The 138,330-nt window shown below is 44.8% G+C and overlaps 2 protein-coding genes across 2 annotated transcripts; both read right to left on the reverse strand.

Moving 5' to 3' along the window:
• Positions 1-62,706: 62,706 nt before the first annotated feature.
• Positions 62,707-82,134, reverse strand: lmo4a (LIM domain only 4a). Its single transcript, XM_064943371.1, has 5 exons — positions 81,711-82,134; positions 71,377-71,625; positions 66,540-66,636; positions 65,969-66,127; positions 62,707-65,744 (listed from the first exon to the last, which is right to left on the reverse strand). Exons 2-5 carry the CDS (start codon positions 71,616-71,618, stop codon positions 65,736-65,738), a joined length of 507 nt encoding a protein of 168 aa, XP_064799443.1. The 5' UTR covers positions 71,619-71,625; positions 81,711-82,134; the 3' UTR covers positions 62,707-65,735.
• A 14,927-nt stretch (positions 82,135-97,061) lies between these two features.
• ccn1l1 (cellular communication network factor 1, like 1) lies at positions 97,062-101,893 on the reverse strand. The gene is made up of 5 exons (XM_064943372.1): positions 101,559-101,893; positions 100,567-100,780; positions 100,043-100,399; positions 99,727-99,929; positions 97,062-99,372 (listed from the first exon to the last, which is right to left on the reverse strand). Exons 1-5 carry the CDS (start codon positions 101,640-101,642, stop codon positions 99,067-99,069), a joined length of 1,164 nt encoding a protein of 387 aa, XP_064799444.1. The 5' UTR covers positions 101,643-101,893; the 3' UTR covers positions 97,062-99,066.
• Between the last annotated feature and the right edge of the window lie 36,437 nt (positions 101,894-138,330).

The raw sequence follows: 138,330 nt of genomic DNA on the forward strand, positions 1-138,330 counted from the left end.
CACACACACACACACACACACACACACACACACTCTCCGTACAACAGCCTCTGGACTTCCCCAGGATGCCCCTGTTTGCACTCCTGCTCCAGGGAGGGCAGCTCTGCTTGACCCGCTCGTCCTGTGGACCGCCGCCGCCACACCGGTCGAACCCTCTGCTTTTGTCCTGCTGTGCCCAACCAGTTGGCGATTTCCTCCCCACGTAGATCCTGCAGCAAATAATATTTAAAGTGAGATAAAAGTCCACCTCTAACTGTGTTCTCGGACTGTCTGTTGTTGAATGTTTTTGGGTAAGTGTATGTGTGAGCACAAGTGTGTTATTAAAAGATGATTCCTTAGCTCGTCAGCTAGCCCTGGTTAGCTCCACTGCTAAAGTTCTGCAGACGTACTTCCAGAACAACTGGCTTTGCAATGTATTGTGGGATCAGTCGAAATGGATAATGAGTAACAATGAGTGCATATCAAAATTGTGCATTGCAGTTAATGACCCCAAACAACAAAGACAAAACGCTTCCATAAGTAAACAAAAAAAAACTGATTCCATGTTCTGTGCTGGAGGAACGGTCCTTCCTGAGACCTGCATAGGGTACTGGGTTCCTTTAGGATGTCCTGTATGCACACTGCTATAGTAGACCTCTAGAGGGCGATAGTGCCGGAACTTACAATGGAGGGAACCTTCCACCACCACACAGGCACAATGGCCTCAGTCAGCCAGCCAGGGAGAAAGTGGGTGTATCTCAATAGTCTACAAACTCAGTTCCTTGGGTCCCCCCTGGGTGCACGTTTTGGTTTTTGCCCTAGCACTACACAGCTGATTCAAATAATCAACTCATCATCAAGCTTTGATTATTTTAATCAGCTATGTAGTGCTGGGAGGGGGGGGTTAGCAGGACTGAGTTTGGGAAACCCTCAATCTAAAGTATCTTCCTCTCCTTGTCTCCTTTCCTAAACTAATGTAAAAAATAAAAAATAAAAACTGTCTTGTTGACCGCAAATACCTGGTATGGATCCACCACATTGCCTTCACATATTCTGTTGTTATATCGGTGCAGATGAAAGAGAGAAGACGAGGAGAGAGAACCCAGTTTAGACTATTGGGACGCACCCTGTGACTGTGTGAGTGGGTAAGAGAGGGAGCAGGATGGGAAAGGGAAAAGAAAGTGGGGGCCTTGGCTCCTCTCCTCTGGGCTTGATCAGCGTGGCTCAGTGGTAATCACACACGCGCTGATTAACAAGCTGCGCAAACACACCCAGCCTGATTGAGCTGCCCGGGTAAAGAAAATAACAGGCAATCTGCGAGGACGCCTGTGACACTAACCCCCCAAAGACCCCTCCACCACTATCACCCCATCCCATCCAGCCAGCCGTGGGCAGGCAACAACACATACAGATACAGACAGACCATCCAGCCAGTCGTGGGCAGGCAACACCACATACAGATACAGACCATCCCATCCAGCCAGCCAGCAGGCAACACCACATACAGATACAGACAGACCATCCCATCCATCCAGCCAGCAGGCAACACCACATACAGATACAGACAGACCATCCCATCCAGCCAGCCAGCAGGCAACACCACATACAGATACAGACCATCCCATCCAGCCAGCCAGCAGGCAACACCACATACAGATACAGACAGACCATCCCATCCATCCAGCCAGCAGGCAACACCACATACAGATACAGACCATCCTATTCCAGCCAGCCAGCAGGCAACACCACATACAGATACAGACAGACCATCCCATCCAGCCAGCCAGCAGGCAACACCACATACAGATACAGACAGACCATCCCATCCAGCCAGCCAGCAGGCAACACCACATACAGATACAGACCATCCCATCCAGCCAGCCAGCAGGCAACACCACATACAGATACAGACCATCCCATCCAGCCAGCCAGCAGGCAACACCACATACAGATACAGACCATCCTATCCAGCCAGTCGTGGGCAGGCAACACCACATACAGATACAGACCATCCTATTCCAGCCAGCCAGCAGGCAACACCACATACAGATACAGACAGACCATCCCATCCAGCCAGCCAGCAGGCAACACCACATACAGATACAGACCATCCTATTCCAGCCAGCCAGCAGGCAACACCACATACAGATACAGACAGACCATCCCATCCAGCCAGCCAGCAGGCAACACCACATACAGATACAGACCATCCCATCCAGCCAGCCAGCAGGCAACACCACATACAGATACAGACAGACCATCCCATCCATCCAGCTAGCAGGCAACACCACATACAGATACAGACAGACCATCCCATCCAGCCAGCCAGCAGGCAACACCACATACAGATACAGACCATCCCATCCAGCCAGCCAGCAGGCAACACCACATACAGATACAGACAGACCATCCCATCCAGCCAGCCAGCAGGCAACACCACATACAGATACAGACCATCCCATCCAGCCAGCCAGCAGGCAACACCACATACAGATACAGACCATCCCATCCAGCCAGCCAGCAGGCAACACCACATACAGATACAGACCATCCTATCCAGCCAGTCGTGGGCAGGCAACACCACATACAGATACAGACCATCCTATTCCAGCCAGCCAGCAGGCAACACCACATACAGATACAGACAGACCATCCCATCCAGCCAGCCAGCAGGCAACACCACATACAGATACAGACCATCCTATTCCAGCCAGCCATGGGCAGGCAACACCACATACAGATACAGACAGACCAGAAAGCAGAGGGCAACACAGACCCTCCACTCTTTGGGACATCACTTGTCAGTGCATGCACCAGTCCTTCTGTCTGTGTCTCTCTCTCTCTCTTTACTCTCTCTTTTTCTTGCCAGGCCACGAAGCCATCGTCTCTCTAAACAGCTCAAGAGAGCATACATTACACACACACACACACAGCGGCCATCTCCTGGAGGATCCTTCGGCAGGTTGGGGAGAGCGTGCCGTTCTGCTCAGTCCTCAACTCACCGAGGTGGGGGGGCTTTATAATGAGAAGGCCGCTCTGTTTTCAATGGCAGAGGCCCAGGCCTATCATCAGCCCTATACCCACCTCTGTTTCTCTCCTTGTCTGTCTTCCCCACTGTCTCTGTTTACCTCAGTCTCCCTGCCTCTCTCCTGTCTCCGTTTGTGCTTCTGTCTCTCTGCCTCTGTCTTTGTCTCTTCTACATCTCTCTGCCTCTCTCCCTATGCCTCTCTCCTGTCTCCGTTTGTGCTTCTGTCTCTCTGCCTCTGTCTTTGTCTCTTCTACATCTCTCTGCCTCTCTCCCTATGTCTCTCTCCTGTCTCCGTTTGTGCTTCTGTCTCTCTGCCTCTGTCTTTGTCTCTTCTACATCTCTCTGCCTCTCTCCCTATGCCTCTCTCCTGTCTCCGTTTGTGCTTCTGTCTCTCTGCCTCTGTCTTTCTCTTCTACATCTCTGCCTCTCTCTCTACCTCTCTCTCTGCCCCTCTCTCTCCTAATGTCTGTCTTTCCATCTATTCCTTTGTCTCTGTCTGCTTCTCTCGTCTCTGTAATGGTCTCTCTCTGGGTATCTGATAAGCCAGTTGGTTGCCACCACTCACAGTCACAAAGTAGATGACGTCTCCACACACTCACAGACATTATGGTGGGCATGTGTGCAGAGAAAAAGCATGGATAGAGTTAAACTCAGCCCCCCTCCCCCCTGCCTCCGAGCTGCAAATTAAACCAGATGGACTCATTTATAGCCAATTAGCTCCAGCTCTATAAGTGGAGCCTCACCTACGCAATTAAATAGCTTTATTGAAACCTCCCAGCAACTCTCCAACACAACATTTCAATGTGAGAGCCCTCGTCTGCCCCTAACCACAGATCTAGGATCAGATTACCAAACGCCCCAGTCCTAACCTTAACCGAGTGGGCTGGTGAAAAAAGTGTGGTTAAGGTACCTTCTATCTATACTCCCTCACCCACAAGGAGTATACACACCCAACAAAACCACACACTCACTAGTATACATACAGGCACACTACATAAACACTACATAAACACTACTAGCACAGGAGGTAGGTGGCACCTTAATTGGGTAGAATGGTCTCGTGGTAATGGCTGGAGCGGAATACGTGGAATGATATCAAATACACCAGACACATGGCTTCCATGTGTTTGATGCCATTCCATTTGTGTCGTTCCAGCCATTATTATGAGCCGTCCTCCCCACAGCAGCCTCCACTGACTACTAGGGCTGTCACACACATGCACACACACCTACCTGTGTACATTTGTTTTGAGGTGTGCTCTCTCTCTTGCTCGCTCTCTCTCTCTAAGGGTTAAGGGTTTCAAATTTGGAGAAATTACACTCTCTAATTGTTTTATATTTTGACATTTTGTCAGGAAATGCAGCTCTGTCTCAGGTTCTGCTGTTGTGCAGTGGTTACACAGCCTTTCCTCTACAGGGTGCCATGTTTTCCTGTGTCTACCCTTTTAATGGCAAGGCTGTGCTCACTGAGCCTGTACTTTGTCAAGGTTTTTCTCAGGTTTTGATCAGTAACCATGGTCAAATATTTAGCCACGGTGTACTGTCGATTTAGGGCCAGATAGCACTGCATTTTGCTTTGTGTTTGTGCTTGTGTTTCCCAATAAGCAATGTAGTTTTGTTTTGACTGTGTTGTAATTTGGTTTATTCTGATTGATTGGATGCTCTGGTCCTGAGGATTCAGTGTGTTAGTAGAACAGGTTTGTGAACTCAGCCCCCGGACCAGCTGGATGAGGGGACTCTTTTCTTTGCTCAGCTCTTGGCATTGCAGGGCTTGGTAATGATATGAGAGGGGGTCACTGTATTTTAGATGTTTCCAAAACTGAATTGCTCTTTTTTGAGTTTTTATTATTAGTGGATATTGGCCTAATTCTGCCCTGCATGCATTGTTTGTAGTTTTCCTCTGGACATGTAGGGGAATCTTACAGAACTCTGCATTTAGGGTTTCAATTTGGTGGTTGTTTTGCAAGTGGACCCCACATCTCACTGCCGTGAAGTGCAATTGGTTCAATGACATATTCAATTCGTTTTAGCCAAAGTTTAATAGGTATTTAAATGTATATTTGTTTTTTAATGGCAAGAATCCCCTGCGTGCTTTCTCTAATAGTTCATTCACTGCATCATTAAGGTGTCCAGTTGAGCTTATTTTTAATTGTAGCGTCTGCAGTACTCTATATATTTTGTACCAATTGAGAACTTTGGTCTAATGCCCTGAGATCTGGATCTTCTCTGGAAAATTATTATTTTTGTATTATTGGGATTTACTGCCAGGGCCCAGGTCTGGCAGTACTGCTCTAGCAGGTCCAGGCTCTGTTGTAGGCCATGTGCTGTGGGTGACAGCAGGCATAGGTCATCTGCGAAGATTAGACATTTAACTTCTGAATTGTGGAGACTAACACAACACCAGGGGCTGAGGATTTTTCTAGAATTGTGGCCAATTTGTTTTATGTAAATATTGAAGAATGCAGGGCTCAGATTGCAACCCTGGCGAAGGCCCCACCCCTGGTTAAAGAATTCCATTATTTTATTGCCAATTTTGATGCTGCACGTATTGCCAGTATACATTGATTTCATTCTGTCATATGTTTACCCCATACACCACTTTCAATAACTTTGTAGAACAGTCCTGTATGCCAAATAGAATCAGATACTTTTTGGAAGTCGATAAAGGAAGCGTACATTTTGGTATTATTTTGGTGGACATGTTTATCTATCAGGGTGTGTAGGATGTAAATGTGATCAGTTGTGCGATGTTTTGGTATAAATCCAATTAGGCTTTTACTCAAGACATTGTACTTATTAAGGAAGTTTAGAACTCTTACATTTATATACTATAGAAAACTATAAAAAATGCCTCTGTAATTGTTAGGCTCAAATTTGTCTCTGTTCTTAAAAATTGGGGTTATGAGTCCTTGATTCCAGATGTCAGGGAAATAACCAACACTCAGGATCAAATTAAACAGTTTTAATATAGCTAATTGAAATGTCACACTAGTGAGTTTGAGCATCTCATTTCGGATGCCATCAGGTCCGCATGCTTTTTTAAATTTGAGGGCCTGAAGTTTCTTATAGAGCTCCTGGACGGTAATTGGGGAGTCAAGTGGATTTTGATTGTCCTTTATAGTTTTTTCTAATCCATTCAAACTCTCATGAATGTTGCATTGTTCTGCGTTTGTGTCAATTTGAACAGTGTTGTAGAGTGTTTTACAATAGGTTGTCCATATGTCACCATTTTGTATTGCTAACTCCTCTTGTTTTGATTTGTTTTGTTTCTTCCAATTTTGTCAGAAGTTGTTTATGGACTCCTCAATTAGTGTCAGCTGCTTGCTGTTGCACTGTACTTTTTGGTTCTGAGTGTACGTTTATAGAGGTTTAAAGTCTCACAGTAATGAAGGCGTAAGCCACCATTATTTGGGTCTCTGTGCTTTTGGTTGGATAGTGTTCTAAGTTTTTTCCTTATAATTTTACAATCTGCATCAAACCAGTTGTCATCTGTGGTCTTTTGTTTTGTTTTTGACCAATTTCAGTTGTGCTTCTTTTGCCGTTTGCCTGAATATATAGTTGTACTGCTAGGTTGATGCCTTCTTTACTGTGAGTGAATGTGGCATCCAGAAAGTTATCTAAGAGTGTTTGGATATTTTGGTTACTGGTTGCTTTCTGGTATTCTTCTGTGCTGTTTTGGGCCCATCTATATGAATGTCTGATGTTGTACAGCTGACTGGGCTGTGAATGTGTGATGTTGTACAGCTTACTGGGCTGTGAATGTGTGATGTTGTACAGCTTACTGGGCTGTGAATGTCTGATGTTGTACAGCTTACTGGGCTGTGAATGTCTGATGTTGTACAGTTTACAGGGCTGTGAATGTGTGATGTTGTACAGCTTACTGGGCTGTGAATGTCTGATGTTGTACAGCTTACTGGGCTGTGAATGTCTGATGTTGTACAGCTTACTGGGCTGTGAATGTGTGATGTTGTACAGCTTACTGGGCTGTGAATGTGTGATGTTGTACAGCTTACTGGGCTGTGAATGTCTGATGTTGTACAGCTTACTGGGCTGTGAATGTCTGATGTTGTACAGCTTACTGGGCTGTGAATGTTTGATTGTTTCCATGTCTGTTCTTTTGAGGCACAATGTAATTTGGCTGTGATCAGACAAAGGTGTTAGTGGCTTGACAGTGAAGGAGCTGAGAGAGAAGGGGTCAATGTCTGTAATCATATAGTCTACTGTGCTCTGGCCAAGAGGTGAGCAGTAGGTGAATCTCCCCAAAGAGTCCCCCCGTAACCTACCATTGACAAAGTACAGACCCAGGCTTCTACAGAGCTGCAACAGATCCCTTCTGTGTTTTTGTTGACGGTGCTGTCACTGTTGTTTCTATGGGGAGATGAAGACAGTTAGAAACAGTATGGCCTGTAATAAAGCTGTCCCCTCGTGTGGTCTGTCACTGTTGTTTCTATGGGGAGATGAAGACAGTTAGAAACAGTATTGTTATGTACTTGAGTGAAGACCCAAAAGCGGTTTTAACAGAAAACAGAGTTCTTTAATGAAAAACAGGAATGGCATAAATCCTCTTCCAACGTTGACAATGGAACAAAAAGAACGTAGTATAGTGCAGGATGCACCTGCCAGGCAGACTCCGACAGGATAGGACAAGGTGGAAGCAAACGAGACGACAGCTTGCTTCTGGCATCAAAAACACAAACAAGAATCAGACACTGAAAGTAGCAGGAACAGAGAGAGAAATAGAGACCTAATCAGAGGGGGAAGAGAGAACAGGTGTGAAAGAGTGAATGAGCTAGTTAGGGGAGATGTAGAACAGCTGAAGAATGAGAGACAGAGAAGGTAACCTAAAAAGACCAGCAGAGAGAGACAGAGTGAAGAGAAAGGACAGGAACAGACATAACAAGACATGACAAGTATGGCCTGTAATAAAGCTGTCCCCTCGTGTGGTCTGTCACTGTTGTTTCTATGGGGAGATGAAGACAGTTAGAAACAGTATGGCCTGTAATAAAGCTGTCCCCTCGTGTGGTCTGTCACTGTTGTTTCTATGGGGAGATGAAGACAGTTAGAAACAGTATGGCCTGTAATAAAGCTGTCCCCTCGTGTGGTCTGTCACTGTTGTTTCTATGGGGAGATGAAGACAGTTAGAAACAGTATGGCCTGTAATAAAGCTGTCCCCTCATGTGGTCTGTCACTGTTGTTTCTATGGGGAGATGAAGACAGTTAGAAACAGTATGGCCTGTAATAAAGCTGTCCCCTCATGTGGTCTGTCACTGTTGTTTCTATGGGGAGATGAAGACAGTTAGAAACAGTATGGCCTGTAATAAAGCTGTCCCCTCGTGTGGTCTGTCACTGTTGTTTCTATGGGGAGATGAAGACAGTTAGAAACAGTATGGCCTGTAATAAAGCTGTCCCCTCGTGTGGTCTGTCACTGTTGTTTCTATGGGGAGATGAAGACAGTTAGAAACAGTATGGCCTGTAATAAAGCTGTCCCCTCGTGTGGTCTGTCACTGTTGTTTCTATGGGGAGATGAAGACAGTTAGAAACAGTATGGCCTGTAATAAAGCTGTCCCCTCGTGTGGTCTGTCACTGTTGTTTCTATGGGGAGATGAAGACAGTTAGAAACACTATGGCCTGTAATAAAGCTGTCCCCTCGTGTGGTCTGTCACTGTTGTTTCTATGGGGAGATGAAGACAGTTAGAAACAGTATGGCCTGTAATAAAGCTGTCCCCTCGTGTGGTCTGTCACTGTTGTTTCTATGGGGAGATGAAGACAGTTAGAAACACTATGGCCTGTAATAAAGCTGTCCCCTCGTGTGGTCTGTCACTGTTGTTTCTATGGGGAGATGAAGACAGTTAGAAACAGTATGGCCTGTAATAAAGCTGTCCCCTCGTGTGGTCTGTCACTGTTGTTTCTATGGGGAGATGAAGACAGTTAGAAACAGTATGGCCTGTAATAAAGCTGTCCCCTCACGTGTGGTCTGTCACTGTTGTTTCTATGGGGAGATGAAGACAGTTAGAAACAGTATGGCCTGTAATAAAGCTGTCCCCTCGTGTGGTCTGTCACTGTTGTTTCTATGGGGAGATGAAGACAGTTAGAAACAGTATGGCCTGTAATAAAGCTGTCCCCTCGTGTGGTCTGTCACTGTTGTTTCTATGGGGAGATGAAGACAGTTAGAAACACTATGGCCTGTAATAAAGCTGTCCCCTCGTGTGGTCTGTCACTGTTGTTTCTATGGGGAGATGAAGACAGTTAGAAACAGTATGGCCTGTAATAAAGCTGTCCCCTCGTGTGGTCTGTCACTGTTGTTTCTATGGGGAGATGAAGACAGTTAGAAACAGTATGGCCTGTAATAAAGCTGTCCCCTCGTGTGGTCTGTCACTGTTGTTTCTATGGGGAGATGAAGACAGTTAGAAACAGTATGGCCTGTAATAAAGCTGTCCCCTCGTGTGGTCTGTCACTGTTGTTTCTATGGGGAGATGAAGACAGTTAGAAACAGTATGGCCTGTAATAAAGCTGTCCCCTCGTGTGGTCTGTCACTGTTGTTTCTATGGGGAGATGAAGACAGTTAGAAACAGTATGGCCTGTAATAAAGCTGTCCCCTCGTGTGGTCTGTCACTGTTGTTTCTATGGGGAGATGAAGACAGTTAGAAACAGTATGGCCTGTAATAAAGCTGTCCCCTCGTGTGGTCTGTCACTGTTGTTTCTATGGGGAGATGAAGACAGTTAGAAACAGTATGGCCTGTAATAAAGCTGTCCCCTCGTGTGGTCTGTCACTGTTGTTTCTATGGGGAGATGAAGACAGTTAGAAACAGTATGGCCTGTAATAAAGCTGTCCCCTCGTGTGGTCTGTCACTGTTGTTTCTATGGGGAGATGAAGACAGTTAGAAACAGTATGGCCTGTAATAAAGCTGTCCCCTCGTGTGGTCTGTCACTGTTGTTTCTATGGGGAGATGAAGACAGTTAGAAACAGTATGGCCTGTAATAAAGCTGTCCCCTCATGTGGTCTGTCACTGTTGTTTCTATGGGGAGATGAAGACAGTTAGAAACAGTATGGCCTGTAATAAAGCTGTCCCCTCGTGTGGTCTGTCACTGTTGTTTCTATGGGGAGATGAAGACAGTTAGAGACACTATGGCCTGTAATAAAGCTGTCCCCTCGTGTGGTCTGTCACTGTTGTTTCTATGGGGAGATGAAGACAGTTAGAAACAGTATGGCCTGTAATAAAGCTGTCCCCTCGTGTGGTCTGTCACTGTTGTTTCTATGGGGAGATGAAGACAGTTAGAAACAGTATGGCCTGTAATAAAGCTGTCCCCTCGTGTGGTCTGTCACTGTTGTTTCTATGGGGAGATGAAGACAGTTAGAAACAGTATGGCCTGTAATAAAGCTGTCCCCTCGTGTGGTCTGTCACTGTTGTTTCTATGGGGAGATGAAGACAGTTAGAAACAGTATGGCCTGTAATAAAGCTGTCCCCTCATGTGGTCTGTCACTGTTGTTTCTATGGGGAGATGAAGACAGTTAGAAACACTATGGCCTGTAATAAAGCTGTCCCCTCGTGTGGTCTGTCACTGTTGTTTCTATGGGGAGATGAAGACAGTTAGAAACACTATGGCCTGTAATAAAGCTGTCCCCTCGTGTGGTCTGTCACTGTTGTTTCTATGGGGAGATGAAGACAGTTAGAAACAGTATGGCCTGTAATAAAGCTGTCCCCTCGTGTGGTCTGTCACTGTTGTTTCTATGGGGAGATGAAGACAGTTAGAAACAGTATGGCCTGTAATAAAGCTGTCCCCTCGTGTGGTCTGTCACTGTTGTTTCTATGGGGAGATGAAGACAGTTAGAAACAGTATGGCCTGTAATAAAGCTGTCCCCTCGTGTGGTCTGTCACTGTTGTTTCTATGGGGAGATGAAGACAGTTAGAAACAGTATGGCCTGTAATAAAGCTGTCCCCTCGTGTGGTCTGTCACTGTTGTTTCTATGGGGAGATGAAGAAAGTTAGAAACAGTATGGCCTGTAATAAAGCTGTCCCCTCGTGTGGTCTGTCACTGTTGTTTCTATGGGGAGATGAAGACAGTTAGAAACAGTATGGCCTGTAATAAAGCTGTCCCCTCGTGTGGTCTGTCACTGTTGTTTCTATGGGGAGATGAAGACAGTTAGAAACAGTATGGCCTGTAATAAAGCTGTCCCCTCGTGTGGTCTGTCACTGTTGTTTCTATGGGGAGATGAAGACAGTTAGAAACAGTATGGCCTGTAATAAAGCTGTCCCCTCGTGTGGTCTGTCACTGTTGTTTCTATGGGGAGATGAAGACAGTTAGAAACAGTATGGCCTGTAATAAAGCTGTCCCCTCGTGTGGTCTGTCACTGTTGTTTCTATGGGGAGATGAAGACAGTTAGAAACACTATGGCCTGTAATAAAGCTGTCCCCTCGTGTGGTCTGTCACTGTTGTTTCTATGGGGAGATGAAGACAGTTAGAAACAGTATGGCCTGTAATAAAGCTGTCCCCTCGTGTGGTCTGTCACTGTTGTTTCTATGGGGAGATGAAGACAGTTAGAAACAGTATGGCCTGTAATAAAGCTGTCCCCTCGTGTGGTCTGTCACTGTTGTTTCTATGGGGAGATGAAGACAGTTAGAAACAGTATGGCCTGTAATAAAGCTGTCCCCTCGTGTGGTCTGTCACTGTTGTTTCTATGGGGAGATGAAGACAGTTAGAAACAGTATGGCCTGTAATAAAGCTGTCCCCTCGTGTGGTCTGTCACTGTTGTTTCTATGGGGAGATGAAGACAGTTAGAAACACTATGGCCTGTAATAAAGCTGTCCCCTCGTGTTGTCTGTCACTGTTGTTTCTATGGGGAGATGAAGACAGTTAGAAACAGTATGGCCTGTAATAAAGCTGTCCCCTCGTGTGGTCTGTCACTGTTGTTTCTATGGGGAGATGAAGACAGTTAGAAACACTATGGCCTGTAATAAAGCTGTCCCCTCGTGTTGTCTGTCACTGTTGTTTCTATGGGGAGATGAAGACAGTTAGAAACAGTATGGCCTGTAATAAAGCTGTCCCCTCGTGTGGTCTGTCACTGTTGTTTCTATGGGGAGATGAAGACAGTTAGAAACACTATGGCCTGTAATAAAGCTGTCCCCTCGTGTGGTCTGTCACTGTTGTTTCTATGGGGAGATGAAGACAGTTAGAAACACTATGGCCTGTAATAAAGCTGTCCCCTCGTGTGGTCTGTCACTGTTGTTTCTATGGGGAGATGAAGACAGTTAGAAACACTTTGGCCTGTAATAAAGCTGTCCCCTCGTGTGGTCTGTCACTGTTGTTTCTATGGGGAGATGAAGACAGTTAGAAACAGTATGGCCTGTAATAAAGCTGTCCCCTCGTGTGGTCTGTCACTGTTGTTTCTATGGGGAGATGAAGACAGTTAGAAACAGTATGGCCTGTAATAAAGCTGTCCCCTCGTGTGGTCTGTCACTGTTGTTTCTATGGGGAGATGAAGACAGTTAGAAACAGTATGGCCTGTAATAAAGCTGTCCCCTCGTGTGGTCTGTCACTGTTGTTTCTATGGGGAGATGAAGACAGTTAGAAACAGTATGGCCTGTAATAAAGCTGTCCCCTCGTGTGGTCTGTCACTGTTGTTTCTATGGGGAGATGAAGACAGTTAGAAACAGTATGGCCTGTAATAAAGCTGTCCCCTCATGTGGTCTGTCACTGTTGTTTCTATGGGGAGATGAAGACAGTTAGAAACAGTATGGCCTGTAATAAAGCTGTCCCCTCATGTGGTCTGTCACTGTTGTTTCTATGGGGAGATGAAGACAGTTAGAAACAGTATGGCCTGTAATAAAGCTGTCCCCTCGTGTGGTCTGTCACTGTTGTTTCTATGGGGAGATGAAGACAGTTAGAAACACTATGGCCTGTAATAAAGCTGTCCCCTCGTGTGGTCTGTCACTGTTGTTTCTATGGGGAGATGAAGACAGTTAGAAACAGTATGGCCTGTAATAAAGCTGTCCCCTCGTGTGGTCTGTCACTGTTGTTTCTATGGGGAGATGAAGACAGTTAGAAACAGTATGGCCTGTAATAAAGCTGTCCCCTCATGTGGTCTGTCACTGTTGTTTCTATGGGGAGATGAAGACAGTTAGAAACAGTATGGCCTGTAATAAAGCTGTCCCCTCGTGTGGTCTGTCACTGTTGTTTCTATGGGGAGATGAAGACAGTTAGAAACACTATGGCCTGTAATAAAGCTGTCCCCTCGTGTGGTCTGTCACTGTTGTTTCTATGGGGAGATGAAGACAGTTAGAAACAGTATGGCCTGTAATAAAGCTGTCCCCTCGTGTGGTCTGTCACTGTTGTTTCTATGGGGAGATGAAGACAGTTAGAAACACTATGGCCTGTAATAAAGCTGTCCCCTCGTGTGGTCTGTCACTGTTGTTTCTATGGGGAGATGAAGACAGTTAGGAACACTATGGCCTGTAATAAAGCTGTCCCCTCGTGTGGTCTGTCACTGTTGTTTCTATGGGGAGATGAAGACAGTTAGAAACACTATGGCCTGTAATAAAGCTGTCCCCTCGTGTGGTCTGTCACTGTTGTTTCTATGGGGAGATGAAGACAGTTAGAAACACTATGGCCTGTAATAAAGCTGTCCCCTCGTGTGGTCTGTCACTGTTGTTTCTATGGGGAGATGAAGACAGTTAGAAACACTATGGCCTGTAATAAAGCTGTCCCCTCGTGTGGTCTGTCACTGTTGTTTCTATGGGGAGATGAAGACAGTTAGAAACACTATGGCCTGTAATAAAGCTGTCCCCTCATGTGGTCTGTCACTGTTGTTTCTATGGGGAGATGAAGACAGTTAGAAACACTATGGCCTGTAATAAAGCTGTCCCCTCGTGTGGTCTGTCACTGTTGTTTCTATGGGGAGATGAAGACAGTTAGAAACACTATGGCCTGTAATAAAGCTGTCCCCTCGTGTGGTCTGTCACTGTTGTTTCTATGGGGAGATGAAGACAGTTAGAAACAGTATGGCCTGTAATAAAGCTGTCCCCTCGTGTGGTCTGTCACTGTTGTTTCTATGGGGAGATGAAGACAGTTAGAAACACTATGGCCTGTAATAAAGCTGTCCCCTCGTGTGGTCTGTCACTGTTGTTTCTATGGGGAGATGAAGACAGTTAGAAACAGTATGGCCTGTAATAAAGCTGTCCCCTCGTGTGGTCTGTCACTGTTGTTTCTATGGGGAGATGAAGACAGTTAGAAACAGTATGGCCTGTAATAAAGCTGTCCCCTCGTGTGGTCTGTCACTGTTGTTTCTATGGGGAGATGAAGACAGTTAGAAACACTATGGCCTGTAATAAAGCTGTCCCCTCGTGTGGTCTGTCACTGTTGTTTCTATGGGGAGATGAAGACAGTTAGAAACAGTATGGCCTGTAATAAAGCTGTCCCCTCGTGTGGTCTGTGACTGTTGTTTCTATGGAGAGATGAAGACAGTTAGAAACAGTATGGCCTGTAATAAAGCTGTCCCCTCGTGTGGTCTGTCACTGTTGTTTCTATGGGGAGATGAAGACAGTTAGAAACACTATGGCCTGTAATAAAGCTGTCCCCTCGTGTGGTCTGTCACTGTTGTTTCTATGGGGAGATGAAGACAGTTAGAAACAGTATGGCCTGTAATAAAGCTGTCCCCTCGTGTGGTCTGTCACTGTTGTTTCTATGGGGAGATGAAGACAGTTAGAAACAGTATGGCCTGTAATAAAGCTGTCCCCTCGTGTGGTCTGTCACTGTTGTTTCTATGGGGAGATGAAGACAGTTAGAAACAGTATGGCCTGTAATAAAGCTGTCCCCTCGTGTGGTCTGTCACTGTTGTTTCTATGGGGAGATGAAGACAGTTAGAAACACTATGGCCTGTAATAAAGCTGTCCCCTCATGTGCTCCTTAGATCAGGTAGTGTTCCTGTGCGCACATTTGTGTCCCCACAGATGAGCACATTTCCCTGGGCCTGGAAATGGCACATCTCTTCCTCAAGGGTGGGGAAGATCTCCTCTGAGTAATATGGGGATTCTGAGGGGGGGGGGGCAGATCTCCTCTGAGTAATATGGGGATTCTGAGGGGGGATATACTGTATATTGCAAAGGAACACATATTTTTCTGTCAATACAAGTTATTTTTTCAGTTTTAACCAAATGTGATATTTACTAATTTTGAGGGGATCAATTCAGTTTTGTAGTTCGTATTTGTACCAAATGATCAGTCCTACAGAGTCTCTGCCTCTATTGACAGAGCTTGTGTTTCTGTGATGGCACATTTACCTCTCTCTAGCCTGTGGGACAGTGAGTGACAATGTCTGCCTTACACCATGTCTCCTGCAGAATGATGACGTCAACATCTTTAAGATTTTTGTTCAACTCCAGTGCTAAACTCTTCAGTGCAAAGGTTTTATGAGTTTAGACCCTGAAAGTTCCATGCTAACTATAATGATTTCATTTTGCAAAAAGAAAGAATAGCAGTCAGAAATACAGTAACTAACAACTAAGTTGTTAAGAGTGAGATAAACCGGATAATAGCAACAAAAAAACATGTTATATATATGTGTGTGTGTGTGTGTGTGTGCGTTTGTGTGTGTGTGTATGTGTGTGCATGCATTTGTCCGTGTGTGTGCGTGTTTAGTGCAGTTTAGTGCAGATGTATTGGAGGCGCTGTTTAATCTCACTTAATCCTACAGGGTTCTCCTGTCCTCTGATGACCTCTGTGTAGCTGCACTGGTCCTCCTGTTGGGCCCTGTGGAGTGGAGGGGGGCCAGGTCTGGACCGTGGAGCTGCCTCTCTGGTCTGGTAGAGGTGGTGGTCTGGTGCGGGGTAGAAGGCTGGGCCCGGTCCAGCCAATGGAAGTGGTGATGCTCTGGTGGTGGGTGGGGCCTGTGGGGTGCGCTGGGTCTGGTGGGGTGTTGAGGGGGCCTGGGGCTCCTTGGTGGTGCAGTGTTCTGGTAGGGGTCTCTGGGTGGTCCTCTGTCCAGTGCGGTATGGGGTGTTTGTCTACCAAGTGCCACATCCCTAAGAGACTTAGCAAACATCCCTACTGTCTGCTTCCTCAGGTGGGAGTGGTCGTGCAGATGCTCTGGGGTGGGTCAGGGGGGTGGTTAGGGGTGGTGAGTGGCTGCAGCTTCTCTCTCAGAGTCTCTACAGCCTGCTCTCTGTGCTGCAGCACCCTCTTGATGACAGACAACTCCTTTGCCATCTCCTCCTTTACCTGCACCAGCTCTCTCCTCATGGTGGCCTTTACCTCCTCAAGCACTGTGGTAAGGCTCTCTCTCAGCTCCAGAGTTCTTCAGCTGGGTCCTTGCACTGGTTGATCTGGTCCTGTAGAAGCTCTGTTTGTTGGCTGGAGGTGATGTAGCTGAGGGGCTGCTCCTTCAACTCAGTAACCCATACCTCTAACAGAGCCAGCCTGTCTCTCAGCAGGCTGATGGTAGTGTAGCTGGGGGGCTGCTCCTTCAGCTCAGTAACCCATACCTCTAACAGAGCCAGCCTGTCTCTCAGCAGGCTGATGGTAGTGTAGCTGGGGGGCTGCTCCTTCAGCTCAGTAACCCATACCTCTAACAGAGCCAGCCTGTCTCTCAGCAGGCTGATGGTAGTGTAGCTGGGGGGCTGCTCCTTCAGCTCAGTAACCATTACCTCTAACAGAGCCAGCCTGTCTCTCAGCAGGCTGATGGTAGTGACGTCTTGTCTCCGGTGGTTGTAGGCAGGGGGGAGGATAGACCTGTTGTGTGGGTGTAGGTCCGGGCCTGGGATCCTGCTGTTGGGTTGCCAGAGGTGAGGGGAGAGGTCAGGATGCTGTCTTTTTTTTGTTTCCCCTATCTTAATTAGGGTGGGGAAGATCGGCACCAAAGAGCTGAGTGCAGCCTCACTGCCCTGGACCATGACAGTGCCGTTCTGGTACATGTTTACCGTCAGAAACCTGTTTTCCTGGTCTTTCTCGCTGTGCTCAAAAATGTGTATTTGCCTTCCCTTGCAGATGCCTTTCTTTGTCATACAGCTGAAATGCCTGGTTACAGCTGTGTGCCAGGCAGTAGTGTGGTCAGTGTAAAATAACAGGTTTGTAACTGTCCTGTCGTGTGAGAAGTCGGCAGATAAAGTTTCCGGGTTCTCACCCAGAAGTCTGTGTTTAAAATGGATTCTTCCCTGCTCTGATTTGATTTCTGCTGGAAGTTTTTAAAAAGCAGGGGAAAGTCTCTCAGCCTCTGCTGCTGCTAGCGCTGCCTCAGTGACCATGTTGCTCTGGTTACCACCAGTAAACAGTTAGAGCTAGACAGTAAACTAGCTGACAGATTTGATTTTGGCTAGCTAGCACGATTAAGATTGGTCTTTTAACTCACTCTCTGTCAATCTTTTCTTCCTGTTTATCTTCAGTTGTACAATTTGATTACCTATACATTTTTTGCTAATCGTGTTAATCTCACTCTCAACAACCAGAAAGTTATAACAAGTCAGGAGCTGTTCTTCTGCATGACTTCTCGCTCTCTCTGTCTCTCTCTCTCTCTCTACTGTGATTGTAATGTTATTGAGATACCCTGATTACTTTGGCCACACTGGGAGACCGCCAACAGACAGAGATTAGGGATGAAATGAAGTCTGAGGCTGGCCAATCCTCTAAAGGTTTGCTATCCTCTGCTCTTCCTTACCCTTTACCTGATATGACTGAAGAGGCAGATGACATTTGTGTGCTTTGTGAAAACATTGCTAAAGAGTGTTGTATTGAATTCCAGGCACCCATAGAATAAAGACAAGGAAGCCAGTTTGTGGTTGATAACACAGTTACGTTATAACCCAATATTCCCCTGGACCGGTAAGAGGTTAAAGAAACATAATCATGGACTGCGTTCCAAAGGGACACCCTATTTCCATACATAGTGCACTACTTTTGACCAGAGATCAATGGGCCCTGGTCAAATGTAGTGTACTATAGGGGATAGTGTGCAATTTGGCACAGCGGTCTACTGCATTGCATCTCAGTGCTAGAGGGGTTACTACAGACCCGTGTTTAATACCGGCCGTGATTGGGAGTCCCATAGGGCGGCGCACAATTGGCCCAGAATCGTCTGGGTTAGGGTTTGGCACGGGGTAGGCCGTCATTGTAAATAAGAATTTGTTCTGAACTAACTTGCCTAGTTACATAAAGGTTAAATATTCTTCTTATTTTAAATTTTTATGTAACCGACAAGAAACATTGTGGGAACCAATAACAGCTAGCCGGGGCAAGAGACAGAGGGACGCATTTCAGCATCAACTTTACACCTGCTGAGGAGAAATGGTATAAATCTGAGAACATGTTGTAAATCCTTCAGGGACGCTCATTTATAAGTCCCTTGGGACGTGGCTAGGTGTGTGTGTCAGAGAGAGAGAGAGAGAGAGAGAGAGAGAGAGAGAGAGAGAGAGAGAGAGAGAGAGAGAGAGAGTGGGAGAGGGAGAGGGAGAGGGAGAAAAACAGAGATAGATGGAGTGTGAATAAGGGGAAGTGAGAGACAGATGTGACCCTGAACATACAGGCTTAGGAAGGGGAAAGGGACGGAAAGAGAAAGGGTTATGGAGAGAGAGAGAGAGAGAGAGAGAGAGAGAGAGAGAGAGAGAGAGAGAGAGAGGAGAGAGAGGGAGAAAAAGAGAGAGTATGATGCTGGAATGCTACAGGAAATTTGGGGATTATGTGTGAAGTGAGCTGCAGGAGTGGGCCTAAGCGGCCTGACGTGTGTGTGGCCTCTGAGGACATGTGTTTGTGTATGTGTGGTAGAGTCACTTAACCATAGAATACCAGGCCAGACTTTTCAGTTGGACGCTGTCAGCGGTCTGTAATGAGATGGCCATGAGGGTCAACCATGTCTGTGTGTTTACGTGTGTGTTTACGTGTGTGTTTACGTGTGTGCGTGTGTGCGTGTGTGCGTGTGTGTGTGTGTGTGTGTGTGTGTGTGTGTGTGTGTGTGTGTGTGTGTGTGTGTGTGTGTGTGTGTGTGTGTGTGTGTGTTCAGCCCTGGACCCAGCCCACTCTACTAGATTGAGCTCTGTTTCGATGCACTGTTATGGTTTATTTTCCACTGTCTCGTAATCAGAGCCACATGTTCACAGATTAAGATCCCTTTTGTTCTCTCTCTATAACACTCATTTAAGAAGGCTCACTGTCCCCCTTTCCCCCCAAAAAAACAACCTGTCCCACCCGTATGACCTGTCCTTAACAAGGTTTGTGAAAGCACAGTAAAATAGAAAGTTGTCCTGTTCTCAAAACTTTGAGAGTTGGACAAAAACTGAGAGACAAAAGGCAGATGGATAGAGGAGTGAACCGGGTGCATTCTAGCGAGCCCACTTTATTTCCTTTGCCTTCTCTCTCGCCAGTAATCCCTCTCTCCATCACTAGTCTCTGTGATGGTCTGCTTGTCGTGGATCAAAAACAACGCTGGCGTTTTTCACGCTTCACATCGCCAGAGAGGGGTGCAAAGTTGAAAGGTAGATTCAGGTATTCCCTGCTCCAGACCTATTGGTACCAATTGTTTTGAGAATCTCTTCCCATTTTCTACGGCGACCATTCATGAGGGTGGGAAACATGGAGGACGGATCATCACTCAAAATTATTGTTTGGACTTTTAAGATGAGGCTTCCGCTGGCAGCAATACAATCAGACATAACAAAATGGCAAGCGAAATGGCAATATTTCATTGTGTGCCAATTTCTGTTAAACATAGCATGACAAAAAAGTTTGAGATGATTGATTGGCTTATTTCTCAACTCTGCCCAGCCTCTTCAAATGTGAGATCATGGAGAGTATCCCCAGAAACTTTACTCTTTCTAGCTGTTCTGATCTAACATACTTTGTGAAAAAGTATAGATAATGATGACAATATACCGATATATCAGCATTCACCTAACCAACCACATACTGTAAACCATAAGAAGAACAACACAGGAAAGATATTCACCCATAACAAACTTTCAACTTCAGCTAGTGTTTGTGGTGATGTTGTCATCGGACATTGGGGCCAAGAGATTTCCATCCCTGTTGCATCATGTCCCGTAGGCTGATAATGGCGACTGGGGTTATTTTGGGTGCTCAGATTGCTGCTAATTGTCCCTGCAATGCTAATCAGTTCCGCCAACCCCAGCTGGAGCGGAAAGACGGAACACTTTTCATGTTACAGCTCATGCAGATCGAGGGAAAAGTGGAAGAACTGTGAAGGGAGAGAGGAGTTGGCAGAGATGTCTGTCGACATAAATGTCTCGTAAATACACACAGGTATGGCTTAACTGACTAACATGTACTTGGATTAGGCCCTGTCTACATTGGTCAGTCCTGAGCTCTACAAAGAATGTTTATACAGCATAAAAGATAAATAATATACAGTATAAAAGACAAATAATATACAGTATAAAAGACTAGTAATATACAGTATAAAAGACTAGTAATATACAGTATAAAAGACTAGTAATATACAGTATAAAAGACTAGTAATATACTGTATAGAAGACTAATATACAGTGTAAAAAGATTCGAGTATATATGAGGATGGATGTAGATCACTTAAAATTATCTTTCAGAGCCAAACTGTTGATGATATTTGAGGAAAAGTGAGTGATTTTTTTTATGTTTCAGTGCGTTTCAAATCGTCTTGCCCCCGGTGTGAAGGGGAAAATGAAAGGAGGTATACATTAGATGGAACTCTACTGGCGTTAATACCTTCCTGAGCCGCCATCTCATCTGTTCAACCAGCTGGGTTTTCCCCCAAGGCCTCCGCAGGTTTTGATGCTGGTGAGCAATTTCCTACAGATGAATATCACATTACATTAAATCAAATTGCATTACCTCACACTCAATGAAGTGGTTTATTTACCCAACAGACGGTCTTATCCCAGGGAAATTGGGGGATGCAGACCGGCTTTGAATCGTACAAGTTTCATCATTTTTACAGCTATATTCCATAGGAGTCAGTGTGGATCAAATGTCTTACTGAAGGCAACACATGCAAAGCAGTTAACTCTGCAGTCCAGAAAAGTAATTATGCTACGACAGTGTTGATAGTGATGAGTTTTACACAATTTTGTAGTTTTGTAAGTTTGGACTCCATGACTGTTGAGCTGGAGTTGTTGAGGTGGAAATACTTTTCTGAAACATGAAAATAAAGTAAGGTAAATAGATAAGGACCCCACTTCTGACATCATGTACAGTAATGATGGGGCGGCAGGGTAGCCTAGTGGTTAGAGTGTTGGACTAGTAACATGAAAGGTTGCAAGTTCAAATCCCCGAGCTGACAAGGCACAAATCTGTCATTCTGCCCCTGAACAGGCAGTTCCTAGGCCGTAATTGAATATAATAATTTGTTCTTAACTGACTTGCCTAGTTAAATAAAGGTTACATTTTTTTTAATGATAAGGAGACGAGACACCATTTTGTTAGTTTAATTAAGAAAGTATCTTTACGAAGATAAAAGTGGATGTCTTGTAAAGAGCATTATGGGTACTGTAGTAGTACATTATGTTACAGGGGTTATTTTCTGGCTGGCAAATTTACAGTTGGTGGTCTTCTTTGGTTTTAGAAGTGGGACGGACATAATTATTATAAGTTTTAGATTTTTTTATCCGGTCGGATAAACACTCCAAACAGCCTACCCGAACGCTCGGAGGTGTCCACATGGTCCTAAAGCACACCATTGCCTCGTTTTGTATCACATTCCAATGATAAAACTGGGGGGAGGACAAAATTTATTGTTGTTGTGGCAGACATCTGACATTGAGCTGCTTTTCTTCAGAAATGTATTCTATATATCGTAGCTTTGAAGAGAGGTTAAATATTTATCCAAAACATTTTGCACCTGGCTTTGAAAGTTATCAATGCTGAAAGTTCATAATGCCTGTAGTAGCTGTAGAAAAACAAGGAAAGTCTTAATGCAAGTTACAGTCACTTGTGGCCTATGGACTTCTTCCCAGGGTAAGAAAAAAATGGTGGAAATTCCTAATAATTTAGTGGGCTATCCATGGCTTGACGGATATCAGAAGCTGACATTGTGGAAAGAGAGACAAGACTACTGTCTGTACACATGTTACAGAATTTTGATGAGAACAAGTCAGAACTTTAATGGGGAGCGCAATGGGGAGCTATCCGGTATTAGGTTTAGCTGGGGAGCAATCAGAGGGATCTTAATGTATTGCTATTTACTCTGTCACTATAGTGAATAGGCTCTTTGTGACATTTTGCTTGTTCAGCCAGACTCCAGTTCTGGTGCTGTGTCTCTCTGAAGTGTTCGGTGGCCAGACATGGATCCTGTCTGGGATTAGAGTACTGCTGACCAAATGGAGTCTGGCCAGATAAAGACACAGATAGTCGGCAAATGAAGGAGGAGGAGAGAGGGGGGCGGGGGGCTGTTGGCCAGATATCCTGTTATCTCTCTCCTCTAGCGCTCTGTCTCTCTACTTTTAGACAGTTCAGTGGAACAGCTGTCTGAAGCAGCAGTAACCACAAAGCACTGAAGAGCAGGCAGAGGAAACTGCCCTCAAATGTTTTAAGAGAGATTGAGGGAGACATTGGCACTATAGACCTCAATTGAATTAAGTTGCAGATATAGGAAAACCACATTGTGAATGTTTGTTGTGTTTAAAGGACATGTCTTTCTGAGTCCATATCCAAGGAAAATGTCTACGAGAGGAATAGCTTGTGGGTTGTGTGGTTTTAACATGGGTGACACCTCCGATACAATGCAAACATTTGAAGTGAGCTTTTCCTTTATCTGCAATTTATTGAATCTTTGTCGGTACATCTGTAGAGGTGAACCTTAAAGAGCTTTCAGATCAACTCAATTCAACCCATTAGCGGGTTACCTCATCCAGACAGAATTTGGAGTGGAGTAGAACGTGGCACGTGGACTTCAGGAGACGGCAGAGGGAGCACGCCACTATCCACATCAATGGGACCGCAGTGTAGAAGGTGAAAAGCTTCAAGTTCATCACTGACAATCTGAAATGGTCCACCCGCACAGGCAGTGTGGTGAAGAAGGTGCAACAGCACCTCTTCAACCACAGGAGGCTGATTTGACCCTCACAAACTTTTACAGATGCACAATTGAAAGCATCCTGTATCACCGCCTGGTATGGCAACTGCACCGCCCGCAACCGCAGGGCTCTCCAACGCATCACCGGGGGCACACTGCCTACCCTCCAGGACACCTACAACACCCAATGTCAAAGGAAGGCCAAAAAGATCATCAAGGACATTAACCACCTGATCCACGGCCTGTTCACCCCTCTGGCATCCAGAAGGCAAGGTCAGTACAGGTGCATCAAACTTGGACCGAGAGCCTGAAAAACAGATTCTATCTCAAGGCCATCAGACAGTTAAATAGCCATCACTAACCGGCTACCACCCAGTTACTCAACCCTGCACTAACCCTGCACCTGCTGCCCTGTGTACAAAGACATTGAATCACTGGTCACTTTAATAATGGAACACCAGTCACTTAATAATGTTTACATACTGCTTTACTAATTTCATATGTATATACTGTACTCTACTGTATTTTAGTCAACTCCATTCCAACATTGCTTATCCTAATATTTATATGTTTCTTTAATTCCATTCTTTTACTTTTGGATTTGTGTGTATTATTGTGAATTGTTAGATACTACTGCACTGTTAGATCTAGGAACACAAGCATTTCGCTACACCCGCAATAACATCTGCTAAATATGTGTATATTAGCAATAAAATTGGATTTGATTTCATTTTCAATATCTCACTTAAGCACTATTTCCACTGGCACTTAAAATTAGGGACAAATTCGAGCTGGGTTGAGGGAAACCCAGGCCAGCGCAGCCCAGTTTCAAAACTGGTGTCACCCCAAATAAGAATTTGGGGCTGGTGACGCTGTTACTATGCAACCACCAAACTGATCACTGTTGGATACTGGCACAACGTTTAGATCATCTGGGCTTGTTGCTGTTAGCTAGCACATGGACAAGCAGTACAACATTAGTCTGACATGACACGAATTACCACCATAGCTGGATCCTTCATTCATTTTTGCACTACACAATAAACTTTTATTAGAACAGCCAACACTCAAATGCTAGCTACCTAACGTTAGCTAGCAGTGTGGTGCCAGGACAACAACTTCTTCCTCAACGTGAGTAAGACAAAGGAGCTGATCGTGTACTACAGGAAAATCAGGGCCGAACACGTCCCCATTCACATCTACGGGGGCTGGAGTGGAGCGGGTCGAGAGCTGCAAGTTTATTGGTGTCCACATCAACAACAAACTATCATGGTCCAAAAACACCAAGGCAGTCAGGAAGTGGGCACGACAACACCTTTTCCCCCTCAGGAGACAGAAAAGATTTCTCATGGGTCCCCAGATCCTCAAAAAGTTCTACAGCTGCACCATCGACAGCATCCCGACCGTTTGCTCACTGCCTAGTATGGCAACTGCTCGGCGTATGACCATAAGGTGCTATAGAGGGTTAGCTAGCTAATAGCCAATCATGACAAACAAGGTAGGAATTAAGCCAGCTAGCTAGCCTGTTATGTTAATGACAATGCTAACCGTTTAGCTAGCTAGCTAATGTCAGCAAGCCAAATACACGGCTCTAAGTCTGGCTGGCACTGGCAACCTGGGTTAACTTCAAAGTGCCAGTAGAAACGGGGGTTTAGTCTGAATATTGGGTTACATGAATATCATACGAGATACTCCCTGACGAAGGTCAAAATGTTGGTGTAATTTACATATTAACCATACACGTGGTGCAAAGATGTAGCTAACAACAAACATTTCTGATTTACATGAGTGGTTGATGATAGCCTTCAATCTGCAGTAGCTGGCTGAACTGACTGTAGTACCGATGATAGGGTGGTGTATTTGTGTGTGGATGGGGGCACGGTTTGAGTCAACAAATGACTACAACACTATTCTCAGCTCTACCTCCTCATTAAAACATTCCCCAAACTGGCCACGTCTCCCCATAAAGTCCCCTTCCTTTATTTTTAGGTGTCTAATTAGGGCCCTTGGCTTGGATTCTGTGTGTCGACTTTAACGGGGCAATTAGTGATATTGTGTCTGGACTGCCTCCCTCCTGCTACAGGAGATTTGGGGAAAGGGGTGGAAGGGTGCGGGCAGGGGGGAGTGTGTGTGTGTGAGTGAGAGAGAGAGAGAGAGGGGTGGGTGGTGTAGGGTTGCGGGCGTGTTGGCACTGGCTCAAGGAGGCTGGTGGTACAGGGCAACACAGACCCACCCAGTTTCTATGATTAGTCAGGATAAGAGGGATTCTAAGAATAAAACTATTTCCATTACAATATTACAAAGTTGATGCAAACATGTATTTTGCAAGAGCTTAAGGGAATTTGTTTATTGTGAGTGAAATCAAACAGCACAGGTGTTCCATCTGAAATGGTGTTGGGGTGAAAAAGAGTTCCACTTGACTGTTCGAGCAAGGTGTTGTCATACTCATTTTCAGTCAAGATTATTTTCTCAGTTGATCTCAACTTAAATATGAACATTCTGTCATGTGATGTGGAATAATCATAAGGGAATAATCCATCTCAATAGTCAAGTTTTTGCGTACAAGCTCTTACTACACTTTCAAAGGTTTGGCAAGTAAAGATAGTTGTTCCATATGGGGCATCGTTTGTAACATACTACATTTTGTGAAAAAGGCATCACATAATCCAAAAGGTATGCCAACCATACACAAATTATTTGAAATTATATAAAACCCTTTAATATCTCCAGGTTTTGAGCAATTTATCAAGCCAGGCATGTACTGTAAACCACATTTTTTGGGTATTTGATATTTTATTAGGATTCCCATTAGCTGTTGCTAAAGCAGCAGCTACTCTTTTTGGGGTCCACACAAAACATGAAACATGACATAATAGAGAACTTTAATAGACAAGAACAGCTCAAGGACAAAACTACATCAATTAAAAAAATATATTAAAAAGGCACACGTAGCCTACATATCAATACATACACACAAACTATCTAGGTCAAATATTTATTTAACCAGGTAGGCAAGTTGAGAACAAGTTCTCATTTACAATTGCGACCTGGCAAAGATAAAGCAAAGCAGTTCGACACATACAACAACACAGAGTTACACATGGAGTAAAACAACCATACAGTCAATAATACAGTAGAAAAATAAGTCTATATACAGTGTGAGCAAGTGAGGTGAGATAAGGGAGGTAAAGGCAAAAAAAGGCCATGGTGGCAAAGTAAATACAATATAGCAAGTACAACACTGGAATGGATGATTTGCAGTGGAAGAATGTGCAAAGTAGAGATAGAAATAATGGGGTGCTGTCACGCCCTGGTCTTAGTATTTTGTGTTTTATTTATTTATTTGGTCAGGCCAGGGTGTGACATGGGTTTTGGTATGTGGTGTGTTTTGTTTTGGGGTTTTTCATAGGTATTGGGATTGTGGCTTCGTGGGGGTTGCTAGCAAAGTTTATGGCTGTCTGAAGTGGTTCTCAATCAGAGGCAGGTGTTTATCGTTGTCTCTGATTGGGAACCATATTTAAGCAGCTATATTCTTTGAGAGTTTCATGTGTGATTGTCCTTGTTTCTGTCTCTGTGTTACTTTGCACCAGTATAGGCTGTTTCGGTTTTCGTGTTACGTTTCTTGTTTTGTAGTATTCGTGTTTCCTTTGTTTTATTAAACATGAATCTCAATAGCCACGTCGCATTTTGGTCCGACTCTCCTTCACACCAAGAAAGCCGTTACAGGTGCAAAGGAGCAAAATAAATAAATAAATAACAGTAGGGAAAGAGGTAGTTGTTTGGGCAAAATTATAGATGGGCTATGTATTGGTGCAGTAATCTGTGAGCTGCTCTAACAGCTGGTGCTTAAAACTAGTGAGGTAGATAAGTGTTATCAGTTTCAGAGATTTTTGTAGCTCGTTCCAGTCAATGGCAGCAGAGAACTGGAAAGAGAGGCGGCCAAAGGAAGAATCGGTTTTGCGGGTGACCAGAGAGATATACCTGCTGGAGCCCGTGCTACAAGTGGGTGCTGCTATGGTGACCAGTGAGCTGAGATAAGGGGGGATTTTACCTAGCAGGGTCTTGTAGATGACCTGGAGCCAGTGGGTTTGGCAACGAGTATGAAGCGAGGGCCAGCCAACGAGAGCGTACAGGTCGCAGTGGTGGGTAGTATATGGGGCTTTGGTGACAAAACGGATGGCACTGTGATAGACTGCATCCAATTTATTGAGTAGGGTATTGGAGGGGCTAACGGAGGGGCCAGTTGGATAATTCCCTCGGGCAGATAACGTTCGTAGACCATGTCGTGAAGGCCCGGTGGGACTCCGCATTGGCAGTAAAACGGGTCCGGATAGGTGATTGTAGCCCAGGAGTGGCTGATGGAACTCTTCAGCTGGCTAGCTCCGGAATAATTGATGTTTGCTCCGGGATCGACGTAAACCAATAGTCACACGGATAGCAGATAGCAGCTGCGATATCCAGGTGTAAATGTCCAGAGCTTGCAGTTGAAATCCGGGGATATGGAGAGAAAAATAGGTCCAGTATATTCTGGTCTGAGTCGCGTTGTACAAAAATGATGATAGATTTTCAAGCTAAAGGATAGCTGATGACCACAGACCGTGGTTAGCTGAATATTAACGTTAGCCAGTAAACTGGCTAGCTTCTTCCTAGCTTCTGGTTAGCTTATGGCTAGCTTCTGGCTAGCTTCTGGTTAGCTTCTGACTAGCTTCTGGTTAGCTTCTGGCTAGCTTTTGGCTAGCTTCTATTGTGGATTTCAGATTTGAGGTAAATAATACTTTTTTTAAATTGGTGAGCCGGGTTGCAGGAGAGTGTTTTGAAGTTGAGTTTTTGGAAAAGAAAATATATAGAAGATATGCGAAGAAAGGTGTAAATATATATATATATATATATATATATAAATATATACATGACAAGGACAAAGGACAAAGGACGTCTGACTGCTGTGCCATCTTGCAAGTTGTTGAGTTGTGCCGTGAGGCGTTGCTTTATCTGCTTTTTGAAACCCAGTTTGCTATTCATTTGAGCAATATGAGATGGAACGGAGTTCCATGCAATAATGGCTCTATATAATACTGTTTGCTTTCTTGAAGTTGTTCTGGTTTGGGGACTGTGAAAAGACCCCTGGTGGCATGTCTGGTTGGGTGTGTGTGTGTCAGAGCTGTGTGTAAATTGACTATGCAAACAATTTGGGATTATTCAATACATAAATATTTCTTATAAAAAGAAGAAGTGATGCATTCAGTCTCTCCTCAACTCTTAGCCAAAAGAGACTGGCATGCATAGCATTTATATGAGACCTCTGATTACAATGAAGAGCAAGATGTGACACTCTGTTCTGGGCCAGCTGCAGCTTAACTAGATCTTTCCAGCACTTGACCACACGACTGGATAATAATCAAGATAAGACAAAAGTAGAGCCTGCAGGACTTTCTTTTTGGAGCGTGGTGTAACGCCAAGTAATTTAGTCTCCTCAACTTGTTCAACAGCCCCACCATTCATTACCAGATTCAGCTGAGGTTTACAACTTGACTTGTACCAAATGATTTGTACCAAATACAATGCTCTTATTTTTAGAGATGTTCAGGACCAGTTTATTACTGGCCACCAAAACAGACTGCAACTCCTTGTTAAGGGTTTCAGTGACTTAGCTGTGGTTGCTGATGCATATATGGTTGAATCATCAGCATACATGGACACATATGCTTTGTTTAATGCCAGTGGCAGGTCATTGGTAAAAATAGAAAAGAGTAGAGGGCCTAGAGAGCTGCCCTGCGGTACACCACACTTTACATGTTTGACATTAAAAAAGCTCCCATTAAAGAAAACCCTTTGAGTTCTATTAGATAGATAGTGTCTAACTGACCACTCTGCCTGCCCCTAACCCTGAGCCTGCCTGCCGACCTGTACATTTGCCCCACCTCTGTATTATTGACCTCTGCCTGCCCTTACCCTGAGCCTGCCTACTGTCCAGTACTGTTGCCCTACCTCTGGTTTACTGACCCCTGCCTGCCTTGACCAGTCTATTGCCTGCCCCTGTTGGATTATTAAACCATTGTTAATTTGACGTTGTCTGCATCTGGGTCTTACCTACATACCTGCTAAGATAGCTCTGAATCCACGATATGGCAGAAGTTGAAAAGCCATAACAAATACGTTTTTTCAACAACAGGTTATGGTCAATAATATCAAAGGTTGTACTAAAATCTAACAGTACAGCTCCCACAATTTTCTTCTTCTTAATTTCTTTCAACCAATCATCAGTCATTTGTGTCAGTGCAGTACATGTTGAGTGCCCTTCTCGATAAGCATGCTTAAAGTCTATTGTTAATTTGTTTACAGAGAAATAGCGTTGTTTGGTCAAACACCATTTTTTCCAACAGCTGGCAATAAGCTGATAGGTCTGCTGTTAGAACCAGTAAAGGCTGCTTTACCACTCTTGGGGAGCGGAATTACTTTGGCTTCCCTCCAGGCCTGAGGTCAAAGACTTTCCTCTAGGCTCAGATTAAAGATATGACAGATAAGAGTGGCTATAGAGTCAGCTACCATCCTTAGTAGCTTTCCATCAAAGTTGTCAATGCCAGGAGGTTTGTCATTATTAATCGATAACAATATTTTTCCACCTCTCTCTCACTAACTTCCCAAAGTTCAAACTTGCACTGCTTTTCTTTCTTTATTATTTTTTGTATGCATGACTATGATGGCTCACTATTCAAGTTTGCCCACTTTGCCAATGATGTAATCATTAAAATAATTGGCAACATCAAAAGGTTTTGTGATTAATCTGATTCGATTACCATCTGATTAGATGAAAGATGTAGTTGAATTAGTCTTTCTGCCCATCATTTCATTTAAAGTACTCCAAAGTTTTTTTCCCATCATTCTTTATATCATTGATCTTGGCTTCATAATACAGATTCCTCTTCTTTTTGTTGAGTTTAGTCACATCATTTCTCAATTTGCAGTAAGTCAGCCGGTCAGACGTGCAGCCAGACTTATTAGCCACTCCTTTTGCACCATCTCTTTCTACCATACAGATTTTCATTTCCTCATCAATCCATGTAGCCTTAACAGTTCTAACAGTCAGTTTTGTAACAGGTGCATGTTTATCAATAATTGGAAGAAGCAATTTCATAATGGATGCTCCTTATTAATTACATCAGACCAACAAATATTTTTAACATCATTTTATTTTATTTCACCTTTATTTATCCAGGTAGGCTGGTTGAGAACAAGTTCTCATTTGCAACTGCGACCTGGCCAAGATAAAGTGTAGCAATTCGACACATACAACAACACAGAGTTACACATGGAATAAACAAAACATACAGTCAATAATACAGTAGAACAAAATAAAACAAAAGGTCTATATTCAGTGAGTGCAAATGAGGTAAGTTAAGGAAATAAATAGGCCATGGTGGCGAAGTAATTACAATATAGCAATTAAACACTGGAATGGTAGATCAGCAGAAGATGAATGTGCAGGTAGAGATACTGGGGTGCAAAGGAGCAAAATAAATAAATACCAGTATGGGGATGAGGTAGGTAGATAGATGGGCTGTTTACAGATGGGCTATGTACAGGTGCAGTGATCTGTAAGCTGCTCTGACAGCTGGTGCTTAAAGCTAGTGATGGAGATGTGAGTCTCCAGCTTCAGAGATTTTTGCAATTCGTTCCAGTCATTGGCAGCAGAGAACTGGAAGGAAAGATGACCAAAGGAGGAATTGGCTTTGGGGGAGACCAGTGAGATATACAGTGCCTTGCGAAAGTATTCGGCCCCCTTGAACTTTGCGACCTTTTGACACATTTCAGGCTTCAAACATAAAGATATAAAACTGTATTTTTTTGTGAAGAATCAACAACAAGTGGGACACAATCATGAAATGGAACGACATTTATTGGATATTTCAAACTTTTTTAACAAATCAAAAACTGAAAAATTGGGCGTGCAAAATGATTCAGCCCCCTTAAGTTAATACTTTGTAGCGCCACGTTTTGCTGCGATTACAGCTGTAAGTCGCTTGGGGTATGTCTCTATCAGTTTTGCACATCGAGAGACTGAAATTTTTTCCCATTCCTCCTTGCAAAACAGCTCGAGCTCAGTGAGGTTGGATGGAGAGCATTTGGGAACGGCAGTTTTCAGTTCTTTCCACAGATTCTCGATTGGATTCAGGTCTGGACTTTGACTTGGCCATTCTAACACCTGGATATGTTTATTTTTGAACCATTCCATTGTAGATTTTGCTTTATGTTTTGGATCATTGTCTTGTTGGAAGACAAATCTCCGTCCCAGTCTCAGGTCTTTTGCAGACTCCATCAGGTTTTCTTCCAGAATGGTCCTGTATTTGGCTCCATCCATCTTCCCATCAATTTTAACCATCTTCCCTGTCCCTGCTGAAGAAAAGCAGGCCCAAACCATGATGCTGCCACCACCATGTTTGACAGTGGGGATGGTGTGTTCATTGTGATGAGCTGTGTTGCTTTTACGCCAAACATAACGTTTTGCATTGTTGCCAAAAAGTTCAATTTTGGTTTCATCTGACCAGAGCACCTTCTTCCACATGTTTGGTGTGTCTCCCAGGTGGCTTGTGGCAAACTTTAAACAACACTTTTTATGGATATCTTTAAGAAATGGCTTTCTTCTTGCCACTTCCATAAAGGCCAGATTTGTGCAATATACGACTGATTGTTGTCCTATGGACAGAGTCTCCCACCTCAGCTGTAGATCTCTGCAGTTCATCCAGAGTGATCATGGGCCTCTTGGCTGCATCTCTGATCAGTCTTCTCCTTGTATGAGCTGAATGTCTAGAGGGACGGCCAGGTCTTGTTAGATTTGCAGTGGTCTGATACTCCTTCCATTTCAATATTATCGCTTGCACAGTGCTCCTTGGGATGTTTAAAGCTTGGGAAATCTTTTTTCCGGCTTTAAACTTCTTCACAACAGTATCTCGGACATGCCTGGTGTGTTCCTTGTTCTTCATGATGCTCTCTGCGCTTTTAACGGCCCTCTGAGACTATCACAGTGCAGGTGCATTTATACGGACACTTGATTACACACAGGTGGATTGTATTTATCATCATTAGTCATTTAGGTCAACATTGGATCATTCAGAGATCCTCACTGAACTTCTGGAGAGATTTTGCTGCACTGAAAGTAAAGGGGCTGAATAATTTTGCACGTCCAATTTTTCACTTTTTGATTTGTTAAAAAAGTTTGAAATATCCAATAAATGTCGTTCCACTTCATGATTGCGTCCCACTTGTTGTTGATTCTTCACAAAAAAATACAGTTTTATATCTTTGTGTTTGAAGCCTGAAATGTGGCAAAAGGTCACAAAGTTCAAGGGGGCCGAATACTTTCGCAAGTCACTGTACCTGATGGACTGCGTGCTATGAGTGGGTGCTGCTATGGTGACCAGTGAGCTGAGATAAGGCGGGTGTCACGCCTTGGTCTTAGTATTGTGTGTTTTAGTTTATTAGTTAGTCAGACCAGGGTGTGACATGGGGTTATTATGTATTGTATTTTCGTTTTGGGGTTTGTAGTGTTTGGGATTGTAGTTGATTAGGGGTGTGTGTGTGGTTTATTAGGTTGGCTGCCTGAGGCGGTTCTCAATCAGAGTCAGGTGCTTCTCGTTGTCGCTGATTGGGAACCGTATTTAGGTAGCCTGTTTTCGCTTTGCATTTCGTGGGTGATTGTTCCTGTCTCTGTGTTAGTTTCACCAGTCAGGCTGTATTAGGTTTCGTTCTGTTTGTTGTTTCTTTTGCATTTATTAGTTATTCGTGTTAGTTCGTTCGTTCGTCTTGTCTTCACTCAATAAACATGAGTAACTTACACGCTGCATTTCGGTCCGACTCTCCTTCAACTAAACAAGAACGCCGTTACAGAATCACCCACCAAACACGGACCGAGCAGCGTGTCAACAGGCAGGAGCAGCGCAAAGAAGAGCCGTGCAAAGAGGAGCCTCGTTATAAGGATTTCTGGACATGGGAGGAAATCCTGGACGGAAGAGGACCCTGGGCTAAACCAGAAGAGTGTAGCCGCCCTAAAGCGCAGCAGGCGAAGAGTAAACAGGAGCAGCGTGTCAACAGGCAGGAGCAGCGCGTCAACAGGTAGGAGCAGCGCAAACGGGAGTTACACGAGAAACAACAGAAGCAGCTTCAGTGGGAGAGGCTACACCATTTGGAGAATTGGACATGGGAGGAGGAACTGGACGGAAAAGGACCCTGGGCTCAGCCTGGTGATTATCGCCTCCCCAAGGAAGAATTAGAAGCGGCTAAAGCGGAAAGGCGCAAATATGAGGAGGCAGCACGGCGATGTGGATGGAAGCCCGAAAAGCAGCCCCAAATTTTTTTTTTTTTGGGGGGGGCTATCAGGGGGAGTGGCTGAGTCAGGAGACAGACCTGAGTCAACTCTCCCTGTTTATTGTGAAGAGCCAAGGAGGAGGTCAGAACCAGTGTTGGAGGTGAGCGAAGCAGAGACTGTGAAGGAGTTAATGGGAAAATTGGAGGAGAGTCTAATGAGGGAGTTGCTAGTTTGGTGCTTTAGATATAATATTCGGCCGACGGAGCGTGTCGGGGATTTGATGGCACCTGGGTCAGCACTCCATACTAGTCCTGAGGTGCGTGTTAGTCGGCTGGTGGAAAGTGTGCCAGCCTCACGTACTAAGCCTCCTGAGTACCAGCCTAGCCTTGTACGTCCTGTGTCAGTCCTGCATTCAGGCTCTTCAGTACTCCTTCACGGTCCAGTCCATCCTGTGCTACCTTCACACACCAGTCCTCCGGTAGTAGCTCCTCACACCAGGCTTCCTGTGCCTGTCCTTTATCCAGAACCACCTCCACACCCCAGCCCTCCAGTAGCAGCTCCCCGCACTAGGCTTCCTGTGCGTGTCCTCGGCCAAATACCACCAGTGCAAGAACCACGCATCAGGCCTTCAGTGCGCCTCGCCTGTTCAGCGCTTTCTCCCTCTCCTGCGCTGTCGGAGTCTCCCGTTTATTCAGCGGTTCTAGAGCCTTCCTCCTCTACAGCGCTGCTGGAGTCTCCTGTCTGTTCAGCGCAGCCAGCGCTTTCTCCCTCTCCTGCGCTGTCGGAGTCTCCCGTCTGTTCAGCGGTTCTAGAGCCTTCCTCCTCTACAGCGCTGCTGGAGTCTCCTGTCTGTTCAGCGCAGCCAGCGCTTTCTCCCTCTCCTGCGCTGTCGGAGTCTCCCGTCTGTTCAGCGGTTCTAGAGCCTTCCTCCTCTACAGCGCTGCCGGAGCCTCCTGTTTGTATAGAGCAGCCTGAGCTGCCAGTCTACATTAAGCAGCCAGAGCTGTCAGTTTGTATAGAGCAGCCTGAGCTGTCAGTCTACATTGAGCAGCCAGAGCTGTCAGTTTGCATAGAGCAGCCTGAGCTGCTAGTCTACCTTGAGCAGCCAGAGCTGTCAGTTTGCATAGATCAGCCTGAGCTGCTAGTCTGCATGGAGCAGCTAGTCTGCATGGAGCAGCCAGAGCTGCCAGTCTGCAAAGAGCTGCCAGTCTGCATGGAGTTGCCAGTCTGCATGGAGCTGCCAATCTGCAAGAAGCCGCCAGAGCTGTCAATCTGCATGGAGCAGCCTGAGCCGTCAGTCAGCATGAAGCAGCCAGATCTGCCAGTCAGCCAGACTCTTCTAGATCTGCCAGTCAGCCAGACCATTCCAGTCAGCCAGACTCTTCCAGATCTGCCAGTCAGCCAGACCATTCCAGTCAGCCAGACTCTTCCAGATCTGCCAGTCAACCAGACTCTTCCAGATCTGCCAGTCAACCAGACTCTTCCAGATCTGCCAGTCGACCAGACTCTTCCAGATCTGCCAGTCAGCCAGACTCTTCCAGATCTGCCAGTCAGCCAGACTCTTCCAGATCTGCCAGTCATCCAGACTCTTCCAGATCTGCCAGTCATCCAGACTCTTCCAGATCTGCCAGTCATCCAGACTTTTCCAGATCTGCCAGTCAACCAGACTCTTCCAGATCTGCCAGTCAGCCAGGATCCGCCAGTCAGCCAGGATCCGCCAGTCAGCCAGGATCCGCCAGTCAACCAGGATCCGCCAGTCAGCCTGGATCTGCCGGATTCAACTTCCTGGCTGGGCTTTTTCTCAGTACTGGGCTTTTTCTCAGTGCTGGGCTGCCTCTCAGTGCTGAGCTGCCCCTCTGTCCCGAGCTGCCCCTCTGTCCCGAGCTGTCCCTCAGTCCCGAGCTGTCCCTCAGTCCCGAGCTGCCTCAGTCCCGAGCTGCCCCTCAGTCACGAGCTGCTTTTCTATTATGTAGGGTTCTGGGTGAGGACTATTCAGCCATGGTCGGCGGTTAGGGTGGATTATCTATTGATGCGAAGGGGAGAAACATTGACATTTTTGAAGTGGGGTCCACGTCCGGAGCCGGAACCGCCACCATGGACAGACGCCCACCCGGACCCTCCCTATGGTTTTGAGGTGCGTTCGGGAGTCCGCACCTTAGGGGGGGGTTCTGTCATGCCTTGGTCTTAGTATTGTGTGTTTTAGTTTATTAGTTAGTCAGACCAGGGTGTGACATGGGGTTATTATGTATTGTATTTTCGTTTTGGGGTTTGTAGTGTTTGGGATTGTAGTTGATTAGGGGTGTGTGTGTGGTTTATTAGGTTGGCTGCCTGAGGCGGTTCTCAATCAGAGTCAGGTGCTTCTCGTTGTCGCTGATTGGGAACCGTATTTAGGTAGCCTGTTTTCGCTTTGCATTTCGTGGGTGATTGTTCCTGTCTCTGTGTTAGTTTCACCAGTCAGGCTGTATTAGGTTTCGTTCTGTTTGTTGTTTCTTTTGTATTTATTAGTTATTCGTGTTAGTTCGTTCGTTTTGTCTTCACTCAATAAACATGAGTAACTTACACGCTGCATTTCGGTCCGACTCTCCTTCAACTAAACAAGAACGCCGTTATAGCGGGGCTTTACCTAGCAGAGACTTGTAGATAACCTGTAGCCAGTGGATTTGGCGATGAGTATGAAGTGAGGGCCAACCAACGAGAGCGTACAGGTCGCAATGGTGGGTAGTGTATGGGTCTTTGGTGACAAAACGGATGACACTGTGATAGACTGCATCCAGTTAGTTGAGTAGAGTGTTGGAGGCTATTTTATAGATGACATCACCGAAGTTGAGGATTGGTAGGATGGTCAGTTTTACGACGGTATGTTTGGCAGCATGAATGAAGGATGATTTGTTGCAATATAGGAAGCCGATTCTAGATTTAATTTGGGATTGGAGATGCTTAATGTGAGTTTGGAAGGAGAGTTTACAGTCTTACCAGACACCCAGGTATTTGTAGTTGTCCACGTAGTTGTCCACAAGTCAGAGCCGTTCAGAGTAGTGTTGCTGGACGGGCGAGCAGGTGCGGGCAGTGATCGATTGAATAGCATGCGTTTAGTTTTACTTGCGTTTAAGAGCAGTTTGAGGCCACGGAAGGAGAGTTGTATGGCATTGAAGCTCGTCTGGAGGTTAGTTAACACAGTGTCCAAGGAGGGGCCAGAAGTATACAGAATGGTGACGTCTGCGTAGAGGTGGATCAGAGAATCACCAGCAGCAAGAGCAACATCATTGATGTATACAGAAAAGAGAGTCGGCCTGAGAATTGAACCCTGTGGCACACCCATAGAGACTGTCAGAGGTCCGGACAACAGTCCCTCCGATTTGACACACTGAACTCTATCAGAGAAGTAGTTGGTAAACCAGGCGAGGCAATCATTTGAGAAACCAAGGCTGTCGAGTCTGCCAATAAGAATGTTGTGATTGACAGAGTCGAAAGCCTTGGGCAGGTCAATGAATACGGCTGCACAGTAATGTCTCTTTTCGATGGCGGTTATGATATCGTTTAGGACCTTGAGCGTGGCTGAGGTGCACCCATGACCAGCTCTGAAACCAGATTCCATAGCGGAGAAGGTACGGTGGGATTCGAAATGGTCGGTAATCTGTTTGTTAACTTGGCTTTCAAAGACCTTAGAAAGGCAGGGTAGAATAGATATAGGTCTGTAGCAGTTTGGGTCTAGACTGTCTCCCCCTTTGAAGAGGGAGATGACCGCGGCAGCTTTCCAATCTATGGGAATCTCAGACGATACGAAAGAGAGGTTGAACAGGCTAGTAATAGGGGTTGCAACAATTTCGGCAGATAATTTTAGAAAGAGAGGGTCCAGATTGTCTAGCCCGGCTGATTTGTAGGGGTCCAGATTTTGCAGCTCTTTCAGAACATCAGCTATCTGGATTTGGATGAAGGAGAAGTGGGGGAGGTTTGGGCGAGTTGCTGTGGGGAGCGCAGGGCTGTTGACCAGGGTAGGGGTAGCCAGGTGGAAAGCATGGCCAGCTGTAGAAAAATGTTTATTGAAATTCTCAATTATAGGGGATGTATCGGTAGTGACAGTGTTTCCTAGCCTCAGCGCAGTGGACAGCTGGGAGGAGGTGCTCTTATTCTCTATAGACTTTACAGTGTCCCAGAACTTTTTTGAGTTTGTACTACAGGATGCAAAATTCTGTTTGATAAAGCTAGCCTTAGCTTTCCTAACTGCCTGTGTATATTTGTTCCTAACTTCACTGAAAAGTTGCATATCACGGGGGCTATTCGATGCTAATGCAGAACGCCACAGGATGTTTTTGTGCTGGTCAAGGGCAGACAGGTCTGGAGTGAACCAAGGGCTATATCTATTCCTAGTTCTATTTTTTTTTGAACGGAGCATGCTAATTTAGGATGGTGAGGAAGGCACTTTTAATGAATAACCAGGCAACCTCTATTGACCGGATGAGTTCAATGTCATTCTAGGTCGATTAGAAAGGCCTGTTCGCTGAAGTGTTTTAGGGAGCGTTTGACAGTGATCAAATCAAATCAAAATTTATTTGTCACATACACATGGTTAGCAGATGTTAATGCGAGTGTAGCGAAATGCTTGTGCTTCTAGTTCCGACAATGCAGTAATAACCAACAAGTAATCTAACTAACAATTCCTAAACTACTGTCTTATACACAGTGTAAGGGGATAAAGAATATGTACATAAGGATATATGAATGAGTGATGGTACAGAGCAGCATAGGCAAGATACAGTAGATGGTATCGAGTACAGTATATACATATGAGATGAGTATGTAAACAAAGTGGCATAGTTAAAGTGGCTAGTGATACATGTATTACATAAGGATGCAGTCGATGATATAGAGTACAGTATATACGTATGCATATGAGATGAATAATGTATGATGAGGGGTGGTCGTTTGACCACAGACCCATTACGGATGCAGGCAATGAGGCAGTGATCACTGAGATCTTGGTTGAAAACAGCAGAGGCATATTTGGAGGGCGAGTTAGTTAGAATGATATTTATGAGGGTGCCCGCGTTTACTGATTTGGGGTTGTACCTGGTAGGTTCATTGATAATTTGTGTGAGATTGAGGGCATCAGGCTTAGATTGTAGGATGGCCGGGGTGTTAAGCATGTCCCAGTTTAGGTCACCTAGCAGCACAAGCTCAGAAGATAGATGGGGGGAAATCAATTCACATATGGTGTCCAGGGCACAGCTGGGGGTACAGGGTGGTCTATAGCAAGCGGCAACGCTGAGAGACTTGTTTTTGGAAAGGTGAATTTTTAGAAGTAGAACCTCAAATTGTTTTGGTACAGACCTGGATAGTAAGACAGAACTCTGCAGGCTATCTCGGCAATAGATTGCAACGCCGCCCCCTTTGGCAGTTCTATCTTGGCGGAAAATGTTATAGTTAGGGATGGACATTTCAGGGGTTTTGTTGGTTTTCCTAAGCCAGGATTCAGACACGGCTAAGACATCCGGGTTGGCAGAATGTGCTAAAGTAGTGAATAAAGCAAACTTTGGGAGTACCAAGGCTTTTACGGTTACAGAAGTCAACAAATAAGAGCACCTGTGGAGTATGTGCAGCGTCATACCCAAGACGACTCAAGGTTGTAATCGCTGACAAAGGTGTTTCAACAAAGTACTAAGTAAAGGGCTTGAATCCATATGTAAATATGCTATTTCAGTTTTGTATGTTTAATAAATGTGCAAACATTTCTAAGAACCTGTTTTTGCTTCATCATTATGGGATATTGTGTGTCGATTGATGAGGGGGAAATTATGTAATCTATTTTAGAATAAGGCTGTAACGTTACAAAATGTTGAAAAAGTCAAGGGGTCTGAATACTTTCTGATGGCACTGCATATTAATAAGGGGTATTTTCAGCCCTTTCATGGGTAAGTTATCAGAGATAGACATACTATGGAAAAGAACAAACAAAGTAAGAGAAAAAAATATACATTCAGCAGTCCATTAATCAATTGGTGTGTGTGTGCTGCTCGTTTGAAGCTACGAATCCATAGGCTTGGCTTTCTCATCTCTTCCAGACTTCTGGGAGGGAGGGTGGACAATGAGCCTGTCATAGCGGATGTAAGCAATGTCCCCACGCGCTTTGGCAGCTTTCATGGCTGGGATAAGTTCTTTCCTTTTCTGGTGCACAGCTTCAGGATAGTCCTTGTTGAGGAAGATATACATTCCTCTCAAGTTCTTGGCTCTTTCCAGAACAGCTACCTTGTCCTTGAACCTCAGGAACTTGACCACTATCGGCCTCGGCTTGTCACCTGGCCGGTGATGGGTTTTCCAGTCCTGTGGGCGCGCTCCACCTCAATCTTCCTGGGGGCTGTCTTCAATTTCTCAGAGATCATTTCCTTCACTTTGTCCTCTTTGTACTCTGTCCAGGTCTCATGTGGAGATTCTGTAATTCTGTCCACAACCATCTTGTTCCACCTAGATTGTCTGTCAAGATTGTCTGATTTATCCATCATTGTAATCATGGATACATACACAGAACTGATGTCCTCACTCAATGACTTACAGATTGCTGTCATCTTGCCGTTCTTCTGTTTCAACTCATCGAGCTGACCCTGGGAGAACTGCAAACTGTTCTTCAGGCTCTGGACCTCTGTGGTCAGGTCATCCATTCTTTTATTAGTTGAATCACCCAGTATTTGGACAAAACACTTGAAGCTATTTTCTTGTAACAACTCTTTTGTTTAAAGGATCCTTCACCTGTGATAGAGAGACACCACTGTCCTCAACGGTACTCCCGCTGGCTTTGGTCTTTGTCATGGTACTGTAGCTAGCAATGTACATTACGCTGTTACTCCTCGCAGTTCCAGACAGGGCAGGTCACAGTGAAGATTGAAAACAACAAACAGCATGGATCCAGACAGCCACAAACCCGGGACAATCAGCTGTCCCAGCCACAATGGCTAACCACATCGTGGGCTGCGTTCAAGTCCTCAAGAAACCCCGTTAGCTTGATAGGCAGCTAGCTAGCAGCTAGGCTAGCTGCTACACCAAATAGCTTCTCATACCCGGCCTTGGTCTGCAGGATCACTGACACTGGACACAGACTAGCAGGCATAGCAACTGATGCCAACTGCGTGGCAGGATCCAAACTAAAAAGTTAGCTAGCTACTAAGAAACCTTCCAATACACTTTCAAAACAACAACATTTCCAAAACAACAAACCCCCTTGTTCCGCGTGAAATCAGGAATTTAAAAAAATCTATTTCAGGACTGATCTGAGTTCACATCATATAACGAAGACAAATGTTGACCTCGGCTGCCTTGGGCTACATTGACAAATAGCAGCCAAATAGCCCAAGTAGAAATATGACATAACTAAATGTTGATATCTTTATTTTCCTCAGCAGGAGCTGTTTCTGAAAACCCAGATAGAAATCCTTGGAATTTCCTTTGAATTCCCACAGGGATGTCTGCTGCAGCTATACATTACAACCCCCTACACACACACACACACACACACACACACACACACACACACACACACACACACACACACACACACACACACACACACACACACACACACACACACACACACACACACACACACAAACACACAAACACACAAATTCATCCAGTGTCTGGGTAGGCAGCTGTCATGCGGTTTGGCAATACTCTATTAGCATATGAAAACATAAACATAGCAGATCAATGCAAGATTTCGTTAACTAGGACACAATAGTTTAAGAGGTTACAGGCATTCCTACTGTATAGAAATACTGGCAGTGGAGGAGGAAGAGATGGTGTGGAAAGGCAGTTGAGGGAAATTATATAGGAAAAAAAGAGAGAGGAGGGAAAGAGCAGAGGGAGAGCAGCTCATTCTAATCAAGTTGGAAGTTTTCTTAATTACACATATGGCTCTGAACCGTGTACGCGCAAGTGTAAAGCTAGTGTGTGTGTGTGTGTGTGTGTGTGTGTGTGTGTGTGTGTGTGTGTGTGTGTGTGTGTGTGTGTGTGTGTGTGTGTGTGTGTGTGTGTGTGTGTGTGTGTGTGTGTGTGTGTGTGTGTGTGTGTGTGTGTGACAGAGAGGGTTACAGAGGGAGTGTTTCAGTTTCAAAAGTGAGAAGCGTTAGAAAGTGTGGAGTAGAGAGGATATGACAGAAATAAACAGAGAGAGGGGAGAGAGCAGTGGTGGAAAAAGTACCCAGTTGTCATACTTGAGTAAAAGTAAAGATACCTTTATAGAAAATTACTCACGTCAAAGTGAAAGTCCCCCAGTAAAATACTACTTGAGTAAAAGTCTAAAAGTATTTGGTTTTAAATATACTTAAGTATCAAACGTAAAAGTAATTGCAAAAATATACTTAGGTATCAAAAGTAAAAGTATAAATAATTTCAAATTGCTTATTTTAAGCAAACCAGACGGCTCCATTTTCTTGTTTTTTTTTAATGTGTGGATAGCCAGGGTCACACTACAACATGCAGACATAATTTATAAGCGAAGCATTTATGTTTAGTGACTCTGCCAGATCAGAGGCAGTAGGGATGACCAGGGATGTTCTCTTGATAAGTACGTGAATTGGACCATTTTCCTGTTCTGTCAAAAATATAAATAGTAAAGTACAGATACCCAAAAAAACTACTTAAGTAGTACTTAAAATGTTTGCCTAAAATTACATACCCAAATCTAACTTCCTGTTGCTCAGGACCTGAAGCAAGGATTTGCATATTCCTGATACCATTTGAAAGGAAATTTGTAAGATGGCGCCAGAGAAGAAGGCAGACGTTTTACGTGTCCCCATCCGATTCTGTTTTTTTGTTCGTTTATTTGTGTTGTTTGTAACTTATTTTTAAAACTTATTTGAACATAATGTTGAAGCTACCGTCTCTTATGACCGAAAATAACTTCTAGACATCAGGACTGCGATTACTCACCACGGACTAGCATAATACTTTTTTCCTTTCATGACTCTAACGAGCCCGACGTGAAGGATATAGAGCTTCCTCGGGAACAGGCTCCGATCCCTGTGATCTGCATGAAAAGAAGGCGGAGAAAGATTAAACTACCAATGGGACATTTAAAAACTGTAACATCTTATGCTTCACGGAGTCGTGGCTGAACAACGACAATATCAACATACAGCTGGCTGGTTATACGCTGTACCAGCAGGATGGAACAGCGGCGTCTGGTAAGACACGGGGTGGCAGTCTATGTAATTTTGTAAACAACAGCTGGTGCACGATATCTAAGGAAGTCTTGAGCTATTGCCCGCCTGAGGTAGAGTATCTCATGATAAGCTGTAGACTGCACTACCTACAGAGAGAGTTTTTATCTGTATTCTTTGTAGATGTTTACATACCACCACAGTCAGAGGCTGGCACTAAGACAGCATTGAATGAGCTGTATTCCGCCATAAGCAGGGAAACTTAAATCCGTTTTACCAAATTTCTATCAGCATGTTAAATGTGCAACCAGAGGGAAAATAACTCTGGGCCACTTATACTCCACACACAGAGACGCATACAAAGCTCTCCCTCGCCCTCCATTTGGCAAATCTGAATCCTCCTTATTCCTGCTTACAAGCAAAAATTAAAGCAGGAAGACTCGTTCAATAAAAAAGTGGTCAGATGACGCAGATGCTAAGCTACAGGACTGTTTTGCTAGCACAGGCTGGAATATGTTCCGGGATTCCTCCGATAGCATTGAGGAGTACACCACATCAGTCATTGGCTTCATCAATAAGTGTATCAATGACGTCATCTCCACAGTGACCGTACGTACATACCACAACCAGAAGCCAGGGATTTCAGGAAGTATCCGCACTGAGCTAAAGGCTAGAGCTGCCGCTTTGAAGGAGCGGGACTCTAACACGGAAGCTTATAAAAAAATCCCACTATGCCCTTCGATGAACCATCAAACAAGCAAAGCGTCAATACAGGATTGAATTGTACTACACCGGCTCTGACGCTCGTAGGATGTGGCAGGGCTTACAAACCATTACACACTACAGACGTGTACTGCGAGCATGCGCTGCCCAACTGGCAAGTGTCTTCACTGACATTTTCAACCTCTCCCTGTCCGAGTCTGTAATACCAACATGTTTCAAGCAGACCACCATAGTTCCTGTGCCCAAGAACACTAAGGTAACCTGCCTAAATGACTAGAGACCCGTAGCACTCACGTCTGTTGCCATGAAGTGCTTGAAAGGCTGGCCATTGCTCACATCAACACCATCATCCCAGAAACCCTAGACCAACTACAAGTTGCATACCGCCCCAACAGATCCACAGATGATGCAATCTCTATTGCACTCCACACTGGCCTTTCCCACCTGGACAAATGGAACACCTATGTGAGAATGCTATTCATTGACTACAGCTCAGCATTCAACACCATAGTGCCCTCAAAGCTCATCTTTAAGCTAAGGATCCTGGGACTAAACACATCCCTCTGCAACTGGATCCTGAACTTCCTGACAGGCCACCCCCAGGTGGTAAGGATAGGTAACAACACATCCGCCACGCTGATCCTCAACACAAGAGCCCCTCAGGGGTGCGTGCTCAGTCCCCTCCTGTACTCTCTCTTCACTCATGACTGCACGGCCAGGCACGACTCCAACACCATCATTGAATTTGCAGATGACACAACAGTGGTAGGCCTGATCACCGACAACGACAAGACAGCCTATAGGGAGGAGGTTAGAGACCTGGCCGTGTGGTGCTAGGACAACAACCTCTCTCTCAATGTGATCAAGACAAAGGAGATAATTGTGGACTACAGGAAAAAGAGGACTGAGTACGCCCCCATTCTCATCTACAGGGCTGCAGTGGAGCAGGTTGAGAGCTTCAAGTTCCTTGGTGTCCACATCACCAACAAACTAACATGGTCCAAGCACACCAAGATAGTCGTGAAGTGGGCACGACAAAACCTATTCCAACTCAGGAGACTGAAAAAGATTTGGTATGGGTCCTCATATCCTCAAAAGGTTTGACAGCTGCACCATCAAGAGCATCCTGACTGGTTTCATCACTGCCTGGTATGGCAACTGCTCGGCCTCCAACCGCAAGTTACTACAGAGGGTAGTGCGAACGGCCCAGTACATCACTGGGGCCAAGCTTCCTGCCATCCAGGACCTCTATACCAGGCAGTGTCAGAGGGAGGCCTTAAACATTGTCAAAGACTCCAGCCACCCCAGTCATAGACTGTTCTCTCTGCTACCGCACGGCAAGCAGTACCAGAGTGCCAAGTCTAGGTCCAAGAGGCTTCTAAACAGCTTCTACCCCCAAGCCATAAGACTCCTGAACATCTAGTCAAATGGCTCCCCAGACATTTTGCAGTGCCTCCCCCCCCTCTTTACACCACTGCTACTCTCTGTTGTCATCTATGCATAGTCACTTTATTAACTCTAAAGTATCTTACACTACTGGGAGAGAGAGAGACAGAGAGAGAGAGGATATGACATAAAGAAACACAGAGAGAGAGAGGGGAGAGATAGGGGAGAGATAGAGAGTGAGATGGAGAGATAGAGAGGGGAGAGATAGAGAGAGAGGAGAGAGATAGAGAGAGAGGGGAGAGATAGCGACAGAGAGAGAGAGAGGAGAGATAGCGACAGAGAGCGAGAGGGGAGAGAGAGATAGAATGGAGAGACAGAAAAACTGAGAGAGACAGGGGAGAGAGAAAGAAACATAGAGAGAGAGGGTGTAGAGAAAGAGAGACAGAGAGAGAGAGAGATGAGACCCGAGCTGTGTGTGTGTTTGTTGAGGGCCCCGTGCTGCAAATTGCATCTGTTCCTAATTACAGAGTGCTAATGAAGGCCTGTGTTCCTGGTGGGCCCACTGAGAGACAGCCTGGCCCCAGCCTCTGTGTCATAGCATAGAAGAGAGAGATAGGAGAGGAGGGGAGGGAAAGAAAGAGAGGGGAGAGAGGGGGGGAGTGGAGACAAGCAGGGGGAGAGAGAAAGAGGGGGGAGGGAGAGAGAGGGGGGAGAGAATACAACCCATATGTATGTTTATTTGTTTTCCCTTTTGTACTTTCACTATTTTGTTCGTTACAACACTGTATATATACATAATATGACATTTGAAATGTCTTTATTCTTTTGGAACTTCTGTGAGTGTAATGTTTACTGTTAATTGTTATTGTTTATTTCACTTTTGTTTATTATCTACTTCACTTGCTTTGGCAATGTTAACATATGTTTCCCATGCCAATAAAGCCCTTGAATTGAATTGGGAGAGAGGGGGGAGAGAGGGAGGGGGCAGGGAGAGATAGAGGGGGGCAGGGAGAGAGAGAGGGGGGAGAGAGAGGGAGACAAGGGTTTGCTAGTTAGCCATTCACTAACAGGAAGATTGGTGAGTGATAGTTTGATTTGGTTAGATTGGTTTGGTTAGCATGGTTTGGTTAGCTTGGTTTGGTTAGCTTGGTTTGATTAGCATGGTTTGGTTAGCTTGGTTTGGGGTTGCAAGAATGTTGAATGTACACCACATACATGTAGTCAATTAAACACAACACACACTAGCTTACCCTCACTTTAGATGTGACCTGTATCAAACAAGTTCTCATTTGCACTGTATGCCAGAGTTCTTAGGGCCTTGGCCCAGTGTGTGTGTGTGTGTGTGTGACCCTAATGAAAGCAGCAGGCGTAATTAGCAGGGATTTCTCAGCTAACGAGTTTTCTCCCCGCAGCCAGGGGAGTGGTGCTAGTGGGGTGGCCCGTGTACGACATTCCCACACCCTACTGAGAGGGCAGGTGGCCTCCACACTCACCCCATCCACCCTCCCTCCTTCCATCCTCCCTCCCTTCCTCCATCCTCCCCTCCTCCCTCCCTCCCTCCCTCACTCCCTCCTTCCATCCTTCCTTCCTCCCCCCTCCATCCTCCCCTCCTACCTCACTCCCTCCTTCCATCCTCCCTCCCTCCCCCCTCTTCTCATCTTCCCTCCCTCCTTCCATCCTGATCTCCCTCCTTCCCCCTCTTCCCTCTCTTCCTCCTTCCCTCTTCCCTCCTTCCCTCCAGCCCAACATTTGTGAAAGGCTTTCAAAACCACTCCTTCCTTTGTCTCAGTTCCCTGATGTTTGCTACAAGTTTGCAAAACATTTGTTAGCAGCAAGTCACAAGAAATTAGATGTTGCTTAGTCTTTTCCGGCAGGTCAGTGTTCATGAAAGAGAGGAGACAAGGAAAGGAAGCTATTTAGAGAAGCTTTTGCATTGATCTGTGGACTTGAAAACCATCAAACTACCTTCAATATATCCTCTACCCTTAATATACCCTCTTCATGTTTTTATTTACTGTAGTGTGTAATGGTTGTAAGATACTCAGCTAGATAGTGCCAAGACACCCCCTTTGGTCTCCAAGGTTACACATATTCCGACCACTGTCATTCGCCAGCATGTCTTCATTTCCCAGGACCCTCCGAGTACCAAACCGTCGAGGAGACACATGCTCTGTGTAATGATGACAGTGTGTGTGACATACTGTGTCTCTCCCCCCACCCCCATTTGACAAAGGGATCAGCCTGTATCTTATCCCCCCTCCCCTCCAATTACTTGGGGTAACTTGTGTAAACAGCCCCCCCCCTCCCTCACTTCATACCCCTCCCGGGCTCAGCTGTCATGCTCCTTTGATCAGGACCCCCGGCTCATTAATGCCCTTATCTTTAGCCTTAATTAGCGCCCAGGGTCACTATGGCCTCTAGAAACAGACGCGGGACCTGCTGAGCGGCGCTGCCGTCCCTCCGTTAGACTGTTAGACTCTGATCCCAGCCGATGGGGTCATTGACCCCGGGTTAGCGTGGTGGTGTGGGCTGTGGGTGGGTGTCATGTTGACAATAATGATGATGATGCGGTGGCCAACTGAGAAGCGATTGGCTGAGAAGTGCAGAACTCCAAACTTCAAGCCAGGGTAGGTCATTGGTCATAATTCAAAAACTCTGCTTTGGCTGTAAAAGGTCTTGCTTTAACTGATCCCATTACTTCTGTGATTGCTTCTGGGAAGGATGAATGGATGATGGATAAAAATGGTTGTATGGGAGGGACACTAGAGGAATAACACTGTCAGACCCCAGCATGGCTCTCATAGACCACTAAAATCAAATCAAATTTGATTGGTCACATACACGTGATTAGCAGATGTTATCGCAGGTGTTGCAAAATGCTTGTGCTTCTAGCTCCGACAACATCTGACAAGTAATATCTAACAAATTACACAACATATACCCAATACACACAAATCTAAGTAGGAATGAATTAAGACTATATACATATAGACAAGCGATGTCAGAGCGGAACGGACTAAGATACAGTAGAATAGTATAAAAAACAGTATATACATATGAGATGAGTAATGCCAGATATGTAAACATTATTAAAGTGACTAGTGTTCCATTCCTTAAAGTGGCCAGTGATTCCTAGTCTATGCCTATAGGCAGCAGTCTCTAATGTGATAGTGATGGTTGTTTAACAGTCTGATGGCCTTGAGATAGAAGCTGTTTTTCAGTCTCTCAGTCCTAGATTTGATGCACCAGTACTGACCTCGCTTTCCGGATGATAGCGGGGTGAACAGGCAGTGGCTCGGGTGGTTGATGTGCTTGATTATCTTTTTGGCTTTCCTGTGACATCGGGTGCTGTAGGTGACCTGGTCGGGTGGGTAGTTTGCCCCCGGTAATGCGTTCGGCAGACCACACCACCCACTGGAGAGCCTTGCGGTTGCGGGCGGTGCAGTTGCCGTACCAGGCGGGGATAGCCCGACAGGATGCTTTCAATTGCGCATATGTAAACATTTGTGAGGCTTTTTGGTGACAAGCCAAATTTCTTTAGCCTCCTGAGGTTGAAGAGGCTCTGTGGCACCTTCTTCACCACGCTGTCTGTGTGGGTGGTCCATTTCAGTTTGTCAGTGATGTGTACGCCAAGGAACTTGAAGCTTTCCACCTTCTCCACTGCGGTCCTGTTGATGCAGATAAGATAGAGGGATGCACCTTCTGCTGTTTCCTGAAGTCTCTATTGCTGTTGTGTCATCTGCAAACTTGATGATTGAGTTGGAGGTGTGCTTGGCCACGCAGTCTTGGGTGAACAGGGAGTACAGAAGGGGGCTGAGCACGCACCCTTGTGGGGCCCCAGGGTTGAGGATCAGCGGAGTGGAGGTGATGTTTCCTACCTTCACCACCTGGGGGCGGCCCATCAGGAAGTCCAGGACACAGTTGCACAGGGCGGGGTTCAGACCCAGGGCCTCGAGCTTAATGATGAGCTTGGAGATACTATGGTGTTGAATGCTGAGGCATAGTCTATAAAAAGCATTCTTACGTAGATATTCCTCTTGTCCAGATGGGATAGGGCAGTGTGCAGAGTGATGGCGATTGCATCATCTGTGGATCTATTGGGGCGGTAAGCAAATTGAAGTGGGTCTAGGGTGGCAGGTAAAGTAGAGGTGATATGATATGATCCTTGACTAGTCTCTCAAAGCACTTCATGATGACAGAGGTGAGTGCTAAGTCATTAAGTTTAGCCTTCTTGGGTACAGGAACAATGTTGGCCATCTTGAAGCATGTGGGGACAGCAGACTGGGATAGGGAGAGATTGAATATGCCTGTAAACACATTAGCCAGCTGGTCTGCGGATGCTCTGAGGACGCAGGTAGGGATGCCGTCTGGGCCGGCAGCCTTGCGAGGGTTAACACGTTTAAATGTTTTACTCACATCCGCCACGGAGAAGGAGAGCCCACAGTCCTTGGTAGCGGGCCGCGTCGGTGGCACTGTGTTATCCTCAAAGCGTGCAAAGAATGTGTTTAGCCTGTCTGGAAGCAAGACATCGGTCTCGGCGACATGGCTAGTTTTCCTTTTGTGGTCCGTGATTGTCTGTAGCCCCTGCCACATACGTCTCGTGTCTGAGCCGTTGAATTGCGACTCCACTTATCTCTATACTGAAGTTTAGCTTGTTTGATTGCCTTGCGAAGTGAATAACTACACTGTTTTATATTCTCCATATTACCAGTCGCTTGCAATGATTAAATGCGATGGTTCGCACTTTCAGTTTTGCTCGTATGCCACCATCTATCCACGGTTTCTGGTTAGGGTAGGTTTTAATAGTCACAGTGGGTACTACATCTCCTATACACTTCCTTATGAACTCAGTCACCGTATCCTTGTATGCGTCTAGATTATTTTTGCAAGCTACCTGAAACATGTCCCAGTCCACGTGATCAAAACAATCCTCAAGCGTGGATTCCAATTGGTCAGAACAGCGTTGAATAGTACGAAGCATGGGCACTTCCTGTTTGAGTTTCTGTCTACAGGATGGGAGGAGCAAGATGGAGTCATGGTCAGATTTGCCGAGAGGAGGGCGGGGGAGGTATTCCGGAAGCAATGAATATCAATGGTCGAGAGTCTTAGTAGTGCGAGTAGGACAGTCGATATGTTGATAGAACTTCGGCAAGCTAGTCCTCAGATTTGCTTTGTTAAAATCCCCATCTACAATAAATGCAGCCTCAGGATATGTGGTTTCCAGTTTGCATAGAGTCCAGTGAAGTTCTTTGAGGGCCGTTGAGGTTTTGGCTTGAGGTGGGATGTAAACGGCCGTGGCGATGATGGAGAATTCTCTTGGGAGATAATATGGTTGGCATTTAATTGTGATATATTCTAGGTCGGGTGAACAAAATGACTTGAGTTCCTGTATGTTCCCTAGAATTACACCATGAATTGTTAATCATGAAACACACCCCTCTGCCCTTCTGCTTCCCGGGGAGATATTTATTCCTGTCTACGTGATGTACTGAGAATCCTGCTGGCTTTACCGACTCCAACAGAGTATCCCGAGAGAGCCATGTTTCCGTGAAACAAAGTATGTTACAGGCCCCGATGTCTCTCTGGAAAGAAATCCTTGCTCTAACCTCATCAACTTTGTTATCCAAAGACCGAACGTTAGTGAGTAATATACTCAGAAGCGGTGGGTGGTGTGTGCGCCTCCTAAGTCGAACCAACAGGCCGCCTCGAGTGCCTCTCCTCCGCCGGCAATGTTTTAAATCGGCCTCTGGAATAAGATCAATTGCTCTGGGGAGAGTGAACAAAGGATCTGCTCCAGGGCAGTCGTATTCCTGGTCGTAATGCTGGTAGTTCTGGTGAGTTCTGTTACCGCCACTCTAATATCCAATAGTTCTGCCCGGCTGTATGTAATGACACAAAACATTTCCTGAGCTTATAATGTAAAAAATAGTCCATAAAAATATAAAAAAATACTGCAAAGTTTTCTTAGAGCTAGTCGCTATGCTGCCATCTCCGTTGGCAACTGGCTCTGCTTTAACTTCAGGGTCAATTCAATTCAAGCATAGATTAGGTCCTGAGAAAGGCCCCAGAGTATTGCCTTGGAAGACAGAAGCTGAGAAAGGCCCCAGAGTATTGCCTTGGAAGACAGAAGCTGAGAAAGGCCCCAGAGTATTGCCTTGGAAGACAGAAGCTGAGAAAGGCCCCAGAGTATTGCCTTGGAAGACAGAAGCTGAGAAAGGCCCCAGAGTATTGCCTTGGAAGACAGAAGCTGAGAAAGGCCCCAGAGTATTGCCTTGGAAGACAGAAGCATTGGAAGACCCACAGTTAGGGTCTACGGTGGAAATATATTCCGTTTTCTCATTCATTAGTGATCGTGAAATAAAATAAACCAGGAAAGAAATGTTTGTTGTTACAATGTACCTAACTTATTGCTATGAGTAGTTCACAAGAAAAACCATAGTGGTATGGACCAGCCCGACACAACGGAAAGAGAAATGTAGAGATCCATACTCACTTTCTCTCCACCCCTTTCATTTTGTAACGTCACCAGTATCCAGAGACCTGAGTGAAGAACCAATTAATTTAATATGCAAATCACTCCCTTGTCAGTCCGTGCGATTTCTGTTAATTAGTTTCCAGGATCCCCAGATTGAGATGGAAAGGAAGGATAGGGGGCAGAAGGTTGGTTCCCTGGGGGCAGATTGGAGAGAAGTGGAGGTGGTGGATCCTGTGAATGGAAAGGGGCCCAATGAGAGTATCAGAAACAACACATGTCAGGTCTAATTGGTACAGGTGTGTCCCAATAGTCTATAGTGGCATCCTCTCCTTGTCTTTTCTCCTTTGTGTGTACCTCATTTGAGGTCACAGGAAAGGGAGAGCCATTTGCTGGATGCATACCATGTTTTCCATACCCAAGCATGTTTCTATGTTTTCCATACCCAAGCAGATGAAGGAATGGAGACAAGGAGAGGAAGCCATTTTAGACTATTGATATGCACCCCTAGAAAAAAATGTGATATCATTAGCTAGTGAAGGAGAAACGTCTTCACTCTCCTAGAAACAAGTAGGAGAGTCCAACGGGAGGGCAGACTGATTCTCACCAGACACACCGACAGACACATCCGTACCCCCGAACCATTTATCATACTCTCCAGTGAGTGTGCAGTGTTGCATCCTAGCATTTTTTAGGATACATTAGTAACTGCCAAAGCCCTCTGACAGTGTGTCAATAATGATTCATTTCATTAACAGCAAATGTGTTGGAATGGAAAGGTGTATGTGTGTATGCAAGAGAGAGAGAATGAGGGTGTGTGTGTGTGGAGTTATTTGAGAAGAGTGCACTGTGTGGGAGGTGGGGTGTAAAAATCAAGCGGGGACCCTCAATGTTGCTAATTCATTTACAGATTTAATTAGATGGATGGAGCCCTTGCCGTTATTAAAACAGGGGGGAGAGAATGTTGCCAGCACTACAGCACTTTTTAATTACGACTCCACAGCCCCGCGTGCTGACGTCTGGGGAACCAGTTAATTAAAATGCTCATTATTTTACTTTTAATTAGTTCCCCCTCTTTTGTTTCCTCCCGCCATATGGCCATGTTCCGTGGTCAAATCAACTTAATTGAGCTAATTAAGTTGATCAGTTTAATTATTCAAAGCGCTCTGATTGGATGGAATTGTTACCCCATACCCCCCTCGCTCCAAACCCCTCCCCACCACTCCCACCCCCTACCCATAAAGTTGACGGTGGAATATTGGTTTCTGTTGCTTACTGATAGTTTGGCGCATCTTATCGCCGCAGTGCATTCACGTATGGAAATAGAAACGTAATAAGTTCAGTCATATCTATTGAGCGCAAACAAAGCCCCTCCAGCTGAGAGGCCCCATTAAAATATGAGAGTTTTGGCCCACCGTCAACAAATCGAAAAGGCAGCGGCCCCATAAGTTTTGTCCTTACCGCTGACCCTAAACAGTGCTGACATATGATACTCTTTATTGATCCTTCGCCAATGTTATTAGCTTAGCGCTACGCTGTCTTGCTGCCTGATGACTGAGCGCCCACTAGGCTAGCTGCATTCATTAAGCTGCTTTACAGGGTCAGTCTCTCCTCTGGCTAGGCTAATGACTTACGTTAATGAGAGCTGATTCATCCCAGTCGGTTGCCAACAACACCTCACAACTTTCCTCTCTCACCACCTCGTTTGTTTTTCCGTCTACAATAAAAAACATAATGTGTATTTTTTAAATCCACCCTTTCTGAGCCCGGGACATGCAACCACTTCCTCACAGGCCTGGACCGTGACCTTTGGCGCAGTAACTACGGCAGCACCTACCATGGTAAGACTCCTCAACCCGGGCAACCCGAGTTCAGATAGACAGCCCTTACCACTCTCTGTCTAGGTTCCTCGCTTCCTCTTTTTCCATTTTCCTTCCAATGTTTTTTTCTTTCTTCTCTCTAGCCATCATTTCCCATCTTTCCTTGTCTCTCGCTCTCTCTACTCATCTTTCCTAATCTTTCTCTCTTCTCCTCCTCCCTCTCTGTGGCAGTCTTTGGCACGACCATTCATTTCCACTGTTGCGGCCTTGCGGGAGCCAAACAGCTGTGGGAAAGGGAATGAAAAGCCCAGCTGGTATACTACACTAGTAACACTGGTGTGAGGTGGGAGGTCTACACAGACTAGCCTCCATTTACCACAAATGAGTAGGGGGTTTTGAAACAGGGTGACACAGGGAGTTACTACTACTGAACTTGTCCAATAAGAACAAAGATTGTTTTCCATTGTTAAAACGTTTTGCTGAAGATAACCCATGCTTCGCCTCACATGGACCCAAACAGACAGAGTAAACGCTATGACTCCAGCATCTTGCAAGGGGTTATGTCATTAAGCAGGATGAATGATTGAACCAGCTAGCTTTCATACACTGAAAAAAATATAAAGGCAACATGTAAAGTATTGGTCCCAGGGCGGCAGGTAGCCTAAGAGCGTTGGGCCAGTAACCAAAAGGTTGATGGTTTGAATCCCTGAGCCGACTTGGTGAAAAATCTGTCGGTGTGCCCTTGAGCAAGGCACTTAACCGTAATTGCTCCTGTAAGGCATTCTGTATAAGAGCATCTGCTAAATGGCTAAAATGTAAATGTTTCAACATCCCAGAAATGTTCCATATGCACAAAAAGCTAAGTTCTCTCAAATGTGCACAAATTTGTTTACATCCCTGTTAGTGAGCACGTCTCATTTGCCAAGATAATCCATCCACCTGACAAGTGTGGCATATCAAGAATCTGATTAAACAGCATGATCATTACCTTGTGCTGGGGACAATAAAAGGCCACTCTAAAATGTGCAGTTTTGTCAGACTATACAATGCCACAGATGTCTCAAGTTTTGAGGGAGCGTGTAATTGGCATGCTGACTGGAGGAATGTCCACCAGAGCTGTTGCCAGAGAAATTAATGTTAAAACTGTCAGAAACCTTCTCAGGGAAGCTCATCTGTGTGCTCGACGTCCTCATCAGGGTCTTGACTTGACTGCTGTTTAGTGTCGTAACCGACTTCAGTGGGCAAATATTCACCTTCAATGGCCACTGGCACGCTGGAGAAGTGTGCTCTTCATGGATGAATCCCGGTTTCAACTGTACTGGGCAGATAGCAGACAGCGTGTATGGTGGTGTGTGGGCGATCGGTTTGCTGATGTCAACATTGTGAATGATCAACAGCATTTTATCGATGGCAATTTGAATGCACAGAGATACCGTGATGATCCTGAGGCCCATTGTCGTGACGTTCATCCGCCGCCATCACCTCATGTTTCAGCATGATAATGCACCACCCCACGTTGCAAGGATCTGTACACAAATCCCTGAAGCTGAAAATGTCCCAGTTATTCACACAGTCATTGAAGAGGAGTGGGACAACATTCCACAGGCCACAATCAACAGCCTGATCAATTCTATGCGAAGGAGATGAGTCGCACTGCCTGAGGCAAATGGTGGTCACACCAGATAGGGACTGTTTTTCTTATCCACGGCCCTAACTTTTTTTTAAAGGTATCTGTGACCAATAGATGCATATCTCTATTCTCAGTCATGTGAAATCCGTAGATTAGGTCCTAATGAGTTTATTTAAATTGACTGATTTACTTATATGAACTGTATCTCAGTCAAATCTAAGAAATTGTTGCATGTTGTGTTTATACTTTTGTTCAGTGTAAATATTCTGAAATAACTGCCCATTTCAGAGTTCATAAAGTGAGACTTGAGATAGGCATGGTGTAACGGACTCCACACCCCGCATATAAACAGTGTAGTTATTCCCTCCGCAAGGCAATCAAAGAAGCAAAATGTCGGTATAGGGACAAAGTCGCTATTCAACGGCTCAGACACGAGCCGTATGTGGCAGGCTCTACAGACAATCACGGACGACAAAAAGAAAACCAGCCACGTCACGGACACCAACGCCTTGCTTCGAGACAAACTAAATACCTTCTTTTTCCGCTCTGAGGATAATACAGTGCCACCGACGTGGCCTGCTAAGAAGGACTGTGGACCCCCCCTGTCCTTCTCCGGCGCTGAGGTGACTAAGACATTTAAACGTGTTAACACTCGCAAAGCTGCTGGCCCAGACAGCATCCCTAGCCGTGTCTTCCGAGCATGTGCAGACCAGCTGACTGGTCTGTGTTTACGGACATATTCAATCAATCCCTATCCCAGTCTGCTGTCCCCACATGCTTCAAGATGACCACTATTGTTCCTGTTCTCAAGAAGGCAAAGATAACTGAACTTAATGACTATTGCCCCGTAGCACTCACTTCTGTCATCATGAAGTGCTTTGAGAAATAAGTCAAGGATCATATCACCTCCACCCTACCTGCCACCCTAGACCCACTTCAATTTGCTTAACGCCCCAACAGGACCACAGATGACGCAATCGCCATCACTCTGCACACTGCCCTATCCCATCTGGACAAGAGGAGTAACAATGTAAGAATGCTGTTCATTGACTACAGCTCAGCCTTCAACACCATAGCACCATCCAAGCTCATCAATAAGCTTGAGGGCCTGGGTCTCAACCCCGCCCTGTGCAACTGGGTCCTGGACTTTCTGACGGGCCGCCCCCAGGTGGTGAAGGTAGGAAACAACATCTCCACTTCGCTGATCCTCAACACTGGGGCCCCACAAGGGTGCGTGCTCATCCCCCTCCTGTACTAACTGTTCACCCATGACTGCGTGGCTACACACTCCTTCAACTCAATCATCAAGTTTGCAGACACAATAGTAGTGGGCTTGATTACCAACAACGACGAGACAAGCCTACAGGGAGGAGGTGAGGGCACTCGGTGTGTGGTGTCAGGAAAACAACCTCTCACTCAACGTCAACAAAACAAAGGAGATGATCGTGGACTTCAGGAAACAGCAGAGTGAGCACCCCCCTATCCACATCAACGGGACAGCAGTGGAGAAAGTGGAAAGTTTTAAGTTCCTTGGCGTACACATCACGGACAACTGAGATGGTCCACCCACACAGACAGTGTGGTGAAGAAGGCGCAACATCCCCTCAGGAGGCTGAATAAATTTGGCTTGTCACTTAAAACCCTCACAAACTTCTACAGATGAACAATTGAAAGCATCCTGTCATCCTGTATCACCGCCTGGTACGGCAACTGCACCGCCCGCAACCGCAAGACTCTCCAGAGGGTGGTGCGGTCTGCACAACACATTACCGGGGGCAAACTACCTGCCCTCAAGGACACCTACAGCACCCGATGTCACAGAAAGGCCAAAAAGATAATCAAGGACAACAACCACCCGAGCCACTGCCTGTTCACCCCGCTACCATCCAGAAGGTGAGGTCATTACAAGTGCATCAAAGCTGGGACTGAGAGACTGAAAAACAGCTTCTATCTCAAGGCCATCAGACTATTCAACAGCCATCACTAACACATAGAGGCTGCTGCTTACATACAAACTCGAATCATTGGCCACTTTAATAAATGGATCACTAGTCACTTTAAATAATGCCACTTTAATAATGTTTACATCTCTTACATTACACATCTCATGTATATGCTGTATTTTATACCATCTATTGTATCTTGCCTATGCCACTCAGTCATCACTCATCCATATACATGAATTCTTATTACATCTCTTTACATTTGTGTGTATTAGGTAGTTGTTGTGGAATTGTTAGATTACTTGTTAGATATTACTGCACCGTCAGAACTACAAGCACAAGCACTTCGCTACACTCACATCAAATCAAATCAAATCAAATCAAATTTATTTATATAGCCCTTCATACATCAGCTGATATCTCAAAGTGCTGTACAGAAACCCAGCCTAAAACCCCAAACAGCAAGCAATGCAGGTGTAGAAGCACGGTGGTTAGGAAAAACTCCCTAGAAAGGCCAAAACCTAGGAAGAAACCTAGAGAGGAACCAGGCTATGTGGGGTGGCCAGTCCTCTTCTGGCTGTGCCGGGTAGAGACTGGATGGAAATTACAAATGTAATGGCTGTGCTCAATGCAAAGGCACTTATAAATGTAGATCCTTCAAACACCCACAAACAGGGAAATCGATCCCAATAAAAGGTGTTATTACGTGCTCCACTAAGGCAGCTATTTATCTTATAACTTGTCCTTGTGGTAAAAATTATGTAGGTAAAACAAAGCGCGAATTAAAAGTACGTATCTCAGAGCACCGTAGCACCATTAGGTGTAAAAACTTGACTTATCCAGTTGCGGCCCACTTCTTGGAGGCAGGCCACTCGATTTCGTCTCTGCGTTATATTGGCATCGAACATGTCACCCTCCCTAGGAGAGGGGGTGACCTTGATAATTTATTGTTAAAACGACAGGCTGCCTGGATCTTTAATTTAAAGACCCTTGCGCCCTTCGGTCTCAACGTAGACTTTGATCTGAAGCCATTCTTGTGATTATTGTGACTTTGCCATTGTAATTGTGTGTAAACTTGTATAGTCAAATTAATCTATGATCGTATGCTATCCATTTGTTTCTATGCTGTTCTTTGTATGACATTTTAATATTTGATTATTAATTGTCAGATTCAACAGAAGATCTCTTTGTTTCTTGGGACCTAGAACAAGCATCTCTGTTTTGTCCGAGTTTAAAAGTAGAAAGTTTGCAGCAATCCACTTCCTTATGTCTGAAACACATGCTTCTAGCAAGGGCAATTTTGGGCCTTCACCATGTTTCATTGAAATGTACAGCTGTGTGTCATCCGCATAGCAGTGAAAGTTAACATTGTGTTTTCGAATAACATCCCCAAGAGGTAAAATATATAGTGAAAACAATAGTGGTCCTAAAACGGAACCTTGAGGAACACCGAAATTTACAGTTGATTTGTCAGAGGACAAACCATTCACAGAGACAAACTGATATCTTTCCGACAGATAAGATCTAAACCAGGCCAGAACTTGTCCGTGTAGACCAATTTGGGTTTCCAATCTCTCCAAAAGAATGTGGTGATCGATGGTATCAAAAGCAGCACTAAGGTCTAGGAGCACGAGGACAGATGCAGAGCCTCGGTCCGGTGCCATTAAAATGTCATTTACCACTTTCACAAGTGCCGTCTCAGTGCTATGATGGGGTCTAAAACCAGACTGAAGCATTTCGTATACATTGTTTGTCTTCAGGAAGGCAGTGAGTTGCTGCGCAACAGCCTTTTCTAAGATTTTTGAGAGGAATGGAAGATTCGATATAGGCCGATAGTTTTTTTATATTTTCTGGGTCAAGGTTTGGCTTTTTCAAGAGAGGCTTTATTATTGCCACTTTTAGTGAGTTTGGTACACATCCGGTGGATAGAGAGCCGCTTATTATGTTCAACATAGGAGGGCCAAGCACAGGAAGCAGCTCTTTCAGTAGTTTAGTTGGAATAGGGTCCAGTATGCAGCTTGAAGGTTTAGAGGCCATGATTATTTAACATCGGGTAAACCATGTGTATGTGAGCAATAAAATGTGATTTGATTTGATGATCATGAGTGGTTCTGCTTTGTGATGCACCCCTTCGCTGGCCTCAAATCAAGCTATTTCTCCAGAAACCTGGAGAATAGTTTGAATTTTTCGCAAGTGATCTGGCCCTTTTGGGATAGGCACATTGCATAATTGACCGGAAGGGATGTTTCATAGGTAGAGATTTCGCGATAGAAAGATCACTGTTTGTTGGCTTGTAAAAATAGTCTCATACTAGACAGTCTATACAAAATCCAATTTACTTGACATTCACAGTTCATTATCTGCTATAAGCAAGTTCACACTATCGAGCTAGTTACAGATTTTCACACTTGCACCTCAATAGTTAGCTAGCTATAGTTTTGTCTGTTACTGGCAATAACATTGCATTATACCTGGAGCTACAGCTACTCCTGACCTCCAAATTGTATCTGCAGAATGGGAAGAGCTCTGTGAGTTAGCTAGCATTGTGTCCTTGGTTAACCAAGGCGTCTGCTGGCAACAGGATGACAATGTCAGATACATTCATGATTTTACACCATGATATTGTTTAGCTAAGACAATACACGGCATTAGCCTTGACTGTCTGTGTGTTCAGATAGGAAAGGCATTGACTCTGTCAAGGAAATTGCATATGAGCTCTGTCATGTAGACAAAAGATGCCAAAAGCTGATACTTGGTTATTGCTCTACCTCTGAATAGCTTGTGTATAACTCCAAGGACATCATTCCTAATTAACAGGATGTTGAGAATCATACAGTGCCTTGAGAAAGTACTGACACCCCTTGACTTTTTCCACATTTTATTGTGTTACAGCCTGAATTTAAAAATTATTACATTTAGATTTTGTCTTACTGGCCTACACACAATAACCCATCATTTCAAAGTGGAATTATGTTTTTAACATTTTGTACAAATGAATACAAAATGAAAGGCTGAAATGTTTAGAGTCAATAAATATTCAGCCCCTTTGTTATGACAAGCCTAAATAAGTACAAGAGTAAAAATTGCTTAATAAGTCACATAATAAATTGGATGGACTCACTGTGTGCAATAATAGCGGTTAACATTATTTTTGAATGACTACCTCACCTCTGTACCCCACACATACAATTTTCTGTAAGGTCCCTCAGTCGAGCAATGAATTTCAAACACAAAGACCAGGGAGTTTTCCAATGCCTCGCAAAGAAGGGCACCTATTAGTAGATGGGTAAAAACAAGCAGACATTAAATATCCCTTTGAGCCTGGTGAAATTATGAATTACACTTTGGATGGTGTATCAATACACCCGACGCTGGGCCAATTGTGCGCAGCCCTATGGGACTCCTGTGATCAAACCAGGGTCTATAGTGACACCTCTAGCACTGAGATGCAGTGCCTTAGACCCCTGCCCCCACTCAGGAGCTCTAATATTAACATGTATTGACTCAGGGGTGTGAATACTATGTAAATGATTTATTTCTGGCTTTCATTTTCAATAAATTTGCAAACATTTCTAAAAACATGTTTTCCCTCTGTTATTATAGGGGATTGTGTGCAGATGGGTAAGAAAAAAACATATATTTAATACATTTTGAATTCAGGCTGTAACAACAAAATGTGGAATAAGGGGTTTGAACACTTTCTGAAGGCACTGTATGCCCTCATTTCCCAGAGTGCCATGTGAAGGCCTGGAGCATTTGGTGCAAGGCTTACATTGGTCTTAGAAATGTGAATTACATCCGACAGATTCCCAGATAAATTGAAGGGATGTCGTATGTAAACTCAGCAAAAAAAGAAACGTCCTCTCACTGTCAACTGTGTTTATTTTCAGCAAACTTAACGTGCAAATATTTGTATGAACATAACAAGATTCAACAACTGAGGCATAAACTGAACATAAACTGAACAGACATGTGACTAACAGAAATGGAATAATGTGTCCCTGAACAAAGGGGGGAGTCAAAATCAAAAGTAACAGTCAGTATTTAGTGTGGCCACCAGCTGAATTAAGTAGTACTGCAGTGCATCTTCTCCTCATGGACTGCATCAGATTTGCCAGTTCTCGCTGTGAGAAGTCACTCCACTCTTCCACCAAGGCACCTGCAAGTTCCTGGACATTTCTGGGGGGAATGGCCCTAGCCCTCACCCTCCAATCCAATAGGTCCCAGACGTGCTCAATAGGATTGAGATCCGGGCTTTTCGCTGGCCATGGCAGAACACTGACATTCCTGTCTTGCAGGAAATCACGCACAGAACGAGCAGTATGGCTGGTGGAATTGTCATGCTGGAGGGTCATGTCAGGATGAGCCTGCAGGAAGGGTACAACATGAGGGAGGAGGATGTCTTCCCTGTAATGCACAGCGTTGAGATTGCCTGCTCAAGCTCAATCTGATGATGCTGTGACACACCGCCCCAGACCATGACGGACCCTCCACCTCAAAATCGATCCCACTCCAGAGTACAGACCTCGGTGTAACGCTCATTCCTTCGACGATAAACGAGAATCCGACCATCACCCCTGGTGAGACAAAACTGCGACTCGTCAGTGAAGAGCACTTTTTGCCAGTCCTGTCTGGCCTTGCGACGGTGGGTTTGTGCCCATAGGCGACGTTGTTGCCGGTGATGTCTGGTGAGGACCTGCCTTACAACAGGCCTACAAGCCCTCAGTCCAGCCTCTCTCAGCCTATTGCGGACAGTCTGAGCACTGATGGAGGGATTGTGCGTTCCTGGTGTAACTCGGCAGTTGTTGTTGTCATCCTGTACCTGTCCCGCAGATGTGATGTTCAGATGTACCGATCCTGTGCAGATGTTGTTACACGTGGTCTGTCACCTCGAGGATGATCAGCTGTCCATCCTGTCTCCCTGTAGCGCTGTCTTAAGCATCTCTCAGTGCGGACATTGCAATTTATTGCCCTGGCCACATCTACGGTCCTCATGCGTCCTTGCAACATGCCTAAGGCACATTCATGCAGATGAGCAGGGAACCTGGACATCTTTATTTTGGTATTTTTCAGATTCAGTAGAAAGGCCTCTTTAGTGTCCTAAGTTTTCATAACTGTGACCTTAATTGCCTACCATCTGTAAGCTGTTAGTGTCTTAATGACCGTTCCACAGGTGCATGTTCAATAATTGTTTATGGTTCATTGAACAAGCATGGGAAACAGTGTTTAAACCCTTTACAATGAAGATCTGTGAAGTTATTTGGATTTTTTACGAATTATCTTTGAAAGACAGAGTCCTGAAGAAGGGACGTTTCTTTTTTTACTGAGTTTATGTACTGTAGGGATTGTGTTACAAATGCAGGAAAACATCTGCAGATAGGATTTGTTAAGAATGCACTTTGGAAGGTCAGCTTTCTCTGGTATTGGGTCTCGCCTCCTCAAAATGCATTGTCTCCTCCCGGGGACCTTTTCTTAAATGTGTTTTGAAAAGGAGGAGAGAGGAATTGAGGAAGAGCAAGGTGTTCCATCTGTGTGCTGTGTGGCTGATAGTGAGCCTGCAGGCCTCACACTCTGCTGGTGGCATCACCTCTCTCACCTGGTCCCTGCGGTGAGGGGCAGGTCTATTGGACATCTGTCTTTCTCGCTCTGGCATCAGGTAAAAATATCTTCGCTGTTCCATTGCTTCCCTGTTTTTTTCTTTCTTCACACAACATGAGGTGACGAAACAATGCAATTACACCAATTTGCATGTGTTAATTTGATTAATTAGTGAATTGAGGAAAGAGAAAAAAAAGCGAACTCCACTTCTCTCGAGGAAGGAACATTGCACATTGCAAAACTGTGCACCTGAAAACTTTTCTTGTTCCAGCTCAGCTCAAAAAGAAAAGCTGCGTGGCATAGAAGCTATTTGAGAGACCCGTTAATTGGTTTTTGAATATGTTGAGCTAATTAGTTATATGCAGATTAGGCTTGATTGGTTTGAATGCAAAGTGTAACTTGCACCACAGAGGGGGATTGGTAGATTCCCTCCCCCCTTTTACTTATCAAGATATAGAGATAATTGCAATTAGGGGCATTTGCATACGTTAATGAATTTGTCTGATGCTTCTCAAAATCACAGACGTGGGATAAATAATTGATACCATATCAGCACTTCAGCACATGGGCTGGGGATGTCAAGCTGCCACCCTGCAGAAGGGTGGCAGCTACAAATAAAACCTTGCCTTCACTGACTGACTGACAACTGCTAGTCATTATCTCTGGCAGATATATTGAGTCAAAGAATTGCAAATCAGCAAAAAGTGTTTATTTATGGAATCCCCTGTGAATAAGATACCGATAATACAATTGCATCGGTTTCTTGATCATTTTCACTGTCTTTAAACCTAAACTGAACAGTTAAGAGAAATGTTCTGATAAGTTTTCCATGTATTTTGATGAGATGACTGGCCAAGTATTAGTCAAGCTACTGGATCAAATGGTATTTAGACTAGGTATACAAATGAAACATTGGGTGCCACATTGGTTAGAACAGGTATAGAGACGGTTTGTGTGGCTGTTATCAGTATGCAATAGTCCTACGTTTTAAAAATGAACTGATTTTAAAAATCCACTGATCTAAAATGACTGGATAGGTACCTCCAATTCATTAACAGGTTCCACAATATGTCAGATCGGTGTTTCTGTAGGTGTTCTTATATATATCGGGTATATTGCTTCCCCTTACGTAGTTCTTTCAGATCAGGTTTATTCTGGTTATTATGATTGAACTCCACTTGTGTCTATGGAAGTATGGGAGTCTAATTAGAAACAAACTGAGGAATGCCAAAAATACCTTGACAAAAACGTTGTTTTTTTTTAAGATTTGAAACTCATGCTCAGGTTTGGATTATGTTTGAAGAACCCGAGGAATGTGTTCATCCTTTAAAACCATTCTACATCATTACCAAAGAAATGCTTTGAAATCCGGCCATTAAAACACTCATTGTTATTTTGAGTGTGAACCTAATTGGCTAACCCTAAAAGAGGAACTGCTGAGACACCGACACACACCACAATGCTTATGGTAGACTTTTCTCTGGGAACATTCATTTCAAAAGTCACAGCTGGCTACTCCAGTGTTTTTTTCTGTCTTCTTTGTAGGCCTGTTGCATGTTTGGTTTTAATTTCTCTCTGTAGAAAAGTCACGGAATAAGAAATAAAAGAAGATCATAAAAGCTGACTGTGATTTCTAGGCCAAAGGTACCTACCTATAAGATGGAAGTTTAATTAGCTAATTAAATAAACAGGATCTGAGGGGGTGTTTTCATGCCAAGAAACAATTCCGACATGCCCTTCAGTACTATATGTAGAGGCCCTATACCCTAACTTCCAAGTAAAGAACTCAACAAAGAAGTGAAAATGTCAAATTCATACGCAGTGAAGAAAGAAAAGTTATATGGAGTTATAGGTTTGAGAAAAAGGGTTGGCTTATTTCTTTCAGTTTGTTGTTGCATTGTGAGCACTGTAAAGTCAACAGCTGGACTGCTCTACTCAGCACCCACAGGAAAGGGGTCCCTCCCTTTTAATTAGGCCAGCTCACCAGATTAGGCCTCATTAGACTCCGACACAGGACTTCAGCTAAAGCCTGGGCCTCCAGCGTATCCCACTTTAATTGCTTCTGTAATGGCCCCAGCTCAAGCCTTTGAAATTCCATTCCTGAGGGTAATCGGCCATGTTTGTCTGAGTCCAGGAGCTTTACCTTTCGGTGTGAAAGCGCTATTTGTCACACCTCGCTACACACGCGCACACACAAACGGCAGGTAAATATTATCCAAACACTCATTACAGACACGACACAGGTGACTGGCAATATTATGATTATTATAGTTATTTAGAAAGTACTTTTTCTCCATATAGATGTTTTAGGCCACACAAAGACGCAATTCAACCATAGACCACAATACAATAATAGCACTAGAAAAGGTATGTACAGTTATTACTTCTCTCCATCTCAATGCCGCTCTCCTCTTCCCTCAACCTGGGTCGTGTTCATTAGGTACCAAACGGAAAAAACGGTGTGTAACAGCGAGGGACTACATGGCCTCTCCAATAACAAACACTTATTTCTGTTTTCCATCTACAGTGAGCCCTACTCAACACGACCCTGGTTATATGTGGACCAGTTCAACTTTGACCTTGTCCTCTTCCACCACCACATAACAACAATACATTAAGACGTATAGAGCACTGCTGCAAAGTCATGTTGGAATAACAATTCTCACCGGACAAATTTTTTAAACAACAATTACAAATGCATATTTGTATGTTCCCATAAACAGGAGTACATTTACTAACCCCAGGAACCATCTTCACCTGAAAACATAACTAAATATCGAAGACAATCGAGAAACACAAGGCAACCACTTGCAGTACAAAATAATCATGGGACTAAAAGGTATGTTTTGATGAATATTCTACAGGCATTCTTCATTTAGTACACAGAGAGTATATTTTTGAAAGTAGACGAGACATCCAGGCAGGTGTATTTGATCATTCCTCGTTCGGCCTAACTCGACAGTTCGAGTGAGCCAATGAGAGTTCAGGAATGAGAGTTCAGGAATGAGAGTTCAGGAACGTCCAGGGGGCAAAAGCTACGGTCGCATAGCACTACAACCAAAGTATTTCCTGTTTCCCTCAATCCGACACATGAAAGGGCCTAGAGTCTGAGCTCAGAGAGTGTGTGTCTGTGTATTCATGTGGCGATCTTGTTTTGAACACACTCTTCGTGTTTCGGGAGTCATTAAACTGTAGCTTGGTTGAAACAGCTCCGGACGAGAACCAGTTTATATTTATTGGTCTGTGGCATCTCCCTCTCCCTGTAGTTTTGTGCTGGCTAGGGAAAGGTGCTACATCAAGGATGGTCCATCACTGGAAATGCCATAGTCCTCTCAGGGCATTACTACAAGTCAGTCTTATGCAAGTCAGTCACCAATGGACTTACCGAAAACAGACACTGGTTTGACAGTATAAATCATCCTCTTCCATCATCAACAGTCTTTCCCTCCTCCGCATCTTTCCCTTGAAGCAGGAGACTTCAATTATGTCAAGGTTGAGAACATTATTCTCTATGACCAGAATAAACATTATTTTGGGGGAAATGCCGTGTTACTGGGAAAGCTAATGGGACACTGGCAGCAGTATCCGGAGTACGGATATCGGAATATCTGAAGGATGGGATGGATGGTGCAGGACAAACTTATGGGTGGAAAAGGAAGAAGAGCAGGAGGAGGAGGAGGCGGGGGAGGAGAAGGCACACGTTGCTTTGTCACCCATTCTTCTTCAGCAGACCTGAGATCAGGAGAAAGAGGTGATTATTGGCACACATTGATTATGCATAAATACAAGACTACAAGAACAAAGACAGCAAGAAGACCACAGTCCAACACCACTTTGAACAGCATTTCTAAAAAAAACACTCTTGGAGACGTCAGAATCCACATTCATTAATTAAATCACATGGATTGGATTATCAACCAAGGGCTGTGCGGTTCTATCAGAACCCATCCCTTCACCTTCTGGTCAGGCATCATGCCGTTCCCCTGCAGCGAGGTCAGGTGACTGCTGAGCAGGGCGCCCCCTGGCCGGTCGTGCTCACAGAAGATGGTGCCATTGACATAGTGGAAGCGGTCACCCGGCACCAGCCGGTTTCTACAGGTGGCACAGGTGAAACACTGCAGAGAGTGAGGGACATAAGGAACTTTAAGAAAGAGCAACAGAAGCATGGGTTTCTCGCTGAGTCATATTGCTGTGTTATAAAGGGCCTCTGTGGCGTCTGTTGGCATCCCACTGGGCTAAGACGTCAGTTCAACGACTAGTTTTGATTTACATTTGGTTGAGTTGTCAACTAATGTGAATTAAACCCAAAACAATCTCCATCATTGGATTTAGGTTAAAAGTTGGGTGAAAAAAATATGAAATTCCCTTAAGTTGATGACTTTTTGCAAATCCAATCAGTTTTCCACGTTGACTCAACGTCATCACATACATTTTTTTGTTGTTGCTATGAAATGGAAACAATGTTGATTCAACCAGTTTTTGCCCAATGGAATGAGTCTTTTACTTTTAGGCTGAAGTTCCTCTTACCTTGAGGTGGTACACATTGCCCTGTGCCCGCATCACCATCTCACTGGCAGGGATGGACTGGCCACAAGCGCTGCATGCCCCGCTGTGCCCAAACAGCCTGTGGATGAACAACCCCTGTCAGACCACTGCAACCACTCACACCACAAACACTTCAACACATTACCCCTCTGACCAATGAAAGCAATGCTGTTGTTCAGCACCACACTTCTTATATCGGATTCTGATCAGCTCACCCTTTGCCAATTTTAAATAGAAATATCTCGAGCAATAAAAGGAAATATGTCCCAGACCAGTGGTTGAAGTCATGAATAAAGTCAAGTATAGGTCTAGATTCAAATACAGGGCTGTCAAACTCATTCCATGGAAGGCCTAGTGTCTGCAGGTTTTTCCTGTTTTTCCTTTCAATTAGGCAACCAGGTGAGGGGAGTTCCTTACTAATTAGCAGCTTTATTTCATCAATCAAGTACAAGGGAGGAGTGAAAACCCGCTGACACTCAGCCCTCAATGGAATGAGTTTGACACATGTTCCAGCAGGACCGAAAGGGAGGGATGCAGCATTGAATAGTGTTGGTGGTGATGCTGAGACATGTGACTCAGGTCTTATGAGCGCTCAGCCGGCGGCCACAGATTCCATGTGGGGTTTGAGCTGCAGATGAGGTTCGTGGCAGGCTACTGGGAGAGCCAGGAAGTATGTTACAGCTGATACTGGTGAAGAACCCAGATGAAGGGCTTTTTCTCCACAAGTCACGGATTACCTTCTGTAGATGCTGGTGATGTCATTGTTTGGTGTAAAGTGTAAGACAAAGACTACGGTCCACTACATACCTTTTGGTGAAGCAGACATTGCGTTGCTGATGTCGAACAGTTAGCCTCATTGTTAGAGCATGACCAGGTAAGTCCATTTTGTGAAACTTCCACACCACATTTGGTAGACTACCCAGAGCACATTAGCCCATCCCTCAGAGAGCCTAGTGTGTAGACAGTTCAACTGTTCAGTCTTAATACAAAGCCTCTCAACCGCTCTCACCTTTATTACACCCCCTCCTTGTGACACCTACCAGACTGGTTTGGCTGCTATACCCCCCCCCCCCTCTCCGGTTCCCTATCAGTGTCCCAGCTCTGACTGCACACTGTAATGAATTTTTGATCTTAATCCAAACAGTAATTTAATAAGCGAGCGCCCGAGAGGAACCCTGTTCTCCCTAATTAAGGCTCCCTCTCTCTCCCCCCTCTCTCCCTCCCCTCTCTCTCTCTCCTTCCTCTCTATCCCTCCCCTCTCTCTCCCTCCCCTCTCTCCCTCTCCTCTCTCTCCTCCCTCTCTCTCCCTCCCCTCTATCTCCCTCTCCTCTCTCTCCTCCCTCTCTCTCCCTCCCCTCTCTCTCCTTCTCCTCTCTCTCCTCCCTCTCTCTCCCTCCCCTCTGTCTCTCTCCCCCCTCTCTGCCTGTATCGGACTCAGCGGCACAGCGCCACTCGGCAATGAGAGCCTTGCCCTTTTCCACTAACTGTATTATACATTTGATAAGCTTCGTACTGAGTCCCGTTCTGCATTACAAATATCTGCGAGGATGGACCTTGAGCGTACATGGACACAAGGTGTTGCACTATGTTAGACCATCGTTTAAATGGACACAAGGTGTTGCACTATGTTAGACCATCGTTTACATGGACACAAGGTGCTGCAAGGTGTTTACATGGCACTGCACTGTTAGACCATCGTTTACATAGGTGCTGCACTGTTGGTTTACATGGACAAGGTGTTGCACTATGTTAGACCATGGACACAAGGTGTTACATGGACATGGACAAGGTGCTTCACTATGTTAGACCATCGTTTACATGGACACAAGGTGCTGCACTATGTTAGACCATCGTTTACATGGACACAAGGTGTTGCACTATGTTAGACCATCGTTTACATGGACACAAGGTGCTGCACTATGTTAGACCATCGTTTACATGGACACAAGGTGCTGCACTATGTTAGACCATCGTTTACATGGACACAAGGTGCTGCACTATGTTAGACCATCGTTTACATGGACACAAGGTGTTGCACTATGTTAGACCATGTTATGGACACAAGGTGTTGTTTACATGGACACAAGGTGCTGCACTATGTTAGACCATCGTTTACATGGACACAAGGTGACACAAGGTGTTGCACTATGTTAGACCATCGTTTACATGGACACAAGGTGTTGCACTATGTTAGACCATCGTTTACATGGACACAAGGTGCTGCACTGTTAGACCATCGTTTACATGGACACAAGGTGCTGCACTATGTTAGACCATCGTTTACATGGACACAAGGTGCTGCACTATGTTAGACCATCGTTTACATGGACACAAGGTGCTGCACTATGTTAGACCATCGTTTACATGGACACAAGGTGCTGCACTGTTAGACCATCGTTTACATGGACACAAGGTGCTGCACTATGTTAGACCATCGTTTACATGGACACAAGGTGCTGCACTATGTTAGACCATCGTTTACATGGACACAAGGTGTTGCACTATGTTAGACCATCGTTTACATGGACACAAGGTGCTGCACTATGTTAGACCATCGTTTACATGGCACACAAGGTGTTGCACTATGTTAGACCATCGTTTACATGGACACAAGGTGCTGCACTATGTTAGACCATCGTTTACATGGACACAAGGTGACACAAGGTGTTGCACTATGTTAGACCATCGTTTACATGGACAAGGTGCTGCACTATGTTAGACCATCGTTTACATGGACACAAGGTGTTGCACTATGTTAGACCATCGTTTACATGGACACAAGGTGCTGCACTATGTTAGACCATCGTTTACATGGACACAAGGTGCTGCACTGTTAGGTTTACATGGACACAAGGTGCTGCACTGTTAGACCATCGTTTACATGGACACAAGGTGCTGCACTATGTTAGACCATCGTTTACATGGACACAGGTGCTGCACTATGTTAGACCATGGACACAAGGTGCTGCACTATGTTAGACCATCGTTTACATGGACACAAGGTGCTGCACTGTTAGACCATCGTTTACATGGACACAAGGTGCTGCACTATGTTAGACCATCGTTTACATGGACACAAGGTGCTGCACTATGTTAGACCATCGTTTACATGGACACAAGGTGCTGCACTATGTTAGACCATCGTTTACATGGACACAAGGTGCTGCACTATGTTAGACCAGAGGTGCTGCACTGTTAGACCATGTTCGTTTACATGGACACAAGGTGTTGCACTATGTTAGACCATCGTTTACATGGACACAAGGTGCTGCACTATGTTAGACCATCGTTTACATGGACACAAGGTGCTGCACTGTTAGACCATCGTTTACATGGACACAAGGTGCTGCACTATGTTAGACCATCGTTAGGCAGCAGTGCATAAGTACCATATACCCCTTAAAAAATATGAATGGTGTCATTCTATATTGATGACTAATTAACAGAGCACTTTTTGGGGCAAAAACACCTTTATATTTTTCTTGTGCAATTTCCATTTATTCATGTTGGTTGCAAGCATTGTAATGAGGAGTTATTAGAGTCAAGGTGATTTTATGCAATACATAGCTAGTAGACCTACATTCAATTTGCAACCATACATCTTTCAGTAGATCACATTGTCGGGAAGTAGAAGTGTGCTATTTATTCTGGTGGGTGTGGCTTTAAATCCTGTGTATTCTTAGTGAGCTGATGTACAGTGCCCAGTGTCTCTGCTCTACCCAGCAGGCCTCCCTTCGTGCGGGCGTTCTTGGGCTGTGTGAGTTTCCAGACTGCGCCGGATCTGCCCCAGTGTTTGCCCTGGAGAGCACCAGTGCCTGAGAAGTGCCAATGCAGGCACACACACACAATCCCAGTCTGTGTTGGACCAGCCAGCCTCTCGCTCTCTCTCTCTCACACACACACATAGTCCAGACTGGGCAAGACATTATTAAGGCAAACAGTGTAGGAGCAATGCTGTGGTGATGGAATTGGCTAATGTGCAGTCTTTCCTCGGTTTCCCCTCATCTTACGCAACTGCTTAGGTTTTGTCATTAAAATGGGCAAAAAGTAGTGAAAGACAGAGTTGGTCATGTCTTGAGAGGATAGAGTAGCTGTCAGAATCTCCTTGTTCCCCCAGACCCACACCCAACCCTGCTGTGAGCATATACCTCTTTCATAACACCCTCCGGTCTCCGATATCCTGCCACACCCTACCTGACCGCATTCACACCCAAACACCTGGTGCCTTTATGCGTGCATAAAACAAACAGAGAGAAAAGGACTTGACAAATTCCTCCACTTTTCCAACTGCTTTCAGAGCTGTCTGTGCTTGTCTGACCTAGCATTAACAGACTCATCAGGCGGGATCAGTTGTGGAAAGTGGATTTCCGTTGCACTTTCACTATTAACTCGTTATTGAAGGAGAAGCTCACTAAAATTGACTTTAGGTTGTAGGCTAACCATCTCTCAGCTGTTTTAGTTATCTTCAATGATTTTTCACCTGGGCTGTGTTGAATATTTAAAACACTTTAATTTCACTTTGTCAACATAGCCCAGGTCCAAAATGGTTGATGTTACCTAAAACATTTGAGAGACCGTTAGCTTACAACCTATGGTGTTTTCAGACTATATAACATCCCCATGTACTTCCCCTTTCCCCACCCCTATGTCACCGTAGTATGGTAGTTTCCAATCAAATCTTTTTCCTCCATCTGCATGGACAATATGGAGGCAGACACTACACCTGCCTACAAGACGGTGAGGATGAGCCATTATCGTGCTGCATCCACCCCCACCCAGACTCCTTTCTGATTTGAATGCTGCCTTCCCTGAAGCTCACCTGATGTAGTCGTTCTTGCAGAGGATCATGCCCCCTTTGCTGTAGCAGGTGGTGCCAATCTCGCCCAGCTGGGCGTGGCAGCAGGAGCACTTGAGGCAGCGCGTGTGCCAGTAGCGCTCCATGGAGAAGAGCAGGAAGCGGTCGGCGATGCGCCCACCACAGCCCGCGCATGACCTGCCTGCCGAGCCACCGCCGCCCCCTGTCACCGCCACGGCTGATGCCTCCACCCGGCTGTTCACCATGGTTGGCCTGGAGAGAAGAAGGGGGGGGGGTGAGAGATATAATGTCATCCTGAGTAAGGATGATAACAACAAGGGTGGGCGAATGGAAAAGTGTCTATTCAGCTGTACGAGAATGTTTGAGCTTAACATGGAGAGAAGGAATGATATTTCTGTTTTAAAGACATTAACAGTCCAGGAAATAACACCACTGACACCTTTATTAACAGGCTTTATTTCAACTTAGGGTATTTGGTTGATGTTTACCACAGCTTCTACATTCTATTCCGGAAACCCACGGAACATTCAGGAAATCAAGCTTCCTCTCGGTCATCCCCGTTATCATGGTTATCCTAAATACATCTGTGCCATACCGTACTTTACAGCCATCTGGAACGTACCATACCGTACTTTACAGCCATCTGGAACGTACCATACCGTACTTTACAGCCATCTGGAACGTACCATACCGTACTTTACAGCCATCTGGAACGTACCATACCGTACTTTACAGCCATCTGGAACGTACCATACCGTACTTTACAGCCATCTGGAACGTACCATACCGTACTTTACAGCCATCTGGAACGTACCATACCGTACTTTACAGCCATCTGGAACGTACCATACCGTACTTTACAGCCATCTGGAACGTACCATACCGTACTTTACAGCCATCTGGAACGTACCATACCGTACTTTACAGCCATCTGGAACGTACCATACCGTACTTTACAGCCATCTGGAGCGTACCATACCGTACTTTACAGCCATCTGGAGCGTACCATACCGTGCTTTACAGCCATCTGGAGCGTACCATACCGTACTTTACAGCCATCTGGAACGTACCATACCGTACTTTACAGCCATCTGGAACGTACCATGCCTGGCTTTATAGCCATCTGGAACGTACCATACCGTACTTTACAGCCATCTGGAACGTACCATACCGTACTTTACAGCCATCTGGAGCGTGCCATACCGTACTTTACAGCCATCTGGAGCGTGCCATACCGTGCTTTACAGCCATCTGGAGCGTACCATACCGTGCTTTACAGCCATCTGGAGCGTACCATACCGTGCCTTTACAGCCATCTGGAGCGTACCATACCGTACATTTACAGCCATCTGGAGCGTGCCATACCGTACTTTACAGCCATCTGGAGCGCACCATACCGTACTTTACAGCCATCTGGAGCGTACCATACCGTGGAACGTACCATTTACAGCCATCTGGAACGTACCATACCGTACTTTACAGCCATCTGGAACGTACCATACCATACTTTACAGCCATCTGGAACGTACCATACCGTACTTTACAGCCATCTGGAACGTACCATACCGTACTTTACAGCCATCTGGAACGTACCATACTGTACACCCACTTGGAACGTACCATACTGTACACCCACTTGGAACATACCATACTGTAAACCCACTTGGAACGTACCATACTGTACACTCACCTGGAACGTACCATACTGTACACCCACTTGGAACGTACCATACTGTACACCCACCTGGAACGTACCATACTGTAAACCCACTTGGAACGTACCATACTGTACACCCACTTGGAACGTACCATACTGTACACTCACCTGGAACGTACCATACTGTACACCCACTTGGAACGTACCATACTGTAAACCCACTTGGAACGTACCATACTGTACACCCACTTGGAATGTACCATACTGTACATCCACTTGGAACGTACCATAGAGGTACACCCACTTGGAACGTACCATACTGTACACCCACTTGGAACGTACCATACTGTAAACCCACTTGGAACGTACCATACTGTACACCCACTTGGAATGTACCATACTGTACACTCACCTGGAACGTACCATACTGTACACCCACTTGGAACGTACCATACTGTACACTAACCTGGAACGTACCATACTGTAGACCCACTTGGAACGTACCATACTGTAGACCCACTTGGAACGTACCATACTGTACACCCACTTGGAATGTACCATACTGTACACCCACCTGGAACGTACCATACTGTACACCCACTTGGAACGTACCATACTGTACACTCACCTGGAACGTACCATACTGTACACCCACATGGAACGTACCATACTGTACACCCACTTGGAACGTACCATCCTGTAAACCCACTTGGAACATACCATACTGTACACCCACTTGGAACGTACCATACTGTACACACCTGGGGTAGGTAACTAGATTCAGCTGGTAACTAGATTTTTGTCAGAGCAGATTGTCGGGGGACCGAAACATAATTATAATAATTTGTACACTGTAAAGGAACCACAACCAAGCCCAAAAAGAGATTGTATTTGAAAATAATAATAATACCTTAATTAAATTGCGACACGATCACGTACATCTTGCTGGTGATTTTAGTATTTTTTTGGACGAAAACTAAAATCTAAAATCCACCCAACTGTACTGTACATCTACCTGGAATGTCCCAACTGTACTGTACATCTACCTGGAATGTCCCAACTGTACTGTACATCCACCTGGAATGTCCCACCTGGAATGTCCCAACTGTACTGTACATCTACCTGGAATGTCCCAACTGTACTGTATATCCACCTGGAATGTCCCAACTGTACTGTACATCTACCTGGAATGTCCCAACTGTACTGTACATCTACCTGGAATGTCCCAACTGTACTGTACATCCACCTGGAATGTCCCACCTGGAATGTCCCAACTGTACTGTACATCTACCTGGAATGTCCCAACTGTACTGTACATCCACCTGGAATGTCCCAACTGTACTGTACATCTACCTGGAATGTCCCAACTGTACTTATAAATCCACCTGGAATGTCCCAACTGTACTGTACATCCACCTGGAATGTCCCAACTGTACTGTACATCTACCTGGAATGTCCCAACTGTACTGTACATCCACCTGGAATGTCCCAACTGTACTGTACATCTACGTGGAATGTCCCAACTGTACTGTACATCTACCTGGAATGTCCCAACTGTACTGTACATCTACCTGGAATGTCCCAACTGTACTGTACATCCACCTGGAATGTCCCAACTGTACTGTACATCTACCTGGAATGTCCCAACTGTACTTATGAATCCACCTCGAATGTCCCAACTGTACTGTACATCCCCCTGGAATGTCCCAACTGTACTGTACATCCACCTGGAATGTCCCAACTGTACTGTACATCTACCTGGAATGTCCCAACTGTACTTATGAATCCACCTCGAATGTCCCAACTGTACTGTACATCCCCCTGGAATGTCCCAACTGTACTGTACATCTACCTGGAATGTCCCAACTGTACTGTACATCTACCTGGAATGTCCCAACTGTACTGTACATCCACCTGGAATGTCCCACCTGGAATGTCCCAACTGTACTGTACATCTACGTGGAATGTCCCAACTGTACTGTACATCTACCTGGAATGTCCCAACTGTACTGTACATCTACCTGGAATGTCCCAACTGTACTGTACATCTACCTGGCATGTCCCAACTGTACATCTACCTTGAATGTCCCAACTGTACTGTACATCTACCTGGCATGTCCCAACTGTACTGTACATCTACCTGGAATGTCCCAACTGTACTGTACATCCACCTGGAATGTCCCAACTGTACTGATATACACATGGAATGTCCCAACTGTACTGTACATCTACCTGGAATGTCCCAACTGTACTGTACATCTACCTGGCATGTCCCAACTGTACATCTACCTTGAATGTCCCAACTGTACTGTACATCTACCTGGCATGTCCCAACTGTACTGTACATCTACCTGGAATGTCCCAACTGTACTGTACATCCACCTGGAATGTCCCAACTGTACTGTACATCCACCTGGAATGTCCCAACTGTACTGTACATCTACCTGGAATGTCCCAACTGTACTGATATACACATGGAATGTCCCAACTGTACTGTACATCTACCTGGAATGTCCCAACTGTACTGTATATCTACCTGGAATGTCCCAACTGTACTGTACATCTACCTGGAATGTCCCAACTGTACTGTACATCTACCTGGAATGTCCCAACTGTACTGATATACACATGGAATGTCCCAACTGTACTGTACATCTACCTGGAATGTCCCAACTGTACTGTACATCTACCTTGAATGTCCCAACTGTACTGTACATCTACCTGGAATGTCCCAACTGTACTGATATACACATGGAATGTCCCAACTGTACTGTACATCCACCTGGAATGTCCCAACTGTACTGTACATCTACCTGGAATGTCCCAACTGTACTTATAAATCCACCTGGAATGTCCCAACTGTACTGTACATCTACCTGGAATGTCCCAACTGTACTGTACATCTACCTGGAATGTCCCAACTGTACTGTACATCTACCTGGAATGTCCCAACTGTACTGTACATCTACCTGGAATGTCCCAACTGTACTGTACATCCACCTGGAATGTCCCAACTGTACTGTACATCTACCTGGAATTTCCCAACTGTACTGTACATCTACCTGGAATGTCCCAACTGTACTGTACATCCACCTGGAATGTCCCAACTGTACTGTACATCTACCTGGAATGTCCCAACTGTACATCTACCTGGAATGTCCCAACTGTACTGTACATCTACCTGGAATGTCCCAACTGTACTGTACATCTACCTGGAATGTCCCAACTGTACTGTACATCTACCTGGAATGTCCCAACTGTACTGATATTCACATGGAATGTCCCAACTGTACTGTACATCTACCTGGAATGTCCCAACTGTACTGTACATCTACCTTGAATGTCCCAACTGTACTGTACATCTACCTGGAATGTCCCAACTGTACTGTACATCCACCTGGAATGTCCCAACTGTACTGTACATCTACCTTGAACGTCCCAACTGTACTGTACATCTACCTGGAGTGTCCCAACTGTACTGTATATCTACCTGGAATGTCCCAACTGTACTGTACATTCACCTGGAATGTCCCAACTGTACTGTACATCCACCTGGAATGTCCCAACTGTACTGTATATCTACCTTGAACGTCCCAACTGTACTGTACATCTACCTGGAGTGTCCCTACTGTATATCTACCTGGAATGTCCCAACTGTACTGTACATTCACCTGGAATGTCCCAACTGTACTGTACATCTACCTGGAATGTCCCAACTGTACTGTACATCTACCTGGAACGTGGGTGATGAGGAGAGAGAAGCCCCACAGACAGGAAAGAGAGAAGCCTCGGATTCCCAAATGTGAGTTTTGGCACGGTAACCAATCGGTTGGCTCTGGGATTCGTTGGCAAAGAGAGCTTAGGCCTATTCATTTAAGGGATATGGCGGGGGGGGGGGTACAGTTTCCTGAAAAATATGCGCCTCAGAGGCGACTGGCACCCTGGGAAGCAGCCGTCCCACGACAACCTACACACAAACCTCTTCTTACTAGCCAAAGCCGCACTGTCTTTGAGCCGGCTGCAAATATAACCTCTCATTGCAACTTGATAATGTGTCCCAGAAGAGAGGTCTTTGATGTTGCAGAGTCCTGCTCAATGAATAATGTTGTTGGGTCTTCTGTGTTGTTGGGTTGCACTGGGTGAGTAGACTAGTCGACAGAGGTTTTTTGAGTGATTACAAAAACTTTCGTTCGGGTTACGGAGTTGACATTCCGGTATACCAATATATAAACCTTCTTGTGGTGTAACGGAGATGACATATGGGGTCCCATATCCTTTGAGACACCAGACAACCAATGGTAATCTACATGATGTCTCCACATTCCAAGTGTGCCGTTATCGGTTCATTTCTACTATATATCCGAACTTCCCACTTTTACGTTTCAAAACTGAACTGATTTCATGCACAGCTGGGGATAATATTGCTTTCAAATCACACTAACAAGAACCATACCAGCATGCAACTCAGCAATGAGTCAGCCATTGCTTTTCACCGGCTTCATGATTCATAATTATGGCCAACAACACTAAATAATTGCAGCGACGGATTTCATTTTCCAAATTAACAACAGCGTCCTAATTTGTCCTCCAGTGCTTCTAATTTAAATGAGGGCATGTTTTGCTTTACGAGTGCCCTTCCCACAAGACATTTCAGTCCGCCGCTGGTCCACCACAGTTATGCACTCTCTGCTTGGGACACCTGGCTCCAATCAAGGAGAGCTGAGCTCCATAAGAGAGGCCCAGGGCAACGCTGGACTGACCCCAACAAAGTGCCTTCACATGGGGCACCAACCCTGCATCTCAGGACCCATAAGAGGAACACGACAAAGAGCTGAGGGACCAAACCCTGGCGGTAAAGCTTTTTCCACAGTGCTACTCTGCAGTATCTAGTTCAATAGATGCATGTGCTACGTTCACTACAGACTCTTTACATGTAGCTGCTGTAACCAACCCATCTATTGACATTTGGACAGGTGAGATATTTTTATACATTCTTGACATAGGTTAGCACTTGACTTATCACAGGCCTATCAGTACGTGCACACACACACACACACACACACACACAGACACAGACACAGACACACACACAGACACACACACACACAGACACACAATATCAATCCGATCGTGAATATCAGCACAAGACATTTCTCTGTTTGATTGATGACCGTTACGCTAAGCTGTTTCCACAAGCCCCTTTTAAAAAGGCCGCTGTCAATTTCTCTGTGGCTTTGAGAGTCCCTGAACCAGGCAAGGCTGTTGGAAGAAAGGGGGAAAGCTTATACTGTTGCCTTAAATCCAAGGTATTGTATGAGGGGGAAAGAGGGCTTGGCGTCTGCATGTGGGGGATTGCCTGCCATCTGGGACTCTATCACGTTATTTCCTCTAGCTGTTCTTCCACCGAGGTCAAGAGGCAACAGACAAGAGATGCCCTGGAGGGTTCAAAGGTCATCCACAGAGCTGCTCTGATTGGGGATGTCAATCGGGGGTCGCGGAGGGCCAAGTAGCCACAGGAAGGCAGTGTGACCCCTTCCTGGAAGGGGGGCGTCCCGGGGCACATTTCAGCCTTTACCAGTCGCTTTCAAATGCCAGCTGGCAATGTGCTGTCTCAGAGTCAGGGTCAAAGACAACCCTGACAAACTGGAGACCAGAGGCAGCAACTTGAGAACATTTTTTTTCAAAAATACCTGGGGGCAACAACATTGTTTTCCAATTTACTCCTCGCAATGGGTCCTACAGCTGCATCATAGGATGTGGAATTGAAATCAAATTGAAATGAAAACACTTGATGCCAGATTTGTTCGGGCAATGTGGGGCATCATAGTTGAGGGGATGGACTATCCCACCTAAGGAACAGTAAGGGAAACATTTAACAGTACTGTGCAGGGGGGCAGAACCTTCTGCAACTATCATAATGGCATATAGCTATAAACCATTATGCAATTAGTGCAATGAGGTCATTGTGTATGATGAATACACAGCTTGTCTAGTGAATTTACAGTTTGTAAGACACCTTACATGGCCCATTTCTGCTTGCTGCTTTGCAGTCCGTTTCCTGTGTTCAGAGCCAGACGCCTCGGGCAGTGAATTACCAGCGTGAAATCAATTACTATACCCCGAAATACAAGAGCCTCCACCCTCGTGAAATAAAAAGAGGAATTCTGGTCAAATCTAGGAACAGAGGCGCCAATGTGACCTCCATTTCTCTTCCTCTCTCTCATAGCTCTCATAGACATGCACTTGAGTAGGAGCTATACCCTGTTTTTCTCTTTTAAAAGAAGGACTGGATAGTGTCTATATGGTATGGAAACATTTCCTCTTGACTACAATATGTCAACAAGTCCTAAGCCTCAATGCTTTTTCTGGCCATCTGGCAATTTGCCTGTCGAACCAGTTAGTCTCCCTTGACTCCAAACAGATCATAACATGTACCGTGAAGCCACGGCAGACCAAGTACAACCCAAGTGGAGAAGAGGCTACCCTTAAATGAATGATTATTTCCCTGTTTGTTTGGCTTCCTACTGAAGTCTCAGAAGAACTGCTGCAGTGCAGCTACGTGAAAGTCTCAAATGGGTGCAGAAATACTACTCGCTTTTTGTGCATTCCTCACCGTACCTGCGACAAGTTGCGGCAGCACAGCGAATGCAATCACACAGACACACACCTGCAGAAGCCTCAGCCGTAAGCGAAGATGAGCCAAAATAACCTCACAAAAAAAACATCACTGATCTCATGAAAATGCAAATCCTACATTTAATCATCTTTCGCAGCACACGGCAAACTCTGAGACAATACCTGAGCCATGCCCTGGGGGATGTCAGCAGCATCAGAGGGGGAGCCAGTGAAATTTCAATGCAGAGCAAGCCCCAACAATTACATTACCCTAAAAGGGACTTAGACAAGCTTATCCCCCCACTGAACACAGTAGACACCCACCTATTTTGGAGGGTGCAAGGACTTAGTGTTCCTTCTTATCAACACCCTGCAGAACTTTGGTGAACGCCATATCTTCATAACGCTGATTTGTAACCAAAGCCTATCGCTAAAAACAAGCTAGGGCATTTCTCATATTGGCTTTCTAAATACAAAGAGAAAAGGGGGTTAGGAAAGTCTATGCAAGCCAGATAGATGAACGAGCGGCACACAATGAGGACAAAGTTTAGAGAGGGTGACGGAAAGAGTTATTTTTGTTGAGATGAGTTTTGAGACCGCCCGAGTCTGTCCTTGACTAGGCTACTACTTACACTCCTTCCATTGATAAACTGGAGTCCTTGTTGAGCGATAAGAGTCTGTGGGCTCTGATTTGTAATAAGCTCGGTCTCCGCTGCTGCGTTTAATGATAAATGAATGATCAGGCAAAACAAAGGTTAGTGAGGAGGAGAGACAGCTGTGTTCCGCTCTAGTAATAGACTGATTGATGAAATAACCATTAAAAACAGAGGCTAATGAGGAGGAACACAATACCTTGGCTGTCTGAGGACAGACTGATGGATTGCATGTGGTTTCGGGTTGACAGAGCAAATAATGGTTCACTCGCCATTAACCAATTGCATTTGGCTCTTCTTCATTGAAATACTCACTTGTTGGTGATAAATACATTGTCAGCTCCCAATCATTTAGTCTTTTTGTATTGTTATGCTTCTTTTGGATAGGAACCTACATAGATAGCATAGGCCTAATAGGCTGCATTTACACAGGCATCCCAATTCAGATTTATTGCCCAATTATAAGCAAAAGAGCTGATCTGATTTGTCTAAAAGACCAATTAGGGGGGGGAAAGTCTGATTTGGGCTGCCTGTGTAAATGCAGGCTTATAACCTTATTTTTTTCAACATATGGTGAATACTAAACTGTGTTTTTATAAGACCACTCGGTATTTTTAGGCTTGGGCATAGTTTCTTTATCTTGTTGATGTGCATCAACAAGTCCCATATCTCACCAAAGTGGCTCGGATCAAATTTCACATTACACCAGTCACTTTGTAGAGAAGTATTGCTCCCTGTGCCTTTGGTAAACCTACACTAATTAAAACCTGTCAAAGCCCAACGCCCATCCCCCCCCCAGTTTAAATTAACAAATAACCCCGCTCACACAAGCAAGGGGAAGTCGTTTGTAATTAAAATAAATAAGCCTGACTGCACCATTAACAGCCACTATAAATAGTACAAATAGTACAGTGAGCAATGGTCAGGCCCGCTTGGCACCAAGGCAGATTAGCAATATATCCTTCTCTTTTAATAATGCGCTCAGGGGCCATAACTACACGCATCGCTGTTTCATTAAAACGGGTCTCTTTTAATTAACACTACGGCCGGCGCACAACTCCCCATTGTACCAGGGCTGCCTTGATGCAGAGATGCAGTCAAGATACCGGAGAAGACCCCCCCCCCCCCCCCAACAACAAAAGCATGGACGAACGGTTAAGAAATGTGTGCTATGATAAGGGATAAAAGTAAGTCATGTTCACCACTGGATAGTCAGAAGGAAATGTTGAATCACGGACAAATAGCTTGCGCTCAATAATTGTTCGAACATGACAGACAGAAAGGGGGACCAATAATACCCTACCCTACCGTTCATTACTGTGTAATAACACATCTACTAGGCTGAAACTTTAAACGATATAGGACTATTGTTAACAAATGTGTGGAAAAATGTGACGCGCTGCGGTGCTCACCTTGCCGTCGTGGTAGTTTAGGTGAAGTAACCGCGAGGAAATGATCACGATGGTGGTGCGCGCTACCACGAGACGTGCGCAACTTCAACCAAGTCGTGGACTGCTGCTTGCAATGGTAAATTGTTGCCGTTCTCAAGATGTAACAACTTCAAACGGTTGTTATATATTCCGATTGGAGAGCTTGCAAACTAGTCCAGAAGTAGTCTAGGCTAAATCTTCCTCTTCTTGTTTCCTTATTTTATACTGCGTTGGTCGACTTCATGGATTTCCTATAGACATCTGAAACAGTAAACTTGGTGATGAAGTAATTCTCTCATTTCAGATAGTCACAGCTCGGCTAAAGGAATTTGGTTCTTAGTTCTTGTTCATGGACATACAGCGCTACTATTTGTGAGAGGAAAGGCGGCTACTCCAGTTCAAAGCCAAGAGGGAATACACATTTAAATCACTCCTCCTATGACGCGTCGAGATTCAGCCCCCGCAGCCATTGAACAGCAAGGGGGTGTGGCATTTGACATAATGATGGATGTCTGTTTAAGGAACTTTTGCCTATTTGTGGCTGTTTTAAATAGGCCATAATCACCACCGCTGAACAATGTTGAAAAAGCAATTCATTAATCCTTAACCCAGCCCCCAACCTCCCTAAGGCAGAAGACGTCCTGTTCCAATTTCTTTTAGGACTGCTCTGACTCAGGCATAACTGGACAGTGACCCTTTCTTAACTAATGAAACGCCTTATACTGTACTAGCCTAGCCTGCATGCCTACAGTTACAATTAATACATTCACATTTTGGCCATTAGCAGACTAGTCTTATCCTAAAGCAATGTTTTACTTACGGTATGTTTATTTGCGGTAGCTATAGCAATGAATAGAATAGAATATCACATTTAGTAGCTTATTATATCTGTATTATTAATTTACCAGTGCAGAAACCACAAGTATTTAAAATATATATATATACATATATATATATACTTATATATATATATATATATACATATATATATATATATATATTTTGTGTCTATAAATATTATTATTATTTGATTGATAATTTTTTGTTTGACACGGATGAACAATCCAATAATAATGAGGACAATTGACTTTGTTTGGCATGCCTACAGAGAACTGCTTCGATTGAAGTGAGAGTGAGGTAGTGAGAAAATGAAATGCACCGGGAGGTATCGTGAGTGCCAGTGGTGCTAAACGCTGGGCAGCTCACTCAACATCAGGAACAACATCTGGCCGAGAGAAAGAGACAATTACCTTTGTGTGGTAAACTCTAGTTTCACTCCACAATCAAAACAGCAGCATCATTTAACAATTACAGCATAGAGTGTATGGGTAATCAACGCATTCTCTTTGAATTGCACCCACCATTATTGGTTAGTGAGATTCATTTTGGCATAACACGTGCATGCTGCACATGTAGTGCTCTGAACTTTGGCGCAGGACATGTAGTGATGTGTGCATGTAGTGACATGTAGGCATGGTCAGCCTACATGTCACTACAATTTGGTTGTGCATCAGCAGTGTTCCTTAAGTTATGTCAGTCAATGACAGTCACTCAATTACATTTTTTAGGTTGGTAAGTTAGTCTAGCCAGCTATCTAAACGTGCAGTAATCATGGCCACATTACCATCCGGGCATAAAGGGCACGTACCCAGGGGGCCCTGACCTCTAGGGGGCCCTGACCTCTAGGGGGCCCTGACCTCCAGGGGGCCCTGCCCTCCAGGGGGCCCTGCCCTCCAGGGGGCCCTGACCCCCATCATTTTGTTAGCCACTCTCACTCAGATATCATTTTAACATGGCATGAGTCATGGAAAAATGTGTAGAATCAGGATATTAGCTTTAAAACTGCTAAAAAATCTCTAGCTTTTTGGGCCCCCAAAAGGTTAGAGCCGGCTCTGCTTGTAGGACCTCATTGCTAAGAACAATGTGGGATTCAACTGGAACGAATAGCGGGTCCTGTGTGGACCCCTGTCAGCGCCTTTAATTATGTGGTTATTTATATACCTGCTCCTTCTCCTGGCCCAACTAAAGCCCGTGCCACAGCCATACATCACAACACCTGCAGAGGCACGTAATAACTACAGCAAATGTTTACTTTCTGTGAGAGTCCAGCTTGGGGACCACGCGTCCAAATGGTTATTTGGTTATGTGTTATTTTTATAGGCTTATTAACCACATTTGCGAATGCGTCCAATTCTCAATATGCCTTTTGTCAATTTAAACATAGAGGTGCGCAATTATACACAGACTTTCAATTGACCAAGGGCCTACACAGCTATTTTTTATTTTTTTATTTCACCTTTATTTAACCAGGTAGGCAAGTTGAGAACAAGTTCTCATTTACAATTGCGACCTGGCCAAGATAAAGCAAAGCAGTTCGACACATACAACAACACAGAGTTACACATAGAGTAAAACAAACATACAGTCAATAATACAGTAGAAAATAAGTCTATATACAATGTGAGCAAATGAGGTGAGATAAGGGCAAAGGGCAATGGCAAAAAACAAAACAAAAAGGCCATGGTGGCGAAGTAAATACAATATAGCAAGTAAAACACTGGAATGGTAGATTTGCAGTGGAAGAATGTGCAAGGTAGAGCAAAATAAATAAATGAATAAATACAGTAGGGGGAGAGGTAGTTGTTTGGGCTAAATTATAGATGGGCTATGTACAGGTGCAGTAATCTGTGAGCTGCTTTGACAGCTGGTGCTTAAAGCTTGTAAGGGAGATAAGTGTTTCCAGTTTCAGAGATTTTTCTCGTTAGTTCCAGTCATTGGCAGCAGAGAACTGGAAGGAGAGGCGGCCAAAGGAAGAATTGGTTTTGGGGGTGACCAGAGAGATATACCTGCTGGAGTGCGTGCTACAGGTGGGTGCTATGTTGGTTGTCCCTTGATCAAATATACTGTACCTTATGATGATTGTGACACACTGTACACTCACTTGGCTATGGATTAGTTATTATTCTTGTGTTTAAAATGATTTCCCCTCAATTGATCATTTTGTTTTATTGTGCTGATAATACCTTGTGGACATTTTTATGGTGATTCTGGAGGAGGAGCAAAGTTATTAACATCTTCATTTCATAGCTTCACACCAATTACCAGTTCATAAACTAACTCCGGTTTAGCTCTGTCGAGAGTCAGTCATTTGTATTGGGCGACACCTTGTGGATATATTGAATTCAAAGAGGTTTTATTGGCATGGGAAACATATTTACGTTGCCAAAGCAAGGCATAGAGATCTCACAAGTGCTCCTCCTAATTCAGCAATCCAATGACAAGATATAACATGTCAAATATTATACTAGCTCAATCACACAATCAAACACGTCTACAGTAAACATGTTGTCCCTCGTGAATTATGTAGCGCTCCTCCTTGTCAACTAGTGAAGATTTTTCCAACGGATGTTGTGTGGAGTTATGAGAGAGAGAGAAAATGAATGAAGTTTTTGCATTCCTCATAAGCAGTAGTCCTCCATAGGAATGGGGAATTTTACGGTATTTTAATGTAATGTTTTGAGGACAATATTGCATCCATTTAAGTAGTTATTTGTTGTAATGGGAACAGCAACATAAGTACTTCCTGAAATATTCAAAAATGTTTGTATGTTTGTGTGTGTATATCGGGGACTTGCTTCCATTCAGTCACAAGAGCATTAGTGAGGCCGGGCACTGATGTTGGGCGATTAGGCCTGGCTCGCAGTCTGCGTTCCAATTCACCTCAAAGGCATCCGATGGGGTCAGGGCTCTGTGTAGGACAGTCAAGTTGTTCGACACCAATCTTGACAAACCATTTCTGTATGGACCTTGCTTCGTGCACGGGGGAATTGTCATACTGAAACAGGAAAGGGCCTTCCCCAAACTGTTGCCACAAAGTTGGAAGCACAGAATCATCAATCATGTAATTGGATGGTAGCATTAAGATTTCCTTTCACTGGAACAAGGGGCCTAGCCCGAACCATGAAAAACAGCCCCAAACCATTATTCCTCCTCCACCAAACTTTGCAGTTGGCACTATGCATTCGGGCAGGTAGTGTTCTCCTGGCATCCGCCAAACCCAGATTCGTCCGTCGGACAGTCAGATGGTGAAGTGTGATTCATCACTCCAGAGAACTTGTTTCCACTGATCCAGAGTCCAATGTCGGTGAGCTTTACACCACTCCAGGCGACACTTGGCATGGTGATCTTAGGGTTGTGTGTGGCTGCTGGGCCATGGAAACACATTTCATGAAGCTCTTGATGAACACTTCTTGTGGGATATATATATATATATATATACATGTATATACAATTATTAGACAAATTGTTTTCCTCAGGATTCATTTTATTGTTAAACAAACACAATGCTCTCAGTCAATCCAAAATGTTATTGAATCTCAAGCCTGAATGTTTAACAAAATAAAAGTGAGTTTAGTCTTTCTCAGGAGAATATATAAGTGTGCATAAGTATTAGGCAACTATTAGTGTGCAGAATTATTAGGCAACTAAATGTAAAAAAATATATTTAAAAATTCTCCCAACTCAATTGTTTATTCAAATTTTTTTGTTGAGTAAGTGTAACCAATAAGTAACACAAAATGACAATGAAATAACATATTTGGCCTTTCAAAAATATTCAGGGACCATTATAGCCACCCTTCTTTTCAATAACTGACATGAGCCTTCCATCCATGGAGTCTGTTTCTTGATCTGTTCAACCACAGCCTCCAAAATATTGTTCAAAGAGGTGTATTGCCTTCCCTCTCTGTAAATATCATATTTGAGAAGGGCCCACAAGTTATCAATAGGATTTAAGTCAGGTGAGGAAGGGGGCCAGGTCATTATTCGGGCATCTTTGAGGCCCTTGCTGGCTCGCCAAGCAGTGGAGTACTTGGATGCATGTGATGGAGCATTGTCCTGCATAAAGATCATGGCCTTCCTGAATGCTGAGGACTTCTTCCTGTACCACTGCCTGAAGGAAGTATATTCCAGAAACTAGCAGTAGGTTTGGGAGTTGAGTTTCCGTCCATCTTCAACCTGAAAAGGTCCAACTACCTCATCCTTAATGATAGCAGCCCATACGAGTACCCCTCCTCCACCTTGCTGGCTCCTGACTCAAAGTGGTGCCCTGTGTCCATTACTGATCCAACCACGGGCACATCCATCTGGTCCATCAAGAGTCACTCTCATTTCATCTGTCCATAAAATCTTTGAAAAATCTGTCTTCAGGTATTTCTTTGCCCAATCTTGACGCTTCAACTTGTGAATCTTATTCAGTGATGGTGGTGTTTCAGCCTTCTTGACCTTGGCCATGTTTCTGAACACTTGACACCTTGTACTTCTGGACTCTCCAGATAGGTAGCAGTTCTGGAATGTGGTGCCACTGGAGGATAATGGGTTCCAGGTAGCTTGATGTTTAATTATTCTCAGTTCTGGAATATGGTGGCACTGGAGGATAATGGGTTCCAGGTAGCTTGACATTTAATAATTCTCAAGTCTTTTGCAGTTCATTTGTACCTTTTCTTCTCCATGTGTTTTTTGTGCCCCAGTTGACTATTTGCAACAAAACGTTTGATTGTGGTTACGCCTCAATACTTTAGCTATTTCAAGAGTGTTTCATCTGGCAAAACACCAGTCTCAATGTCAAAAGTGAAGATGCGACTCCAGGATGCTGACCTTCTAGGCAGAGTTCCTCTGTTCAGTGTCTGTGTTCTTTTGCCCATCTTAATCTTTTCTTTTTATTGGCCAGTCTGAGATATGGCTTTTTCTTTGCAACTCTGCATAGAAGGCCAGCATCCCGGAGTCACCTCTTCACTGTTGGCGTTAAGACTGGTGTTTTCCGGGTACTATTTAATGAAGCTGCCAGTTGAGGACTTGTGAGGTGTCTGTTTCTCAAACTAGACACTCTAATGTACTTGTCCTCTTGCTCAATTGTGCACCGGGGCTTCCCACTCCTCTTTCTATTCTGGTTAGAGCCAGTTTGTCTTGTGCTTTGAAAGGAGAGGTACACAGCGTTGTACGAGAGCTTCAGTTTCTTGGCAATTTATCACAAGGAATAGCCTTCATTTCTCAGAACAAGAATAGACTGATGAGTTTCAGAAGAAAGGTATTTGTTTCTGGCCATTTTGAGCCTGTAATTGAACCCACAAATGCTGATGCTCCAGATACTCAACTAGTCTAAAGAAGGTCCGTTTTATTGCTTCTTTAATCAGAAGAACAGTTTTCAGCTGTGTTAACATAATTGCAAAAGGGTTTTCTAATGATCAATTAGCCTTTTAAAATGATAAACTTGGATTAGCTAACACAATGTGCCATTGGAACACAGTGGTGATGGTTGCTGATAATGGGCCTCTGTACGCCTATGTAGACATTCCATCAAAAAATCTGCCGTTTCCAGTTACAATAGTCATTTACAACAATAACAATGTCTACCATGTATTTCTGATCAATTTGTATTTCTAAGTACCCCAAACTTTTGAACTGTAGTGTATATACTGTACCATCTATTGCACCATTCCTATGCCGTTCATCCATTTATTTATATGTACATATTCTTATTCCTCGATTCAGATTTGTGTGTATTAGGTAGTTGTTGGGGAATTGTTAGATTACTTGTTAGATAATACTGCACTGTCGGAATTAGAATTAGCATTTCGCTACACTCGCATTAACATCTGCTAATTATGTGTATGTGACCAATAAAATTTTATTTGAATGTTCCTGAGTGGCCTAGTTAGAGTTTTGACTTAAATCATCTTGAAAATCTATAGCAAGACTTGCAAATGACTGTCTAGCAATGATTGACATCCAACCTCACAGAGCTTGAAAAATATTGTACTATCCAGGTTTCGCAAAGCTCTTAGAGACTTACCCAAAAAGACTCACAGCTGTAATCATTGCCAAAGGTGATTTTAACATGTATTGTCTCAGGGGGTTGAGTACTTATCAAATCAAAATATATTAGTGTTTTATTTTCTTTCTTTTTTAGAAATGTTCTTCCACTTTGACAATAGAGTATTTTCTGTAGATTGTTGATAAATAATGACAATTCAATTTATTTCAATCCCACTTTGTAACATTAAAGTGTGGAAAAAGTCAAGGGGTGTGAATACTTTCTGAAGGCACTGTTTGCTTCTTCAATGTTTGTAATTTCAGTTGTTTACTCTAGCACCCCCCTTTGGCCAATCAGTGCAATTTTTTACATTTTTGAAATGCGGGATCTCTATGGCAAGTTGCATCATTTACCCAAGTTTAGTCAAAATCAGGCCAATACTGTCGAGATGTCCCATGTGACGAATGTACAGGCACAGCTCCACAGTCCCCTCATCGATTTCATCGTGGGGGACAACTAACACCTCCAATAATTAAACTGAAATGCAAATCCATTATAATTTGCATTCATCCAAAAATAGAATGTCAAAGCAGGTTCAATGGTGTGTCAGAGAATCAAATAACATTTTAAATGTTTCTTCTTTCCAAAGTATAATAAACAGATGTTTAAGTGTGTAGAAACAATAATCAAACTCACAGGCATGTTATTAGGCTCTTAATTAAGTCATCTTATTGTCATTTCATGGTTGGTTTACTTTCCACGCCACTCCATGCACATGCAAGTATCTCCCGCTGACTCCGGGCTTCTGCATCCATCCCATCATTAACATGTATATTACCTGCTCAGGGGTTATACCGTGGTCACCATGGACCCCTCTGAAACTCCCTTTCTCCCGTGTGTCATTGGTGTTGGTTTCAAAGAGGAAGACAGCAGTTTGTGATTGTATTCAAATCCCCTCCTGCATACAAAGGCTTCAAACATGCCCTCACCCTTTCCCTCAAAGCCCCAAGGGTGATCACAACCAATCCCTCTTTGATGGTATACAAGAGTCCCCACCACTCTCACTGACTGTCAGGATGAATGGAGGAGGGGTCCCCCCTTATTCTGATTTCTGATCCTCTTGAAGTTGATACCATTCCTGAGTTAGATGGGCGGCAGGGTAGCCTAGTGGTTAGAGTGTTGGACGAGTAACCGAAAGGTTGAAAGTTCAAATCCCTGAGCTGACAAGGTACAAATCTGTCGTTCTGCTCCTGAACAGGCAGTTAACCCACTGTTCCTAGGCCGTCATTGAAAATAAGAATTTGTTCTTAACTGACTTGCCTAGTTAAATAAAAAAAACTGCAAAATGCAAATGTAGAGGGTGTGCCCTGTGCCAAGAAACCAAAAAAAGAGGAATGTCTGGTGTGCAGGGAGCCCATCCAGGCTTTGGTGCTCACATATCTCAGCAAAAGTGCTAGGTTAAATTGTGTTTGAGAGCATTTTTTTTACTCTACATGGTTAAAGTTGTGAGAAATGGATGCAATTGTTGCAATAATTTGTAAGTGGGCAAATTAAACTAATATGGCAATCCTGCACCGAGTCGCTCTGCCTCAGCATGGTAGCTAAATTGGTTAGCTTAGCTAGAAACTATATTACCCTAAATACTCATGTGTATTTCACACTATGTTGAGGTAAGAATCGGAGTATAATGCTTGTATGGATGTCAACACCAACACATGTTCATGTCATTGTCACCAATCAACTGCATAACAGTTTTAAAAAACTTTGACTTCAGACTGCCACCACTGATTTCTGTATGCTAGCTATGCTAACCATCTTATACAAACGGGAGTTAACATTTAGCAGTCACTTCTGCTTAGCCTGAAAAGGGACAACTTCCAAATGCAATGCAGCAAAAACGGCCCAATATATCCAAAGTAACTACATTGTGGGCCTGTTACAATACATAAATCATGACGGATTTGACAAATATCCACTTTGTTTGACCAGATTTGTTGAATGTGCGCCAATCTGTTACCGGATCTATAGCTAGGAAAGAATAGGGTAGGGCTCCAGATGCGACTGACATTTTGCGAGTGGGGAGAGAGCGAGAAAGGATGGAGGAGGCTTGGAGCGCTGGGCATCTTGTTGTTATGACATGTATTATCTGAATTCTTCTTCTCAAATAAAAAAAAATCTCTCCCTAATTTCTGAATCCCATTTGTAATGTCAATAGGCTACTAGACTGCATTTCTGTGGGCCTGGGGCAGGTTGCCTACACACACACACTGACTGGCAGAGATTTTCAGCTGGCAGGCAGGCATACAGTGGAAGTTTCTGAGTGACAGAGTGAGGGCTTTGCATAGGTGCTTTGTTTAGCATTTTTTTGTGGAGATGGGAAAAAAATACCTGGAAGGTATAAGAACGTTATTAACCTGTTCATATAAAATCATGGTTCTGTTCTGGAACTGTATAGACATAGCCGCGGGAAGTAGGGGTGCTGAGAGTGCTGCATACCCCCTGATAAAACAAAACTGATAATTCCCAAAAATGTGTGAATTTGATCAGAAGGCCAGCATCCCGGAGTCGCCTCTTCACTGTTGAAGTTGAGACTGGTGTTTTCCGGGTACTATTTGCTGAAGCTGCCAGTTGAGGACTTGTGAGGCGTCCGTTTCTCAAACTAGACACTAATGTACTTGTCCTCTTGCTCAGTTGTGCACCGGGGCCTCCCACTCCCACTGTTCCTAGGCCGTCATTGAAAATAAGAATTTGTTCTTAACTGACTTGCCTAGTAAAATAAAGGTAAAATTTAAAAAATTTAAATTAAACTGCTCTTTCTATTCTGGTTTGTGAAGGCGTTGTACCAGATCTTCAGTTTCTTGGCAATTTCTAACATTTCTCAAAACAAGAATAGACTGATGAGTTTCAGAAGAAAATTCTTTGTTTATGGCCATTTTGAGCCTGTAATTAAACCCAGAAATTATGATTTTTTAAAAAATGTATGGAACTAGGTATGTCAGTTAAAAACAAATTATTATTCACAATGACAGCCTACCAGGGAACAGTGGTTGAACTGCCTTGTTTAGGGGCAGAATGACAGATGTTTTACTTTGTCAGCTCGGGGATTTGATCCAGCTACTTTTTGGTTACTGGCCCAACACTCTAACCACTAGGCTTCCTGCCGCCCCAGGATACTAAACTACCTGATGCTCCAGATACTCAACTTGTCTAAAGAAGGCCCGTTTTATTGCTTTTTTAATCAGAACAACACTTTCAGCTGTGCTAACATAATTGCAAAATGGTTTTCTAATGATCAATTAGCATTTTAAAATGATAAAATTGGATTAGCTAACACAATGTGCCATTGGAACACAGGAGTGATGCTTGCTGATAATGGGCCTCTGTACTCCTATGTAGATATTCCATAAAAATCAGCTGTTTCCAGCTACAATAGTCATTTACAACATTAACAACGTATACACTGTGTATTTCTGATCAATTTGATGTTGATCACTTGAGTATCTTACCTAGTTATTTTCAGATGATCTCATTTTGCAATCAGTTTGTCCCCCTCTTCTCCCTCCTCTCCCTTACAATTCTTCAATTCCTCCTCTTCCCTCCCCTTTTTCTCCTTCCCTCTCCCACCTCCCCTCTCCCTTCCCCCTTCACCCCTTTCCTGTCTGTCTATCTGTCTACCTCTCCATTTATTTGTCAATCAGCCTCCTGTATATCTCTCTGTCTTTCTGTGCCAATCAGTTTGTCTCCTCCTCCATGTTCTGTTTGACTGTTACAGCATACCGTTCATTTGAGAGAGAGGACTGTTGAAAAAGGGAGGAAAATGCTGCTTGTTTTTTATCCAGACATTCGGCAGCTCACTCAAAAGTCTTGAGAATCTCTGGTTCAAAAGTCAAGTAAAACTGGATTCATGTTTTTGAATTGTTTTATCCAGATCTTCAGGAGAGCTGCTCATTCCAGGATTTTTGAGTATCTATTTTCTCAAAACAGACAAAGAAAAGATACTGATGGTTCATGGCATGTTTTAAGTGCCTGTGTTTAATAAAACAAAAATATTAATTTAGCATTGTTTTCATCAATTATTCCACTGAACAATCAGATAAACATAGTATTATTGTATATCTAAAATAACTAGCTAAACAAAAGCTGATAGAACGTTTTACTGTTGTTAATGCAATTTCCCCTTGATTCAAGTAGGGAAACACTGACTGACTGGTAAAACAGAAAACACCGGTAGACTGTCTGTTTGTGTCATCTGTGCATTACCCTGTTAACAATGTTTTCATTTATTTGACCTCTATTTTACCAGCAAGTCAGACTGACACCAAATTCTCTTTTACAGAGCCCTGAATACTCATTTACTTTCAGATATACAGAAAATATACAGATATACAGAAAATACAATACATTCCCAATCATGGCATACAATGCACATACAGCCATTAAATCGAAGGTCAGCTTCACATTCCCTCCTCTAATGGGGAAGTCGGGTTTGTGGATGGGTAAGATGGCCCTAGATGGCCCTAGGCCCTTTGATATGGTTCCACTAGGGACCAATTCGAAGTCAACTTTTAACCCTTAAACCCTATGCGTAAGTTTGGCAGGTACGGACAGTACGCTGCTTATCACTGCAAAGTGATGGGGGGGAAGTCGGACAACCTGTCCCAATACACTCCCTACAACTTCTCCTTGGTCCGAACCCTTCAACGTTTGCAGATCTGTAAGGTGGAGGCAATATGGTGGAAGCTACTGATTTGAACTATTCACACCTTTCAGATTTGTAAACATTGAAGGGTCACGGCTAAGGGGAAGTGGTAGGGAGTGAATTGGGATGGGGCTACAGGGGTTTTAAAAAATGGGTAAGTATTCACTATTTTGTCGTTTTCACAGACACACTGCACAGTAAGCAGAGTGGCGGGTAGGGGTGAGGAAGGGTGAGGAAGGGTTATGTGCAGGCAGCTCAAGGCGTGCTTCGGGCGCCACTTGGTAGAGGGACGTGTAGTGGGCTTCTCCCCCCGATTGCGGGGCATTCTCCATGGGGTTGTGCTGAGACGAAGTCTGGGTGTGAAGCTGGCTCCGGGTCTCTTCACTGCATCACATCAGGGCCTGGAGCACTGAAGGCAGCTGGAGGGGGAAACATAGGACAGACAGACTTTAACCCACGAGGGTCTAAGCCCTGTATAAGCTGGGGGGGGGGGGTATGACCTTGTTTTAAGAAGGTCTTGTTTTAAGAAGGTCATATCAAGGATAATTTTGCTATTTGATTTTGAATTTTAAGACCACTTGAAGTATAAATATATGAAACAATTATTTGATGGAAAAATGTTTATGTCTTTACTGCTATTAGCCCATACAAATGCATTGAATAACAGATTCACTACATAGAACAACAGATAGTTCCTCCCAAAAATCTAAAGAGAAATCAGAAATCCCAGATAACATTACTATTTTTATTTTTATTTACATGTAATTAACCCTTTATTTTTGGCACAAAACAGTCTCAATATATACTTCCATAAATGTTTTCACAAGTCTTGTGAGGCATGTGGGCATCCTAGAGCAAAACAATCGACATGTACAGTACCAGTCAAAAGTTTGGGCTCACCTACTCATTCAAGGGTTTTTCTTCATTTGTATTATTTTCTACATTGTAGAATAAGAGTGAAGACATCAAAACTATCAAATAACCAAAAAAGTGTTAAAGAAATAAAAATATATTTTATATTTGAGATTCTTCAAAGTTGTCACCCTTTGCCTTGATGACAGCTTTGCACACTCTTGGCATTCCCTCAACCAGCTTCATGAGGTAGTCACCTGGAATGCATTTCAATAAACAGGTGTGCCTTATTAAAAGTTAATTTGTGGAATTTATTTCCTTCTTAATGCATTTGAGCCAATCAATTGTGTTGTGAAAAGGTAGAAGAAGATAGTTCTATTTGGTAAAAGACCAAGTCCATATTATGCAAGAATAGATCAAATAAGCAAAGAATTGCTGCAAAGAAACCACTACTAAAGGACACCAATAATAAGAAGAGACTTGCCAAGAAACATGAGCAATTGACATTAGACCAGTGGAAATATGTCCTTTGGTCTGATAAGTCCAAATTTTAGATTTTTGGTTACAACCGCCGTTTCTTTGTGAGACAGAGAGTAGGTGAACGGATGTGTGGGCTTGAAGGAGTAGTGGGACTAGCATTTGTTTTTCAACAGGACAGTGATCCGACACACCTTCAGGCTGTGTAAGGGCTATTTGACCAAGAAGGAGAGTGATGAAGAGCTGCATCAGATGACCTGGCCTCCACAATCACCTGACCAACCAAATTGAAATTGTTTGGGCTGAGTTGGACCGCTGAGTGAAGGAAAAGCAGCCAACAAGTACTCAACATATGTGGGAACTCCTTCAAGACTGTTGGAAAAGCATTCCAGGTGAAGCTGGTTGAGAGAATGCCAAGAGAGTGCAAAGCTGTCACAAAGGCAAAGTATGGCTAGTTTGATGAATCTAAAAAATAGAAGATTTTTTTATTTGTTTAATAATAGCTTTAGCTTTATTTGTGACCTATGTACAAATTAGAATTAGTTTGATAGCAGAGCATAAGAGAGTTGCCACATCAATGTTACACCGAGTTAATTAGTTAAATTATTGTTAATAAATGTTATATTCCAATGTTATTTAATGGTTTTAGTTATATTCCGTTCCAATATTATATTCCAATTAATATGATTTTTTATGAATTAAAAACAACTATTGAAAACAACTTTAGTTCTCGGTTTTCAAGATTTTTTTAACTCGATCCACAACACAAATCGCTGTTGTTTTCTATTTCCAGTAGAGGGGAGTATTTCCATTGCCTCCAAAGATCCAGGATTGGGGATGTGCAAAATTACTTCCTATAGAATACAGACTGTTCTATTCTGGCTGTATTCTATGATTTCGTACGTGAAAATTCTGAAAAAATCTGCCATAATCTAGAAAACCTGGCATAAATTACCAGGCTTTTCTTGATTTAACAAAGTGGTGTGCATGGTGCTTGTATCATATGAACATTTGTGTTTGATTACTCTGTGACCTGTCCCACCCCTTCCTTCCGCTGTCAATCCCGCCACATCCCACCTGCGAGACCCCAGGCTTCCGACATACAGTGTTTCCTGTTCCTCCGTCAGGGCCGTGCTAACACTCACAGCTCTCTGCGTGCGAGACCGCGCTACACCTGGGCCTTCCTGTCTGCCCTCACAGCCAATGTACACTCTGACAACGCAGCGCAACACACTGGAAAATCCATTAGTTACACACAATTCTACACATTATACCAACTCACACACCCACAAAGGATTCCAGCTGTACAATCCCACCCAATCCCACTCCCCCTTGTACGTTCTTCTCCTGAATTGCATGCCCTTGGCCAACTAACAGCTTACAACATTCTTACCGTTTTTTTTAAATAAAGTTGATCATAATGAGGATAATAGTGCATTTTATTCATATGTATAGTGTTTTTACAGGTCCCAAGGGCATTAATGCATCACATTGATCATTGACATGAAAGGTCTATGAAAATCCAATGTGAAATTATTTTGCTAAATTTGGTAACAGTTGCAAATGTAAGACTTTTTTACCTCAATATTGACAACATGAGTCTTGGACAAAAAAGGGAATACCACCCTAGTATATAAAAAAAAAACAAATCTAGTTTCTGTAAAAACATAAGTGCCTCTTCTCACAACACTTTAATGTTAGACTTTAAGGTTTCCTGGTAAATATTTAATTTATTCATAGCAGTAGTGAATACCACCAAGATTTCTACGACCACTGCTACAATATTGTGTTGTTGCTGTTGCTCTTGCAGTATGGGTGGGTAGTACCATGCTAGGAATTGCAGCAGTGGTCGTGGAAATCATGGTGGTATTAGTGGCATGCAGTAGTAGTGGCAGCAGTAGAAGTAATGATCCTTGGCATCACGGCTGACATCAAGTATGCATCGGCATGGTGTGGGGAGGTCAGTGTGGATAGTTAGTCAGAGCGCGGGGGAGAGTGGCGGGTCTGAGAAACAAGGACACAGTGTGTGGTATTTGTGAGACGGCTGCAATGTTTGCCATGTGAAACTGGGCCTGGGCGCTGTGTACTAACCTACAGGAACTTGAACCGAGGCCTTAGCCCTAGTCCACAGTTCCACAGCAAATAACACTGTCAGGTGGGTCTCTCCGTCCCACTAGTCTCTTATTGAAACCTTCCCCTGTCCGTCCCCCAGTCAGCTTCAGGGTGTTCCACCTGGCTCTCTTCTGGGTCTCATTATAAAAATCTGATTCACTGATTTGGGATTGACAATGGAGACTATATCATATTTGTACACAAATATCTAGTAATGATATCTATACAAAATAATAAATTTAATACTGTAGAGTAATCAATCCAAATCACAGACTAGGTGTGTGGGTGTGTGTACTGGTAAACAGAAAAGTGGGACACAAATTATGGGACAAAATATCACACACATTTGTTTTTGTAGAAATACATATATTTTCATGGCGTTTGTAATTTTTTTTACAAGAGGCAATTTCATTATAAGACATTTATTGAATATATTAATCAAAATAAAGTGATATAAATTAACATATTATATTCTCGGTCCACTATTGTTTATATTCTGTGCACCTCAAAAAAGGAGGTAATATCCAAAACATGTCACTCCATCGTTAAGTGAAATCTGTACAGATACGATACGAAACAGACATATATACCTAATGACAAACAAATCAACATTGCCTAACTGTACAAAGTATAGTAAATACATATTTACAAGTCATCGCTACAATAATTAAACATGAATAACTTTCAAAGGTCCATTTAAAACCTCTGTGTCTATAACAATGATGATTCATATTTCAGAGTGTAAACCATGAACACCTGTGCATTTATATTCTTGCCCATCAGATTTGATAGGAGGTCTACTGACAGAGATCATGTGTAGAATGCACACAATCGCCCCCAGATCTGTCACTTACTGAACACAAGCAAAACAGACAAGTGAAAAGGGCAGTAAGGCTATAAAGGCGTTTGTCAGAAGGGATGCTACGCAAATGTCTCTGTGAGATTGCCTGTCTGATATTCAGTCTAACCTTTCTCTTTGGGTAGTTATAAGTACAGTCCCACAGAGTACAATTCACCATTCCAAACTACAGTAACACAGAAGCACCCCCAACTGTCTTTTAAATTCAGTCAGTCAGTCCATCACTGAAGTTATATGGAGGTGCTGATTTTCGGGTGTGAGTGAAGACCAAACCAAAACCGTTGGATTATGGGGGGAGTTACCACCAATGAGAGAATGAGAGAGAGAAAGTGTTGGGCACACAATTAGGCAGCTGTAAGAGTAAAACAGTTCACCACATCGCATCAGTGTCCTTCCCCCACCTGATGGAGCCTTCTGTATGTGGTGAGGGCAGACTGGGGACAGGGCCAGGGGGAGTCCTGGGGTAAAGGAACACAGACTGGAGACAGGGTCAGGGGGAGTCCTGGGGTAAAGGAACACAGACTGGAGACAGGGTCAGGGGGAGTCCTGGGGTAAAGGAACACAGACTGAAGACAGGGTCAGGGGGAGTCCTGGGGTAAAGGAACACAGACTGGAGACAGGGTCAAGGGGAGTCCTGGGGTAAAGGAACACAGACTGGAGACAGGGTCAGGGGGAGTCCTGGGGTAAAGGAACACAGACTGAAGACAGGGTCAGGGGGAGTCCTGGGGTAAAGGAACACAGACTGGACCCAGGGTCAGGGGGAGTCCTGGGGTAAAGGAACACAGACTGGACCCAGGGTCAGGGAGAGTCCTGGGGTAAAGGAACACAGACTGGGGACAGGGTCAGGGGGAGTCCTGGGGTAAAGGAACACAGACTGGAGACAGGGTCAGGGGGAGTCCTGGGGTAAAGGAACACAGACTGGAGACAGGGTCAGGGGGGGAGTCCTGGGGTAAAGGAACACAGACTGAAGACAGGGTCAGGGGGAGTCCTGGGGTAAAGGAACACAGACTGGAGACAGGGTCAGGGGGAGTCCTGGGGTAAAGGAACACAGACTGGGGACAGGGTCAGGGGGAGTCCTGGGGTAAAGGAACACAGACTGAAGACAGGGTCAGGGGGAGTCCTGGGGTAAAGGAACACAGACTGGAGACAGGGTCAGGGGGAGTCCTGGGGTAAAGGAACACAGACTGAAGACAGGGTCAGGGGGAGTCCTGGGGTAAAGGAACACAGACTGAAGACAGGGTCAGGGGGAGTCCTGGGGTAAAGGAACACAGACTGGAGACAGGGTCAGGGGGAGTCCTGGGGTAAAGGAACACAGACTGAAGACAGGGTCAGGGGGAGTCCTGGGGTAAAGGAACACAGACTGGGCTAAAGAGGCTACGGCAGCAATAAACCCTGGGGTTAGGGAACAGGAAACGTTTTTGGAAGGAGACAGTGAGATTAGGGCAAGGGTGAACCCTAGAGTCGAGGGCCAGAGTCAGGTCAAGGGCATGTTCTTGTGGCGAGAAATGCTAGTGTTTAGACATGGGGCTCAGTGGGAGAAGGTATGGATGTCATTAGGCAGACTGAGAGAGCCCGGGGAGGCAAGCCCTTGACTTAGGCAGCTCTGGCTGCAGCGGCAACGCTGGATCCACATGACGCTACGGGTAAAGTCCTGCCTGCCTCCGGGACAGCGGAAGTGAAGGTTCACCGTGCGCGTCAGAGAAGGAGTGCAGCAGCTGCCGTCGGCACACAAGCCACAGGAACGAGGACGATACTGGCGCGCTGTGGAGCAGCCGGTGAACTTGATCCGGACAGGTTTGCGAGGACGTATTGTGCGTTGGCACTTCTTCCCTTTCTGTAAGAGAAATGGGGTCACAGGTCAAAATACATACACCCTGACAGCACAGGAGGTTGGTGGCCCACATAAATGGGGAGGATGGGCTCGTGGTAATGGCTGGAGTAGAATTAGTGGAATGGTATCAAACACATGGTTTCTATTTCATTATCTCCGTTCCAGCCTTTATTATGAGCTGTCCTGCCCTCAGCTGTCTCCACTGCTTGACAGAAGGATAGCTGTGAATTACACATGGTACAATTCCATTACCTGTCTAGTGGGCAATTTATAGTAGTGTAATTCCCATTTGATGATCCTGGACCATTGTGTTTCTTGTCATTGAAAAAGTGTTCCCACACGTTGTCCATGTCTTACCTTGGGAGAAGGGGTGAGGGCAAGATCACACTGCCGGATCTGGCACAGTCGTGTCTCTCTGGCCAACCGACACTCAGCGTTGCTACTGGTTACTCGGCTGGACACACCCATCCCACACGTGGCTGAGCAAGGCGACCAATCAGTGGTTTGCAAGAAGCAGGTTGAGGGAAGTAAGGCATGGGACTGGGGGGAGGAGATCCACTCTGTAAGAAGAGAGGGCCAAACATGAGCCATGAGGAACACCATTCTCCTCTGACTGATACAAAACATTACAAATGTATATTTCATTACAAAAAAAGAGAGTATCATTATGTACCTTGATATGACGCTCCAGCACTTGAGTCCCAGGGGGTGGGAGCCATGAGCAGCTCATTGCTGGCAAGATCAGGGTGCTGGGGTGGGGAAGGAGGTGGAGCGTGGTCAACCTCTCTGGAGTCCTCCTTGATATGGTTGTCATCGTCACAAAGCCACTCCTCGCAGCAGCGTCCTGGCAGCCTAGCCAGCCGGGGCCGGGAGCAGTGCCAACCTGGTAGTGGTACCTGGTGTGGGCACAGGGGCATGCAGCCCACCACGCCGTCCATACAGCTGCACTGGTGCTGGCAGCTGGGCTGGAAGTCCTCCCCGTGTTGGTAGACCCGGTCGTTCAGCTCACAGGGACGACCCATGGCCTCAGCTGGGACAGGACCAATGTAATCATTGTAACTTTTGTGTATATCATTATATTCATTAGAGTTAGCATTGTCAATAATATTATCAGTGCCAATCAGAAGGTGGATAGGAAATGTCAATCATAACATAAGTATGTCCCACCCTGGGCCATTTCTATGTCCATGCCCTTACCTCGACACAGTCCTGTCTCCGGGTCTCCTCCAGACCCTAGGTGGCAGTGCAGGCCCTTGATGTGGTCACAGGGCTGGCTAGGGCTGCAGTCCTGGTTGTACTGCCTGGCACACACCTTACAGCAGCCGCAGGAGTCTGTCACCCAGCTGACACCTGGTGGGCATGAGGGCGGTGAGGTGGGGCACGAGCACTGCCGCGGGCATCCACCCTGCACCTGAGAATCACAGCGAGAGGATTGAGAGTTAGCGTGTATATGTTCACTGCAGGGCACAGGGGAAGGGCATCCTTTGGTGTTGGAAGCCCCCACAGAAGACGGATTGTACAATGCTTGAGTAAATATCCAAAGGAGAAAAAATGGTGGAATCAAATGTATACCTAGAATAAGGTTACCCAAAGATCTAAAGTCCTCTTGGTTATCCACAAGCAAAAACTCTTACTGGTATTTCAGATTCGTTCATTTACAGTGTGCAGGTCAAATATCAGCAAACACTCAGCAGAAATTCCTCTCCAAATTCTCTGATTGTTTACCCAAATATCCAAATAATTGAACTGTGATTGTACAAAGGAATTTGATTTCGAACAATGCTTTCATTCAACCCGGCACCCTGTTCTAATCTGGTTAGGACACATTTCTGCTTCTACCTTTCTAGGCATGATTGCTACACATCAGCCTGGAGCTACACAGACTAGATCATCAAGCTCAAAAGTATCAAACAAGCCCTAAATTCAAATGTATCTATGGAGATGAGTTTATTCATTTGTTCAAAGATCCCGGTCTCATTATTTCAGTCAATAGATGGACAATATAATTAGATGGACAATATGAATTTGACCATAATATATACTTGCAATTTCTCAATTTGAATATTAAAGATGACATTGTATAATTTTTAAGAGCTTATGGTGAAGTATGTAGAACCCGATGATGTAAAGACACTCATTTGAATGGAGAGGTAAAAGCACACATATGAAACACTTTAAAAAGTACTTACCAGCATGACAGTGCAAGATAGAAACACCACCGAGGAGATGCTTGCTCGTCGCATCATTGTCCACAAAGAAAACGTGATTTTCATGGGTTCAGGAAAAAAAGGAATACAAAGTTTTCCCAATATGTCAGCTAGACTCGTCACTCTCAGGGCGAGCAGTGTCGAAAGACGCAGTGATCAAACCAATGTGAAGAATAGGAGCTGATGATATCTCCCTGTATCTTCTCATCTATCTGAAGGAGATGTATGTTTTGGTGTTTTCTAAGGAGAATATTCAAGTCCAACTTGATCCGTTTCTATGGAGGTGGAAGTAGTCAGCACAGCTCAGCTCAACTCAGGCTCTTCGCAACTTCATTAAGAGATTTTCACAGTGGCTCCCCCTTTTATAGAGGCCAGACGTCCCTGTGTGACATCACCACAAGCCCTCTCTCAGATGCTAGAGAGGGCAAAGGGGGGCAGGGAGATGAGGACAGACGGACAGACAGAGAGCAGGCAGGAAGACGAGGGCAGCCAGACAGACAGAGGGAGGGGTAGAGGAGGGCAGCCAGACAGACAGAGGGAGGGAGGGGTAGAGGAGGACAGTCAGACAGACAGAGGGAGGGAGGGGTAGAGGAGGGCAGCCAGACAGACAGAGGGAGGGGTAGAGGAGGGCAGCCAGACAGACAGAGGGAGGGAGGGGTAGAGGAGGGCAGCCAGACAGACAGAGGGAGGGAGGGAGGGGTAGAGGAGGACAGACAGACAGACAGAAGGAGGGAGCGGTATAGGAGGGCAGCCAGACAGACAGAGGGAGGGGTATAGGAGGACAGACAGACAGAGGGAGGGAGGGAGGGGTAGAGGAGGGCAGCCAGACAGACAGAGGGAGGGGCAGAGGAGGGGAGACAGACAGACAGAGGGAGGGAGGGGTAGAGGAGGACAGACAGACAGACAGAGGGAGGGAGGGGTATAGGAGGGCAGCCAGACAGACAGAGGGAGGGGTATAGGAGGACAGACAGACAGACAGACAGAGGGAGGGAGGGGTAGAGGAGGGCAGACAGACAGACAGACAGACAGACAGACAGAGGGAGGGACGGGTAGAGGAGGACAGAGACAGACAGACAGACAGACAGAGGGAGGGGTAGAGGAGGGCAGACAGACAGACAGACAGAGGGAGGGGTAGAGGAGGGCAGACAGACAGACAGGGGAGGGGTAGAGGAGGACAGACAGACAGACAGACAGACAGACAGACAGACAGACAGAGGGAGGGAGGGGTAGAGGAGGGCAGACAGACAGAGAGAGGGAGGGGTAGAGGAGGGCAGCCAGACAGACAGAAGGAGGGGTAGAGGAGGACAGACAGACAGACAGACAGACAGACAGACAGACAGACAGACAGACAGACAGACAGACAGACAGAGAGAGGGGTAGAGGAGGGCAGCCAGACAGACAGAGGGAGGGAGGGGTAGAGGAGGACAGTCAGACAGACAGAGGGAGGGAGGGGTAGAGGAGGGCAGCCAGACAGACAGAGGGAGGGGTAGAGGAGGGCAGCCAGACAGACAGAGGGAGGGAGGGGTAGAGGAGGGCAGCCAGACAGACAGAGGGAGGGGTAGAGGAGGGCAGCCAGACAGACAGAGGGAGGGAGGGGTAGAGGAGGACAGTCAGACAGACAGAGGGAGGGGAGGGGTAGAGGAGGGCAGCCAGACAGACAGAGGGAGGGGTAGAGGAGGGCAGCCAGACAGACAGAGGGAGGGAGGGGTAGAGGAGGGCAGCCAGACAGACAGAGGGAGGGAGGGAGGGGTAGAGGAGGACAGACAGACAGACAGAAGGAGGGAGCGGTATAGGAGGGCAGCCAGACAGACAGAGGGAGGGGTATAGGAGGACAGACAGACAGAGGGAGGGAGGGAGGGGTAGAGGAGGGCAGCCAGACAGACAGAGGGAGGGGCAGAGGAGGGGAGACAGACAGACAGAGGGAGGGAGGGGTAGAGGAGGACAGACAGACAGACAGAGGGAGGGAGGGGTATAGGAGGGCAGCCAGACAGACAGAGGGAGGGGTATAGGAGGACAGACAGACAGACAGACAGAGGGAGGGAGGGGTAGAGGAGGGCAGACAGACAGACAGACAGACAGACAGAGGGAGGGACGGGTAGAGGAGGACAGAGACAGACAGACAGACAGACAGAGGGAGGGGTAGAGGAGGGCAGACAGACAGACAGACAGAGGGAGGGGTAGAGGAGGGCAGACAGACAGACAGGGGAGGGGTAGAGGAGGACAGACAGACAGACAGACAGACAGACAGACAGACAGACAGACAGACAGACAGAGGGAGGGAGGGGTAGAGGAGGGCAGACAGACAGAGAGAGGGAGGGGTAGAGGAGGGCAGCCAGACAGACAGAAGGAGGGGTAGAGGAGGACAGACAGACAGACAGACAGACAGACAGACAGACAGACAGACAGACAGACAGACAGACAGAGAGAGGGGTAGAGGAGGACAGACAGACAGACAGACAGACAGACAGACAGACAGACAGACAGACAGAGGGAGGGGTATAGGAGGGCAGACAGACAGACAGAGGGGTAGAGGAGGACAGACAGACAGACAGACAGAGGGAGGGGTAGAGGAGGACAGACAGACAGACAGAGGGAGGGAGGGAGGGGTATAGGAGGGCAGACAGACAGACAGAGGGAGGGGTGGAGGAGGACAGACAGACAGACAGAGGAAGTGGTAGAGGAGGACAGACGACAGACAGACAGACAGACAGACAGACAGACAGACAGACAGAGGGTGGGGTATAGGAGGGCAGCCAGACAGACAGAGGGAGGGGTAGAGGAGGACAGACAGACAGAGGGAGGGGTAGAGGAGGACAGACAGACAGACAGAGGGAGGGGTAGAGGAGGACAGACAGACAGACAGACAGACAGACAGACAGACAGACAGACAGACAGACAGAGGAAGTGGTAGAGGAGGACAGACGACAGACAGACAGACAGACAGACAGACAGACAGACAGACAGACAGAGGGTGGGGTATAGGAGGGCAGCCAGACAGACAGAGGGAGGGGTAGAGGAGGACAGACAGACAGACAGAGGGAGGGGTAGAGGAGGACAGACAGACAGAGGGAGGGGTAGAGGAGGACAGACAGACAGACAGAGGGAGGGGTAGAGGAGGACAGACAGACAGAGGGAGGGGTAGAGGAGGACAGACAGACAGACAGACAGACAGACAGACAGACAGACAGACAGTGGGAGGGGTAGAGGAGGACAGACAGAAAGATGGAGGGGTAGGAGGACAGACAGACAGACAGAGGGAGGGAGGGTTAGAGGAGGGAAGACAGACAGACAGACAGACAGACAGACAGACAGACAGACAGACAGACAGATGGAGGGGTAGGAGGACAGACAGACAGACAGACAGAGGGAGGGAGGGTTAGAGGAGGGAAGACAGACAGACAGACAGACAGACAGACAGACAGACAGACAGACAGACAGACAGACAGACAGACAGACAGATGGAGGGGTAGGAGGACAGACAGACAGACAGACAGAGGGAGGGAGGGTTAGAGGAGGGAAGACAGACAGACAGACAGACAGACAGACAGACAGACAGACAGACAGACAGACAGACAGACAGACAGACAGACAGACAGAGGGAGGGAGGGAGGGAGGGGTAGAGGAGGACAGACAGACAGAGGGAGGGAGGGGTAGTGGAGGACAGCCAGACTGAGGACTTGGACAAATGAAGTCAGATGGTGGGGAAAGAGCGAGGTTGTAGTAAAGCAACAGGAAAAAGGCCATATTGAGATGATGGTGTCTAAAGAACCTTGTAATGCATTTTCCTACCAATGGAGGCTCCACGTTTGTTTCTAGAAGACAGAGGTTAAAATGTCAATGAAAGTGTTCTATTGTGGCACAGTGATGGTGAGTGGGTTGTAGGAGAGCAATACACTGGAAATATATTTCATTTGATAGCATACAGGAAGTACCCTCCAAAGGGGTTCAGTCCCCATAGGATAACCCTTTTTGGTTGCAGGAAGAACCCTCTGTGGAAAGGGGCATGGAACCCAAAATGGTTCTATTTTCTTCTATTTACATTTGAGTCATTTAGCTCACAGTAGTGAGTGAATACATTTTCATTAAAAATAATGTCAAACCAGTCCCCAGTGGGAATGGAACCTACAACCCTGGCGTTGCTCTACCAACTGAGCCACATGGAACCCACAACCCTGGCGTTGCTCTACCAACTGAGCCACATGGAACCCACAACCCTGGCGTTGCTCTACCAACTGAGCCACATGGAACCTACAACCCTGGCGTTGCTCTACCAACTGAGCCACATGGAACCTACAACCCTGGCGTTGCTCTACCAACTGAGCCACATGGAACCTACAACCCTGGCGTTGCTCTACCAACTGATCCACATGGAACCTACAACCCTGGCGTTGCTCTACCAACTGAGCCACATGGAACCTACAACCCTGGCGTTGCTCTACCAACTGATCCACATGGAACCCACAACCCTGGCATTGCTCTACAAACTGAGCCACATGGAACCCACAACCCTGGCGTTGCTCTACCAACTGAGCCACATGGAACCTACAACCCTGGCGTTGCTCTACCAACTGAGCCACATGGAACCTACAACCATGGCGTTGCTCTACCAACTGAGCCACATGGAACCTACAACCCTGGCGTTGCTCTACCAACTGAGCCACATGGAACCCACAACCCTGGCGTTGCTCTACCAACTGAGCCACATGGAACCCACAACCCTGGCGTTGCTCTACCAACTGAGCCACATGGAACCCACAACCCTGGCGTTGCTCTACCAACTGAGCCATATGGAAACCACAACCCTGGCGTTGCTCTACCAACTGAGCCACATGGAACCCACAACCCTGGCGTTGCTCTACCAACTGAGCCACATGGAACCTACAACCCTGGCGTTGCTCTCCCAACTGAGCCACATGGAACCCACAACCCTGGCGTTGCTCTACCAACTGAGCCACATGGAACCCACAACCCTGGCGTTGCTCTACCAACTGAGCCACATGGAACCCACAACCCTGGCGTTGCTCTCCCAACTGAGCCACATGGAACCCACAACCCTGGCGTTGCTCTCCCAACTGAGCCACATGGAACCCACAACCCTGGCGTTGCTCTACCAGCTCTACCAACTATCAATGGTTACAATGACTTTGGAAATTAGGAAAGGAAGCCAAGTATGTTCTGTATGTACACTGACACACAGCTATGCACACAAACACGTTCCAGGAAAGAAATATTCCCTGGCCTTAAAGTCTGCTTGTTTACACAGGGCCAAAAGAACATCTCCATTGTCAAACCTGCAGCGACGTTACCGAAAAACGGCAAAAAAGTGTTTATGTTTGACTTGAGCAGGAAGTCCTAGCGTCAGTCAGAGCTTTGGGTAGTCGCTGTTATGAACCACAGGAAATGTCATTTAGCACATCTCAGTCAGGAGAGCTGCTGAAAGGCACGGTCGGTTCCTCTGACTAATGCCTCTCACCGTGGATGCAGACAGTCTGTCAGACTGGGCCCTCTCTCCAACAAACCACCGGGACATCACACACACACGGTACATATCTCCAGCTTGGGCCAGTGACACGCTCGGCCTGGGATCAAGCCTCAAAATATGAGAGCGGAGTCCTCGCGCTAAGCGGGAGTGAGAGGAAGAAGATATGTTAGAAAAAAATATGATAAATGTGTTGTGGTGTACATGACAAAATGAGGTCACAGTGGAAACTAGTTGAGTGAATAATACCAGGGTAGTACAGTACTTGTAAGGTAAGGGGTGAATATGAATCAATGATGTGGATAGATCTACACATGAAGGATAATCGTTACGTGCAGACGCTATCACATCATCCCTTAACATCCAGCTGGATAGAAAAATGCAAGTGACTTGGCAAGTCTAAAAACCCTGAGTCTTGGGAAGGCGGAGGTGAGTGTTAGACGTGTGGGTCAGATGCACATGCTGAACAATCCATCACCCATAATCAATCCAAGCAGGAAAGGGGGGGGGGGTTCTGTTGGGTGTGTTTGAAAGACAGACCATGTGTTGCCAGTTCAACCAATGATATGAATTAACCTTAGATGAGTCCCAGGGGGCGCTGTTTTGAAGCTGCCACGCAGCCATTTTGGTACTTTGGATTTTGAATGCTATAGAAATGCATGTATTAATGTCTACATTCGTTTTTGAAAAGTAAATTATATTACAAACGCCTTAATACATACTTTAAATTATAGAGTATTTAAAAACCTATTCCTTAAAGTCATTTTTTTAGAGTACTAATGATACTCTCCCCACTTTTACAAATAAATACCTAAATATATGTAATTGTGTCCTAATTTTGTCATTTATTTGAAATACTGTAGAATTCCATTCATTCCTATAGAGGACTGCTCCTTCTGAGGAGTACCAATATGGCCAACCAGTGGCTTCAAAGCCTCTCACTGAACAATCCAGGGTTTATTTACATCATTGATTTCAACACACTCATACATTGTCAGCCGTCCAGACAGACATATCCAGGGTGACAGCCAATCCAGGTCAGGAGGGTCGAATCCATACATCACCAAGAGTTTCATCAGCCTCAAAGCTGAGAGATGAACCACCTGCACAGTGTGAGGATCGAAGACCAGGTGGACGCATACCTGTGTGTGTGTGTGTGTGTGTGTGTATGTGTGTGTGTGTGTATAGACCTCTTTTAGTGCTTGCATACCGGTGTGTGTGTGTGTGTGTGTGTGTGTATAGACCTCTTTTAGTGCTTGCATACCGGTGTGTTCACATGTGTGTTTTGTCTATATACTTGTGGATAAAGGCTTGGGTGCAGCACACTAAGTATCTACTGACTTTATTTTCTGGGCCACAATTGAACAACCTCGCAGCGTTGTGTCACAACCACTTGTTTTCTATGTAAATGTTCCACCCCCACAAAAAGCTAATTCCTTCTCCTCTGTTTTACATCACAATACAAGTACAACAACAAAACAAATGGGTGTGAAATTACCATAGAAACCACTGACTGACAAGTCTGGTCGGTGGTGCTACCAGTCAAAGGATGTATTCGTGACAGGCACAATAACCCCCCTCCCCAAAAGAAACAGAAAACACCCTCAAAATGATTTCAACCCGGTTTGTGAGATGGAGCGGTTCGGAGCCAGTCAGGAAACAGGCTGTTATGTTTAGGAAGTGGAAAAGAGGGCCTTTCAGTCTCCCTGATGCTGACCTTGGTTTGAGTGGCACTCTTCATGTGTAGATAAGGTACTGGAGTATTGTTGTGTAGATAAGGTATTGCGGCCTGAAAAACAGCGACCTGGCTCTACGTATTTTAATGGGTTGTGACTCACTGACTCCGCCCCCAGTCAGAGGGGAATAAAGCAACCCGAGAGTTAACACACACTGGAACTTTACACACACAGACTGGAACTTTACTCACACAGACTGGAACTTTACTCACACAGACTGGAACTTTATTCACACAGACTGGAACTTTACTCACACAGACTGGAACTTTACTCACACAGACTGGAACTTTACACACACAGACTGGAACTTTACTCACACAGACTGGAACTTTACTCACACAGACTGGAACTTTATTCACACACACACACACACACACTGAGGAACATGAACATGGGATGTACACAGGGATGTACATTGGGAAAGGTAGTGGAATGATTGTTTCTGTCCATTACAGAACCACTGAGGTAATGAATACACACATACCAAATGAATACACTAGGGAAAGAATGCACAGATACATAAGCTTACAGAATAAAGCAGTAATATGTCAAATGACTGTATAGATTGCATATGCCACCTGCAGAGTATTACACAACACAGTAAACTCAGAGGGTCAACATACAATAGGCAATAGTAGTAACTAACTATGAAGAACAATATACAAATGTCACACAACTCACTTTGGGCACGCACACCATCCCACACGTCCAGAGATATGAGTGAGTCCAGTTGTTGATGGGCAGAGACAGATGTTGCTCTCTACCACTGCTTGAGGGTGACTGACAGTACTGACAGTGTGACCTGCAGAGTCAAGAGGACAGGCAGATGTCCAGCCCAGTAACCTCCCTCGCAACCTACTGTATCAGGGCACAGGACACATCAGGGCACAGGACACATCAGGGCACAGGACACATCAGGGCACAGGACACATCAGGGCACAGGACACATAGGTCAGGGAGAGTTTGAGAGGCAGGTTTATGGTTCCCCCGAGACTCTCAGGCTCTGGTCCTAGGGGATGGGCAGTGGAGTGTGCAGCTCAGGGTTGTGAGGTGCTGCGAACAGTCATAGGCAGGGAATTTGTAACAGCCACCCCTAGAACTGTTGGCGCTAGGAAAACAACATTTCACTACACCCTCAATAACATCTGCAAAATATGTGTATGCGACCACTGTGTCCATTGCTTGGGAGGAGAGAGGAGAACAGGCCCAGCGGCAGCAGCTTCCCAACAGGCCCAGCGGCGGCAGCAGCTTCCCAACAGGCCCAGCGGCAGCAGCTCCCCAACAGGCCCAGCGGCGGCAGCAGCTTCCCAACAGGCCCAGCGGCGGCAGCAGCTCCCCAACAGGCCCAGCGGCGGCAGCAGCTCCCCAACAGGCCCAGCGGCGGCAGCAGCTCCCCAACAGGCCCAGCGGCGGCAGCAGCTCCCCAACAGGCCCAGCGGCGGCAGCAGCTCCCCAACAGGCCCAGCGGCGGCAGCAGCTACCCAACAGGCCCAGCGGCGGCAGCAGCTACCCAACAGGCCCAGTGGCGGCAGCAGCTCCCCAACAGGCCCAGCGGCGGCAGCTCCCCAACAGGCCCAGCGGCGGCAGCAGCTCCCCAACAGGCCCAGCGGCGGCAGCAGCTCCCCAACTGAGGCAGGCCAGGCCCCGGAAGTGGAGAGCAGGCACGGAGGTGGTTCCCCCACAGAAGTGAAATCAAGTGAAATCAAAATCATAGTGAAATCAAAGCTAAACAACAACAACTTACTTTGTGTGCACGCATCCCATGTACATAACTCCACCCATGATCACACGTCAAGCTCAGGGGAATATTTATACACTTTGAAGAGCATTCAACGGTCCCGACTGGCCAGTGCTGAGCTAGATATGAGCATCTGACCAATCACAGGATGCATGGGCAAAATGTGGGGTGCATGGGGACAGTCTGATTGGCTGAAGCCATGAGCTGGAGGTGATCAAAATCTCTCACGTGAGGGGGAGAACAAGACGAGATAGTGCCAGCCAGACATAAACAGCAACACACACACTGGAAATTAGTCCCACAGCGCCCTTGGCAGGGAAATTCTGTAAGAGGGCCTCTGCGTCGATAAGGTACTGGGGACTCTCTGCGTCGATAAGGTACTGTGGACTCTCTGCGTCGATAAGGTACTGGGGACTCTCTGCGTCGATAAGGTACTGGGGACTCTCTGCGTCGATAAGGTACTGGGGACTCTCTGCGTCGATAAGGTACTGGGGACTCTCTGCGTCGATAAGGTACTGGGGACTCTCTGCGTCGATAAGGTACTGGGGACTCTCTGCGTCGATAAGGTACTGGGGACTCTCTGCGTCGATAAGGTACTGGGGACTCTCTGCGTCGATAAGGTACTGGGGACTCTCTGCGTCGATAAGGTACTGGGGACTCTCTGCGTCGATAAGGTACTGGGGACTCTCTGCGTCGATAAGGTACTGGGGACTCTCTGCGTCGATAAGGTACTGGGGACTCTCTGCGTCGATAAGGTACTGGGGACTCTCTGCGTCGATAAGGTACTGGGGACTCTCTGCGTCGATAAGGTACTGGGGACTCTCTGCGTCGATAAGGTACTGGGGACTCTCTGCGTCGATAAGGTACTGGGGACTCTCTGCGTCGATAAGGTACTGGGGACTCTCTGCGTCGATAAGGTACTGGGGACTCTCTGCGTCGATAAGGTACTGGGGACTCTCTGCGTCGATAAGGTACTGGGGACTCTCTGCGTCGATAAGGTACTGGGGACTCTCTGCATCGATAAGGTACTGTGTCCTGGAGAGGGAGAGAGAATGCAAAACTAAAAGCATGCTCTTCAACCGATCACTGCCCACACCCGCCCGCCCGTCTAGCATCCCTACTCTGGACGGTTCTGACTTAGAATATGTGGACAACTACAAATACCTAGGTGTCTGGTTAGACTATTAACTCTCCTTCCAGACTCATATTAAGCATCTCCAATCCAAAATTAAATCTAGAATCGGCTTCCTATTTCACAACAAAGCATCCTTCACTCATGCTGCCAAACATAGCCTCGTAAAACTGACTATCCTACTGATTCTTGACTTCTGCGATGTCATTTACAAAATAGCCTCACACTCTACTCAGCAAATTGGATGTAGTCTATCACATTGTCACCAAAGCCCCATATACTACCCACCACTACGACCTGTATGCTCTTGTTGGCTGGTCCTCGCTTCATATTCTTCGCCAAACCCACTGTCCCCAGGTCATCTATAAGTCTTTGCTAGGTAAAGCCCCGCCTTATCTCAGTTCACTGGTCACCATAGCAGCACCCACCCGTAGCACGCGCTCCAGCAGGTATATTTCCTCCTTTGGCCGCCTTTCCTTCCAGTTCTCTGCTGCCAATGACTGGAACGAATTGCAAAAATCACTGAAGCTGGGTATAAGCTATATCTCCCTCACCAACTTTAAGCATCAGCTGTCAGAGCAGTTTACCAATCATTGCACCTGTACATAGCCCATTTGTAAATAGCCCACCCAACTACCTCATCCCCATATTATTATTATTTTTGCTCTTTTGCACTTCTGCACATCTTTCCTCTTCTGCACATCTATCACTCCAGTGTTAATGCTAAATTGTGATTATTTCGCCACTATGGCCTATTTAATGCCTTACCTACCTAATCTTACTATATTTGCACACACTGTATATAGACTTTTCTATTGTGTTATTGACTGTACGTTTGTTTATCCCATGTGTAACTGTGTTGTTTGTGTTGCACTGCTTTGCTCTATCTTGGCCAGGTGGCAGTTGAAAATGAGAACTTGTTCTAACTAGCCTACCTGGTTAAATAAAATGTGAAATAAAAAAAACAAAAACAAATAAAAAAAGGAGAAAGGGAAAGAGGGATAGAGAGAGAGAGAGATGGGAGGGAGAGATGGATAGAGAGAGAGATGGGAGGGAGAGATGGATAGAGAGAGAGATGGGAGGGAGAGATGGATAGAGAGAGAGATGGGAGGGAGAGATGGATAGAGAGAGAGATGGGAGGGAGAGATGGATAGAGAGAGAGATGGGAGGGAGAGATGGATAGAGAGAGAGATGGGAGGGAGAGATGGATAGAGAGAGAGATGGGAGGGAGAGATGGATAGAGAGAGAGATGGGAGGGAGAGATGGATAGAGAGAGAGATGGGAGGGAGAGATGGATAGAGAGAGAGATGGGAGGGAGAGATGGATAGAGAGAGAGATGGGAGGGAGAGATGGATAGAGAGAGAGATGGGAGGGAGAGATGGATAGAGAGAGAGATGGGAGGGAGAGATGGATAGAGAGAGAGATGGGAGGGAGAGATGGATAGAGAGAGAGATGGGAGGGAGATATGGATAGAGAGAGAGATGGGAGGGAGAGATGGATAGAGAGAGAGATGGGAGGGAGAGGTGGATAGAGAGAGAGATGGTGGATAGAGAGAGAGATGGTGGATAGAGAGAGAGATGGGAGGGAGAGGTGGATAGAGAGAGAGATGGGAGGGAGAGGTGGATAGAGAGAGAGATGGGAGGGAGAGGGATAGAGAGAGAGATGGGAGGAAGAGAGGGAGAGAGAGAGATGGGAGGAAGAGGGAGAGAGATGGGAGGAAGAGAGGGAGAGAGAGAGATGGGAGGAAGAGGGAGAGAGATGGGAGGAAGAGAGGGAGAGAGAGAGAGATGGAAGGAGGGAGAGAGGGGATGTGTCCCCCTGTGAAGCTGTTAGGCTCGACTGTGAAGGACTGAAGGCCCCACAATTCCCAATGAGTCCCTCATTAAGTCTCACTTCAGGGAAGAAAACACATTCGCGGAGTAGGAAAACTATTCTAAGATGGAAACAGCCTCACAGCAAGCTCCAAAATTAACTCCTTAAATATGTATCTTCATTGAATCACCTTCAATTTCTAAACACCCCGACCAGTCTTGCATCAGTAACGATGGGTCTATGATATTGTTCAGAGGTGCACTGATGTGGAAAATATGTGGCGCTCCCGCCAAGACAACCGAGCAACCGTTTCTTCACCGGAATTTCAGAGGTCACTTAAAATACCATCGGCAGATACCGGAGATAACTCAGGATCATTAAGGAAGCTCTGACGTATTGTAAGCAACGTTTGCTCCATCTTAATTTATGTGATGTGCTCCTGACCATAAAAGTATTGTTCTAGAGAAGTGAGTGCTCTATCGAGTGTTGATCCCTTTTTTCCGATGTTGATGCTGGGATAGGTCACTGGGCTTATCGAAGACTCAATAGGAACTCAAGTAAACTGTGTGAGTACGTGTGTGTATGTATCAGTGGAGGCTTCTGAAGGGAGGACGGCTCATAATAATGGCTGGTACGGCGCAAATTAAATGGCATCAAACACAAAGAAACCATGTGTTTGATATCATTCCACTTATACAGCTCCAGCCATTACCACAAGCCTGTCCTCTCCAATTAAGGTGCCACCAACCTGCAGTGGTATGTATGTTACACAAACCTGCAAGTGTACATGCATGACCTTCTATATTCCTGTCTGAGTATTATTCACTCATAGTTGTGTTCATATGAAAGGGTATATAGCATCTATGTATGAAAATGTCCACATGCCATCTCTGTATCTCTATTTATTAGGGATCCCCAGGAATGGGCAAAGCTGTCATCAAGGCAAAGGGTGTCTGCTTTGAAGAATCTCACATATAAAATATATTTTGATTTGTTTAACGCTTTTTTTGAAAACTAAAAGCAGACCTCTTGGTCTCTGTTGGGTTTCAGATTCTGCCAACATTTTCTTCCTGTGGTGCTATCCTCATGCCACAGAATCAACAACAAAGCTTAATCCACTCAGTCATTCACAGACTGAGTTAATACATTATTCCATATGTTAATTTCATTATTTATGTCTTCACTATTATTCTACAATGTAGAAAATATTAAAATGAAAATAAAACCTTGAATGAGTAGGTGTCCAAATTTTTGACTGGTACTGTACATTTTTACATCTGATTTTACTGCTTGCATCAGTTACCTGATGTGGAATAGAGTTCCATGTAGTCATGGCTCCATGTAGTACTATGCGCTCCCCTTGTCTGTTCTGGACTTGGGGATTGTTAAGAGAGCTCTGGTGGTATGTCTTGTGGGGTATACATGGGTGTCCATGCTTACCCTTGCATTCAGCTTGTCAACACGTCTTACAAAAACAAGTAGTGATGAAGTCAATCACCAGTCTCAACGTCAACAGTGAAGAGGTGACTCCGGGATGCTGGCCTTCTAGGCAGAGCTGGAAAGAAAAAGCGATATCTCAGACTGCCCAATAAAAAGAAAATACTAAGATGGGCAAAAGAACACAGACACTGGACAGAGGAACTCGCGTCCCGGAGTCGCCTCTTCACTGTTGACGTTGAGACTGTTGTTTTTCAGGTATATTTAATGCCTGACAGTTGAGGACTTATGAGGCGTCTGTTGCTCAAACTAGACACTCTAATGTACTTGTCCTCTTGCTCAGTTGTGTACCGGGGCCTCCTACTCCTCTTTCTATTCTGGTTAGGGCCAGTTTGTGCTGTTCTGTGAAGGGAGTAGTACACAGCGTTGTACGAGATCTTCAGTTTCTTGGATTTTTTTGCGTGGAATAGCCTTCATTTCTCATAACAAGAATAGACTGACAAGTTCCAGAAGAAAGTACTTCGTTTCTGGTCATTTAGAGCCTGTAATCGAACCCAGAAATGCTGATGCTCCAGATTGTCAACTAGTCTAAAGAAGGCCAGTATTATTGCTTTTTTAAATCAGAACAACAGTTTACAGCTGTGCTAACAAATTTACAAAAGGGTTTTCTAATGATCAATTAGCTAATTCAAGTTTATAATTTTAAAGGCTAACACAACGTGCCTTTGGAACACAGGAGTGATGGTTGCTGATAATGGGCCTCTGTACACCTATGTAGATATTCCATTTTTTTTAATCTGCCGTTTCCAGCTACAATAGTCATTGACAAGGATTGGCTCCTTTTTTTCCATTTTCACCTAAAATGACATACCCAAATCAAACTGCCTGTAGCCTAGGCCCTGAAGCAAGGATATGCATATTCTTGGTACCATTTGAAAGGAAACACTTTGAAGTTTGTGGAAATGTGAAAGGAATGTCGGAGAATATAACACATTACATCTGGTAAAAGATAATACAAAGATTATTTTATTTTTTGTATTTTCTTTGTACCATCATCTTTGAAATGCAAGAGAAAGGCAATAATGTATTATTCCAGCACAGGTGCAATTTAGATTTTGGCCACTAGGTGGCAGCAGTACATGCACAAAACTTCATGCTGATCCAAAGTACCATTACATTTCTGTTCAAAATTTTGTATCAAGACTGCACAAATGTGCCTCATTTGTTTATTAATAACTTTTCATGTTCAAAACTGGGCACCCCCCTCAAACAATAGCATGGTATAATTTCACTGTAATAGCTACTGTAAATTGGACAGTGCAGTAAGATTAACAATAATTTAAGCTTTATGCCAATATCAGATATGTCTATGTCTAAATGTTCTTGTTACTTACAACCTCGTGCTAATCGCATTAGCCTACGTTAGCTCAACCGTCTCGCAATCCTGAAGAAGTTAACAATGTCTACACTGTATTTCTGATCGATTTGATGTTATTCTAATGAACAAAAAATGTTAATTTCCAAGTGACCCCAAACTTTTAAACGGTAGTGTCTGTCTGCATGTACAGTATATGCAGAGTATATTGGTCCCATTTGGCTGAGTTGGTAGAGCATGGCTATTGCAATGCCAGGGGTTGTGGGTTCGATTCCCATGGGGGACGAGTACAAACAATTATGAAGATGTGCATTCAGAAAGTCTTCAGACCCCTTGAATTTTTCCATATTTTGTTTCATTACAGTCTTATTCTAAAATGTATTAAATTGTATTTTTCCCTCATTAATCTACACACAATGATGCAATAAAAGGTTTTATACATTTTTGCAAATGTACTAAAAATAAAAAACTGAAATATCACATTTATATAAGTATTGAGACCTTTTACTAAGTACTTTGTTGAAGAACCTTTGGCAGTGATTATAGCCTCACGTCTTATTGGTTATTACCCTACAAGCATGGCATACCTATATTTGGGGAGTTTCTCCCATTCTTCTCTGCAAATCCTCTCAACCTTAGTCAAGATGAATGGGGAGCGTCGCTGCACAGCTATTTTCAGGTCTTTCCAGAGATGTTTGATCGGGTTCAATACCGGGCTCTGGCTGGGCCACTCAATGACATTCAGAGACTTATCCCGAATCCACTCCTGCGTTGTCTTGGCTGTGTGCTTAGGGTTGTTGGAAGGTGTACCGTCGCCCCAGTCTGAGGTCCTGAATGCTCTGGAGCAGGTTTTCATCAAGGATCTCTCTGTACTTTGCTCCGTTCATCTTTCCCTCGATCCTGACTAGTCTCCCAGTCCCTGCCTCTGAAAAACATCCCCACAGCATGATGCTGCCAGCACCATGCTTCACAGTAGGGATGGTGAAAGGTTTCCTCCAGACGTGATACTTGGCATTCAGGCCAAAGAGTTCATGCCAATCTTGCTTTCACCAGACCAGGGAATCTTGCTTCTCATGGTCTGAGTCCTTTAGATGCCTTTTGGCAAACTCCAAGCGGACTGTCATGTACCTTTTACTGAAGAGTGGCTTCCGTTTGGCCACTCTACCATAAAGGCCTGATTGGTGGAGGGCTGCAGATGTTTGTTCTTCTGGAAGGTTCTCAAATCTCCACAGAGGAACACTGGAGCTCTGTCAGAGTGACCATCGGGTTCTTGGTCACCTCCCTGACCAAGACCCTTCTCCCCCGATAGCTCATTTGGACCAGGCGGCCAGCTCTAGGAAAAGTCTTGGTTGTTCCAAACATATTCCATTTAAGAATGATTGAGGCCATTGTGTTGTTGGGGACCTTCAATGTTGCATACATTATTTGGTACCCTACCCCAGATCTGTGCCTTGACACAATCCTGTCTCAGTGCTTTATGGAAAATTCCTTCGACCTCATAACTTGGTTTTTGCTCTGACATGCACTGTCAACTGTGTCACCTTATATAGACAGGTGTGAGCCTTTCCAAATCATGTTCAATAAATTGAATTTACCACAGGTGGTCTCCAATCAAGTTGTAGAAACATCTCAAGGATGATCAACGGAAACAGGAAGCACCTGAGCAGAATTTCAAATCTCATGTTAAAGGGTCTGGGGACAAGAAAAGGCCACTCTAAAACTATGCACAGTTTTGTCACACAACACAGATGTCTCAAGTTGAGGGAGCGTGCAATTGCCATGCTGACTACAGGAATGTCCACCAGAGATGTAGCCAGATAATTGAAATGTGAATTTCTCTACCAAATGTCATTAGAGATTTTGGCGGTACTTCCAACTGGCCTCACAACCGCAGACCACATGTATGGTGTTGTGTGGGCAAGCGGTTTGCTGATGTCAATGTTGTGAACATGGTGACCGTGGGGTTATGGGCAGGCATAAGCTACGGATAATTGCATTTATCGATGGCAATTTGAATGCACAGTGATACCGTGACGAGATCCTGAGGACCATTGTTGTGCCATCCATCTGCCACCATCACCTCATGTTTCAGCACGGCCCATTGTGGCAAGGATCTGTACACAATTTCTGGAAGCTGAATATGTCCCAGCTCTTCCATGGCCTGCATACTCACCAGACATGTCACCCATTGAGCATGTTTGGGATGCTCTGGATTGATGTTTTACGACAGCTTATTCCAGTTCCCGTCAATATCCAGCAACCTCAAACAGTCATTGAAGAGGAGTGGGACAACATTCCACTGGCCACAATCAACAGCCTGATAACTATATGGGAAGGAGATGTGTTGCGCAGCATGAGGCAAATGGTGGTCACACCAGATACTGACTGGTTTTCTGATCAGCACCCCAAAAAATGTTAAGGTACTTGTGACCAACAGAAGCATATCTGTATTCCCAGTCATGTGAAATCCATAGATTAAGGCCCAATGAATTCATTTCAATTGACAGATGTCCTTATATGAAGTATAACTCAGTAAAATCTTTGAAATTGTTGCATATTGCATTTATATTTTTGTTCAGAATTACGAGTCAGTGTGTGAGTACGTGAGTCAGCATGTAAATGGTTGAGTCTGTGTCTCCGTGTAACAGCATAGTTGGGGAACACAGGTGCTGTCTGGCACACACAAGGCTTTCTGTATTCACAAAAATCTCTACCATGAGAGGCTAATGCATCAAAGCTCTTCCACAGTAACTAGGAAATGTCTGGATTCACAGCGCCTCAGAACGGGACTTGACTGGAAATCTGTAGCAGCAGCAGACGAAGCAACCACAGGTTGCAGGTTTTAAAACACAATTACTGTACAAATGGGAATTTACTCAAGTTTATATCAGATGAATTCAAAGCCCAAATTGCTTGCAGCCAATAGGATAGCTGCTGTACCATTTCACCAGGTTAACTTGAAGATCCGCAGATGGCAGCAATAAGGGCAACAATGTCCAATCCAAGCACATTAGTATTTATAGCGATAAGGCTAAATTCACATCATGCAGCGATGTCACCTTCCTGAAACCTGAAGTACTACCATGGTTCTGATGGGACGCTAGCAGTGAAGAATTATTCTTCAGTAATGTCCATAGCTTTGTGGAGTTCATTGTGTTTTTGAGAACGCTGGTTCAAATCTCAGGTTCGCCATGGCAGTGGTGAATCACCTTCTCCAGCTGATGACACCTGCCTTGTCCAACCTCACCTAGAGGTCCTCCTCCTCATAGCCTTCCAGGTGGGACTAGGACACGAGCACCTGAGGGTACAATGGAAGCCTTCATTTAGCCTGTCCTCCAATCCTTTCCCAATGAGAGGTTTTTTTTGAAGTGATATGACACTGCAAGTTAAACTGTAGGCTCTACATACCTTCACCCATCTTAATGTAAGTGATGAAAGCTGAGGGGTGGTGAAAAAGCATCCTTAAGTCCCCAACTTCCCCACCCCTTGCATGGCCATAGACTCCCTATTGTGGGGGGAACGTGCCCAGGTGTGCTCCTGCAGCTGGTTCATTAGTTAAATGGACATTCCATCAAGCATTTAAGTGGCATGGTACAAGATGAACGACCGCATTGGAATAAGAATAAAGAGTTTGAAGAGCAAGATGGAGGAGGACAGAACAGTGACAAGGTAATGGAAAGGATTGTCAAGTGGGCTACCCATGGATGCCAGTATCCTGTAAAGTGTTAACTCTGCAATGGTCAAGCTCAAGGACCCAGATGTATAACCTGCATTGTGGCCATATTATTTTCTCAGTAAACAAGGTGTACCTGTGGATGTATTTCAAGGCCCACGTTCAAACTCAGTGCCTCTTTACTTGACATCATGGGAAAATCAAAAGAAATCAGCCAAGACCTCAGAAAAAAAAATGGTAGACCTCCACAAGTCTGGTTCATCCTTGGGCGCAATTTCCAAACGCCTGAAGGTACCACGTTCATCTGTACAAACAATAGTACGCTAGTATAAACACCATGGGAACACACAGCCATCATACCGCTCAGGTAGGAGACGCGTTCTGTCTCCTAGAGATTAACATATTTTGGTGCGAAAAGTGCAAATCAATCACAGAACAGCAGCAAAGGACCCTGTGAAGATGCTGGAGAAAACAGGTACAAAAGTATCTATATCCACAGTAAAACGAGTCCTATATCAACATAACCTGAAAGGCTGATGAGCAAGGAAGAAGCCACTGCTCCAAAACCACCCAAAAAAGCCAGACTATGGTCTGCAAATGCACATGGGGACAAAGATCGTACTTTTTAGAGAAATGTCCTCTGGTCTGATGAAACAAAAATTGAACTGTTTGGTTAGAATGACCATCATTATGTTTGGAGGGAAAAGACGGAGGCTTGCAAGCCGAAAAATACCATCCCAACTGTGAAGCACGGGGGTGGCAGCATCATATTGTGGGGGTGCTTTGCTGCAGGAGGGACTGATGCACTTCACAAAATAGATGGCATCATGGCAGCATCATATTGTGGGGGTGCTTTGCTGCAGGAGGGACTGATGCACTTCACAAAATAGATGGCATCATGAGGAAGGACAATTATGTGGATATATTAAAGCAACATCTCAAGTTAAAGCTTGGTCGCAAATGGGTCTTCCAAATGGACAATGACCCCAAGCATACTTCCAAAGTTGTGGCAAAATGGCTTAAGGACAACAAAGTCAAGGTATTGGGGTGGCCATCACAAAGCCCTGACCTCAATCCTATAGAACATTTGTGGGCAGAATTGAAAAAGTGTGTGCGAGCAAACCTGACTCAGTTACACCAGCTGTCAGGAGGAATGGGCCAAAATTCACCCAATTTATTGTGGGAAGTTTGTGGAAGGCTATCCAAAACATTTGACCAAAGTTAAACAATTTAAAGGCAATGCTACCAAATACTAATTGAGTGTATGCACACTTCTGACCCACTGGGAATGTAATGAAAGAAAGAAATAATAAATAATTCTCTCTACTATTATTCTGACATTTCATATTCTTAAAATAAAGTGGTGATCTTAACTGACCTAAGACAGGGAATATTTACTCGGGTTAAATGTCAGGAATTGTGAAAATGTATTTGGCTAAGGTGTATGTAAACTTTCGACTTCAACTGTATACTGCTCCCCATTCACTCTTACTGGACTAAATACACACAAAACACAAACAAACACAGACACACCAAAAGGTTAAAGGACTTAAAGGGTTGGAGATGATGGTGAGGTTGGTCAACAGAGGACGTTATGTTAGAGGGAGGGAGAGATGAAAGAGGAGTATCTACTTACCGGAGTCTGCCTCTGTGGGTTTGGCTGAGAGGGCAACATGGAGCTCTGAAGCACTCATTAGCATGAGAGAGAGAGATTGAAAGTGGGATGCAGATAGAGAGAGAAAGCACCTACACAGGGGAACATAGAGCTATCCTCTACTACTGATCAACAAACATACCAGCACATAATATAAACCTTCCAAAACCTCAGTTACCAACTGCATATAATGTAACGTATAATGGGCTCCTGATCGAAGCAGTGGTCTAAGGCACTGCATCTCAGTGGTAGAGGTGTCACTACAGACCCTGGTTTGATTCCAGGCTGTATCACAGCGGTCTAAGGCACTGCATCTCAGTGGTAGAGGTGTCACTACAGACCCTGGTTTGATTCCAGGCTGTATCACAGCGGTCTAAGGCACTGCATCTCAGTGGTAGAGGTGTCACTACAGACCCTGGTTTGATTCCAGGCTGTATCACAGCGGTCTAAGGCACTGCATCTCAGTGGTAGAGGTGTCACTACAGACCCTGGTTTGATTCCAGGCTGTATCACAGCGGTCTAAGGCACTGCATCTCAGTGCTAGAGGTGTCACTACAGACCCTGGTTTGATTCCAGGCTGTATCACAGCGGTCTAAGGCACTGCATCTCAGTGGTAGAGGTGTCACTACAGACCCTGGTTTGATTCCAGGCTGTATCACAGCGGTCTAAGGCACTGCATCTCAGTGCTAGAGGTGTCACTACAGACCCTGGTTTGATTCCAGGCTGTATCACAGCGGTCTAAGGCACTGCATCTCAGTGCTAGAGGTGTCACTACAGACCCTGGTTTGATTCCAGACTGTATCACAGCGGTCTAAGGCACTGCATCTCAGTGCTAGAGGTGTCACTACAGACCCAGGTTTGATTCCAGACTGTATCACAGTGGTCTAAGGCACTGCATCTCAGTGCTAGAGGTGTCACTACAGACCCTGGTTTGATTCCAGACTGTATCACAGCGGTCTAAGGCACTGCATCTCAGTGCTAGAGGTGTCACTACAGACCCTGATTCCGTTCCAGGCTGTATCACAACCGGCCATGATTGGGAGTCCCATAGGGCGGCACACAATTGGCCCAGCGTCGTCCGGGTTTGGCAGGGGTAGGCCGTCATTGTAAATAAGAATGTGTCCTTAACTGACTTGCCTAGTTAAATAAAAGGTTAAATACAATTTATAAAAACATACTTAGTATGTTCACCTTAAAAATATATAATGTTTTGGATGGAGTAATTCAAACAATGTCAAGGATGACATGAAAACAGTATGCATATACACTGGTATATTAAACACAGAAACATGTATTTCTGTCCAGCATGTTGAAGTCCTTCACTACCTCGCAGCCCAACTTGCCACCAAGGGAGAGGGCAAACGTGAAGCTGTTGTAGCAGGGGTGAAGCTGTTGTAGCATCAGCAGGGGCAGCCAGGCATCGGTGGGCATCGTCCTCCCACCGTCGGTTGGTTTGTTTGTTTAGTATTTCAGAGAGAGTGCCAGTGCCCCACCTACAGTCCAGTATGGAACACAGATGTCCCATTCACTCGCCGAGGGATTAAAAAGCGGAGAGTGTTAACACCAAACACTCGCTTTTCTTTGAGGGCCACTGCTCAGCTCAATGTCTCTCTGTATGGCCTTGGCACTGCTCATTAGGGGAGAAGAGCAAGCACATTTGACTGGGGCTACAGACGACTTCCTTGGATCAAAACATTGGAATGTGTCTCAGAGACACTCATACACATACACACGACCCCCCACTCGTTCCCAGGCTCTGGTTGGGTTTCTAGGTCGAGGGTCCTGAGGAGTATATGTGTGGTGGGAGGATTGTAAGAGGGGACTGGGCTGATGGCATCACTCCTGCTGTAGTTCCCCTGCTAACTGCCTTGTAAACGCTGTTGCCTTAGTTCAATATGCCACCTGGGGAGGCCTCAGGACGAGGCAGATATGGACTTTGACGTATGTTTCACATGAACTTGTCTTCTCAGCAATCACATTTAATATGCCAAAATCAATGAATGGCTGGATGGATGGGTAGGTGGATTGATGTCACCGATGTACTCCAACATGCTACCGGCAAGTTTCACATCTTCTACACACAAAAGCCTCACAATGTGGCCCAGGGGGTAACAGCTTACCTGCACCAGTGCAACTGGCCTGGCCAAGTGGTCATGTTTACATGGAATATTCATGTCACATTTGCTCTTTAATGCTTGGCAGCCTAAGCCTGTGATGAAGCCTGTTCCAAAATGGACATGCTCCAATACCAGTTGGACTTGGTCCTTCCAGTGCCAAGCTGTGTGGTGCCCTCTCTGTTTGCCCGCTGACACCCACGTCAACCATCCCATCCGGAGGAAAGCTAAATGTTTGTGTGGCGCTGCGATACACGCCAAGACACGGTAAAGGTACAAGGCTAGGTTGACCACAGGACGTCCAGAGCGTTCCGCGAGGAAACACGCAGCGAGAGGCCTTTACCTTTCAACAGGAAACATAACACTCTGGTGTAGCTCTGTGTAACAACATACAGTTAGAGGGCAACCTTGTTTTCCCATTAGAAACAATAGTTGTTTAAACGTAAATGTTTTCTTTATTAGACTGCCAAGCCAGCTTGAATTGCGCTCGGACATAAATTCATTTTGAAGAGATCGATTTTGACTGGCGTCTTTGCTGTTCACTCAGATTGGTGAACAGCAGCATACAGTGTAATCTCATGCTCCACTTTCTCAAGACAGCTGCCGCTATAGGGGAGAATTTAATGCACAGGCAAGTTGGGCTGCAATTTTATGAGTTTCAAATTGTGGTAACCAAAAGAAAATACTTCTCCTCCATCTTTAGGACAGATGTTTGGCCCCAGATCAGCCTTTAAGTTTGGCCTAGTTCAGCCTTGATGTTTGGCCCAGTTCAGCCTAGATCAGTGTCATACAATATCTACTCTAGTGATGTGCAGTTTCAGCACAATTATTATTTTTTAACACTTTTTCAGTTCACTTCGAGATTTGAAAATGCTCCCACCAGACAGCCATTTAAATATTCAAGTCATATACATCAACAGTACATGTTGTATACAGATAGTATTTCCAACCACAACCTGCTGGTCTGAAGTGGCTTGAAAGGTCTCACGGTCACAGACCCTGACTGTTTCTCTTAAATCAGCTGAAATGCATAATATTTCTCCCTGATGAACAAAGTATCTTTCAGTGGCCATTTTGTCTTCGTTGTCAGGGTGGGCCTTGAAAATCCTTTATTTGACCCCTCTGGGATTTCCGCAGCAGATATTTTACGCCAGACAAATGTACAGACAGTAACGAGCTTATTTAGGATTTTTGTTCAGTCAGCCCGCGTCCTGAGTATATGTATTGAAGTTGGTTGATGAACAGATCTTCCTGTTTCTATTCAACCTAGTCTCTGCAGAAGGTGGGGGAGGAAGTGATTTCAGACTTCCTTTCTCTTCTGAGGAACGGCTAGACGGGAGAGAAGGTCAAATAAGCAGGCGGGCAAAGTTAAGATGATACAAAGATGTTATTTCTAGGTTGGGCTTCTTTTATCTTCCTCAAATCAACACTAATAGTGAGTAATATCACAGTAATATCAGTAATATAATACAATTCCCTCTCCATGCACGTAATCGATCAGATGGGCCTATACATCTAACTTAGTATACTGGTGTAAGATTATTTAATGAGTTGTTATTTAAAATCAGCTTCCCTGTAGGCTATTGCCTGCCGGGTAACTCTACTGATGTCATCTACCATAACTCAACTAATTCATGTATTGCTGATCCAGTCACACTGAATCATTCAGCCAGAATGACACAAAACCCTCGAACTACACTAGCATAAATCATTGGACTTAATGAGAATAACTACAAGGATCGTATAAAGCTTTTTGGTTTTAAAGAGGCAATTCTAAAATCATCAGGCGGTTTTGGAATGACAATTTAAACACTGGTAGGGCGCTCCCCAATTTTTCCATTGTTCCATATTGAATATAATCATCAAAAGGATGACTTAAGTGACCAGCATTGGGCTTTTATTGTGGAATCTCGTAACAATTTACGAGGTGTAATTACCATTGTTTTCTAATTATGAAATAAATAAAGGAGGCATGGTGGAGGCATTAAACTGGTGGCAGAGGCTTCATAAAAATGTTCTCCATGTTGTCACTTGGTTGACATACCCCTCCCTTAGTTCAAAGCTTTGGTTCAAAGACTCAACATAAGATCAAGGAACGATCATTGGTGTGTGTGTGTGTCTGTGTATGAGAGAGAGAGAAAGAAAATTAAAGCATACTTAGGGGGCGGTTGTTTTGAAAGGCCTATCCTCACTCAATGGTGCATTGTGGGTACTGAGGGTACAGGGGAAAAGGTAGCATTGTGGTGAAAAAGGAGGGAAAAGTTTACATCATCCTGCTTGAGACGTTACTGCAGTTAGGATGGGTCTGTGAGAGAGAGGAAAAAAACAGCAGGAGGGAGGACCTCTTGATGCTGTTTGATGGAAAACCTGTTAAGGGCTGTGGTTTACTAAATGGTTCCCAGCAGCATCCAGGGCATGGAAAGCACGTGTGGAGCAATGATCTGAGGTCCTCTTTGTCCTGCTGGACAATTCTACAGGGCAAGGCATTGTGAGTGCTCAACTTTTGTTGAACAAGAGCAGGATGGCAACTCCCCCCTCAAACATCTTGTTCCTGCAAGGGTTTCTTCCTTATTTTCCATAGCAAAGATAACCTAGATTTTTAGGGTTTCACATGCTTATCACTATAGGAGCTGGGTGGAATAAGATCAAATCTACAAAAATTAAAAGGTATGGGAGTAATATAGTGCCACTTGCAAAATGTGCAATGTACAGTACTTATGAATGCTGTTCACAGAGTGCTCGTCATTGAATCCTGAATACATTCTGTCTAGAAAACCAGCCCATCCCTTCTAAACAGCTTTGAGTCTATGATAAAGTACCATAACATGTCACAACACTCAAAAGGTCACCGAGCCCACTGTATCTAAGTGACATAACAAGGAGTGGACTTGAGTTAGACTAATCACTTGACGAAGATGCAATTTGTGTTGTTGGTTTGTTTACAGACTCACTCTGCGGTCATTAGGACAGTTGCTATGGTGATGCCACTGGCACTTTGCATGAATTCCCCAAGAGGAGTAGAGAACCTTATTTGTGTCATAAAATGACAGAAGACATTAGCACAGATGTTTCTCCTCAAATGTGCTATGTAAACCAACAGAGATCTATGCTTCACGTCATGCACATTTCATTTCCAGTAGGGTGTAACACACATACTACCTACTCATTGCTATTTATTCTTGGATATTGGTAGATTGTCAAAAAATATATATGTAAAAAGATGACTGTGGGTAAAAGAAGAACACTATACATTTACGAGTGCACCTGTTACATGTGTCTGTTTTCTGCATTTCGCAGCTATAGTTTACAACATTATAGCCTGCAGTAGGGTGGATTTGGGACTGGCAGTTACCATGGTCCCGTAATTCTCAGATCCCCTTTGCTTCCAGTCATTAGTGACACCTGGTGTTGTCATCTGGAATGATGTCACTCAGTAACAAGATGTACCCAAACACAACTAAATCTGTAACAGACATAGGCCTCACTGTATTTCATCATTCACAAAATGCATTTGCAACAAAATGTATGAACATACAAAAGAATAATGGTACAGGTCTCCCACCTGTACCATGTACATATTGGTAATTTAGCAGACGCTCTTATCCAGAACAATTTACAGTAGTGAGTGCATCCATTTTCATACTTTTTCCCCATACTGATCCTCCTTGGGAATCAAACCCACAATCCTGGCATTGCGAGCGCTATGCTCTACCAACTGAGCTACACAGCACCACACAAACAGAATTACCAAAGGACTTCAATCATGGCATGTGATATTAATTGTACAAAGTTACTGTATATCCCAGCTAGAACAAAATGTTCAAAAACAAACTTACACAGAACAGAAAGAAAACATTGTGGTAACTTTCTGTGAATCAAATTTATTTGGGATGGCTCTTTGCCTCTACCAGCTTTTTCCTCACATGGGGTACAGAAGAAAACCATTGAAGGTGGTTTGTAGGTCATAACCAATGACATGTGTCCTGCTAATTAAGAAAGCATAGATCTGTTCCCCAAACTCAACAACACGGTAACTCCGTTGGTCACCCATCTCCCCCGCCAGGAGCACTGTGATCATACACACCAGCAACGGCAACTCAGTCCTTCATCAAGTGCACATTCATTATGTAGTCATTGTGTTTGAAGCAGCTTAAGGTAAAGCAATAGATTCCTCTCACGGGTGCTCTGAAGTTTCCTATCTCAGTGGGAAGGTATGATAGGATTGGTATGCATACGTGTCCACACACTCACAAACATACACAAAGGTTAGCGGAGACTGCATTTATGGTAAACGCTGCAATGAGACGAGCTTCAATGCAATACAACTCTCCTTCTGTGGCCCCCAACTGCTCTTAAATGCAAGTAAAAGTAAATGTATGCTCTTCAAACAATCGCTGCCCGCACCTGCCCGCCCGTCTAGCATCAGTACTCTGGACGGTTCTGATGTAGGTATTTGTAGTTGTCCACATATTCTAGGTGTCTCCTTCCAGATTCACATCAAAGCATCTCCAATCCAAAATTAAATCTAGAATCGGCTTCCCATTTCGCAACAAAGCATCCTTCACTCACGCTGCCAAACATACCCTCGTAAAACTGACCATCCTACCGATCCTCGACTTCGGCGATATCATTTACAAAATAGCCTCAAATACTCTACTCAGCAGATTGGATGCAGTCTATCACAGTGCCATCCATTTTGTCACCAAAGCCCCATATACTACCCACCACTGCGACCTGTATGCTCTCGTTGGCTGGCCCTCGCTTCATATTCATCACCAAACCCACTGGCTCCAGGTCATCTATAAGTTTTTGCTAGGAAAAGCCCTGCCTTATCTCAGCTCACTGGTCACCATAGCAGCACCCACCCATAGCACACGCTCCAGCAGGTATATCTCACTGGTCGCCCTCAAAGCCAATTCCTCCTTTAGCCTCCTTTCCTTCCAGTTCTCTACTGCCAATGACTGGAACGAATTGCAAAAATTATTGAAGCTGGAGTCTTGGAGCAGTTTACAGATTATTGCACCTGTACATAGCCCACCCAACTACCTCATCCCCATTTTTTTTGTTGCTCATTTGCACCCCAGTATCTCTACTTGCACATTCATCTTCTGCTCATCTATCACTCTAGTGTTTAGTTGCTAAATTATTACTTCACCACTATGGCCTATTTAATGCCTTACCTCCCTAATCTTACTTCATTTGCACACAATGTATATAGACTTTTCTATAGTGTTATTCACTGTACGTTTGTTTATTCCATGTGTAACTCTGTGTTGTCTGTGTCGCACTACTTTGCTTTATCTTGGCCAGGTCGCAGATGTAAATGAGAACTTGTTCTCAACTGGCCTACCTGGTTAAATAAAAGTTAAATAAAATGTCAGCTCATTCTGAAATGAACTGACATTTCTATCACGCAAGCTAACATGTCAGTGATCCAGACAGCATTGAGCCCTTATATAAAATGTGTGAGACAATCAATAGGGTTTGACTCTAAATAGATTTTTGTATGAATTATATAAATACTACTGAGGATTCCTTGTTCCTTTAGTGGTAGTATGCTTTTATATACATATGTAACTGGGATACATACAATACACTCACATTGATTATTTTTCTTCAGCTGGTCCATCTCGTTCACTTGAACTGTAATGAAATGAACACCAATGGTTGAGAACTATTCAAACTTATTCTGACTACTTCTCAGCAAACCCAAAATGACTACATTATCCTACCCTCAGTCTCTCTCTGCAGGGATACCAACTTGGAATCCAACAGCTTCAGCTTCAATTTCCAGAACTACAAAAATATAAGGTACATCAATCTATTGTCATGCCCTGACCGTAGAGAGCTTTTTATGTCTCTATTTTGGTTTGGTCAGGGTGTGATTTGGGTGGGCATTCTCTGTTAATTTGTCTATGTTTTGTATTTCTTTGTTTTGGCTGGGTATGGTTCTTAATCAGGGACAGCTCTCTATCGTTGTCTCCGATTGTGAACCATACTTAGGCAGCCCTTTTTCCCATCTGTTTTTGTGGGAAGTTGTCTTTGGCACTATAGCCTTTAGCTTCACGGTTGTTTTTTTGGATTGTTTATTGTTTTTTGTCGGAGTCATAATAATAAAAGGAATATGTACGCTTACCACTCTGCACCTTGGTCCAGTTCATTCGACAGCCGTGACATATATTCTAAGACCAATCCCCATTGATAACAACAATTCATCACTTTGAAGTCATAGCCACATTGGTACCTGATATTCAATTTGACATTACCTGCATTGTCATTCTTTAGATGTTATTCTTTGTGTCCTCTGTGGCTTCCAGCTTGGCTTCCATGTCTGCCATCTTAATCTGCATCGCGATGATGTCTTCCAGGGAGATTGTTTTTCCTGCTTGGTTCGTCAAGGGATCGATTAGGACACCCATATTGTTGAGGGGTTCACTAAGGATTTAATTTCCATTGTTGTCCTATGCCTGCACAACATTGGGCCCAATGACTCAGACAAGAGAGCCCAGTCACACAACTACCAAGAGAAGGTTGATGTTTATTGTCAGGAGTCTGTCCTGGAGGAAGAACTGAGTGATTTCCCCTTTGATAGGTCAGCTGCAAAATCGAACTATACGACTTTGTGGTTTTGCCAGCTAGTGACCACTCTGCAGTGCTGCCGCCAGAACAAGTTTCATAGCGAAAAAATGCTGACCTGCGCACCAAGACTGCCATTCCGCTATCTGTGTTTTCTTCGCTGTTGCTGTGCCTCAGCTTTTACAGTCCAAGTTCCTGTTTATCATTGATATTCGTCTGAAATTATCTCAGAGTAGTAAGGAAGTATCAGCCCTATTAAGCTTTACAGGCAAAATGTCATGTTTTATCAGCATCATTGGGTTACTGACTAATCAAGTTTGAACCGTTGATCCTTTATTGAAGTTATAGCACGTTTGTTTTTCACTGGATTTTTGATTGTGTGTACAATAAAATCAACATAAAGAGATCATAAAGGAAAACAGAAGAAAACGGAATACATTTACAGAGGTTTTCAGGGGAGTGTGCTTAGTCCCCTGAAGGCCACCCCTAGGTGGTGAAGGTAGGCAACAACACATCCGCCACGCTGACCATCAACACAGGGGCCCATCAGGGGTGTGTGCTTAGTCCGTTCCTGTACTCCCCGTTCACCCACGACTGTGTGGCCATGCACATCACTGACAACGAGACAGCCTATAGTGAGTTCAGACCTGGTAGTGTGGTGCCAGGACAACACATCACTAAGGATCCATCAGGACCAAACACACCAACACAGTTGTGAAGAAGGCACGACAACACCTCAAATCATGAAGAGGGCCCTCCAATCCTCAAAAAGGTTCTACAGCTACACCATTGAGAGCATCTTTACTGGCTGCATCACCGCCTGGTATGGCAACTGCTTAGCATCTGACCGCAAATGCTACAGAGGTGCGGATGGCCCATTACATCACTGGGGGCCGAGCTCCCTGCCATCCAGGACCTCTATACCAAACGTGTCAGAGGAATTCTCAGACTCCAGCCACCCAAGTCAGACTGTTCTCTCTGCCACCACACGGCAAATCGGTACCAACGCAAAGTCTGGAAGTAACAAGACCACAAACAGCTTCTACCCCCAAGCCATTAGACCTCAAAATAGTTAGTTGACCAAATAGCTACACTTACAATCTGTATCGCCCTTTTGCACCAACTCTGACTCATCACATACACCGCTGCTACTGCTTGCAATCTGTCACTTTATTCCTAGCTATATGAACATACAGTTGAATTCGGAAGTTTACAAACACTTAGGTTGGAGTCATTAAAACTCGTTTTTCAACCACTCCACAAATTTCTTGTTAACAAACTATAGTTTTGGAAAGTCAGTTAGGACATCTTTGTGCATGACACAAGTATATATTATACAAGTAATTTTTCCATCAATTGTTTACAGAGATTATTTCACTTATAATTCACTGCATCACAATTCTAGTGGGTCAGAAGTTTACCTACACTAAGTTGACTGTGCCTTTAAACAGCTTGAAAAATTCCAGAAAATTATGTTGTGGCTTTAGAAGCTTCTGATCGGCTAATTGACATCAGTTGAGTCAATTGGAGGTGTACCCGAGGATGCATTTCAATTCCTACGTTCAAACTCAGTGCCTCTTTGCTTGACATCATGGGAAAATCAAAAGAAATCAGCCCCAAAAAATTGTATACCTCCACAAGTCTGGTTCATCCTTGGGAGCAATTTCCAAACGCCTGAAGGTACCACGTTCATCTGTACAAACAATAGTACGCAAGTATAAACACCATGGGACCACGCAGCCGTCATACCGCTCAGGAAGGAGACGTGTTCTGTCTCCCAGAGATAAAAGTACTTTGGTGTGAAAGTAAAAATCAATCACAGAACAGCAGCAAAAGACCTTGTGAAGATACTGGAGGAAACGTGTACAAAAGTATCTATATCCACAGTATAACGTGTCCTATATTGACATAACCTGAAAGGCCGCTCAGCAAGGAAGCTCCAAAACCGCCATAAAAAAGCCAGACTACGGTTTGTAAGTACACATGGGGACAAAGATCGTACTTTTGGAGAAATGTCCTCTGGCCTGATGAAACAAAAATAGAACTGTTTGGTTAGAATGACCATCATTATGTTTGGAGGGAAAAGAGGGAGGCTTGCAAGCCAAAGAACAACATCCCAACTGTGAAGCACGGGGGTGGCAGCATCATGTTGTAGAGGTGCTTTGCTGCAGGAGGGACTGGTGCACTTCACAAAATACATGGCATCAAGAGGAAGGACAATTATGTAGATATATTGAAGCATCATCTCAAGACAAAAATCAGGAAGTTAAAGCTTGGTTGCTAATGGGTCTTCCAAATGGATAATGACCCCCAAGCATACATCCAAAGTTGTGGCAAAATGGCTTAAAGGACAACAAAGTCAAGGTATGGGAGTGGCCATCACAAAGCCCTGACGTCAATCCTATAGAACATTTTTGGGCAGAACGTGTGTTAGCAAGGAGGCCTACAAACCTGACTCAGTTACACCAGCTCTGTCAGGAGGAATGGAGCTTGTGGAAGGTTACCCAAAACATTTGACCGAGATTGAAATTGTTTAAGGCATTGCTACCAAATACTAATTGAGTGTATGTAAATTTCTGACCCACCGGGAATGTGATGAAAGAAATAAAAGCCCGAAATAAATTATTCTCTCTACTATTATTCTGACATTTCACATTCTTAAAATAAAGTGGTGATCCTAACTGATCTAAGACGGAATTTTTACTAGGATTAAATGTATTTGGCTAAGGTGTATGTAAACTTCCGACTTCAACTGTATCTACCTCAATTACCTCGTACCCCAGCTCAGACTCATTACCCCTTGTATTTAGCCAAGTTACTCATTGTGTATCTATTACAGTTTTTCTCGATTACTTAAAACACAAAAACTGGTTCCATTAGCACAAAAACACATACCCTTACATCATTACCAAAAACGCACACACATTTCCCATAACCGTAAACACTATTCACCAGTTTCCACACATTTCAATATTCAAAACGCTTTCTGCAAAACCTTACACAAAGGTGGCCAAATAAATCATTCATTGTACTATATTCAGCAAACACATGCTCTCAATATAATTTACTCAAGTCATCACAACCTAAACTCAAAGAGCACACCTTTCTCCAGGTGCACACACTAATCCTCAAAACGATTAACACACCAATCAGAAATAGGGCCTAGAGACATGTCCATGTGCTTTGGAACAATGGATCCTAACAATGCCGAAGTTGAAAGACAACAGAGAAAGACAACAACAAGTAATCTCAGATGAAATCCATGCCACCCTAGTTCATCATGTGCTCATACATGTGAGGACTATGACAGAAACTGGACAGCTAGTGGAACCCAACCTAACCCATTACATGGTTGCATCCATTGTCCGTACTTTCAGAAGGAAAACAGGTCATTTGCCTTGTTGTTACTGTGTTACATGTAATGTTGTAGTGCATATAGACTGAATCTCCACTTTGTTCTCAGGGTAGTTTTTTACCACAGTAATGGATGAACATAGGTCAGTAATGGTCAAATATTTTTTTTTGCAGAACTGAGAGGTGGCCATCTATTGGAGGTAGGCAGAGACTTCTCACAGCTGAGCAGGAGACTGCCCTGGTGAATATGATGATTATTGGTAATAATGTCATCTGTTAGAGGGAAATTCAAACCCAAATAGTTGAAGACCAGGTGGTGTTCCAAGGAATTGACAGCATCAGCATTTCCACCATTGACCGGATCGTTCAGAAGAAGCACATAAGGACAACCGTGTGCCTTTTGAAAGGAATTCAAATAGTTAAGGAGCAACGATTCCAATATGTGCAGGTAATTGCAAATACTGTAACTGCAGTACACAATCTTTCATTCCAGTACAGTTGTACACTACAGTACTGTATTTGTAGTACAGTAAAAACAAATGTTTTACTTCTGTAGAGAATCTTTGAGCTGGATGCCATGGCAGACCCAGAGGAGCACACCTTTATCGACGAGGTAGGGTTCAACCTAACAAAAGGCGGTGCATTGGTCACCGTGCTATCATACAAGTTCCTGGCCAGAGGGGGCACCGTCACCCTATGTGCAGCCATCGTGGCGTCCTCCACCGCCATGTCAAAGTGGGTCCATGCAACACGGCACAACTCCTTCAATTTCTAGATCAGCTGCATAATAACAACATTCCTCAACAGGAAGGGGAGCAGGGCAACCAGAGCAAGCCCAAGATGTTGTCATTTGGGATTAAGGGAGTTTCCATTGGTCTGCTCTGGTTGGCGCCTTGTTCAATGACCACCCCAGGTTCACAGTTCTTATTTTGCCAGCATATTCCCCATTTCTGAATCCGATTGAGGAATTTCTCTCAGCATGGCGGTGGAGAGTGTATGACAGCAACCTCTACGCACAGCAAAACCTCCTGGATGTAATGGTGGACACCTGTGGTGATGTGTCCATGGAGTCTATCCAGGGTTTTCTAAGGCACACAATGGCATTTTTCCCACACTGCCTGGCAAGAGAAAACAATGTGTGACGTAGATGAGATATTATGGCCTGACCCAGACCTGAGTAACCTGTACATTTGGAAATAAAGCTTTTGGAAATTGCGTGTTTTTACTGTGCATGGACTCTTCCTTACATGTTTCGTCAGTGTGACATTTCAAAGGTCAGGTTTTTGACCAAAACAGCATATCCAGTAGTATCCCCTTATCCACTAATGTAAGAGGTATTTATTACAGTACTGTTTAAGTTCTCTCGCCAGGGTGTTCCTGAAAGGGTTATCTGGATAGTCAGTGCTGTGATTTTACAAAGTTTCAAATTATTTCTCTGAAAAGCTATTCTAAACATTTTTGGTAGCAGTGTTTTGAATGAATCCCTCTAGTGTGTAACAAACAGTCATGTAGTCTGCGTTTGACAGCTTGTGTGTGTTGTCTGAGGGCAAAGTTTGAATTGGGACCCAGAAGTTAGATGTTTGTACCGTTGGGTGAGTTAAGATTGTGTGTGAAGATTTGAGAAAATGGTGAGTAGTTCCAGGAATTGTGTTTCAGCTATTATTATGCGTTTTCCTTAGAACATGAACCTTTAAAGAGATATTCTTGCACGTATTAAACCCATATAATGTGTATGCATCCTTCCTTACATATCATCTGGAATTATACTGAAAAATATAAAACACAACAATTTTAAAGATTTTACTGAGTTACATTTACATTTAAGTCATTTAGCAGAGTTACAGTTCATATGAGGAAAACAGTCAATTGAAATAAATGCATTAGGCCCTAATCTGTGGATGTCACATGACTGGGAATACAGATATGCATCGGTTGGTAACAGATACATATAAAAAAAATACAAATAAATGTAAAAAAAAAATGGGCCTCACAATGGATATCGTCACTGTATTTTTGTGCATTGAAATTGCCATCGATAAAATGCAATTGTGGTCATTATCCGTAGCTTGCCAATATCATAACCCCACCGACACCATAAGACACTGTTCACAACGTTGACATCAGCAAACTGCTCGCCCACACGACGCGGTTGTGAGGCCGTTTGGACATACTGCAAAATTCTCTAAAACAACGTTTTAGATTTAAGGGGTCTCCAACACCATAACATTGCCACCTCCAACAGATGACAGATGCAAAAATTTTACAATATGTTTTCACAAGCTGAATGGCCATGATGTGCTAAACCATTTTGACAGCAAAGCAGAATTAAAGAGAGGTGGATAACAGTGCAGTCTTATTGTTCTCAGCCACACTTACTGTACAACCAAGCAAGGCTGCTTTGCACTTCATGACATCACTTCCCTGCCATTGACAGAGTGGAAAAAAATGACTACATCAGCTCAATAAAACATAGGGTTAAATATGATCATTGCATTCTAAGTAAATATATCACATTAACCTCAGGGCTTTTGGATAAAGGGAAACTTTGAAAAACTATTAAAAATAAAAAGGTCATGGAAATTCATGATACTTACCACAAGTAAGTGTTTGAGGTCATGTAAATAGTAAAGTGTGTTGCTTGAGCGCAAATGACACAACGGCCCTTTGTTGCTGGTTTTATTGCAATGTGTAGATTAGATTTCTTGTGAAAATTCCACATGCAAATTGTTATGAACTCTTAAACTTGGGGTAAGGCCACACACAACTTGAGATCAGAGTTTGAAGCCTGTACTAGTAAATGAGGTAACTCTAGAACCATATATGGAAGAGTAGTTTGTTTTGGGAATAGAGGAATAGTTGCCGGTTTGAATCCCTGGGCTTATGATGAAGTACCTGGGAGAGTAAGCTGGCAATGGGAGGGTTGCTGGCATCAGAACCTCCGGTACCACTGACTGTCATTGTGCCCTTTAAGCAAGGCACTTAACCCCAAACCTGCTCTGCAGCTGCCTCTGTGCTTCCAGCCTCGTGTGTGTGTGTGGTCCTGGTGTAAGGAATAAAAACCGCAAAAAGGACTATTTTCTGATAATAAAGTCTCCCATCTTTAAATGATGTAACATTCAGGTGTGCATGTGTTAAAGCATGGAGTCTACAATGTAATGATATTATAACCAACACAGCCCTTTCCCTGTGCTGCTTTCTCACAAAATAAATATATACACATTGAGTTCATTTTCCTTACCCTTTTGACAAAGTTATTTCAGTACAATGTGTCAGTACAAGACGTTTAACATTTAACGCCGTTCTTGAAATGAATTCCCACACAGGCAAGTACGGTTCAGACATTTCCCAAGAAGGATCAAAGACATACCCTCATTATTGACACTAATGCAGTTGGCAGCCTGTCCCACTAAATTAAGATGCCATTGCCATTGATTGATGCTTATCATTAGACACAGCTGAAAAGTGTGTGAATCTAAATATTTCCACAGTTGGACTCCCAGATGATAATCTTGGTAAGTGTACACACTAACACTGCTGAGGCTTGCCAGCATGAAAATAAACACAATGGTTAAGGGGAGATATAGAACGGTAAGAATTACTGGGGAATTTTCTGTTGGAACTTTCCCCTAGTCTCTTTTTACAACCTTCTCAGAATTACTTGATTCACATGCTCAAACAGCAGCTTGATATATTTTGGTCCACACAGTTAGCAGACCAGTTTTATAGCAATTAAATGAAAATGGAACACCCAAAAGTAATTCTTATTGTGGGCAAAGACCTCATTTTGTTCCCAAAATAACATTCTGGCTTCCCTGCTGAACAAAAGCTTTACCCCCTCTGTCTGCCACAAGCCCAGGTTATACGCCTTCGGAAATTTGAGACAAAATATCCACCGGAAAGTATTATTAAACCAACTTTTCAAAATACTGATACTGACGGTTTTGTCTCCATCATCGGAGGCTTGCGCTGTAAATACATGCACAAGACGTGGTTAACAATAGCAGAGCTTGTGCACCTGTTTACATTGCGTGTGCATGCCTCACATCAGTACCAGCGTTTTTAAAAGTTGGTTTAATAATGTTTTCCTGTGGATATTTTAGTCTTAAATTTCCGACTGCATAAGGACGAACCAAGCGTATGTGACGGATGTGAAACGGCTAGGTTAGTTAGCATTAGTGCAGCGCTAAATAGAGTTTCAATCGGTGACGTCACTTGCTCTCAGACCTTGAAGTAGTGGTTCCCCTTGCTCTGCAAGGGCCGCGACTTTTGTGGAACGATGGGTAACAATCCTTCGTGGGTGACTGTTGTTGATGTGTGCAGAGGGTCCCTGGTTCGCGCCCGGGTATGGGCGAGGGGACGGTCTAAAGTTTTACTGTTACACATACAACTAGTAGAGTATGTTCAAATGTGATTATATTCAACATTCTGACCTGCGGAGATCGTGAGAGAATGTGTTCTGGGAAGTTTATGCCTCTGTGTCAGACTGAATAGTGATTACAAATATATACAGTTTCAAAATGCTAATGTAGTTGCATGTCAACATTGGTAAACTGAGGCGCTTCCTCCATTTGCTGCACTGCCACTCTAATCTCCTTCATCAGCAGGCTGTCTTTCTGAGCCGCTCTATTCAATTACCTGTTGTACGTCTCCATACCGTGGTCCCCACCTTTGTTA

The sequence above is a fragment of the Oncorhynchus masou genome, chromosome 28 (assembly GCF_036934945.1).
Source record: "Oncorhynchus masou masou isolate Uvic2021 chromosome 28, UVic_Omas_1.1, whole genome shotgun sequence".
NCBI classification, from domain to species: Eukaryota; Metazoa; Chordata; class Actinopteri; order Salmoniformes; family Salmonidae; genus Oncorhynchus; species Oncorhynchus masou.

Excerpts from the sequence above, each read along its gene's own strand:
- ccn1l1 (XM_064943372.1), bottom strand. The coding sequence starts at position 101,642 with ATGAAAATCACGTTTTCTTTGTGGACAATGATGCGACGAGCAAGCATC. Across the intron at positions 100,781-101,558 it reads TATCTTGCACTGTCATGCTG|GTGCAGGGTGGATGCCCGCG; the intron begins GTAAGTACTTTT and ends TGTGATTCTCAG. Across the intron at positions 99,373-99,726 it reads CCCTCACCCCTTCTCCCAAG|AAAGGGAAGAAGTGCCAACG; the intron begins GTAAGACATGGA and ends TTTCTCTTACAG.
- lmo4a (XM_064943371.1), bottom strand. The coding sequence starts at position 71,618 with ATGGTGAACAGCCGGGTGGAGGCATCAGCCGTGGCGGTGACAGGGGGC. Across the intron at positions 66,637-71,376 it reads TGCAAGAACGACTACATCAG|GCTGTTTGGGCACAGCGGGG; the intron begins GTGAGCTTCAGG and ends GTTCATCCACAG. Across the intron at positions 66,128-66,539 it reads GCAATGTGTACCACCTCAAG|TGTTTCACCTGTGCCACCTG; the intron begins GTAAGAGGAACT and ends CACTCTCTGCAG.